The 120,562-nt window shown below is 40.8% G+C and overlaps 9 protein-coding genes across 19 annotated transcripts; 2 read left to right on the forward strand and 7 right to left on the reverse strand.

The window, feature by feature from the left end:
• Window positions 1–2,375: 2,375 nt before the first annotated feature.
• Window positions 2,376–15,444, reverse strand: LOC146392420 (uncharacterized). 2 transcript variants are annotated; one of them, XM_084947459.1, is made up of 18 exons: window positions 15,336–15,444; window positions 14,123–14,328; window positions 13,700–13,841; window positions 11,850–12,734; window positions 10,822–11,298; window positions 9,389–10,729; window positions 9,162–9,251; window positions 8,863–9,018; window positions 7,835–7,951; window positions 7,481–7,603; window positions 7,324–7,380; window positions 6,684–7,232; window positions 6,069–6,317; window positions 5,138–5,831; window positions 4,844–4,971; window positions 4,714–4,767; window positions 4,456–4,610; window positions 2,376–3,545 (listed from the first exon to the last, which is right to left on the reverse strand). In XM_084947459.1, exons 2-17 carry the CDS (start codon window positions 14,293–14,295, stop codon window positions 4,482–4,484), a joined length of 5,364 nt encoding a protein of 1,787 aa, XP_084803585.1. In that variant the 5' UTR covers window positions 14,296–14,328; window positions 15,336–15,444; the 3' UTR covers window positions 2,376–3,545; window positions 4,456–4,481. The 2 variants fall into 2 exon arrangements, with proteins under 2 accessions (XP_084803585.1, XP_084803575.1); XM_084947449.1 differs by having other exon boundaries at window positions 4,844–4,974.
• A 559-nt stretch (window positions 15,445–16,003) lies between these two features.
• On the reverse strand, window positions 16,004–39,333 carry jakmip1 (janus kinase and microtubule interacting protein 1). Of its 5 annotated transcripts, none has more exons than XM_084947480.1 (22): window positions 38,830–39,333; window positions 30,953–31,270; window positions 30,089–30,421; window positions 29,498–29,659; window positions 27,591–27,803; window positions 26,789–26,947; window positions 26,407–26,553; window positions 25,992–26,162; window positions 24,746–24,805; window positions 23,332–23,460; window positions 22,995–23,123; window positions 22,639–22,830; window positions 21,782–21,844; window positions 20,826–20,924; window positions 19,900–20,001; window positions 19,729–19,782; window positions 19,547–19,612; window positions 18,799–18,867; window positions 18,524–18,601; window positions 17,376–17,585; window positions 16,228–16,293; window positions 16,004–16,084 (listed from the first exon to the last, which is right to left on the reverse strand). In XM_084947480.1, exons 2-22 carry the CDS (start codon window positions 31,106–31,108, stop codon window positions 16,034–16,036), a joined length of 2,709 nt encoding a protein of 902 aa, XP_084803606.1. In that variant the 5' UTR covers window positions 31,109–31,270; window positions 38,830–39,333; the 3' UTR covers window positions 16,004–16,033. The 5 variants fall into 5 exon arrangements, with proteins under 5 accessions (XP_084803606.1, XP_084803596.1, XP_084803615.1 ...); XM_084947470.1 differs by having other exon boundaries at window positions 30,953–31,274; XM_084947489.1 differs by having other exon boundaries at window positions 22,747–22,830; window positions 30,953–31,274; window positions 38,830–39,331.
• Window positions 23,469–24,739, reverse strand: LOC146392422 (uncharacterized). The gene has a single exon (XM_084947520.1). It carries the CDS (start codon window positions 23,913–23,915, stop codon window positions 23,778–23,780), a length of 138 nt encoding a protein of 45 aa, XP_084803646.1. The 5' UTR covers window positions 23,916–24,739; the 3' UTR covers window positions 23,469–23,777.
• Window positions 39,334–46,122: 6,789 nt separating the features above from the next.
• wfs1b (Wolfram syndrome 1b (wolframin)) lies at window positions 46,123–55,357 on the forward strand. The gene is made up of 10 exons (XM_084947531.1): window positions 46,123–46,304; window positions 47,600–47,995; window positions 50,300–50,376; window positions 50,559–50,703; window positions 50,814–50,987; window positions 51,076–51,156; window positions 51,291–51,445; window positions 52,343–52,579; window positions 52,666–52,784; window positions 52,928–55,357. Exons 2-10 carry the CDS (start codon window positions 47,602–47,604, stop codon window positions 54,474–54,476), a joined length of 2,931 nt encoding a protein of 976 aa, XP_084803657.1. The 5' UTR covers window positions 46,123–46,304; window positions 47,600–47,601; the 3' UTR covers window positions 54,477–55,357.
• Window positions 55,358–56,549: 1,192 nt separating this feature from the next.
• LOC146392424 (serine/threonine-protein phosphatase 2A 55 kDa regulatory subunit B gamma isoform) lies at window positions 56,550–78,022 on the reverse strand. Of its 2 annotated transcripts, none has more exons than XM_084947549.1 (10): window positions 77,808–78,022; window positions 77,075–77,400; window positions 68,273–68,370; window positions 67,810–67,975; window positions 66,637–66,749; window positions 65,682–65,859; window positions 64,784–64,948; window positions 62,373–62,542; window positions 58,825–58,916; window positions 56,550–58,680 (listed from the first exon to the last, which is right to left on the reverse strand). In XM_084947549.1, exons 2-10 carry the CDS (start codon window positions 77,148–77,150, stop codon window positions 58,386–58,388), a joined length of 1,353 nt encoding a protein of 450 aa, XP_084803675.1. In that variant the 5' UTR covers window positions 77,151–77,400; window positions 77,808–78,022; the 3' UTR covers window positions 56,550–58,385. The 2 variants fall into 2 exon arrangements, with proteins under 2 accessions (XP_084803675.1, XP_084803668.1); XM_084947542.1 differs by lacking the exon at window positions 77,808–78,022 and adding an exon at window positions 74,110–74,267 and having other exon boundaries at window positions 77,075–77,165.
• A 10,995-nt stretch (window positions 78,023–89,017) lies between these two features.
• On the reverse strand, window positions 89,018–99,138 carry LOC146392425 (uncharacterized). Of its 4 annotated transcripts, XM_084947582.1 has the most exons (7): window positions 97,403–99,138; window positions 97,058–97,185; window positions 96,360–96,420; window positions 94,867–94,896; window positions 91,130–91,245; window positions 90,862–90,979; window positions 89,018–90,730 (listed from the first exon to the last, which is right to left on the reverse strand). In XM_084947582.1, the coding sequence occupies exons 1-7, from the start codon at window positions 97,725–97,727 to the stop codon at window positions 89,757–89,759; spliced, it is 1,752 nt and encodes a 583-aa protein (XP_084803708.1). In that variant the 5' UTR covers window positions 97,728–99,138; the 3' UTR covers window positions 89,018–89,756. The 4 variants fall into 4 exon arrangements, with proteins under 4 accessions (XP_084803708.1, XP_084803699.1, XP_084803694.1 ...); XM_084947573.1 differs by lacking the exons at window positions 94,867–94,896; window positions 96,360–96,420; window positions 97,058–97,185; window positions 97,403–99,138 and adding an exon at window positions 91,444–94,007 and having other exon boundaries at window positions 91,130–91,200; XM_084947568.1 differs by lacking the exons at window positions 94,867–94,896; window positions 96,360–96,420; window positions 97,058–97,185; window positions 97,403–99,138 and adding an exon at window positions 91,444–94,007 and having other exon boundaries at window positions 91,130–91,203.
• Window positions 99,139–100,411: 1,273 nt separating this feature from the next.
• mif (macrophage migration inhibitory factor) lies at window positions 100,412–101,887 on the reverse strand. Its single transcript, XM_084947593.1, has 3 exons — window positions 101,694–101,887; window positions 100,821–100,993; window positions 100,412–100,676 (listed from the first exon to the last, which is right to left on the reverse strand). Exons 1-3 carry the CDS (start codon window positions 101,799–101,801, stop codon window positions 100,610–100,612), a joined length of 348 nt encoding a protein of 115 aa, XP_084803719.1. The 5' UTR covers window positions 101,802–101,887; the 3' UTR covers window positions 100,412–100,609.
• A 4,670-nt stretch (window positions 101,888–106,557) lies between these two features.
• On the forward strand, window positions 106,558–110,964 carry LOC146392427 (uncharacterized). Of its 2 annotated transcripts, XM_084947601.1 has the most exons (5): window positions 106,558–106,852; window positions 107,290–107,623; window positions 108,759–109,066; window positions 109,658–109,769; window positions 109,906–110,964. In XM_084947601.1, exons 2-5 carry the CDS (start codon window positions 107,311–107,313, stop codon window positions 110,931–110,933), a joined length of 1,761 nt encoding a protein of 586 aa, XP_084803727.1. In that variant the 5' UTR covers window positions 106,558–106,852; window positions 107,290–107,310; the 3' UTR covers window positions 110,934–110,964. The 2 variants fall into 2 exon arrangements, with proteins under 2 accessions (XP_084803727.1, XP_084803728.1); XM_084947602.1 differs by lacking the exons at window positions 106,558–106,852; window positions 107,290–107,623 and having other exon boundaries at window positions 107,631–108,812.
• Window positions 110,965–115,082: 4,118 nt separating this feature from the next.
• Window positions 115,083–116,878, reverse strand: LOC146392428 (endonuclease domain-containing 1 protein-like). Its single transcript, XM_084947604.1, has 2 exons — window positions 116,320–116,878; window positions 115,083–116,057 (listed from the first exon to the last, which is right to left on the reverse strand). Exons 1-2 carry the CDS (start codon window positions 116,617–116,619, stop codon window positions 115,449–115,451), a joined length of 909 nt encoding a protein of 302 aa, XP_084803730.1. The 5' UTR covers window positions 116,620–116,878; the 3' UTR covers window positions 115,083–115,448.
• Between the last annotated feature and the right edge of the window lie 3,684 nt (window positions 116,879–120,562).

Below are 120,562 nucleotides of genomic sequence, written 5' to 3' on the forward strand. Positions count from 1 at the left end.
AAATATCCCCTGCAGAGCTCTCTCTCTCACACTCTGACACACACACACACACACACACACACACACACACACACACACACACACACACACACACACACAAATACACAGAGAAAGCTCCAGATGTGTCTTTAAGCATCACTACAGAATATTCTTGAGCCCAGCTGTCTCTGATATTGACACCCCTGAGACAAGTTGTGCATTCACACTTTTTTAACTGTAGTTCCTCTTTCTTCATCCATCTTTCTCCACCATTCCATCTCTGTAAACCCCATGTTGGCCTCCATGGGAAGAGTCAGTGCTGAGGTGGGCTTCGTTAAGAATGGATCAACAGAGATCTCACGTAAATACGACCATAGGCCCACGCCACTACTCTGAGCCTTTGCATCATGTATGTTGGAGAGTGTAATAATGAAGGTGAGTCTCCCTGGAGAGGGTATGGGCAGCCCTGTGGGTCCAGCCCAGCTTCTTTAATTTAAAGGCAAGTTGTGTAAAAGTATCTGCAATGCAGTTTCCATTTAAGCTCCTTTAGTTGGTGCACTGCAGGACTTCAGGAGACCACGTTTGTCTAGGAGTTGAGTCAACACCAGCCATCTAGGAGGCAACTGCAGTGGGACTAACATGCAATACAGAAAATATGCCCCCTAGAATTCTCTGAAGAAAAATGATATCAGCTGAATGATATGAATTCTGTTTCTATGCATGGAAACAAAACCTTCTTGCGTTCTGCAAACTTAAACTGTACACAAGCCCCAATTGCATTTCCACTCACCACTTTCAAATTATCTAAGTTTTATTGTGCTATAATTACTCATTATTGTTATATTGTTCATACACCACACCTGTGTACCTGGCCCTGCACTCTGTGATAGCTTGGGCAGGAAGCAACCACCCCCCAAAACCATCCACACCCTCCCAAGTTTGATAAGCAGTTAAAAATAATTAGGTTTCATACGAAACATATCAATATCTAAAACATTTAGGTCTGTAACTAACATTCCTACTTCTTAAAGAAAACTCAAAACTCCCTCAACAAGGTTATCAAATTTCAAGAAATTCCTAAAATGTGCTTTCCATTCATCTTCCTAACTGCTTATTGAATTCAGGGTGGGTGGAAGGACTCTCTGGACAGGTCAACATTCAATTACAGGGCTAACGACTAACAGACAACCATTCACACCTACAGCCAATTCAAAAGCACCAGTTAATCTAAAAAGCACGTCTTTGGGAGGAAGCTGGAGTACACGGAGAAGAACATTCAACGATGTCTAGAAATGCCTTCTTCAGTGAATGATATCGAGTTATTCAAAGGCTTTATTAGTGCAGGAATAGCTTGCAGTATTATGGTATTATAGTATTTCAGTGTTGTACTAATTTAGACTGGCACGGAGCAGACTGTGTTGTCCATGCTTGCTGTAATGCTTGCTGTAATGTTAGGTTAAAGACTGTAAGTTAAATATGCTCTTTGGTTTCTAGTATTACACTGGATGAGGAATGAGGATGATATAAAATGCAGTTGGCTTAATCAACAATGAAAGCCAGCTGACCATAGTCTGCCCCAAAAAACTCTACTGGGCCTCAAATTATGTGATTTACCTCAAAGTAAGGATAGACCCATTTCCCAAACCCCTGACAACAGGGAAATTAAAAATGAGCGTGTGAAATTAATAAAAAGAAGTATGACCAAAAAAGGTGAAATAAATATAAAAACACAAGTTTGAACTTACCCTAGGTAGAAATGTTTTTTAAGTCACTGCTCCATTCACTCAGTGCAAACAAAGACACAGTCCCCCCCACCTCCCTTCACCTAGCACTATTTCTGCTGAGCATGAGTGATGACATTCTCAGAGGAGCTTCCAAATCTGCCGACTGCAGCAGGTGAATATTTGGCACCTTGCTGCCCCTAAATGCTTCTTCGCTTTTTGGTATTGTGCCTGGATTGTAATGAACAAGGAAAGCGGTGAGATGTGTCAGGCAACTTCAGCCTTTCTCTGTGTGCACATCAGCATCATCCACTCCATTAAACCTCTGGTGAAAGGTGTCAGATTTATACACACAATCACAGAGTAGGAGCACCTTAGCCAACACAATGATGGTTTCAGTGCCTGCCATCTAGTGTTGACTGCGGGGAAAGATTACTACACACCCGATCAATGAAGCTTGCTGTTCTGGAATAATCACATAGCTCCAAAATATCTCTTGTAAGAATCCAGTAGGTTTTTTAATGGCTTATTTAATTTAACTGCCAGCCACTAAGGGAGCATTAAAGACTTCAATTTACCACAGAGAAACTGGAAATCACTTAATTCAGAGATGTGTCATACCTTTTGAATTCTAAAACCAAAACTGCACATGCACAGACAGAGAGAGAGTAAAGATAGACTGCATATAAACATTTATTCTCTGCACAGCTGTAAGGAATCAATGGGAAAACAATATTATCAATTACTGATAGAAAAATACCTTTGCTGCACCATGATCACTCTGCACCCGTACATACAGTTAATAGTAAAAAGAACATAGTATGTGTGTTATAATTTAAAAAAAAAAAAATGCAAGCGTGCAAACATGACATCTATTAGGTATGAAAGTGTCACTCATACAAAAAGACATACAGTGTGTGGTATATTGGCATATTTTTTTATAATCTCTACAAAAAAATATCAGTGATAATCTCTTCTTTAAAATTTCTTCTTCTAGATTTCAATACTGATTGTGTGCAAATTTTTCAAACTTAAACAACATCTGCCGTCTGTGATTAAAGAAGTCCTGTAGACCTATGAGGAGAAGGAAACGGAGAAGTCTTTGGAGTGAAACATCTTTTCAAATATTTGGCTTCGTGTGTAAAAATCAAGTATTGTGAACTTTGTGTACAAGGTTGTGTCAGCACATTTTACAGTGTGTGTTGCTGTCAAAAAGGCTTTTCAAATACTTCATGTCCCTTTAGGCAGCTGCTCAGGTCCACAGTCCACAGAGACAGTAATATGACAAGCAGTGTGACACATTATCTCCCTGTGTTTAACACAGTGTAAAAGTGCAGCAGAAGCAGACATCCCTTTGTCATTTTTATGTCTTGTTTGACCAGTGTTAGTAAATGTTGGTGTCACAGGCAGCGTTTTACAGTATGATTCAGCTTGGCTTCATAAACATTTGCACTTAGCAGTTTTTCATGAGGAAAACTGGCAATCGTGTGGACCGGCAAGCACAACGTCTCGCTCGTTTAAGAAGTCCAGCAGATGGGACTGTAAAACAGAAAGGTCCTCCAATGAGGAGCGACCTGCTTTTACATGCGCATTAACTCTGAGAGCCGAGGCAAGGATCTTACACAGTATTTTGTATGACATCTTTAGTTCATCATTTCGAGGTTTAGTGGCCGACCACAGGTCACTGCATGATCATAGGCTGGCAATAACCGTGTGAGAGGAGTTTTTTCTGATTGGTTGACCTGAGCCTGACGTGGAGCGGTTATCCAGCAGTGTGACTGTGTCTCAGTCGAAGCGGAGGTGAGGGCGCTCCCTCAGAGGCCTGCAGATATAGATGTTTCTGTGCTGAAGGACAGACACACACAGGACACGCAGGAAAGAAAGAAATTAGATTATCACAGTACAGTCTTTTTAGTGGTATATTGCGGCAACACGCAGGACACAGGAGAAAATACTTTTAATTGAATTTTGTTGTTCTTCAAATGTGAACGCTGTAACACAATACTGCTCAAAAAAAATTAAAGGAACACTTTTTTATTAGAGTGTATCATCAAGTCAAATTAAACTTCTAGTCAGTTAAGTAGCAGAGGGGGCTGTTAATCAGTTTCAGCTGGTGCACTAGAGGCACAACAATGGGACAGTATCCAAAACAGGAATGGTTTTATAGGTTGAGGTCACTGACGTTTTTTCCTCCTCATCTTTTCTGACTGTTTTTGAGCATTGCATTAAGCTGTGGTCAGTGATGGTCTGGGGAGCCATATCTGGGGAGGGACGCACACACATCTAAAGGCTAAGCAACAGCATCCTGACTGCGATTCCATATCAGGATGAAATCTTTGGACCTATTGTCATATCCTACGCTTGTGCAGTTGGTCCTGGGTTCCCCTGGTGCACAATCATGTCTCATGTGGTGGAAGTATACAAGCAGCTCCTAGAGGATGAAGGAACTGATACCACTGACTTTCCCATGCTCACCTGACCAGCATCCAGTAGAACACCGGACGTGGTCCAGATCATTAGGATCTAATGTGTTTTCAAAGTGATTTGCTTTCATTTTTTTTAGCAGTGTACATAATTATGTTACAAATGCAGCTATAGTGCATAAAACAATCACAATCACTAATGGCACAAACTCACAATTCAGAGTTTTCACTGAGAATCTGCAGTATTTCTACAGAGATTCAAAAAAAAAAAAACACTAAACATATTAATATGTAAACCTGGTAAAAACTGGTATAATAATCTTTGGACCAACCTGCTGATCTGAGTGTCTCTGTGGCTTCACTGTGGCTCCGTTCTAACTGAGGTCCGAAACACGGCGTGTACACTATCTGAACTAAGTCCATTAGATCCCAGTGTCTGCACACTGATGTGGACAGGGACACTCAGGTCGATATTTTCAAGAATACACTGCACAGACAGAAACAAGACTTACTTTGTGTGCCCTGCTTTCATTCATACTTTGATTTACTTATTTATCATGACAGGATGGATTTTGTACAGCTGTGGATACCTTGGTGCACGCTGAGCTCATGACAGATTTGTGAAAGTCCCCATCAACATACACCTGAGAGATAACAAGACATAATGAGTACAAGAAAAACACATAGAAACGAAGATAATCCTATGTATTGTTTACCTACCCTGTAGCCATACACAAACGTGCCATTACTGCATCCCAGCTCATCGAGTGGTGGTCTCTCCCAGCCAATCATAAGGTTGCTCTGACCCACTGTTTTGATGACCTCAACGGAACGAACCTCGGCTGGAGCTTCTGGAGGGGATTGGACACAGAAATGTCAAGTACAGTTACGCTCTCTGCTGCTTTTATTATTCACTAGTTATTACTAAACCACACCAAAACAAACAAAGCTAGCAGGACTTAATATATCAAGAATTTACTATTAGTTTACTAAACCAAGTGGTGTGAACAGTACCTGGCTTTGGTCTTTTTCCTAAACGAGCGGTGAATGTTGTGGCAAACTTATTTGATCTCTCAGGAGAGCAGTGAGACAGCTGACTGGACTGAGAAACTTCAGGGATAGCACCATCCATTTTAGAAGTCATGTTGAAAGTTGTAACTTCAGGGGCAGTTGATATTTGAGGGGCAGTTGCATCTGAGGAAGTGGCTTTTGGATTAGTAACAGCAGAGTCAAAAGTAGCAACCCTCTGTAGAGAAGCTTTATGTGCGGCATAGGATACATCAGGGATTGCAGTGATTTTCTTTGTAATTTTTGAGGATAATGTTTCATTAGTGTCATTACTTAAAATGGATTTGACATTGTTTGCAGCCGGGGTGAAAAGAGTAAAGTTAGAAGAGCTAGAAAGAGCTGATGTGTCCCCTTTAAGGTGATGGTTAGTAAAGATGCTGGGACTGAAGGTTGCATTAAGTGATCTAGATGCAACTGCTTCAAAAAGTGTTGGTGACTTGTTAGCAGCAACTGGTTTAGTTGTTACTACTGGAGTGTGTGGAGCTTGGCTCATAGCTGTGGTGACTGTGAGAGAGTTGATCTGTGCATTATTGAAACTCAAGCTCAGCTTCTTAGTCTGAGAGGCTTTGTTCAGGTCTGCAGGAGCTGACAGTGATGGACTCCTCCTGGGGTCCTGTCCTCTTCCTCTGCTCTTTGGAGCCTTGGGATGGAGACAGATATTAGAATTCATTAGATATATAAGATCTGATTGGATTTGACCTACCTTATTTTACGTGGAAATAACTTCTAAGTCAGTGAAACTTCAAAGGACAAATTGTAGATTAGAGTGGCTTTTATTTCATATCAGAAAAAAGCAAAAATCTATATCAACCTTTCTGTATAATTCAGCACTAACCTATATTTTTGTTACTCTATGTTAGAAAACTCCTAAGTGTACCTCAAAGCTGCTCCTCAGGGTCTTCTGTAGCTGTTCGTGGAGGTTAAGGATCTTCTCAGGACTACTCAACCTCCTCTTTGGACTGGCAAAGGAGACAGAGGAGGGAATGGTAGGACTCAACAAGTATCCAGTCACACTGGTGGCACAGAGGGAGGACTTCTCTTTCTTTATCTCCGGATGATGAAACACTAATTTCTCTGGTTGACTGGCTGCTTGGGGCGGTCCACCGGCAGAAGGAGACAGCTGTGGCTGGATCGAGAATAGACTGTCTTAGACTTTCACTGAGTCTAAAATTTCTAATGTAAAGTACAGTCTTTGTTTGATAATTTAAGCACCGGCACACTGAGGTGATGTTAGCGTTCCCTAACAAAGAATATGTCAGAGACTTTTTGCTCTATAAAAATTATCTTTCACTGTGAAAACATAAGACAGAAACACTTTTCTGTAAAGGAGTGAAAGACAGTGAGAATAAATGCAGGCCTGGCAGAAAACATACAATAAATAACATAACACAGAAATCTGGAACTGAGGTGATGTTATTTTTTTATAAAAAATATTACAAATTAAGGTTTTAAAATAAGCTTTTATTAATTATATTTATTTGCATTGTCTCACCAGCACTGTATCAGTGATTTCTCGCTCATTTGGTGGAAGAGCAGGTGGCGCTGACGCCTGGACGGTGGCTTTCTCTTGCACTGGTGAGGATGGCACAGATGAGTTGGCGTCTTTCTTTAGCGATCCTGTGAGTACAGGTGTGAATTCACTACCGCAGTCTTGATGATTTCCTGAAGATTCAGTGGAAACTATGGAAATTTCTTTCCCTCTGCCCTCTACTCCAGCTTCAGGTGTGACTCCAGTTTGTTGATGCTTTTTTACAGAGGTGGATACAACTGGGCAGGTCCGATCAGTTATGAATTTACTGGTGCAGCTTTTATATTTTGAACTAAATTCAGGAGTAAACCCACTAGCGTAATTCCAGGTCTTTGTGTTATTTTCCAAAGTGAATGCTGCAGTGTACTCCTGCAGAGCGGCATCGCTGAGCAGATGCTCGACCTGCTGTGTGAGGTAGGGGTTCATACAGCCTTGTCTCTGCAAGATCTTCATCATCTGATCTAATAAGCTGTTCCTCTCCTGACACTTCACCACTAGGCAAGACAGCTTGGCCTGTTATTGGACAAAATGCCTGACAGTCAGAACAAACCACTAAAATCTGTTGAGCAGAACCTGAACATAAATCTAGTCTTTATTTCCTCACCTTTAAAGGCGGTATATCCATATCTGTCTGGCTTTTCCTTTTCAGCAGCGCATCATACTACAAATAAGTAAAATTATAAACATGACAATTGTATATTAAGTATAAAGAGACAACAGTTTATTGCTTAAACCTAGCTGCAAAACCACAGCTGACCCACCTTAGCTCTGATGTCATTGTAACGTGCCCTGAGTGAGACAAGAACAGTATTAACGTCATCCCTGCAGCCTTGTCCTCTTTTCAGAGCTATATACTCCGAGTTCAGCTCCTCTAGAGCAACAGTCTGTGGGGTTTTACACACACACATCACATCAACACACACACAGACGACTTATGAGTGAAACTGTCTCCAGCCAAGAATTAGAATGTGTCAGTGTATTACAGTCTAGTACAACATATCAGCATCATGATAATGATTTAAGTTTAACGCTAATTTGTTCAACACATACGGCCACCTAGAAGTATTTTATGATGTATAAGAATCCAAATAACAAAGGCATTTTGGCATTCTTACCTTGGCTTTGAGCTGAGCTGTGAGGATGTTATATCGCTCCTCTGTTTGAGTCTTGAGTGACAGCGTGTCAGTCTTCTCCCGGAGCAGGCCTGTCAGTTTGTTCTGCAGCTCCTTCACCTGCAGCAGAGACAGCTGCTCTTTAGGTCTAACTCTTAAACTTTGTGTACAAAATTATCTGAAAGGCCTCAGAGACAAAAACACACTGAATGATTCAAATTCTTGATGGATTTTCATGTAGTACAGCCACGTCTAAATTATTCAACACCTGCAGTACCTGAACTCAACTATATTTGATTCAACTGTGAAGCAAATATAATTGTTGCATGTGTGCGTTTAAGATGAGTAACAAAGAGGAGGGACAGGGTTCGAGGCAAAGACACACACTTGGAAAAAGGTGCAAAAGAAAGAACAGCTTTTCTTTGAAGGGATGTTTGAAAACAGCAGGTGAGAAAAACGACTATTTCTGTGAAGGACTTAGAAGAAGGGCTTAGAAGGAGGCAAGAATAAAAGTATCATCAAAGACTATAAATGAGTAGACTTGAAAGGCAAAGGTGTAAACTTTGGAAACTTCAGCACACTCCAATCTAAACCAAAAAGAACATAAAAGTCGACTCGAATGTGCAAGACAAAATGTAAATAGGACTTTAAAGCTCTGGGGTTTTTTCTTTATGGTGTGATTAAACTCTATTTCTTAAAAATTAAGTCCAGTGTGCCTGTTTTAAGAAGTATAAAGTAAGTCGCTCCTGTTGTGGAGATGCTTTGTGGCTGCAGGAACTGGTAAACTTCACTGTTACTGGCATTTTATTTTTCTATTGAAGTGCGTAAAATTAAAGCCCTGTGATCAATACGTTTTCCAACAATCCAGTCAACCAATCTTGAAATGTCCTTGGAGACTCAACCAGTTATGTTCGAAAATCAAATCTTCTTACACTAATTATATAAGTTTTGCACTTTTTTAACATGTAGAACATGTTGCAGATTTAGGGGCTGGTATCATTTTGACTGTATCTTTAAATCTAGTTGAATACCTGGGTTGTGAGGTTGTAATTTTCCTTCTTGATTTCTTCCATCTGATTTTCAACATCTGTAAGCTTCATCGCATTTTCAGCTGCTTGGCTCGCCTTTCTCTCCACCTCCTCCCTCCTCGTTTCTGAATGACGCAGTTCACCCTGAAGCCTCTTGATCTGAAGATATATACAAAATGAGGAAAGTGTGGTTTTGAAACATATATTATGGCTCTCTAAGAAAATAATATGATGACAAGAAGGATGAAAAAATCTGCATAATACAATTTTTCTAAACTAATAACAAACTCGCTTAAACCCACCTCTGCACGGCTCTTGTCCATTTCCTCCTGTGACCTCTTTAGCTCTGCTCCCAAAGTTTCAATCTCTCTCATCAGATCATTTTCTTCCTGCTATAAAACAAAAAATTTGATGCCTCAAAAATCACGCTGAAAACCATGATGTTGAAAACCATGATGCTGAAAGGATATTCTGTAAACTGACACAACAGGCCCTGACATCATGCACAAATGCACTCCATTCTTGATACCTGTATTAAGTTTCCACCATGGTTATTAGTCTGGCATCTTTGTATAGCATAATCTGCAGTCTCAGCAGGAATCTCACTCTTCTTCGTCAAACCAGCGCTGCTTGAGTTCAGCATCTGCTGCTTTTGATTCCTCTCCTCTGTTTGTTTTTGGATGCTGAGACCTTGTAGGCTGTCTCTTTCTTCCCTAAGGTCTTGAATTACCTGCATTATCTGCTCTTCTGCTTGTTTCAAACAACTGACTGAATGTTCAGTTCTTCTTTTTTCTTCCTCCAAGCTGCTTACTGACTTCATCAACCTGTCGTGTTCTTCCTTTAAACTGTGAGATATTTGTTCCTGGTCTCTCTTTTCCTTCAGACACTTAAGAGAATCGGTTAGTTTGTCTCTCTCTTGTTTCAGATACAGCACTGTCTGGCTTAACTGGTCGCTTTCTGTCTGTAAACTCTGCAGTGACTTCATTATTTCATCTCGCTCTTCTTTTCCACTTGAGAGAAATTCTAATATTGCCCCTTTATCTCTTTCAAGTGCAGATAAAGACTTGGTTAGCTGCTCTTTCTCCTCTTTTTGGCCGTTCATGGACCTTTTAAAGTGTTCTCTTTCATCTCTCAGCCCACAGACTGCCCTGCTCAGCTGCTCTTTCTCTTGTTTAAGGTCAGCCAGAGCTTTAGAAATGTGGTCTTTTTCCTCCTTCAGTCCCCATACTGTCCGAGTTAATTGCTGTTTCTCTTCTGTCTGTACTTGGACTGACAGAGCTACTTCTCTTTGCTGTTCTCTGAGTGAATTTATGGATTTAGTCAATTCTTCTTGTTCTGTTTTGAGGTTCTGGACTGAATTGGTCAGCTGGGCTGCTTCATCTTTTTGTGAATCAAGATGAAGATGATTTTTTTGTGAGCTGCTTTTTAGTAAGTCACAGAGATTATTATGCTGACTACCAGATACTGATCCTGTTTTCATAGAGTCAGTTTCTTGATTCAACATCAAATGTGAAGCTTCTTCTCCTTGGACTAACTTCTGCTGCAGATCCATGATGGTGTTCAGATCATCCTCAGTCTTCTTGGTGAGTTCTGAGATCAAACACCCCTGTTCCCGGTTCTCCTGCTCCAGCCTGACCTGATCCTCTTCTAGCTGGGAGATACGCTCCATCAGTTGGGTTTGCTGCTTTGTGATGTCATCCTCTTTGCGCTCAATGTGAGCCAAAAGCTCCTGGATCCTCTCTGCCAATGCCCTGTTTTCCTGATTCAGGCTTTGGATAAGATCATCCTGGGCAAGAGCAAGAATGTTGCCATCTTGGGTAGGAGATGACCTGGGTTGATCATTCCCACCATAAGTAGAGGGTGTGTTAATCTGTACAGAGATACAGAGTTTGATCAGTGATATACTGGATGTCTTTGGTGGAAAATAAAAATGATAAGAATACTAAACCACGTGTAAAATACCTTTTCTGCTGAAGACCTCTGCTCAGTCTCTGCCTCTAGTTCCTCTGCTTGCTTCCTGAGTTGTAACTTCAGCTGAGCATTTTCCTCAGCTATCTCCTTTAGCTGACTCTGTGTGTGCTGCAGAGCAACCTTCAGGTTGTCACGTTGCTCCTGAAGAGCTTTAAGATCTCTATCTAACCCCAAGTTCCTGTAAGCTTCCCTCAGGGCATCAGATTCCTCACTGGGGCTCTCTTCTAAGTTTAAGATCCCTTCAGAGCACCAGCTTCCAAGTTTAAACTCATCTATTGATTTTGTAGTCAAGGAAAGTGACTTGAAGTTGGCACTGGATTCAGACCTGTAGTGAAACAGGTTTACAGGATGACTTTTAGTTGGCATTTTTGATTTAACTGCTGAGGAATAATGCTCTGTGCTGCTCTGTGTGCTCTCTGCTGTCGCCTGGTGGTGAACAAGTGGAACCTCTGATGAATATGGCTGCACCTGCACAAAAATCACAATTTTAAGATATTTGATGAGGCAAAGTCGATAGAATAACAACAATTCTTATAACAAAGAATTGTAAAGTTCCTATGCTTCCTTCAACTATGGGAAATACTGATAATTTTCACACTGCAAAACATTTTAATTAATTAACAATTAACACTGGTACCCTGTGTAAGTTCACAAATAGGTGATAATAAGTGAATACATTAAAAACAGCAGTTTGTCTCCAAACCGGCATCAGTAAGTCGTATATGTTCTGATAATTAGATCTCAGTTGTGTCCTGAACTCCTGATGTCCCAGAAGTAAATACTCGGGAGGACTCTCTTTTTGTAATTTGTACTTAAAACTTTAAAGGAACTTGAAATATGGAACTTTTCCTGCTGTAATCAAGCTTTATTTTCAGAGAGCACAGTCAGACTACCTAATTAAGTTATTATTATAGTAGTATATTATAGATAGATAGATAGACAGATAGACAGATAGATAGATGAAACATTAATATAATATTAATAATATTAAATATTAATATTAATTGGATCCTACAAACCTCTCCTGAGCAAGCCACTGATGGCTGTCCCGTGGCAGTGGAATATGAGAAAATGTTGGCAGTCTCAGAATTAACAGCCAGACTGGAGTTGGGTGTGCTGGTCTCAGGACTCAGGCATGCGGATGATTGGCTTGGTATGTGTTTAGCCGAATCCCTGAGGACCTGCTGCAGTCTTAGGTTCTCCTCTCTCGGGTGTTCAAGCTCCTCCAATAGTGAGTTCTCAGATAGTTTCAGCTGATGGATCTCTGACTTCATCTCATCCACGCTGCAGCTGAGGAAGTGGTTGCTCTCCTGGGCCTCCTGGAGCTGCTCCATTAGTCTCTTCCTCTCAGTCATCCTCTCCTCCTCTCTCTCCAGCAGTACTCTGAGATCCTCCTGCAGGCTGACAATGAATCCTTGTAACCTTGCCTCATTTGAGGACTGTTTTGTGTCACTGTTTCTTCCTCCTCCTATGCTGTTCTCTGCTTTTCCCTCATCGCCCTTTCGCCTTTCTTCTCTCTCAGTTCCAACACTTGGCTGCCATTTCTTTCGCCTCTCTTCCTTGGTCTCCTCTTCTCCTTCGCCCTCTCCCCTCATGGAAGATAGCCTGTCTTGTCCTTCCAAGCACTGCACAGTACCACCAGTGATTCGGACTGCTCTGATAGTTGTCATACCAGTGGCGGCACTCACAGTCATGTCAAGTAGCTGCTTTTCTAAAGTGTAGATGCGATTCTGCAGGCTCTGCTCTCTCTCCCAGGCCAGGCTGAGCTTGTGTTGGAGTTGGGTTTTAAAGTTTTCAAAATACTGGGCCTGTCGACTCATCTCTTCCTCTTTGGCCTTCAGTTGCCTCTGACAGCGCTGCAGTCGCTCCCTCCACACTCGCTCCTCTCGCTCCTTCTCCTGAGTCTGAGAGAGACAGAGAACAGAATCTTGCTTGATCTACATGCCTGAGCTGAACTAGCTTGTGTGCTAGTATTTGTAGTAGTAACAGCCTTAGCTGTATATGATATCTATAAGACATATATCATCAGCTGTATTTGTTTTACTGTACAGTGGCAAAGTAACTACTTTAAATAAGTTTCCATCATTCAAACTTCTTAAAGATACCTAAAAGATAAAGTGATATAATCTCAACAAAGATGATAAAAAAAAACCTCTATGCTCACTATCACACTAGCATGTTGTTGTTGTTGCTTTTTAAATTTAACCTTTATTTGAACAGGAAAAAATAAGACTAAGAATAAAAATCTTGTTTACAAGAGTGTCCTGGCCACAAAAGAGAGCAGTACAATCATACCCTTCATACACCAGACAGGCAATAAAAATAAAACACAGAAGCAACCAAAAATTATAAACTTCAGTGTCAATAAAAATGAATACCTTAATGATAGTAACCGTCTAATAGGAGCTGCAAATTTGAATGCTCTTTTTCCAAATTCAGTGCAAATGTTTGGTATAGACAAAAGGAATGAATCTTGGGACCTAAGACAATAACCTCTACACTTTTTTGACTTTTCTGAATCTGTAGGTAAAAAAAACAGTATATAACAGTGGCTGAGTCATGTAGTATGTATCTGTTGTTTTATGTGACTACTCAAGGTATGTATAAAGTATATAAAGTGTGCTACTTGCAAAATATATTTTATAGCAGTAAAAGTGTTAAACTATTAACAACCCAGCCTTTAAAACTTTGCATTTAATGGGAATTCATTGTTTTCATAGGTAAAATCTGATATTTTGTCTATCCCCAGTAAACTGCACAAGCCTCTCATACATATTACTCCCATCTTCTAAACCTTGCATATTCAAAGCTGTAAATGTATTTTATATTTTCTACATCAGTGACCCACTGAATCTCAGACAGCACTCACCATGGTCCTGACCTCCTCCCTGAGCATGTGGAGTCTCTGGTCCAGCCTCTGGGAGTGTTGCATGTTGGGGAACTGAGAGGCAGACGCTAGCTGATATAGCTGCAGCAGGAGGCTCCTCTCTGACGTCTCCAACTCTCTGATCCTTATCAAATAGCAAAACAAGATCGCATTACGTCATCTTAACACCGTATAATATCATATAAATGAGCTTTTAAACGTGAAACTGTCTCTGATTAAAAAAAATCAATTCAGTTTTATCTCCTAACATGGCAGTAGATGCAGTGAGTAGTTTTCAGAGGTGCACTCTCAAGCTTGCATGCAGTGCAGTCAGGTGTGTGTGATACGTGATATTATGTTGGCTAAAAGTGAGCGTACAGTAGCAGATGTGTGTGTCACTGGATCCCCTCTCACCCAGTCTCTCACCTGTTCCTCAGGTAGCTCTCAGGCTGGATGGCTGAAACCGCTCTCTGCTCCAGGTCCTCCACTCGATCACACAGCACACGCAGGTCCACATCAGCTCCTACAGAGTCCTTTACCATGGCAACTGAAGTGCATCCGGTACCTGCTGAGTCTGACGAGGTCATGTGATCCTCCATTGGGTCAGCTTATTCCCACTAAGTTAATTTCACCTGCAGCACAAGAACTGCCGGTGTCAAACTCAATTCTTAAAAAAACTAAAACTCATACACGTTTTCATACATTCATTTGGGCAGCTTGTATGTTTCCAGTTAACAACTCTGTCACATTTGTACAGACTATAACTAAGACAAACACAGACACACACAATAAAGATACATGCACTTAAAATACAGTCATGTATTATTCACACTGTCAACAGCCTGGAAGCAAGTTGTTGGACACACAATAATCTATCAGGTTACGCCTCCTTCTAATCATCCACTCCCATCCTGCACCTCCTACTGTACCACACTGGACAAACATACAAAAGTTTTATGTCATGCAATCACTTCAGTTCAACCGTTTGTGTCTGCACTGATGATTGCTCCTGGACATAGTGTGCGTTGAGTAATATCATTGATTGAATATTGTTTGAAGATGAACCTAAACATTTCGAGTGACGGTCCACTCCAAAAATTAAACAAGCACCAATTTTTCTCTTTTGCCTGTAGTGTTTTTTATTTATCTATGGTTTTGCTCTGAGTTATCCTGGCTTGGAATCCTAACCCTATGGAGATTCGTGGCACCTCTTAAATATGATGGAAACAGAGGTTTAGTGATAAAAAAGTGCATTTGCTAAATATCTCTTTTGCAGACATCATGATTGCAATGCTAAAAAGACATCTACAAACCAGATTCATATTGAAAGACTGTTTCCTTAATACCAAAAAGGAGGTGCAGAAAGAAGCACGCAACTACCCGTGACACGAGGTTTCTGCTTATAGCACCGTGACAGGATGTAAACATTAACGGTGTCCCACTCAGCTGAACCGTTATGGTAGCTATTTGCATGCTACTTCCACCTGGCAGTGTACTAGTTTAGCTGAAAAAAAGAGTTCATCATTTACAGACTTCTTGTAATCTAAAAATAGACAAAGTCACAAAACCTTAATCGAAGCCATCCTTGGTGACAAATTTGCAAAAGAGTATTTCTGAAAGGTGAAGTGAAACAACAAACCTGTTTTTGCATTTTCACCGTTCGTTCCTTTTCAGTGCGTCAAGAAACCTCCAAATAGTTCAGCTCCTGCTCAGCGAACTTAGACGCACTGCTGTTTCCTTGGAAACGGCACAGACGTTGGACTTTGCCAAAATCCTCCATATCCAGTTGGCGCTCAGCTTGTTCACCCTATCAGTCAGCCTTGTGCTTTCATTCTTCTTCTCCTCTCTCCATTTGTCCCCTTCCATTGTCCTGCTTGGCATTCCTTCAGCTGAGGCTGTGGCTCTTCTTGCGTTTGTAAATCGTCTGATTCAGATTTTTCCCTCGTTAAATCAAAGTGTTTGCTTTACAGAGGAGTTTGGGTTTTATGTTCCAGGTCCAAGGATCACTATAACAGATGTTACTTATAAATAAATCTCACTTTCTTCTCATGTATATCTGGTTATTTATTAAATTTTCAAATATGTTTGCATTCCAGTCTTCTGCAAAAGTGCACATTTATCAAAAAGGCCATAAGGTTTAGTTAAACTGTCTACAAATGCATAAAAAACAATTAGGTTTTGTCTCATCTTCGCTTGCCACCACAGCACCTTAACACCTAAGAAAAAGAAAAGAAAATTTGAACTCTTTCGTAAGAATTATTGGCAGGCATCAAAACTGTGCCGAATTCTAGTATTATACAGTTACTTCTACCTGATGTGGGTCCATGGGCATTTTCATTAAGGCCAAAGAATAAATGCTAAAGAGAAAAATAAAAAGAGGAACAAAAACTAAAGGAACACAAGAGGTTTAATCAACAGGTGAGGAAAGAGAGAGAAGGAAAAAGTGACAAAAAGTTTAGAAAACACCACCGCACAGAAGATGTCATTGATACCTTGCACTAATAAAAAACAAGTCAAATCTGAGTGTGTACCTTTTCCTCTATTTCCTTTATTTGTCTCTTTTGCAAGTCAATCCTGTCCTCCAGCTCTCTTATTCTCTGCAACAAAAAGACAGAAGTGGTTAGCTTGTGGCCACGCGAAACACATCAGATTGATTCTGACACAATCATTTCCTCAGGTGCAACAACATTTCATTTCATTTCTTTATTTATTTCACACATGGTTCAACAGTTAAGTTAGACTGCTATCAATCTATTCCTGCAGACACGCCAAATAGTCTTCTGACTTTCCCATCATGCCATACTGTCTCCATGGCAGCTGTTGGAATGAGCTGCCATGGCAACTGAAGAGCAGATTTAACAGTGACACTGTTTGAGACTTAAAAGCTGAGCGGTTTCATCAGTGACTCAGTTCTTTGTTCCTAACATATTAGTTTAAATAGCTTTCCACTGTGAGTGCTCACTATACAGTACATAAATACAACTGAGGCAGGCAAGCATATTTTAAAACAAAAACATGACATTTTGAAGTTAATATCCTGTGCAGCAAATCAATCTGAGGTTGAGGTGAATGCTCCAGTTAAATATTACTTCTTAACTACAGAGAAATTGGAACGAGTGTTAATAAAAGCCACACTGTGGGGACTTTTTAAGTGAGCATAATTCTCAGAGTTATTATTATAAAATATATCATAAATTAAATCAGATGCATTTCTCGGACCTGCAAACATGTTGATTTCTAATCGGTTCAGTAGTTTGAGCATATTAATTAGTAAAAACATAAAAAATGTGCAGTAAGTACGGTTAGAGGATATTTTGTTAGTGAGTTAGAGTACATGTAGTGTCATGTAGTCAATGGATAACGCAATGCCAAAAGCCATGGGTGTAAAAGTATCGAAAGGGCTGCTGAGTGGAGGGATACTGAAGGAGTCAGGGTATTCAGATCACAATGAAACACACAAACACTCACACAAATCCAAGGTCATTCTGTCTCATCTTTCCACTCTTCCACTTTTACATATGCACTTACAGATAGAGTTACAGGTAGCACGTACAGGGATACTGCATCTTTTTCAAAGCACCAGAGATCTGGTGGGGTTAGAAGTTCCAGACAGGTACCAGGGGTCAGATTCAGGGAGGGCAGGACTCAACAACCTGACTGGGTTTGTTTTGAGCCTTACCTGCTGGGCCTGCTGTAGGAGCTCCATGCGCTCCTGTAAGATTTGACTGTCATACTGCCGGCTCTGCCGGAGAATCTGACGCCGCAGCTTGTCCACGGCTAGCCTCAGCTCCTCCCTCTGCCTGTCTGTCAGCGACTCAGCCACCGCCTGGCATGCCGGCTGCTCCTGCTGCAGAGCGCTATACAGCGTGGCCTCCAACTCCTCGATCCTCTGCACAGCCAGCCACATATACACACATACATGTATACACCCACAAACACACACACACACGGACGTGCACATGCACATGCAGGAACACACACAGGCATGCACAAGCACAAACAAGGGAATACACATATGCACACAAACACACAGACACATACACACAACACTGTGACCATGGCAGATATGGGGAACACTTTTCCACTTTACATTGAGGGCTATTCAACCTTGGTTTTTACATGGTCACTTGATTTGGTTAACAACACAAACTGTGCTTTTCCTTACACATTGTTCAAACAACAAATTCCAAGTAAGAACCAAGATCAGCCCAACACAATATCAAGTGGGACTATAAACACAAACCAACACCAAAACTGACCAAGTAAAATGGTTAGAATTACATGGCGAATGATCTAAGTGTTAACTTCTGTTATCTGGCTACAGTCTAGTTAAATCAGTGGAAGTGGAGAATGCTTTAAGATTCATGCTTAAAAAATATATAATTAAAACCTTATTATTAAACTCACTCTTTTAACTTTCTCCTGAGCAACTTTAAATAGGATATTCATAAATGAATCATATCATACTTTCTCAAATCAAGAGAGAGTAAATCTGATCGAGGTTTAGGTCATAAACAAGTGGCCACGTATCCCGGCCAACTGAGTGGCTAAGATTATTAAAATAATTTAGACTTCAGTGGTAAAAGATGCAGTATCCCAACACAATGTAGCAAATTTTACCTTGATGGAGCATGTTGCATTTGTGATGGTTAACAGGGTCCTAGATGTTTATCTCATGCTGAAATGATAATGCTGCACCCCTGCATTCTTGAATTACTTTATCATCAGCCATTATAAGTAAAAATATACACAATGGTAAGCAGTAGATGTGTCTGTGTTTATATGCAGGTAAAAGCACGCTGTGTATTATTGCTCCAAGCTTCGTACCATGTAGGCTTGGTCCAAGGCCTGCTTCCTGTAGTCCAACTCCTCCTCAAGGAATCCTTTCTGCTTACTAAACAGCTCCTGCAATAAGATGTTATAATCTATAATGCAGGGCTTGGTAGAAGGTAGCATGTTGTACATAGTAGTATAGTTATAATTACGTATTAGTCTTGATAAGTTCTTTGACATAAGAACAACAGGAGACTATAATATTAACACGCTGCTTTGAATATGTTGTAGAAAGCTGAATTTTATGCATTTGTAGATAACTTTCTCACCTTGTCATTTTCCAAGTCGATCATCTTCTGCGTGAGGGCAGCCTCAGTGCTGTCTATCTGCTTCAACCACTGCAGATGAAGACACAGAAAGGTGTGGGATTCACATTTTGCTTCTATAAGATTAATCTGAATTAAACAAAAATGAGTTAAATGAAATGTCCGTCTTTATCTTCTTCTTTTGCCTCTATCTCAGCCCTTCTCTAGCATCTTCTTCTGTTGCACTGACCTTCTGCATATCCTCCTTTACCACCTCCATGACTCTTCTATGTGGTCATTCTCATTTATTTCGTGCCTGGCAGCTCGATCTTTATCATCCTTTTGTCCAATATATCAATCTGCACATGTCCAAACCATCTCAAGTTTGCCACTCTTACGGTGTCTTCCAATCATACATCATAGCAGAGCTCACAACAATCTGTTTTACTCTTGCTGCTATTCTTCTCTCACAAATCACCCCTGACACTCAACTCCACCCACAACACCCTATCTGCACTCTCTCCTTCACCTTGTGCACTGTCCATTGCTCGGGATGTTTAACCCAGCCACGGGCTGTGGCACAAACCAATGTACTCTTAGTGCCAGCCCCATGCCTGGATAAATGGGGAGGGTTGCATCAGTGAGGGCATCCAGCATAAAATCCTTGCTATATCAAATATGCAGGCTTGAATGGAATGGCTTTGCTGTGGTAACAGGGTGTTATATCAATGTTTGTCCACTGTGTGTCAGTAAAGAGAAACTTTCCACTCACCTTTTCACAGAGTGAGATCACAGTCCCTGCTTGGATCACAGCCACCTGCTCTTCATTTCTGAGATTCTTTAGAAAATACAAAATCGACAAAGACTCATTAGAAATTATAAGACTAAAGTGATTTTTTTTTTTTACAGTGGCTTTTGGAGCTAAAGTTAAACTAACAGTGGGTTCGAACTCACCCCATTATCTCCCAGAATATCCAACTTCTTCATCAGTTCAGGAATTATTACATCCTGCACAAACCCCAAAACCAAATCATCAAGGATGTTATATTAACTGTGCAGGTATTCAAGAAAGCATTTAGAAGAAAGGTTCTAGTTTGTTTTGTTTTTTTTTACTAGTGCATTCACCTTGACTCCCTCCTGGTGGCAGTAGACTTGCAGGGCACTGCTACTGTTCTCAGGGAACGCAGACATGTGGAGATTGAGGGCAGGTGATCTGCGCTCCCTTTCCTATGTATGCAAACAATGTGTTAATATTCACACATAATGTCAGCTATGCAATTATTCATTGTACCACGGGCAGTTCTGATCAATAAAAAGAAGAATAAATGGTGGTGTAAGTCAATGACACTATGCAAAATGGCAGGGAATGAGGGATTTACTTACATGACAATGACAACATGATCAGGATCTGCCAAATGAGGGCGGGGAAAACCGATGGAAAAGGGATCAAAGAAACCAAGCCAACAGAATGACATGCTGAAACTCTAAATTAAGCCAGTGACGTGTCATTTCCCAACATTGAGATACAACTGCTATTTAAACTGATGGAGAGTGGACTCCATCGGGGTGATGGGACTTTAGAAATAAAAAATACCATCTTAATAGTATGGTATGCAAATTCTTATTTTTTTTTTAAAAAAAGGAAACAAAAGCATAATTCCATGGGTTCTGTCCTCATTTTGTTCATATACATCAACTTTCAAATTGTGAAAAATACAACAACAGAAAATTGGGATATGCATGCAAAAATGAGACAAAATGAAGAAAAATGGGAGTGGATGGTGAACTTAAATATATTTTTATTTACTTAAAAATTATATTCTTGACAAAACATTTCTTCATTGACAAAAATATTCGATTTCAGTAAAGGGTAAGGTACACAGCTGCCATGCAAAACAAGGAAACACAGATGCATACAGTGAAGAACTGAGCAGTGTGTTTAAGGCTATGTCTGTCTGTCTGATGAGTCACTGTATATAAGTCTTGCGTCTGGAGCTGAGATTGTTGTTGTCACCTCCTGGTGACAGTATGATGTTGGCACAGTCTCTTACTTCCAGTTCAAGGACTCTGAATTCCAGCAGCTCATTTTGGTCCCGAGCATCCTGAACCTCAGCCTGCAGCCGGGACTCCGCCTGCTGCAACGCACTCATCTGCAAACACAACAGATTCGTTACACATACTAAACACTATGAAATGTTTTAAAGTCTTGTAAGTAAATATCCAGGATGCCAAAAGTCTGTTCACCCTGGACAATATGTAATAGACTGTATAAAGAAGATGGACAAAGCCACTCTAGCTGCAATGCTTTGTCAGTTTCTTGCAATTTTGAAACCATATATAAAAATTGTGAGTGAATCTGACTGTGAAACTGAGAGGCACTGCACACTTGTACCGACATCAATCAAATAGGGCCCACTCTTACAAATAATATGTTTGAGGCTTCTTTTTTATTTTAATGTGGGCCAAAGTTTTGCAAAAGAACATAATTTTATATTAAAATAATTACCTAGTGATTAAGTCCATAACATCATCTGGAAATTGTTAACTTAGATCACTGATCAAGGGAGCTGAGGGTTATTTCCAATCGACTTCTATAAAACCTGACTTGTTTTTTGAGCCAAAGGATCTGCCCCCTCCTGGCCATTAGACAGAATGCAGACTTAAGGAACTGCATTGACTTTGCTTTCTGTGTCTATAACTACAACCTTTACAGCACATCTTTACAGCTGTTATTCTCATGCATACATTTTAAATTGTGTATTTACTTTTAGTTATCTTATAAATGTTATCAATTTTTTAATCAACAGAGTTACATAGATAATTATCTTTTAAACAGGTACATTAACTAACTCTGTCACTATTTTATCAGTTTAAGTTTTTATTCTGCTTATGTTTATACAAAATATAACATTTTCAGAGGTGGTTAATAAAGAACACATCTGATCATGAAAATCAGGTATTACAACTAGTACTGAATACCTTGATATAGGAGGCTAATCTAATGTACCTTCTCACGCAGTTCCTGGTTGGTCCTGAGCAAGTACTGCTTCTCTTCTACCCATTTTGAATCCTGCCATAACAACCAAACACAACATGAGCGAGAAATGACACTGGCAGGAACAGAAGAGGATTTAAAGGATCTGCAATGACATAGTGTGATGAACAAAACTCCCATCCCTCAAACTTGCAGCTTAAAAGACACAAGCAAATGCAACACAGACACAAAAAAGATAGCACAGGGTGGCAGGAGCACAAGTTTATTGATGCAGACAAATGAAGCCCAATCAGATAACCAAAGCAAAAGAGCTGCAATCACAGGCAACAAGAGTTCACAGCAACATGAGGACCAAATGGCAATCTGAGATGAAAAACAGCAGCAAAGCGAGTCGGAATACCAGCTGGATCAAGCCACAGTGGAACAGGCAACATGCAGTAACTCAATGAAATGCTTCACAAAAAAGTAAACAAAGTGTCCTGATATGAACTCAGCATGATAAATTCAGTGATCCTCTCACTACTTTTTTTAAGCAAAAAAAAGCCAGAGGCTTTCCCACTAGACATCCAGTGGTTTGGCTTACTTTCGTACATATCAAATAACCAAAATCAAGTTGTATTAAGTGAGTATTTTCATGTTTTAACAGAAAGTTATATACTACCACATGAAGATCTTATGTGTTAATCTATACAAAGCTAAAATGAATCAAGGTGGTTGAAGTGTTTAATCTGTGATGAGTAACTCAGACACAAGTATTTAAAATAAAACACCATCATCGGTAAGGGTAGGCAGAGGGGGAAGGAGAGAATGCAGGCACAGCACTGACATCACACATGCAGAAAGTGACATCACAGGAATCTGCGGCAGACCTGGTCAGCAAAGCGCCAGCCAAGGAGCACAGCAGCCAGACAGACATGCAGGAGGCCCAGTGAGAGCAGGACCAGTGAGCTTCTGTCCCCATCCACTGTCTTTATTACCTGCCCCCGCTCAGCCAGGGCCTTCTCCAGATCCACGATCTTTGCCTGGCAGCTGCTGAGCTCCACCTGCAGCTGCTCACGGGTCTGTGGGCGGGAAAATGAGCCATCAGAGACTTAAATCCAAGTACAAAAGGAATGAACAGAGCAGACTGAGAAAACCATAATGAGGATCTATGCTCTAAATATTTTCTTGAATTGGAAGTTAGACTTGTACGTAGCACATTTGGAAGGTGGCAGCAGATACGAACCCTGGCCTCCCTTTCTGCATCCAGAGACCCCCCAGTCTGCTCCTGCAGGAGAGCATAGGCCCGCTGAAGAGCCTGGTACTCTCTAGTGAGCTGACGAAAACGAAGCTCTGACTCCTCACGGGAAACGCTCTGTGATATCAAAGAGCAAATGTGTCAAATTAACACATAAAGCTTCACCCTTTACTTTTTCATAATCACATATATTAATCTGTAAATTACTGTTAACGTTCCATCTTACTTTCTTCTGATTTGTTAACTCAGGAATTATATTCCACATCTTGCAACTGTTTAAGATGTTAAGATATTTCTTTCAGTGGATACAACAGGACTTTCCTACCTCTTCCAAGTCCTCCTCTGGAGTTGCAGGCGTGCGGTCAGTGAGGTCAGTGTTATAAGAGGTCAGTGAGGAGGTTTCAGAGTCTATTGACTCCTCATCAAATCCAAAATATGTCTCCACAACATGCCTCTGCAGAGAGCAGTGGAGGGGGAAAAGGGTTAAATCAACCTCAGCTCTAAACATATGTTATTCTGCATATTAGCAGTTGGAAACAAAAACAATTATTATCCAGAACTATACTGCATCTGATTTCAGCTTAGAAAACTTTTAAACCAAATATTGATGTCATCAAACCCAAAAGAAATCCAATTACTTTTGCAACGTAAGAGGAAAAATGACTAAAAGTTCAAACTTGTTAAATCTAGACACTGTCATTCAGTCAGTAATCTCATTTTAAAAAACTTAGACTGAATGACTGCACTGACCGTTTACTTTTTTTTTTGCTTTTAACTTTTCCAGACTCCAAAGTGCTTACCATCATGTTTATAAGTCATTTCCTGGCAACCAGAGAAATAAAGGCAGACCAGGGCACACAGGCAAATGAAAGAAGAGAAATAGAGGATAAAGAGGATGTACTCGGTCATGTTGCTGCCAGACCAAAAAGTAAACTACAAATAATATCTTAAATATACATCTATCATATCTTCAAAAACACCAGTAGATCTAAAAACTGAAGTGCAGCCCATAAAGTACAACAGCTTTTTTTGTCACTCCTAAACAAAATCTAAAAAGCCGACAACAAAGCCTGTGGTTACAAACTCCTACGAAAAAAAATGGTCAGCGTCTGGGTTTGTCCTAAAAAGGAAAGCCAAATTTCCAGGTGCAAGTCCAAAAGCCAAGCTGCTGTGCCCCAATTCAGTGCTGAACCTGCCAAGCTAACAAACTGTTTCCAGGAGGAGAGGAGGAAGAAAATAAATGTCATGCATCTACAAACTCCTCCTCCTAGCAACATCGCAGACTCTAAAATGTCCCCTGATGTATTAGCCCAAACATGCACACACAAGTACTTAGCAATTATTTCTTTCAAACTCTGTCACCTCAGCCAATTAGATATTGTCATCCCTTTAAGCCCTTTTGCACAGATAAAAGCATGAAATGCTGCACACAGCTTGCAGTTTCTGTGATGCATGCCCAGTCTTTAGTAACACTATCTAATAAAGGCCAAAAATATACTCACATAAAAAAAAATCTATAATAAAAAAACCTCAAAACAAATAACTCAACTAGCTGCGTGTGTGCTCACTGTGATGGTCCCAGCAGTGAGGGATGGTGTCATAATTGTCCCCTGAGCCCAATTAAACACAAACACACAAGTGAAAACAATGCTCAAGGATCAGTCAACCACAGATAGGGAAGTTGCTTAGTTACACACCACTGGATTAACAGATGTGTAAAAACACTGATGAAAACTCACTTTCGGCAGCTTGAAAGGTTTCTTCCTGTTCTTTTTGCTCATCACCAATCGATCACGTTCCTAAAGACACAACAGATGAACATTTTTAAATTCTGACCCTTAAGAGAGCAATCGGAGGCATCTATGGCGGCACGGGATTCACATTGCTCAATCAAAACGTTACCTGCCATCAGCATAAAATGTTTTGTTCAGCAGAGTCTTATTTAGTTACACTTCTTTTCTATATTTCAAATTAAATAAAGTCACAGCATTAAACTGCAAATTCGAGAATTTAGCAGCTTCTAATAACTCAAGCTGTCAGACTGACAGTGTCAGTGAATGTAAAGAAGATAAGAGGGGAAACATAGGCAAAAACTAAAGACTAGGCCATTCTTCTCAAGGTTTTGTTTTTTTTGTTTTTTTTTTAAAAAACATATAACCATTGATCCTTCTGACATGTATAAGTTGCTCCCCTGATCCAGAGGGGTCAAAAACGCAGAGAGAAGCACAACTTCAGGGTTAGAACTGTCACAATAAACGTCCCCCTTCTAGCCATGGCAATGCAGATGATTTTATTATGTATTTGTATATTGTTATTGGCACACTTTTTAAAAAAATCCACTGACATATTATGGATAAAATATAAAGACAAAAACCTCTATACGCTTCCAGTGAAGTACACACATGAAAAATCATATTATCATTTGCAGAGCCAGAACTGTTTGCTGATTTGTTGGCATCGGGATTCAATATAGGCCGATTAATTTAAAAAGTAAAGACGGGACAGAAGAGCAATGTGGAGTGCTGATGTTGCACAGTTTGTACACCAGAGGGCAAGTTGACTGTGGGAAATAAAAATGCTTGGAACAGGTTTAACATACCAACCAGCTGATCCAAACAGAACAAGCAGAGCTTAAATGAGTAAATAAATAACTACACATAAGAAATATTACGTAAATCTGTTCATGTTTCATGTGTCTGAAAGAAAAAGAAAAAAAAAAGATTTTCAGCTGATATAATGGAATATACGATTTTAAATCACTGAATATCAATATCATTACTTCTCTTAATACTCCTGCATTTGTCGGGGTCTAATATTATACCTACAATAATAATCTTGTGCCATAATGTATTGCCAATACATTAAGAGATATTATAGCGAGAGCTATCTAAAAACATCTAACAGACGAGCTGACATAGTAATGTTATCTGAGTATATACTGTTGTATGACCTTATGTGTTAACAGGCATGTAACCCTGTCCTGACCTGCGTGAGCTCATCAATGATGCCGCGTTGCTCAGCAACTTGCAGCTTGAGGAACTCTACTTCCTGTTCCTCATGGGCGTGGGTCAGGTCAGTCAGGGAGCTTGGTCGCTTCATCTGGGCCTGAACGGACTGCTGCTGTGATGGTGGCCGAGAGGAGGAAGCTTTTTCCTTCTGCAGGAGGAAAACAGAAGGAGACAAGACTAATTATTTTTCATGCTATTCATCAAATGACCAGCAGAGGTCCTGTTTCCTTCAGAGAGCCCTAAAAACCATAAAACGTCCTGAATAGACTAGATAAAACTATAATATCTACTACATCCGATTACTACTTTTTGATTTTATCTTTGGGTGTTAAAAAAAGAGGGAGTTAAGAGTCACCAGAAGATGTTTAGGAAGACATGTTGGTTGCACTTACCATCTCAGCATTCTCACGGCTCAGGTTCTTGAGTTTCTCCTCCATGCGCTGCAGTGTTTGCAGGAGGTCATCATTTTTCTTGGACAGCCGCTTATTCTTCTCAAACATGGGCTTCATTTGGCTCTCTGCCTCTCGCACCCGTTTCAACTGAACAGAGGAAGGAAACAGGGAGGGGGACATTGTAATCTTAAGTGTCGCCACAGAATTTCCAGCTTAACTAGGACAGTCAACATCAACGGTGAGGAAGTTAGGAAATATTTAGATTCAGGTTTCTTAGACATCCATACTCTTCATGGTGTCTAAACTTATGCGAATTATTATTTAAAAAATGTCTGCATGTATAATTGTATGTTTATAATGACTGCACACGTGTGTTTCTCACTAGTTCATTCCTCTCATCGGCCAGTAGTGCATTTCTGTCCTCCAGTTTCCTGATGACTGAGTGGAGCTCTGCAATCTTCAACTGGAACCTCCTCATGTCACGCTCCTCCACCTCCTGTGAAGCCGTGGGGAGAGGAGAAGAGGAGGAGGAAGACAACAACTGAAAAAGGGAGTACATGCAGGCAGGCATGCAGGTAATGGAGACGGACAGTAAAAAGGAGGTGATGGCAAGAAAGATGATTTGGCTGTTCACAGAGTGAATGTGTATGTGAAGTACAGTAACCATGTGATTTACGAACTGGTAAATTGACTGGTACTTAAATAATGCCTTTCTAGTCAGATGAGCACTCAAAGCACTATCTACTGCATCTCTCATGCACCCAGTCACACATTTATACAGCGCTATTTATATATAATGTTTGTCTGTAAAGGCTACTTAAGTATTCCTTCAAAATTGATTTTGTGGCGTTGGCTGGAATCAGAAAAAAGCTGCATAAACAACAACGTATATTAAATTCTCCATGTACGGCTCACGGATTCACAGATGTGCCAGTTTCACTTTTTAACTCTATGGCATCTGTTATTAATATCAATATTATCAATTGCACTACAAAATCACAATTCCACTGTGATTTTTTTTATCACTTATTTTTCTTTAAAAGCTCCTCACCAGAAATACCTCACATTGTGCTTACTTTGTATAAAATTTGTAATATAAATTATAATATAAAATATTTGTAAATATGGGAAACTTTCGGAACATATAAAAATATCTTAAGCATAAAATACTGACACGTGTATACCTGGTTGTTGAGCAAGTCTGGGTTTTCTCCTAGTCCAGGCACCACTTCTCTCTTCGGGCTGCCATGGTTGTGTCTCTCGGCCTCTCGTACCTGACCCAGCTGCTCATCCAGGGCTTCCTTTTGGAGCTGAAGCTTCTGGGCATAGCCAGCCTGTAACCCCAGCTCCCTCTCCAGAGCGCAAACCACCCGGTCCTTTGCCTTCAACTCATCCATCTAAAGGAGTGAAACAGAACTAGATTATAGTCATTATAAGGAGTTAGTAAATAGGTTTTACGTCTAACTGAAGTCCTTAATATTTTATTTTTAAGACCTTTTCCAATCTTTTCTTTTTCTATTACTCATGTTATTTATTTTTATTTTACTAGTTTATTAATGGTTTTTTTTCTGTTTACACTTTATTGTCCCTCCACTGCGGTTATACCAGAATGAATCAAAAGGGGAACCCTCTCACTCACCACACATCACAAACTCACATTTAAACCACCTCTCAACTCTCATTTATCATCTTTATCTAAGCAGCTGGAGTCCATCTCTTGTCTTATTCTATCTGGTCTTATTTTTCAAAATAAAGCACTGAAAATATTGTTCTTATTGTCTACAAAAGTGCAGAGATTTCTGAGAAGCAGCACAAAACTCAGATTCGATTAAATCTAATCATTTCACTCGTTTCACCTCCAATATGCAAATATTAGTTCATATGTACAATGTTCTTCTTTATAATTTATGTATGTACATTGTGCACAGCTTCAGTGTAAGATGGCGTTTGCTGAAAGCTAAACAGGAGACTAACAGCTTTTATAACACTCTGCTTTAGGTTTGATTAATTTATAAGCCTCTGTTCTTGCTCTGCATTCATGCAACCCCTCCTGACAGCTGTTACCACCTCTACTTCCCTCCGTATTTTGTTCTTTAACGCCGGTATTTCCTGCACCGCCTGCTCTCCATCAATAAGCCGTGCTTTACTCTTTGAGTTTCCTCACTCAAGCATTCCTTTACTAACAACAATGCCTATTACTGTAGCCCTCCTGTATGTAATAGGGTAAATCAGTAACTGCAGCAGGTACACAGACATTTATACTTGCAGATAGCGCCACATGGTCAAGACAGACATTGCGGCAATTAGCTCCTAACCTTCATGCTACATCAGTGAGATAAGCCCCGAGCTGAAAGTGAACTTCAGTAGAAGGAAACCAATCCATGTAATCTGTGTGTGTGTGTGTGTGTGTGTAGGTGTGTGAGTGTGTGTGTCATTCAAATATGATCTAGACAGACAGGGACTACAGAGTTAACAGCTGCTGGGTTCGTGAAGCAAATCTATCACAGACATAACATGCTTAGTTTATGATGCAGTGTAAGATGTGTCTGCTTATTGCACACAGTACACCTCCCTGTTTTTGCACTTCACTAATAGTTAGCTCCTTGTGATGCACATAAAGAGGCACGTTTAATCTCCAACTATAAAATCAGTGATAACAGGGAGGACTATTACACTTTTAATGCCCCAATAACACTTTCTTAATCAGCTTCTTAGCAACAGAGCACAACATAAACCTCTATTTACCTGAAAAAAAGTTGAAGCTTAAGTAAAGGTAGATTTTTGTGCCTGTGTGTCTTTAAACCAACAGGATTTAAAAACAGTGAGGAAAGTTGTGAGATTGGCCAGGTGAGGTTTTAGTATTTAATACTTATGGGTGATTATTTATTGCTTATTTAATCAGGAATAATGGAGTTATTTGATTAATACTGGGCTTTGTGATTATGATATTGCCAATTGAAATTCAATTTAAAGTTAAACTTAATTCATCTTGGCTTGACAGTTAAGTGGATTCTGATAAATTACTTTTAGAAAATACTTTTTGTCACCAGCAAATATACCTTCACCAGGCTTATTATTTATGTGTTCTCACCAGCCGGCGGATGTCTTTCTCACAGTCGCGTTTAATGCGGTGCACCTCGTCCTGGTGCTGTTGGTAGGCTGTGCGGAGATCAGCTGCTTTGGCTTTATCAGCCTGAAGAGCGTTTGCAAGAGCCTCTTCGGCTTGCTTCCGAGCCATTTTCTGCTCCTGAATCTGAAATGGCCCGATGCACACATTTTAATATTTATATACACAAAAACAACAACAAGAACATCAGCTGTGCATTTGTAAATACTTGCCCTTGTCCTATTAATACGTTTAATGACAGATCTAGGCATCTAGGTAGGCTACAGTGAAACAATAGGTTGGCAACAGGCTTTTCCACCCTGCTTCCTGTTTTTCAGGACCAAATTACAAAAGTGTGCATAGTCCCACAAAAACACAGACACACACACACACACACGCACACCCACATACATACGCAAAAAGGGTATTTAAACACAAAGTGCACTCGAAAATCAAGTCTGCAATACTCATTTTATAACTTTGTTAGATCATCATATACTCTATACATGTTCTACTTTCCACAATCTGACATGTGAAAAAGTTATACTTGTCACCCCTGTACCTACTAAAACCTACCTCCTGCTGGAGCTTAATTCTCTCCCCATCAAAGGCTCTCCTGGCTTCCTCCCTAGCCTCTGCAAGAAGGGCATTTTTGAGCTTGTCAGCAGCTCCATCTCTCAGTGCATTCACAAGACCCTGCAGCCTCTGAACCTCAGTATCCCGGATCTTGATTGTTCTGGCCAGCTCGGCTTCATGCTGCCGTGCCAGAGTCTCCCGTATGGCAGCGATTTCACGTAGCTTTTCTTCATGGAGTTTGGCACGCAGGTCAGTGAGTGCTACGGCATGCTTGTGTTGCTCAAGTTCGCGAGCCTGCCGCTGCTCCTGGAGCCGCTCGCGGAGTTTGCATACCTGATAGAAGGACATAATGCAGAATATAGATTAGAGTACCCCTGACAAGCAGCCATCAGTATTTACATAAAGTTTGTCCTGACTCTATTGTGCATATTTCCATATTTTTACTCTAAGTCCTGGCAGACTAAAACAAACTAGCCACGAGGGATGGAGAGATGAGCACAGAGAGGAGGTTTGTGTGTCAGTGAGCAGACTGGAGTAATAAACTGCCCGGAGACCTTTTTTAAGAAAAAGAAAAAAAAGAACTATATGTATTCTGTTGCTGTGAGGGGAAGGCCTCACAGCAACAGAATAGCCAAACTGCACGCCAGGTAACCCTACTGTCCTATTAGAGATATTGCTTCTTTATAAGTGTGCTTACATGCTTTTAAACATTGGTTGCAAATAATTTATAAATAAAACTGGCAACCATTTCTATCCTCTGTTTCTGCTGAGTTGATGAAATAGGGGACGACTTCTCAACCTCATTTATTAACTTTAAACGCATGTTCTCAGCTCCTTCCACCTCTTCTTCTTCCTCACCCTCACCTTCCCGCGTTCCTGCTGTAGCTCTATCTGAAGGTCCATGATCTTGCTCCTCAGTTCCTCATTGGTGGCCGGCACCGAATCAGCCATCACCTCCGATTTCTCCGGCTTCCGTCCCTTCTTAGACGGTTGAGCCGATGGGGGTGTGGTTGATGACATAGCACTCTAGCCGCCCAGTCGGGACGGACATAGAGTGCAGGGTGTGATAAAATTGAGGAGAAAATCAGTCGCTGCTCCTCCTCCCTACAAGGCCCTGCATCATCATCACCATCATCAGGACGTTGAAAAGTCTACATTGTTGCTAAAGGTTGCAGAGAGTTTCTACCTGAGAGAGAGACAGACAGACAAGCAGAGAGGGACAAAAAAGTGGAAACAAAAAAAAAAAAAGGTTGAGTCAGGGTTAAAATCTGGGTTACACAGAACTACTCAGTACAATACTCCGGGGCCAAGCAACCAAATAATGACGCAATATAGCCTGGGGAACACAGACTATTTTGGGGACTAACATTTGTACTCTCCTCTGCCACCCTTTTCTCTCCAACATATACACATGGGCCATTTATCACCATCCTGGGCTGCAGTCCCTGGGCTGTACTTAGCAGCTCCACAGTGCATGAAAAAGTGTCTGGCTATCAAAGTTTTAGCATCTCACAGTAGCCTTCTTCCTTTCTGTAGATTAAGAAATCTCTTCTTTGCTTTCACGAGTCTTCAGGCTGCAGATCCCATAAATCTTTCCTACCTGTTCTAAACTAATGACATATCACTACTTTTTTATCACTAAGATGACAATTAGCAAAACACTCACACAGTGCTCTAATGGAGTTACAATTCCCTAATTTCACCTCGTCCATGTCTGCCTTTCTATTGCTTTCTTCTTGTCTTCCCATTATTGAATAGATTATTGTTTTAAGCAGATATCTTCTTCATGTTGTCTTGCCAAATATAGGCAGAAGCTGCTTGCATTACTGTCATTTGATTCCTCCGCTATATTCACAGCACAATATAAGAGCAACATTTGCCTCAAAGTCTCCTTTTACTCCCTAAACATACAGGATATATTAGAATAAGGCAGTCATTAACATTATTTTCTGATTACAGGAGCCACAATGTCACATCTTGATTGAAAATGTGATTAGTAAATAATCAAATTAGATTTTCAAATCAAATATCACCTTTGGCTAAACTGCAAAAAAAGCGAGGCATACAGAAATAAACACTAACGAATTTTAATTAACGACTGAATATCTCTTATACTCCTACTCACTAACCAAGGCCAGGTTATGATAGCAGCTATTTTATTTGCATATTTTGTTACAGATGTGTTACAGTGGCACACATCCTCTGAGCTGAAAGCGGACTCCTCTAATCTCTTCTCAGAGTGGATTGTAACCCAGTAACCTTCCAGTCATTCTGCTAACTATTAAATAAATAATGCAACAATGAGGAAGCTGGAGCATTAAGACCGCAGGTGCCTCCATCTTTCTCTACATACACATTGCCACGCATTCATACAACATACACAGATGGCAGAAATAGTTACCAAGGCAACACTTGCTCTCAAAAACGCCTCTCATAGCAAAGGATGATGGGAAGAAGGAGCCTCACGGTGGATGTGAAAAGCATACAGTTCATTATTTGTATAGAAGCTTCAGATTTAAAAAAGAAAAAGAAAAAGAAAAAAAAGAATACGTAAGTGCATACATGGTTTTGTTATCTGGTTGCATCTTTGAGACGAGGTTGACTGAGAGACAGAAATGCGTCGATGCTGGAGGGCGAGGAAGCTTTCTTCCACATGAATTTTTACACAGTGTGCACAGTTGAATGCTGGGAACCAGTGGGGGCAGGGAGGGAAGGGAAACGGAATAACAGAGAAAAGGTGGAAGATTAAACCTACAGTAGAGGTAAAGCAGTAAAACAGGAAGGAAATTGCATACTTCTACAAAAGAAAACTAGCTCTTACCCAACTCCCCTCTGTCCCCTTATACTCCCCACCCCCTCTTCATCTATCCAGCCTTACATAAAGGCATGGCGATGTTACTGATCTCACACTTATTCACACAGACAGAGAAAGCAATAGAGGGAGGTCATTCACAGACAGAGTCTTAAACTGAACAATTAGGGACAGATACAGCTGACACATATTCACACAGCCACCAAAAGTCCTCTACCCCATTCACAATAGTAACAAACGTGTATTTATTTGCAGTAGCGCAACAGACAACTGACACACAGGCAAGTGAGGTGGAAACATGCACATATAATTTATGTGCAGTTTATGTGCAAACAACAATAAATGGCTTCAGCACACTTTCTACTGTTTTCAGCATGTTTATGCATGTCAGCGTTGTTATCAAAAACCAGGTGTGCCACAGCTGAAATGGCTGAGAGGCATGACATATGGTTTCCCTGGTTTTTTTTCTTCTTATTCTAAGGAAGCACAGATAGACCCATAAGCACATATCACACTTGACTGTTCGTGTACACTGAGTTAGTGCAAACAGGAAGCCAAGGGTTTGTTGCTTGTTAAAAACACCACAGAGGAAGAAGCACACGACATAAAGTGAGATCAGAGATTTCTTTGCCTCGATCAATGATGAGATGAGGTTGCGTAACATCATAGCAGCAGAAAACACAGATCTACTTATCTGCCGCTTTATTAGGTACATTTTGCTAGTACTGCACTGTGCCCCTTCTGGCTTCAGAAATGCATACATTTTTTGTGGTATAGATTCAACAAGCTGCCAGAAACATTCCTCAGAGAATTTGGTCCATATTGGCATGATAGATCACACAGTTGCTGTAGATTTGGTAGCTAAACATCCATGATGTGAATCTCATGTTCCCGGACATCCCAAAGGTGCCGTATTAGATTGAAATCTGGTGACTGCGGAGGCCATATGAATACAGTGAAGTAACTGTTCAAGAACCACGATAATGTTTGATTAGAGCTATGTGACATGGCGTGTTTTTAGTGTGCCGTCATGTTGTTATGCTGGAGGAAGCCATCAGAAGATGGGTGCACTGTGGTCATAAAGGGATTGACATGGTCAGCAACAATATTCAGATAGCCTGTTGGATTAAAACAGTACTCAGCTGGTAGTAAGGGGCCCAAAGTGTGCCAAGAAAATATCCCTCACACCATTATACAACCATCGTTGAATCTTTCATACAAGGGACGATAGAGCGATGATTTCATGTTGTTTATGGTAACCTAAATGTTGCAGCGGAAATCAAGATTCATAAGAACAGGCAATGTTTTTCTAATCTTCTAATGTCCACCTTTGGTGAGCCAGTAAAAACTGTAACCTCTTGATCTTAAGGAGCACCAGCCAATCCCAGAGGAAATTATGTAAAAACTACATGGTTTGGTCTTCTTCTTCTGTAGTACATATGCTTCAAAATTCAATGTGTTCTGCATTCAGAGATGCTCTTTATCATACCTTGGTTGTAAAAAGGAGTTATTTGACTTCTATCAGCTATCAGTTTTAAAGCAATCTGACTATTCTCCTCTGACGTTTGATTATAACAAGCCCTTTTCGCCCAGAGGACTGCTGCTCACTGGATATTTTCTGGGCCATTCTTTGTAAACACTGTCTGGGAAAATCCCAGTAGATTAGCAGTTTCTGAAATACTCAGACCAGCCTGTCTGACACCAACAATCATGCTATTTGATGTTTGCATTGAACAGGTGTTCCTTAAAAAAAGTGTCTGTGAGTGTAGACTGGGGAGCATTGAAAACAAAATATGGGGATATGTTATAGTGGCACTGAGTATTTTTAAATAGTAAAGAATTACCCACACATGGAATAACTAAAAGTTTGTGACCACAGATATGGTATTTTAGATTGTTTTTGTGACACAACTCAGGAAATGCAGGAAAAAAAAAAACAGGCATCTCTGCTCAGAATTTCCAAAGGTCTAATGAACATGGTTGATGTAATAATAAACCATAAAGTGTACCTAATAAGTTGAGTATGTATCTTACAAATACTAAGCCAAGATTTCACCTGAGTCTAAAATATTTGTGCAGCAACTACAAGACATCTGCCACCCACAGTTCCCACAAAGCCTTCTGGAGCCACATCATGTTCCCAAGCTGGCAGCCAGGCGCTAAATCTCAAAGTTTTATAGATCATTGAAAGCCAGGAATGTTATATGTGAAACTGGAAAATTTTATAGGGGCACCCAGAAGCTAAGAACCACCTTTAATGTTCGCAGGAGCAAACAAAAACCAGCAAAGATCGTAGACCTTAAATTACCTCGTCCACTCTAAGTGTAAACTCTTTGTGTAGCTTACACTGTGATGGAAAAGGAAGCAAAACCCTTCAACAAGAGAATTCACCAGACAAAATTAACAGATTTGTCTTCAACATCTATATTTAGCTAATATAAACTCACATTCATTCTGAATAAAAATGTCACTATGACTCATGACTTCAATCATAAGTCATATTTTGCAACACATTATATAAACTGAACAATAAATCAACAAAAAACTACCTTCAAGGCCTTTTTTAGTGCAGTGAATGTAGCTCTGAGATCATCATCTTGAGCTAAATCACTATACTATAACTGCAAAAAGAAAAAAATTCCAAATGAGGAAATGTTTTAGACTGCAAGATAATAAAATAAAAAGTAAATAAAATTAAACCTGTGTGACATGCCAAAACTTTGCAGCATCATCTTTTGGGGGAAGGGATTACCCTTATTAATTGTTATGTGTGTTGTTGTGTCACTAATTATCTTCTTCTCTCTAATTACCTGCTTTATAGCTCCTAGTGAGTTTGTTAGAGTTACATTTGACTTAACCCATCCATTTAAAGCAGTGGTTCTCAAACTGTGGGGTGGGCCCCCCTGGTGGGATGTGGAGCCACTCCAGGTAAGGTGAGGATGATTACGGGAAAAAATATGGAATTAACTGTTGAATTGAGAGTGGCAGAGTTTTCATTGTTGCCATATTGGCTTTTTTTTTAAAAATGGATGAGAGGGAGCAGTTCTGACTGAAAACTGCTCACTCGTTGACTGGTCAGCAAGTCGTCAGCCAATGAACCATGGATAATGCTCTTTTTTCAAACAGTATGAGCAAGATTTACAAACAGACATAATTTTTAAAATGAGTAACTGATTCTTTAGTTTTCCCATAGACTTGTATACAACAAGAAGTTCTTTTTGCAACCCCAGCTAACGCCATCTGGTGGCCTTCAGATAGAATGCAGGTTTGAAGCACTTCCGCAATAGCGTCTTCTTTTTTTTTCCAGCCGAAAGCTACGCCCGTGTTTTATACCATCCATGGCCTTAACTCTTTTCAACTTCTGAGGTCAGGCATGCCAGAAAAAGTTTGAGAACCACAGGTTTAAAAGAAGTGTTTGGATTCCTTGGTGCATATTTGCCTTACACATGTAAGACTGCTTTGGTCTGAGATCTGGGCAAGACATAAACTCAGTCAGGTTATGTCTGGTGTAAAATCTGTGCCAAATCAAACATGTGGCTCCATCCGCTGTGGTGACCCCAGGGGAAATAAGAGAGGAGCGGAAAGTACTTAGTGCAATAAAGCTGTTCTCAACTGCCATATGAAAAACTAAGGTTGCAGACATATACAATTGTTTTAACATACTAATGACTTCACAACTGTTGCTTTTGTATTAATCTTTGAATTTGTTGCCATTACAGCTCGGGAGCCAATCATAATATCAGTGGTTCAATCTCAATCCCAGGTGTCAAAGTGTCCTTTGCCAAGATACGAAACCCCAATTTGCTCCCAATTCATCCTTTCTAGTGTCAGTGTGCATCTGACAGATAAAAAGCACTTATAGTGAAGTGCTGTATGCATGAATGTGTAACAGTAATGCACTTTAATAGTTAACTTTTTTACTTGAGCAGACATTCTGAGTGGACACAAGCTTATTACACACTAACAGATGAATCTACTCAAAGCCAGACAGATCACACATGCTTACCGAGGGTTAAACATTAAGTACACTTTACAGCAACATAAAGGCCCAATAAATACATAAGCAAATAGGAGCTCAAACACTGACTCCTTGTTCCTCTTTCCAAGTTTAAAAAAAAAAATCAACACTGAGGGTGTGGACAGGCTAATATACTGTATCTTATTTACACTGCATATTGGTTACAACACCTAGGCCTATACACAGACACACAGAGAAACAAGCCTCCTCACTGCAGTCATCAGCAGAGTGTAGACTGTCAGAACAAGGCTGGCCATGATCCAGACACCCCTCCACAGTCTGCACACACACACACGCACACCCTCTGCTGTCTAGAGATTCACTTAAGATACACTGTAACGATCCCACCGAGAGGCCGAGTAACCCAGCCAAGAGCAACACTAGTGGAGCATATGACCTAAAAACTACTATGCCAGGAGAATGACTACAAGTTACTGACCCCAATGACTAGTCAACCCAAACACACAAACAATAGTCTCTCTCTCACTGTGTCACATACACATACCTTGTACTGCTGGTTTATTGCACAGGCTCTGGTCTTTGGTGTCTATTAATGTGTTAACATAGTCGTAATTATCATTGCTGAAAGCTTTCAGCCTCTCTGTGTACCTCTATGAGTATGTATGCTTTTGCATGCATGGTTGCGCTTTAGCAGTGATACCCTCATCCCGCTCCAGACCGGCATTGCAACACAATAAGAATGAGGAAAGTGCAGCAGATAAGGAAAGAGAGCGTTATACACATGAGAATAACAGAGCACTGGGATTATTCTGGTAGCAGGCCGTCACTCAGCACATTACACTGAGGAAGGCAGAGATATGGAGAAAGCAATAGGATTATGAATGAAGTATTAGTGTACAAATTAAGTTATAGAAAGGGAAGGAAAGAGAGGGGGAAACAGTGACGTACACTGGGGTCCCAGGAAATGTAATTGCTAAATCTAACAGAGCAGACCAAAATATCAGTAGACAGATCTGTATTTTGCAATATGATGATACTTTAATTCCACTTTTTTGGGCTCAGTTAACCAGCTCATAAGGGAGGCATCACAATGTGGATCCCTGCTTTTGATCAAACACAAGTGAGTGTGCAACACATGCTGGGTGTCCACTCAGGCAAATTTACGAGCCTCTGGGGCCGCCTGCTACAGCAGCAGCAGCAAAACTGTTATGACAGACAGCCTGAGAAACACAACATGCATGGTAGTGGGCTGCCTGGGCAGAGGAATATGCCGGAGATGATGGTCTAATGCGATGTCGCCGGCCCTCTAATGAGCTGTCAAATAGGAGATTAAAGGGTAGACTACTGCCGGGTGGGAGGGTTTTTACACTGCTGAAAACCTGTCTGTCCGGCTAGCCAACCACACCCCACGGCGAGAGGCTGCTGCAGCATCATCCTCCTCCTCCTCCGGCCAGGACGGCTGTCCTTGCACTCAGAGCTGCACGGTGTTATGTGTTGATGTTTTTTCAGCAAACACGGCCACGGTGCTCTTGTGCTGGTGTGACCCAAACTAATCTGGTCTAAATATTTCACCAGAGGCCTCTCTTGTTCCGGGAAGATAATGTAACAGCTCTGATGATATGAAGGGGGGGGCAGCAAAAACAGTTGAATGTTAATCGCCCGTTATCATCGAGGTTCACGCTTCCTCTTTGGCTAGCTGGCAGAGTGGGACAGCTGTGTCATATCGGTTCAGCATTCAACCACAAACACAATATTCACATCTCCACAAGCAGCTTGGCAGTTACTGTCGGCAGGCTGAACTCACATCGAAAGCCAGAAATGAGGTCCAGACGGTGCCTCTCTATCCGTTACTGCTGCACCGTTAGCGGATGTGTCACAGGAGCTAGCCGCCTGTCAGTCAACAAACCACACGCTAGAAGTTCACCGGCTTTGCAAAGCGAACAAACTCACCTGAAATAGGAGGTCAACGGCGGTCACAAGTGGCCCGAGGCTTGTGAACGTCTCTGCCCAATCTGCTTCACATGCAGGAAGGGAGGCTGGGCTTCGCTTCGCTGTGGAGGGCTCAATGAACTCACCTCTCCCGCCTCCTCAACACCCCGGGCTCCGCTAACTGCCGACAGCCGACCCCTTTAGAAACTTTCCTCCCCGGATATCAGATGTTTTAGAGCAGCAAACGCGAAGGCTGAAGCTTCGTAATAACATGACCCTCATCAGCTCCAGCCTTCTCCTCCTCTTGCGCTGCACGTTGACATTTTCCTCCACGCCCACACACACATACACACACGTTATAACGCGCGCGCTACGTCATCCGCTCCTGTGCATTTCATCCACATGACTGAATTATTAAATAAATAAATGAAACGATTCCAGTGCCGTGAACATATGTATGTGTGTGTGTGTGTGTGTGTGAGGAGGGCGGCGTCGCCGGTAGCGTGATAGTAGCGCGACACCTGACTGCGTGTTCAAGAATGACACCGCGCGCGGTAATTGCGTGGACTTACGTCCATGCGCAGCCGGTGTTCAGGAGCCAGACGCAGGGTGGTGTCGGGAACGTGCAGTCTACTGTACAAACTGGCTCTACTTTGTCTTTATAAGGCGGATGTGACTCGTGCGCTTTAATCCTGGGAACCGATTTACAAACACAAGTATTTAACAAACATATTCTCTATTTACCATAGCAATGTATCGTGCTGAAACAAGCCCCCATCTTTGCATAACTGGTTTTGAAAAGGTCTTTGTCAAGAAAGATATCTGTTCCCTACCACTTCCAAATATTACTCTGTGATTTTTTTTAATGCTACTCCCCCCGGGATTACGATAATTTATGTGCCTGTATGCTCCAAGAAATATTAATAATAACATGACTCCTGCACTTTTTGAACAGGATGTGGTTTAGCTATAAGATCTGTGCTCTTATAACAACCGCAATTACCACACTCAACACATTAATGGCAACGCCTAACCTTTGATTTTTATGTACTCATGTTCATTTCACATTTGCTGAAAGCACATTAGCCACGTTTAAAACATCTCACTCTGCTAAATTACTTGCGGCCGGTAGCACGTGAGATCCAGCGCAACCAGCACTTGTAAATACAGGAAGGTTTAATTGGAATGTGCTAAGTGATGCATCTTGGGGGGGGGGGGGGGGACCTTAATTAATTATTTAAAAAATATTATTATTTACATTTGATTGTTGAGTTAGCGAATTGATTTCCTTTATTGTACTACTGTTCAGTTAAGGTGACTATTGAAATATTGAAAATAAGCTCAATAGATTATTGGTGTTTGTTTCTCCTCTGTTTCAAAGTTGGTCTGATCAGCCTGCACCAAAGTTCCCCTTTGCTCTCTGTTTGGTAAGATTTTGGTCAGTTTGAGCAGTTAGTCTGTTACATAATTACCCTGTGTTGTCATTACAACTAGAATTTAGTCTTTATCTGACCTCTTTGTAAAGTCCCCTGTTATTTTTACTGATATATATAAATATATATAAATAAAATTTGTACTTGATGAGCTTTTCAGATAAAGATGATTTTTTTCACTATTTCTTATGATTTGACCAGGTGTTTAATGAAAAATACAAACATGGACAGTGATACAATGTTCATATTTTTATAATTTTCATACCACTAGTGTTTGAAATCAAGTAATCAAGATGTTTTTTAACCTTTAATTAGAGCCTTAACAAAAAAAAAATACTTTAGCTGCCAGTACTGACATTTTTTTTCCATTTCACCAGCTCAAAAGCACAATTGATGAGAACCATTGACCAACAGACATTTTTACAACAATGGGTTTCCTGTTTCTTTGGTATTTCATGACAAATTAGGGAGATAAGAGCTCAAGAGTTGGTTCCAAGTGTTAAATATTAAAGTGGTGGCTGGTAAATGGGGACTTTCGTGGACCAAAGAGGTGTGGATGCATGTGTGAATGCAGTGGGAGGGGAAAAAAGATCTATTTGACATTTTTTAATTTTTTTTAAAAGAAAGAATGCTTTGTTAAGCTCAACAAAAACCCAGAAATCCAACTAAAGTTGATGACAACCTCATGAGTTGTGGATTTATAAAAAGAAAACAGTCCATTCTTCAATCACATCTTGACTTACTGACGTGACTCTATTCAAAGTTTCCATTGCACAGCCCAAACATCTGAGCTTAATACCACACACAGACTCAACGTGCATTTCTTTAACGTTTCATCATGTTAGCAAAGTTATAGTATCGCATTAATGGTTGAGCCGAAGGCTCAATTTAATTTATACTTTTTAATTTGTAAATTGAAATTCTGCCAAGACAAATATCAAAGTTTTTACTTGGAGCCTGTGTTTGTTTTGTATTGTGAACGACAGGATTATCAAGAACTTTCAACAGGAGTGTGTGTGATATTTTCCCTTCATTAGTTATCAGAATGAATTCATTAGTCTACGCCAGATAATAAGGAATACACTTAAAAAATAGAAAAATGAATAATATTTTCAGATTCATTATCCTTTACATCTTTATAAGGCCAAAGTTGAGTATCACTGTCTTCTTATGTGTTTCCAAGTTTATTTTCTTACTTTTTAACACGCTGTTTCTGATTAATATCCTTTCATCATTTCACCTTATGACCCCCAAAATCCTTTTGCAATCAGTTTAAGTGTTTTATTGATGCCTCTGAATCATCCTTTGTGCTTGTTTTGTATTATGTGTTAACTATTAATTATAAATTTGATGGTGTTGATAATTTTCAGTATATTTCATTTAAAACCTACTGTGCTTCTTACCGTGCTTCATTGTATGAACTAAATAACCTTATCATACAACCTCAGTGTGTTCAATAGTGTTACTGTGATGCTCTAAATGAAGTAAATACATATGTGTATGGGTATATTTCTTTTATTCTAGGACAATATGACTTGTCAGATCACAAAAGTAGGTGAAATACTCTGATATTATGACAGTGGCGTGAGTGTGACCCAGTTTCTAGAGACTGCATTACTTACGCACAGCTGCCTGTCTCTGCCTCTCCACACTGTGCCTGCCTGTCTGCCATTCACCAGCAGGGCCACATACATGCATGCTCACAGTTTTCTGTGGCAGCAACATATGCGGTCCATTATTTCAAGGCACAGGAAGTGGTAGAGGCAAAACACACAGTCCGTAAGGAGTTTTAATTGTGTACATTAGTCTTTGCCTGTGTCGTGACCTATTCAGAGCTGTCACGGATCATATTTGCATGTACAGGACATTTTAGAGTGAGATAATGCAGGCAAAGCAGGTAGGGTGAGTTTGGGGTATTAGGCTGCACTGCTGTCATGCTCCTGCTCAGGCCAGCAGACACACAGATGGAGTGATTAAAATCAAAAGAAACAGCAACAAAAAATATTGAAATAATTGTGTGTTTGGTTTTATTTTGGTGAAGCATTGTCTCACGGTGCAAATGCATGTGAGAGAACTGTAACGATTGTTTCTGTGAATTGATTTGCCTGAGGTACTTTTTTTTTTTTTTTAGCCAGCATTATATTTTTTTAGTCTGTTTTTGTACAGTGCCCACTCTGAAAAAACAACAGGAGGAGAGTTCACAGAAACAGGATAAAGGAAACTTTTCCTTTTGACGTCAATCTAACCTTGTGATTAGGTCTTGTGAGTTCTCATCCTCAGATAAAGGACCAATTTGAGGTGTTATTATATTTGGGTGATATAATTGGTGATAATTAAAGTGTTAAAGTGATGGTAGATTAAAGTTAAAAACACACTGTAAGCTGGTCTTGTGCCTTGACTAGAAGACAAACTGCGCTGCCACATATGTAAAGGTTTTCTCTAGTTAGTTTGTAAACTAACTAAATGTTAAATCAGCTTATTTACATTTCTTTTGTCTGGTTATGAGAAACATGGTAAAGTGGGGAGTCACCGCTTTTATTAACTTAACATAATCATCTTAGGTTCTCGGCATATCCCTGAGAGCTGTCCATAATAAGCTTAACATATTCATGACTGTGTGCAGATTAAACTTTTAGAGATGGCTCTTAGTATTCAGGGGAGCCCTAAGAATCAGATGAGGAATATATCAAACTACTTAGTTGTTTATGCAGGATTTTATGGAAACACACAGGCAGTCACATGACTGATGAAACATTCACCTTTTAGTCCATGTCTGCAGCCATCCACTAAACTGACCTATTTAACACAATGTAAACTTGAGCCTCCAGTGCTCATGCTGACGTAACACTTTCATATGAAGGTAATTAGGATTCCCAGGCATGACTCACTGCTGTTAGTCACTAAAAATCAGAGCCTGATGTTCCATGTCTATTTCCAAAACCTTCATTCAGATTATGAATGAATGACTTCATTGGTCTTTAAGGTGTTTTCACCTGTTAAAGCACTTTCAAAGAAAGTAAAGGAGATTTTTCTCTACATTGACCATTTAGCCAAAAGCTCAAGAAATACAGTGTGCCATTATAGCCACATTACGGGGAGTGTGAGTCAGCCACAGCAGTTATTGTGTTGTATTAGCATTGTTTTTGGGGTGGAAAAAAGTTTAAACAATGTGTTGCATAACTTTTCAGTTTGTAATTGAACCTCTGATATTAAGATAGAAATCTTACTTTAGAGCTTGTATTAATGCTATGCACTGTGAACTACTGCATCTAAAATCACATTAAATTCTGCACCAGTATTGTGGCGTTTTCATCTATTGAGACAAAGCACGTAATATCAAGATCAACAACCAAGATCTAAACAGTTACAACTAAAGCTTGTTTCCATGAAATTATTTCTGCTGTCATTGTGTAAGTGCTGTGTTTTCCTCCACCCTTGTTTCTCTCAAGGCTCAAAACTGCCAGATCAATATGTGAGTTCTGCCTGAAGCTGAGAATTAACCCATGGGAAGGAGTTGAGTTTTCCACATTTAAAAAGCCTGTTGGAATTTCCAGTGATTTAAGCACGTTGAGACTTTTTGGAGTTATATTAATCCAAGTGGTTCGTGTTTCAAGATATTTAGACAGTGGCCCTGTATGAGAGTTGGATTACTTCCTTTTAATCCTCAATGTAAAGCGGATTGCAGGATAACATGTTGCTTGCCTGTGATGTCGTTTATATATTTCTTATCAACAAATGCTACGTAAAGACTATGTGCTTTACAAAAATGTTCCTTGGGTCTTGTATTTGACCAAAGTATCAGCTGGATGCAGTGCACCCAGTACAGCAGCCCATTTCTCTACAGAGAGCAACTTCAAAGGTCAAAACAGTGACGGGGCTGCATTTGAGTTAGAAATACTCAACTTCACTCCAGTCAGTGTCCGTTCTCATATAACCCTTCTGGTTGCTATGGTTACAGACCATACCTCATCTCCTACTCCTCCTCCTCCTTCTCCTCAGATCTCTCTTCCTGTGAGAGATATTGGGTTTACAGGGGGACTCTGTAGGCGAAGCTTCTATTTTACATACAGAGACCTGTTACCTAGAGACAGAGGAGGCGATTCAAGTGCATCCTGGACAAAATCTCTCAGTGCCATGTTGTGTCATGTAACCGTTTCTAATCACTGCAGCTGCATGAGAAAGTTTACCAGACAGAAAACATGATGGGGAGTCTCCATTGCTTGAGTCTTGAGTCATTACTTCCTGGAGGGTATACACTGAAAGTGAGAGAGAAAGCAAGCAGACTGGAGTTATTAAGAACAGCCTGTCTCAGTGTTCAATTACCTCAGTAATTACCACATTTTAAAAACCCACAACTGTTGACTGTGACCGTCTCAGGCACGGGCAGTGCAGTCCTGACAAATCTGCAAAGGGGATTTGCATAATCAAAAGATCTGGACTCATAACAAGCTAAATAATACAAATAACTACCCAGAGCTGATTTGCTTAGTTTAGGAGAGACACATCTCTGAGTGCATGTGTGTCTAAGCCCATTTAAAAGACAGATTTCCTGATGTATGCAGATTGCAGGTGTGCATGTGAGAGACCAAAAGCACTGTAAGGGTTCTGATTATCCTCTCAACTGGATTGTGTTAATCTACTAATCGAGAACCATTTACATAACTGCTTTAGTGCAACTGCAGTTAAGCAATTACTGCCCTCATTTCCATCTTTTCCCACAGTGTGCTATCTACTCTTGAACTTTCTACACTTGAACTTTAATCTCACTCTTTCCCCCCCGAGTCCCAATGTCTTTAAACTCCTTTAACTGTCTGCACTCCTTCCTTCCCCCCTTTTTTTTACTAAGTGCCCTTCCTCCGAGCATAGTCTGAACTGAATGTTTTCCTTTTCTTGTCTGTTACTGAGACTCTTACAGATCTTATAGTCTGATCTCAATCAACACATTATTTTCACAGAATGAACCTGCAAGATGTTTATTCCATTCCATTCATATATTTAGTGGCATGCTGTCACACTTTTTAAAAAAAATCTATTGTGTTACCTTGTAAATAGCTTCAACTTGTCTGCACTCTATGTGTGGATCTTAATCTGTGGAGTCTGGATAAAATGATTACACATGCTTGTGGGAGAAAGACTCTAAAGTAAACCTGATTGCTTAATTGTTTGGCGTAACACCTTACACTGGTATTTCTTAAATTTGACTTACAGTAAATTACACTATTTTTGTAAATTTCCACAATCAATTTGACAGTCCTAGCTTTGCATCTTTCCCTCATTACAGCATCATTCTTTATCATATCTTTATCATATCATAATAGTGATACATAATAAACAAAGGATTTAATCTTTGCTATATGGAGAAAGAGCAGGGGAAGGATTATGTTTCTACTTAGAGTAAAAGTATTTAAATAAATACTAAAGAAAAGCACATTTCTTTTCTAATAATTTTTCAACAAAACAAATCCACTTCAATTATCAAAACCTATACATTTAATTATGACTATAGCTAAGTTTAGTTTAGTTTTGTGCTGCCATCTGTTGGTACAAAATCAATATTGCGTTTTTCGAGCATAAAAAATAGACATCGATAAACGACTCTTAAAAACAAATAGGAGAATTTAAAGGAACCTCGAGCTCCAAAATAGTAACTCGTTGTTAGACGTAGTCCGTTGAACTCATTTTTTGATGTCCTCATGCTAAATGAATTCTAACAAATATTCTCGATATATTAGTCGTTCGACAGTTGATTTCTCTTGACTTTAGGGTTATTTGAACTTCCTGCCACTGCAGCCAATCAAATCCTAATCAATATAAACAAGCTTTCGGCGCTTTCCAATCACATTGCGCAGAATGAAAAGTGGGCGTGGACGTGGAGTGGAGCAGCTGACAGACTTTCCGGTGCGTTGTGTATGTTTGGAGTTTGACCACAAAAAACAGAGGACGTGCGGATTTCAGGGTGGAATGGAAGAATGAGTTGGGACTCTAAATAGTGAACAAACCGAGATATTCCCAGAAGCAATTTAATCTGGAGGGTTTAATTAAACTGGTGTTGTCACGGGAAAGGTAAGCCGACATTAGAAGTGTTGAATGTCAGCGCTCGTTAGCGTTAGCTCCTAAAGCACCGGTTATTTCAGCTAACGCATCCTGCCACATCCAATTGCTGCTGTCTTTTTAATATCAAATGCGGTAGCCCTATATATAGAAATGGCATTGTGTGTGTATATAGCGTTCTTTTTGCCGCTAACCTTTATTAAGAGTGCTACATTTAGTTTGGAAGTCCCCTTTATCGGCAAAGTTATTGTCATCGGATCCCTGTCCTGCTTATCCAAGAGGGGCACCAGGACACTTGATTTGCAGTCATTGCACTTTAAGGATGTCACCTTCTCAATATAGCTACCCAGGGCTCGGTTAATAATATCTAAAATAGACTATAGACCTCGTAGCACACATCTGAACAAAATTGTGTGTGGGATTATTTGGCCTTAATTAGTAAAAGGAAAGGAGCTTTCTGGGATAACAGAGGTAAATATTACATTTGTTTTGGAAACCTGCCTGAGTCTGAGCTACGTGGCTGAGATCCGTTGGTTTCGTCTGTAGTATGAAAGCAGCTTTTCTTTTATAGTAATCAAATGACACATTTTACATCAGTTATGCACAATATTAAAACCTATGAGAGGTTTACTGAAGACAATTGAAAGGCTTGTTATAAATTCTGAGAAGTTTTCGTAGTGGTATTCATGTGGTTGACATACCCCCTTCCTAAACACTTTGGGAGATCAAGCACACCCCTCCACACTTAAAAAAAAAACAAAACCCAAACACACTAAAAATCAAATTTAAAAATTCCTCATGAATATTTGGTACATACTGCATTCAATTCATTTTTATTTATATAGCACTAATTCACAACAACAGTCACACCAAGACACTTTATATTATATTGTAAAGACACTAGAATATTGAAAATAGGAAGAAACCACAACAATCACATGGCCCCCTATGAGTAAGCACTTGGTGACAGTGGCAAAAAACCAGGCTCAAGGAAGACAGCCATCGGCTGTGACTGGTTGTTTGATTGTTTTTTCCCCCCAGTAAAATCTCACTTTGGAGAAAACTCATGTGATGATGAGGGAACACAACCTTTCAAAACACCTGTTACTTTGCAAAAGGTGCACTCTGTTAGCTGCTTGTCCTTGAACATGTGCTTCATACTGTATATGCATTGCTGTTTTTCACACATTGCAGCATTACTAGTATTACCACAGTAATGTTTTGTTCATAATTTTTCATAAATCACTGGGATTGTGTTTGTTCCCCAAAACATTCCTAATTGATTTAAAAATTTGGTGTAATTTCAGCCATGGATCCTTCGCTAACTGCCAGTTCATCCGCCTCCAAACTGGACCCTTCGTCTCCTACCACCCTGAGACCCGGACCTTCCTCTCTCAGCTCATCTGTTAACTCAACTATGACAAATTCAAACTGGCCAAATCCTAAACTCACAATGCCAACACCTCCAGCCACATCCTCATCTTCTCCCTCTACTGCCTCCCCTCAGACTTCTCCAAATCCTCTTTACCGCTCTTCCTCCCTTTCCACACCGACAACCTCGCCTCTTCGGCAACCAATCAGGAGCCTCTCCCAGGGGGGCAGATCTCAGCTAAACGCCGCGTCTACGGGGAATCCCATGACTGGATCATCAGCTGCTGGAGGTCCTGCAACAGTTCCACAGACTCCTCCCACACCAGAGCAAGGTGAGAATCAAAACTGACCTTCGACCTTCACTTTGCACTTCTTCAGGAATCAGTGCAGCCAACACTCCCAGGTTACTGTGTGTGTGCATTGCAGTGTTTCCATGACCACAGACATTTACCTCAGCATGTAAAGCAGCCTCTCCCTTTTTGCTGACCTGAAGAGAAAAGATGGTTTCACATGTGTTTTTTAAACTAAACAAATACGTTATGCAAATAAGACGTCTTTTGGTTGAAGGGGAATAGCACTTTTTATCTTTTTAAGGCCTTTGCAGTGATTTATATATTTAGCTTCCCTGCTCAGTCATTCCATAAGTAAACACTTTTCAGTTTCTTTAGCTGTCTAAAATAATATAATTAAGTGTCTTAAAGTTCTGAATGTACTGAAAGTAAAACAGGGAGATGGACTGCACCACTGTGGAAGTGTTTGCACACCAGGAGAATGAGCAGCAGCTGTTTGCTGTGCTAAATAAACCGTTATTTTAGGGCTCAGGCAGATGGTTAAAGTGTACGTGGCTTTACCAGTGTAAGTTACTGGATGCTTCACATTTTCTTCTGCTTCTTGAGATCCGCAGGCACAGGCAGACCACACCTTCACTCACCAGTATCACTTACAGCCCGCATGACCATTGTGAATCTCGGAAAAGTGTTTCCACATCTGTTTTTCCTGCTGTTTGTTTTAAACAGAACAAATGTGACCGCTTACTTTACGGGAAGCAGACACATTTTCGGTGTGAGATCCTGTTCCTTTGGAGAACTGGGATTTAAGAGTAGCAGAAATCATTAGCCAAAGGAAAATGATAATTAAACCAAGAGGGCTCTGTGGTATTATCATGTCTTGTCAAGGCCAAAGCTGTTTCTGGAAGGATGTGACTCATGCTCATGCTCTGGGATCACTGATGTCACAGATTGCCACACTGAGCTGGTCTCTTGTTTCTATTTTTGTTTGTTGGGAACATCTGCAGAGTATTTAAAAATGTAGAGTAATAAGGAGTAGTTGCTCCTTCGAAAAACCTGAAGAAAACCTAATATATTAAATAGCTGCTTTTTTTTTAAGTGGGCATAATATCAAGCTCCATATGTTTATTCTTGGACTTTTCTTGGTTAGCTCTGCGTGAATTAGAGTTCAAAGTAATTCATATTTTTCTTATACAACGTCGTTCATCCACTGCCTGAACCAAATTATTTTATCTCTCTTACCTTTAAGGCCACCATCCTCTGATTGGCTGTTGCTCTCTAACAGAAGGTTTAAACAGCACCCTGTGTGGGACAGCTGTGCTCACTTTCAAAGCTGTGTCCCTGAAATGATCACATAGAGTACGGCAGGGAGGTTTTTTGTAAGACAAACTGGAAGTTGGTGTGACTTCGGTTCCCTTGACAAATGGAATCTTTCTATATGATTTTGAGTTAAAAATAAATAAATAAATAAATAAAAACTTTAGGAAAATAAAACCACTGAAGTCATGTTAAAGTCACTGGCATGTTTTGCTCAGCCTTATTAACACAACTAACAGAACTTCAGCGGTGGTTCAATCATAACTGCTGCTGGCAGAAGTAAAGGGCTAGTGTTAGGCTTCAGTTGGCGTGGAGTGAGCATGATTGGTTATCTTTCTGTCTCTCTGTGTTAGCCCTGTAAATGGACTGGCACTCTATTACAGCTGGGATAGGCTCCATTGAAATGTCATTCAATCTGACATGTAAAACCTTCAAAATTTACAAATGTGATATTTGTATGTATATTATATGGTAAAACAACACATTTGAAAATGTCTAAAGCTCGTGTTAAATACACATCTTATTTAAAGGATCTAACCAAAACCCTATTCAAATCACCCATTGACTCTGAAACAATGGGACCAAAGGTCCCTTCCAAATCCAGCAGGTCTCAATGAACTCTTTGCCCCTTGGACACCTACAAGGGGTAACCCTTAGTTTTTGTCATTATCATGCCAGCTTCCAGAGCTTTCTATTAGGAATTACAAAACTAATTGGTTAAAAACTGAAGCATTAATTTCAGCCTAACAGTTATAACTTGTATTATATATGCTTACTAATAAAGATATTTAAAACTAAATAGGTTCTTAGTTTTTCCAAGGCTAGCCTCAGTAAGCTGTATAAGCAGATATCACCCTAACTGGCCTCCTATGCACACCCAGTGCTCTGGAAGCGGGCCTGAAATACCACAGAAAACAATGATTTCAAAAAAAAGAAAAACAAGGGTTACCTTAGTAGGTGTCCAAGGTGGAAAGATTTTAAAGAGCCCTAAAATCTACTGGATGGATTTTGAAAATGTATTTTCTGTTTCAGAGGAGCCAGAGGAGGAGGTCAGTTTTGAGGATTTGGAGGAGAGAGCAAAGTCAGGTGATGCCAAAGCACAGACTAAGGTTAGTGGCAATGATCATACTGCAGACACTGTGGACTTTAGTCGCCATATGGTGATGACAAAGCATATGAGCTAAGTAATTATACATTTTATTTTAGAGTGACATGCTGATAGGACAGACAGGTCACTAAGTCACAGTAATGCTTGTGTTGCAAGTCTAAAAGTCTGTGTGTGTCTGCACAGATGGGCCGCTACTTCCTGGCATTGGCAGAAGAAAGCGATGAAGAACTGAACAACTGCACAGCGGTCACTTGGCTCGTCCAGGCTGCTAAACAGGGCCGCAAGGATGCGGTCAGACTGCTGCAGCAGTGTTTGGCCTCCAGGAAAGGTATGACTGCTACTCTTAGTGCACAGCTTTTAGAAGAATGGAACCAGTGTGAAACTGGAGCATGATTGAGCTAATGTTGGTCTGTGCATTCATCCTCATTTGTTCTTCAGGCATCACACTGGAAAACTTTGAGGAGGTGAAGAAGTTGTGTACAGAGACTCGTTTTGAGAGAGGAGTGAGGAAGGCAGCTCTGCTCATGTACTGGAAGTTAAACCCAGAGAGGAAGAAGTCGGTGCCCGTTTCTGAGATGCTAGAGAACGTTGAACATGTTAACACAGAGCCGGGTCCGAGAGGAATAATACTGTATTTCAAATCATTTACATTTTGAAGGCATTCATTTTTTAAATGATACTTTCTACCCTCCATCTGCAGACACACCAGTTTCCCCTGGTCCCCTAAACAGGTCTGTTAAGAAACAGAGGAGAGTCTTGGAGACTATGGTCACCAGTGAGGGTATGTGTGGTCTGAAATGTGTCTTCTATTGGGATTAAACATGCACAATTTGTCATTTCCCCAAGCCCAAAGTGTCCTACAGACCCGTCAGAGTAAAATAAAAGTAGTAATATTTCTTCTGTACTTCTTTGCAGCCAGTTCCCATGTGGGTCTTGATGACTTTGTTGAGATGACCAAGAAGTACGCCCAGGGTATTGCACCCTCACCCGTTATGGCTGCTGCAGGAGGGGACGATGATGATGATGAAATAGTAGTGAAAAATCCAGATGAACTGCCCCTGCATCAAAAGGTGGTTTTGGGGGTAGTGGTCTGCCTTTATCATCTTCTTTTCACGCTCTGCTTGTCTTGAGTTCAGCAAATCTGTGAAAAAGTGAAAGAAATTCTGCAACTTGATCAGTTTCGGTCCTGCTCTGTTTTCATTCTTTCACTATATTAGCCTTTGTGGAAGAAAATCAATTATCTAATTATATTTCTAAATCATTTTCCATTCCTTTATGTGTTAATATTCAGTTGGAAGCTGGTTTATTACACATAATAACAGCTCAAGCGAAGCTTCATCAGTCAGGGCATGAATGTTCACCTGACATAAATTCACCTGAAGCATGACCAGGTGTGCAGCCAAAGCTTCACCTGTGTTGTCGTCAGTTGATATGGTTCTTAATTTAACAGCCAGAAATAATTCAAATACACTCACTGAATGAACATTAAAAGTTGCAGTGAACTGAAAATTTTAACCGGTCACAAAGGATACTGTTTTTTGGGACTTCAGACTTCTGGTGAACTTCTTTTTCTTTCTTTTTTTGAGCATTCTTGGCTTCTTTTGGACCAGATTATGAATAATAATTAATAGCTTCATCAAAAAGGGGGAAAAAGCATCAGTTGTATAGCTAGTTTTAAGTGTTCAGGTCTAAACTAAACAGATTTTCTCAGGATCATCTCATTAACTAGATCTGCACCTTCTCTTTTTCCACCGTATTTCTAAAAAAATAAAAAATTTTCCCCAAAGAAACACATTAAATAGCCTTCAAGTCCCTGTGAGAAGCGGGTTTCATAGTTTTGTCTTATCAAGGCAGCAGTTTTAACATCGCCAGAAAAAGTTTTTTAGTCATTTAATTTTTAAAAAATTTTGTTTGTCTGATGCCATCTCTGCGACGTACTGATTCTGTCTTCCTTGTTGTTTTCCCAGCTGCTGAAGTTTCCTCTGTACGCCCTTCTCGAGATAAAAGAGCATCTTATTGACTGGGCGTCACGAGCGGGCATGCAGTGGCTCAGCGCCCTGATCCCCACCCACCACGTTAACGCACTTATATTCTTCTTTATCATCTCCAACCTCACAATCGAGTTCTTCATCTTCATCATCCCCCTGCTGGTTTTCTACCTCTCATTCTTCTCCATGATCATCTGCACACTGCGTGTATTTCAGGTTTGTCACGATGTACTAGATGTATTTAGTGATTTCTGATAATATAGTACCTTTGTTTTATTAAAACAAAAATTTTTTTTCTACAGAATTCTAAAGCGTGGGAACATTTCCAGGCTCTGACAGACCTGCTTGCTCAGTTTGAACCTGGTCTCGACCTGGAGCAGGCTGAGACCAACTTTGGATGGACGCACTTGGAGCCGTATCTGTAAGTCCACATCACTCAGTTGCCAGTAGTTTAATAATGTAAAGATTAGCTTCAATTTGATCTTTTCTTCCTTTAATATTACCATAAAGAAGAATTGAATTGTTTCTGCAGCAGAACAATTATTTTTCTTTTTGCTTTATCAGGTACTTCCTGCTCTCGGTGGTCTTTGTGGTTTTCTCCTTCCCTGTAGCTGATAAATCCTGGATCCCCTGCTCAGAACTGGCTGCTGTTGCTCTTTTCTTCACCATTACCGCCTTCCTCAGCCTTCATGCCTCAGCTCAGCTCTTCGCTCGTAAAGCCCTCGTCACAGAGGTCCTCTCTGGAGCATGCTCCCTCACTCAGTTCTTCCCGGAGTCCCTGTGGTTCCTCCGAATGTTCGGGAAGACTTTCATCACTGTGCCTCTTGGAGATATTGTGGCATTAAACCTGGGGATGCCATGTCTGCTCTATGGACACCTTGTCTATCTCCTCTTCCGTATGGCCCAGCTGAGAGGCTTTAAGGGCACCTATCTGTGCTTGGTGCCCTACTTGGTTTGCTTCACTTGGTGCGAGCTTTGCTTGGTGTTCCTTAATAATGCCTCGGCAATAGGACTCATCCGCACATGTGTGGGCTACTTCCTCTTCCTGTTTGCCCTTCCTATACTTTCACTGGGTATGGCTGCGATGCTCATCATCCAGTTAGTGCAGTGGTTTCTCACCCTGGAGGTCACCAAGATGGTGGTCACACTGACTGTTTGCTTTGTGCCGGTGGTGCTGAGGCTTTGGACTCGCTTCAGCCTCAACCCCATCAAGGTGTTTCGGTCTTTGTCGCGGAGCAGTGTTGTCAAGCTCATCCTGGTTTGGCTCAGTGCCGTGGTGCTCTTCTGCTGGATGTACGTCTACAGGTCTGAGGGCATGAAGGTGTACAACTCCACCCTGACGTGGCCTGAGTACAGCAACCTCTGCGGCCCTCTGGCCTGGAAGGAGTCCAACATGGCCCAAACCCAGATTCTCTGCTCTCATCTGGAAGGACATCGTGTCACATGGACGGGACGATTCAAATATGTCCGTGTGACCGACATTGAGAACGGGCCGCAGTCGGTTATCAACCTGCTGCCTGTATTTGTAGGGAACTGGATGCGGTGCCTGTACGGTGAGCCATATCCTCTGTGTGAAGACTTGAAGAATGCGACCGCTGAGCCCCAGCCTCTGCCCGCCCCAGCTCCTCCTCCTGAAGATCCCCTGTGTAAACTTAAAAAACTGGCAAAGCACGAATGCCACATCAAACGGTTTGACCGATACAAGTTTGAAGTTACAATGGGCATGCCGCTCGAGAGGAAGTCCAAGAACGGGACGATCATCGAGGATGAAGACGCCACTAAGGACATAGTACTGCGGGCTAGTAACGAGTTCAAGTCTGTGCTTTTACACTTAAACACTGGCAGCCTGGTGGAGTTCAGTACCATACTGGAGGGGCGTTTAGGCTCCAAATGGCCTGTGTTTGAACTGAAAGCCATTCACTGCATGTCATGCGGCGACACCCGCCTTCCCAGACGCAGACAGTACAAGATTGAACATGACTGGAGGCGTACGGCTCAGAATGCCCTCCAGTTCGGTTTTGACTTCTTCTTCAACCCCTTCCTGACTGCACAGCTCGGACAACACTCAGAGACGGAGACCGAAGCAGAGGTTGTGACAAAGCAGGGAGGATAGACGAGATGGTTGGGGGATAACACTGTCATCAGTGAAGAACACTAATGATTTTTACCCACTGATCTTAAAAGAATCGGACAGCAATATTTTTGAGTGTCTTACTGTAGAAAAGTAGACGGACCTTCAGACATGTGATCTATCTACTGAGTGAGTGTGTGTGTGTGTGTGTGTGTGTTTGTATTCTTATAGCTTTTGAGCCAAAATGCGTGACTACATATAACGAAGAAACAGTTAATGCTAAAAAACAAGAAGCACCCAACAATGTGGTTTTTAAGTACTTTACTGCCAAACGCCACATAAGGAAAAACGTCATGTAAACCTCGCTGTGTTCAGCTTGTTATAAACTTTTCATCCGGTTTAAGCTAATCATCTTAAGTATAGTAATGACATAATTTTGATTTGTTACTGGATGCTATGCAAACACTACATCTGCAAATCTTTCTGTATGTCGTGACTTTTTGTGGCCAAAACATCAGTGTTGATCTTCTGCACTTGCCTTGTTGAAGTGCACTTGCATCGTTGTGTAGCTACCGCTGTTGAAGGCAAGGTTGTCATATAGATATGTTTTGCCTATAATTATTTAACGTACAGTTTGTCCATACAGATTTCAAGTGCCTTCTGAAGCATATTATTTGGGAGCGATTAGACTAAATTAAGTCTCTAAGAGCTCTGCTGCATCAGAGCTTTTATTTATTACAGAACAGTTAACCAGGTTTGGCTTTCTTTACCTTCATGTCTTTCTTCTCTGTATTTGTCGTCATCTCTGCTGTGCAGGGATTTAATATATTGAACATTTGCGATCCCAGAGTGATGATGTGGTTTAAGTTAGGTTGTCACTACTTTTTTCTGTACTGTGTCCTATAAATATTTTAAGAAATCAAGTGTGTGTGTTTTGCAGTTTTATTAAAAAAATCATTTATATTTTACTGATCTTTAGACACAAAATTCAAACAAGATCCTAGCCCTTCTTATTTAATTTATTGGATTTTTCTTGCATTAAACACTCACTGGCCACTTTATTAATCATATCTTGCTAGTACCCTGGACCTCCCTTTTGCCTTCAGCACTGCTTTAATTTTTCATGGCACAAATTCAGCAAGATTCAGGGAACATTCCTCAGAGTTTGGTTCATGTTGACATGACAGCATCATACAGATGCTGCAGATTTGCCGGCTGCACCTCCATAATGTGAATCTCCTGTTCTGCCACATCCCAAAGGTGCTAAGTTTGAGATGATTTGAAGTTTGTCATGTTCATGGTAGTGAACATGGTGTGATATCCTGCTGGAAGAAGCCAACAGAAGACGGGTACACTGTGAGCATAAAGGGATGGACGTGGTCAGCAACAATACTCTGTAAATAAAATGCTATTCATTTTGTAGTAAAGGGCCCAAAGTATTCCAAGAAAATATCCCCCACATCATTACACTCCCATGACCGGGCAAAAGTGTTCATGATCCATGTTTTCATCTTAATTACGCCAAATTCTGACACGACTTTCTATGTAAAAAAAAAAAAAAAAAAAAAAAAAAAAGTTGTGATAGGAGCAGAACCATTTAAAATTATTATTTATCGCAAGCGCCTTTCCTGCTACAAGTCAATATGTCCAATTTAAGAAGAGTTTGATTCACACTGGAACAATGAAGACAGTGAACAACATGCAAAACGATTAGATTTTCAGCAGAGACTGAAAGAAAAACTTCTATTTATGAAGCGTTAACATGAGTTATTTTTAAATGATGAAGAAATGTATTTTGCTCAGATTAACTGTCATTAAAGCATAAAATAGATGATTGTGGGGGGTTTAAACTCAAGTTTAGGCAGAGAAAAGAACAAAGATAACTAGACAGAAAAATTGTGCAGAATCATGAAACTTGGTAATTATTTCAATTAAATTCATTCATTATTAAATCCCTTAGCAATTTTAAATCCGCATGTAATAAGTGCATAATAACACAAGGTGGCGCCTTACACTACATAACTTGAAAAGCCATATAAAGGGTGCATATTAACAGTTAAGCAATGTTAAGAGCTTCATAACTAAACAGTAATGAAAATCACAACGATACGCCCATTGGATGCAATTTCGTTGAAATCTTTATTCAGAAAAAAACATATTAACATTATTTATAACTGTTCGTTTGACAATTTTGTCATCAACATACATTAACACAAAAATATGTGGCTTAGTGTGGTAAGGGCGTGGAGTAGGCTACAACCGACAGAAAAAAGCAAAAGGAACAAAAAAGGACAGATAAAAGAATTAGCTGTTTTCTAAAAAATAAACACATCAGCAAAGTTATCAGTGAGGAAAGCCGAAGAGATTAAAGTACCATCTCTTTGCTGTAGCTTTGGAGGCAGTCATCAGTACCGATGATCAAGTCTGCAGTCCGCTTATGGTTGTTTAAAAACAACAAAACCTCATACATGTCAAAAACCGAGCTGATATATACAGACACCATTTAGGCCCTTAGATTTTTTTTTGTCTTTTTTCTTTTAATGTTAATCACAAACATTCCCCATTCTTCTCAGTTTGCAGTTTCACTGAGCAGAAACTGATTTTGTGGACGGCTTCATTCGAAAAGTATGTGTTAAGTGTATGAACCGAACACCGGTAAACATGCTTCAGCGTCCGAAGACACAAATAAATGTAAGGGAGCTCGGTCATCTATGGTTACTCGTGCTGCAAGGGGCCCCCCGGGGGGCCCCTGAAGCCTTTGTACAAGCTGGATCTAAAATGGTTACGAAGGCAGCCAAGCCAGTCAGTGAGTCAATTTATAAACACCTAGGCTAAATCTGTTTGACATGCAGCATTTATCATTTGATTGCTGAAATTATTTCTTTTATAGATTTTTTTTCTTTTTAGTAATATTTTTGCTTGATCTGAGTTTAACATGTTTAATGTCAGAGTAGCACACAAAGCAGCCTCAGACCAGAAGCAGAAATCAGAGACGTTCGGGTCCGTTTGAGCAGGGAAAACAAGAATTACTGAAACGCACTGTGGACCATATATGAGAGCGTGTCCTCATGTTAGGCCATGGTGGTATAGTATCATCTGTTAACTTCTCTATCTGCAAGACTGTAAATGTTTCACGTCGCTGAACGCAGCCCAGTTTTTGGTCGTCTCTCCTGATTCAGGGAGAGCTCAGAGGCGTCTGGTGGGCTTAGGGAGAAGGGGGGTGGGGTCCCAAGTTCATCCTCGTACATCACGCAAATCACTTTACCTCATCCTCTTTAATTACCATCATCATCATTTAAAAAGAAGTTACATAAAACAGAAGAGTGAAAGCTGATCTGAAATGATGATCTGATCTTAAAACAAACAGCCAGTTATATAAATGCCCCATTTCTCATCAGTGCCGCTGGTAGACAACCACAAAGGGTTTTTGTTACACAAAACAGTGGGCAAGGGATAAGAATAGGATTTGCTTGAGCACACAAATACAGAGAGCAGAGGAGGTGGAGGAGGAGGTGGAAAAAAAGTAAAAGAGCATGAAGAATTAAAAAAAAGAAGAAGACGAACATGTAAACGTCTCTCCACTCTGGGGCCGAGGGTGTGATCCCTCCCCTCAGGAAGCTGAGCTGCAGCAACGAACAAACCATCAATCCAGAGGCTAACAATCAGGAAATCCACTGTTCGGACAATTTTGCAATCCATAATCCGTTGTGTAATCCAGCCTGTTCCCTTCCTAGCCCTGCCGAGGGCCTTGCAGTTCTGGAAGGCTGAGGAGGAGGTGAAGGAGGGACGTGAAACGCTGTGTATGAGTTCTGATTGTGTGTGTAGGTATGCGTTTTAGGCATCTCTTGGTTGTGTGACAGTGTGTGTGCATGTCTGATAGTGTGTACATTCTGGCATAGTTGTGTGTTATTGGGTGTAAACTCATTTGTTTTTGCCACTGACATCCATTCACTAATGCATCTCGGAGTTGAGTTTGTCCTGGAAGATGTAGAGATTGTTAGTGGCAGCGATGGCAATGATGTTCTCGTTCGGGTGCCAAGCCGTATGGAGGATCTTCTTGGTGAAGTCCAGGCTGTCCACACTGATATCATCCTTCCGGCGTTTTCCTCCCGCGGCGCAGACCCTCCGCGGCTTCAGCACGGCCCTGGGTTTGCTGCTCTCCCGTGACGCCTCCAGGGTGACGTCGCGCTTGGTGTTGCGGTCGAACATGCGGAAGAAGTTGTTGTAGGCTCCGGTCATGATAACGCTGTACAGAGCACGAGGATAGGAGAGATCCAGTTACTCTAAAGTCAGTTTTCACGCTTTCATCACATCATTTCTAAGGTAAGCGGGTATGGCTAACGGATGGCTGTAAGCTGGAAACACACATCCATCATCAAACATCAGGTACCTGTCGGAGCCGTTCCAGGCACACTCAAACTTGTCAAAGATGCAGTCGTTCTCGTAGAGAGAGCACAACTTGCTGCGGAGATAATCATGAACCTGCAGGAACACACACAAACAGATATGATTACAACCGAGCCCATCTCACAGCTGCATTACTCCCAGGTATCGACTCTCAGCGTAAACTATAAATAGAAGAGTGAGCAGAAGACACACGAACACACATACCAAGCTCAGCACAACCAAAACACATTAAATATGGGCATGCTGTAACACAATCCTCCCTGAAGGAAACGCTAATAAGACACAACACCAACCTTCAGCAATACAAGGGCCAGGAGTACATTTTAATCTACCCTCCTTTCCATATCACTAAATCCATTAACATCCAGCTCTCTACAATCGCACCTACCAAGGGTGCGATAATAGAGACACACATATATTCTTACACGCACACATACACTGACTTATAACTGCTTTTCCTTGTGCTTTTATTCGACCTGCCTGTGTCAGCACTGTGTCTGCCCAGTGATGCAAGGAGATGAAATCTACACCTCCTCTTCCTCCAGGTCCTGCTCTCTCCATTGAGCCCCCACCCCCCCAACCCCGCTTTCCACATTTTGCATAAAGTCAGCAGCCAGCAGCCACCTTGCAATCAATAAACAGTCAAACTGAGGTCGTCTCACGGTTGTACATCAAAACCAGTGACAATTTTGTTTTTCCCTTTGGGTCTTCCTGCACAGGGGAAAATGATACCGTGTCAGCTTGAGCTGAATATACGGTCCTCTTTCCACCCCCCCAGTCCACATGATTTCTGATTTAGAGCATGGCGCCTCATTCCTCATGAATTTGTGCACATTTACAGGTGTAAATTTACAAAATAGATCCATAGATAAATAAATAATAAGGTAGCTTAGCCTTTAAACCCCCCCACCCCAGCACCCACTTTCTGCCCACATACAATGGATTTGGAATTACTCCGTTTCTTACATTAATTTGTCATGAAATACAATCTGATCTTTTTCTATATAACAAAATATACACAAACATGAAATTGCTAATGCTAGTGCTGGAGCAATAAAATAATAGAACCTCAAACAAAAGGAAAACTGAAAGATAAAATGGAGTGAAGCCTGCAAGCTCAGGCAGACAATTCCAGGTGTGCCTCGTCACGCACACCTAACATGCATCACTCTCCTCACATAACAAACCAAAGATACCCTCCTGGTTTGATGGTCTATTTAAGTTATAAATTTCTCCCTTGACAGGTCCATCCCGCTATTGGCCTGCATCAATGCTTGGCGCAATCCCTGCATCCACCTTTAGGCTCCAGAGGAATATGTACTCACTTTTCATGTGTATCATTATTTGTGTGGAGTGATAGGCTCAAAGCACAGACACCACGCTCCGACAATAGTCTTCCCTGACAGATTTCGACTGGAAGATGTCGAAGCAGGTTCAAATCGCAATGCTTTTTCTACTCTACACACTTTGGGCTCATGTTTTTGTGATCGTTATACAATGCCCCTTTGTGCTGTGTGTTCTTCCCAAATGGTGTGATCAATCCAAACACCACTTTCCCAGCAGTGCCATACAGTTTCAAGTTGCCCTTTAATAAATTTCACATACAAAGAAAGAGGTGTCTTTCTGGAGGTTTTCCTTTGATTTCCTTCTGTGGGCTCAGTTCTCCATAGCATCATAAAACAGACCAGCTTCACCGATTCCTTTCAGCCTTGAGCTGTCTGGGTCTGCCCAGCTTACTATAGAACTAAATTAACCTCAATAAATTCTAACATGTCTTTTCTAAAAGGCATGATTTCCATCAGCTGATGCTGCTGTTAACTCCTGACTCCAATCAACTCTGCTGTTAGCATAGCAGTTGGAATACTTTTTCCAAACAACACCGAGTGTTTAAATAAAGTATTGAACAAAAACAAGAGCAGGATTATTATTCTAGTTAAAATAGAGTCCATATCTGTGACTTAGAAGAAGACCTGACCATGTTTTTATACATATTTATACCTGAATGCAGATATTTTCAGAGGCCACCGTACGCTGCATCCTCTGCAATCCTTCTCTCTAATCCTACCATTTACTCTCTTTTATTCATCTCTCCTCCTCACATCACACCATCTTCATACTCCCTCCCAATTCCTCACCCCTTTTGTCCCTCCTTCCCCCCTTTCTCTGCTGCATTGCAGATCTAGGTGTCAGCCACTGTGGAAGGTATCCCTCCTTCGCGCTTTACTTTATGAGTGGAGGCTCGGGATCCTATAAATAGCTCCAGTGCGTCTCAGCCTCCCACTCCTGGCCGCCTCACAGGCCCTCACACGTCAGGCAGGAACACATACACAAACACGCAGGTTCACCCACAGGCCTGAGGCAGGAATACTAAACACATACTGGGAAAAAAAAGGAGCTGATAAATAGTTTTAGTGCCTATAAATGCATAACCAGAAGCTAGCGTGGCCACTTAGAAGTGACACAGGAGAAAAATTGAGCATGTATGTGTAAATAATAGCATGCGTAAATATTAAAAAGCTTATTATTTCATGTGTATATCAACACAGCATTTTTAAGCCCCTGTAAATTAACTCCCACATACACAACATACTGATAATTTACGGTTTTAATTTGGGTTTATTCATTTCTTTGACATACAAAGAGATTACGATCTTGCTTCGTGAGGATTCTGCATCAGTGAGGAGAAGTGCATTTTCTGGCTTGAAAATCAACTCAATTATCCTTAAAAGGTTTGGGAAAAAATCGAATCATCTGTAAGTACTGTGATTGTAAGAGACAATCTTACGCTCATGACTCATTTCGTTCTCCGATCTTGTATTTCTTCCATAACGACAATGCCCTTTTTCAGTAAACCGTTAGTCACCTCGTCATTTGGACAACACAACTGGGATTTTGGTCAGTGGTAATGATGACAGTTGATAGTTTGGTACTGGGTTTCTTAGTAACACCACCCACTACAGTAACAGGTTCAGGCCTTTTTTTCCCTTCTTCTTTTTTTTTTTTAAATATTACCTAAGTAATGAAAAAAAAAGAAAGGAATTTTCCCCATTTGATGCCTTGATGATGTAGAGAGTTTTGCACATATCAGTCCAGAGTAAGGTTAAGATGTGCAAAAAAATGGGGTGCCAGTAAAGCTCACCAGGCTGAATCCATCCCAGAGCATTTGCAGCATGTCTTCCCCCTCCTCTCTCTTGCAACTGTGCAAAGTCCATAGCAAATCGTTTTCATAGCCTTAAAGCTAATCAAGGAACCTGCTGTGCATATGTAATGTTTCTCCTTTGTTCAGTGTGTTCTTTAAATCTCCTACAAATAAAATAAAAGAGCTTAAAGTTATAGAACACCAATTGTCAATTGTATTATTTGTGACCTGCAAGGATCCCTGACCCCTGGGAGCTCCTTAACCTTGATCTATCCATTTCTCATCATGGTAGCTGAGTAAGACAGAACACAGTATATTATATTCATCCTGGTGTTTCTTGTCATTTATTGTGACACTGCCTCATGTTTTTCCACACATCGCCAGTCACACACCTGGTATGTCTCTAGGGGCTTGCTCTCCATGTTGAGATCCCAGACTTTGGCAGTCAGGTAGTCTCTGGTGAGCAGGTATCGACCGCTGTGGCTGAACTTGACGTCCGACACAGAGGAGATAATCTCGGAGAAGAAAGAGCGGGCGCTGGGGTCCTCGGGCTCCTCGAACACTGGCGAGTGGGAGGGAGACAAAAAGGCGAGAGAAGGAGAGGTCAGCGAGTGCCGTTAAGCAAGATGAAAGGCAGAAACACAGTTGGATATGTGTGCTTTTATCTCGTGTACAGAGATAAATCTCTCAGATGACTCATTATGTTAAGTGTCATTTATGAGACAGAGACCATGGACACGGCTTCTGTATCTTTCTGTAGAGGTGTTGCTGTCTGAATACATCAGTGTATAAACATTAGCAAATGTCAAAGAGCTCTATTAAAGTTCCTCTAAACACTGAATATGAAAAATAAAATGAAAGATCTAGCTGCTTGCTGAGCACAGCTTGTGCAGGAACACTGCAGCAGTGACTCATGATCAAAGCTGTAAACTGAATGGATGAAGCATTACAACAGGAACAAAAAGTGGGAAACAAAGAAAAGACAGGCAGGAAAGCTTGGCTCACAGTCCCATAAGTATTATTTATGACCATAAATAAGCCATGTCGTCAATATATGAGTCCACTAAAGTACCGCAAGCAGTCGAGGAAAGCGTGGCTAAGATTCAGTGACAGGGATTTTTGTAAGGCATACATCAGTTTCCAACAACAAGCTGACACAATACTGCATGTATGAGACTAGTCGGGATTAACATTTACATTTTTGGTGTATGAACTAAAATTGTTTTGTCGACGTTACCAACAGAAAAGAAAAAGATGAGATTGTTTTATAGCTCAAAGCCAAAAATACAATAAAACATGAGAGCAGACGCCTGCAGAGGCTGTGTACAGTCGTTTGCGTGACATCTGCTGTGATGTGAAGAATTTGTGGCCTGAAAAATTCTCATCCACATCACATATTGTGACAAATGCTGCAACCGTCTTCCATGTGGTGACTTGCACAGTGAACTACTGCCGAGATGTTTTGGGAAGTGAGACAGAAAGAAATAGTACGTAACCTTTTACACGATTAATGTGTCAAAAAATTATTTAAAAGAATGACATTGCTTTTATAATGCACAAATGACTTGATGTTCTGAGAAATGAACCAAAGTGATTGAGAAAAAACGTAAATACAAGAAATATAGTGCCATGACTTGAATTGTTGCCCCTTAAGGACGACAGATTTATGGAGCAACTAGCCCTGTTCTGAGGTAGAACTAAAAATTATTACACAGAGTAGAAAAGGTCCAGAAGTGATAAATCATACTTCTACACCGTGGGGAAATCAGAATTCTTACAATTTATCTTTTAGGCCATTCGTTTAGTATTATTGTACCTTAAGTTTTGCCAGCTGTAGATGAGTAAAGCTTAAAATTGGGCACAGCAGCACTTTGAACTAACATGCTCAAAATGCCTAAAAACTTTAACAATTTGTGGTAAAGTAAAAGTCTGGGAATACCAAAGCAATAAAAATTGCACACAAGAGTTATCAAGGAATTCCACTCAATACCACAAATGCAAACCTCAATTTTAAAAATTTAGAAGAAAAATCAGAGGATAGAGATAAACCCAGCTTACAGAAAAAAGCACTGCCATTCCTCGCTGCTGTGGTGGCTGTAGCTCAGGTGGCAGAGCAGGTCAGCCACTAATCAGAAGGTCGGTGGTTCGATCCCGGGCTGCCAAATATCCTTGGGCAAGGTACTAACCCCATGTTTGCCTACTGGTGGTGGTCAGAGGGCCCGGTGGCGCCTGTGTCCGGCAGCCTCGCCTCTGTCAGTGCGCCCCAGGGCAGCTGTGGCTACAATGTAGCTTGTTATCGCCAATGTGTGTGTGAATGACTGAATGTAGTGTAAAGCGCTTTGGGGTCCTTAATGACTAGAAAAGCGCTATACAAATGCAGGCCATTTACCATGCTAATTTGGAGCACCTGCTGCTCAGGAGTTAGAGCAGCGAAATGGTGGTTTACTCTAGTCTGCTTGTCGAAGCATCCTTGGGCAATATACTGAACCCCAAGTTGCCTCTGATCCATCAGTGCAAGCATGTGAATGCTAGGCACAGAAAAAGAAGTGTTTGTGCTTGAATGTGTGTGAATCCATAAATGAGGCTTGTAAGAAAGCGCTTTGACTGCTCAAATAGAGTAGACAAACTCTGAGTACCGGTCCATTCCATTTAAGAAAAAAATACAGCTCTTGTTGAATTTTGGGCTGTCTTGAAGGGTTAGCATACTTATCTAAAAGCTTAGATCTTTTCAAATCTTTGCTGTAAAAACTATAAACATGCAACATGTGCGTGTCCATCATTTCTCTCAGCACGTTTTACTCACATTTAGAGTGCTTGTCACACAGTGCTGCTTCTCTCATGTCACAGAGGCGCAGCGTGCCTTTACTGCTGCTATAGACAAACAAGTTACAGTGGTGGGGATGAAACTCAGCCGCTGTGATCACCTCTGTCAGATCCTCCATGTTGGCTGGCTTGATGTCCACAATGTCTGATAGAGAGCGCCACAGCTGAGGAAAACTCTCAAAGAGCCAGCTTCTTCAGGCCTGCGCTTTATAGACTGCACATAATTAATTCATTTATTTATGCATTCATTCATCCTTTTATTAATTTAACTTCCTAACTGACTCAATGAGAAAATAATTAAACTGATTAAAATAATATGGAAACACACACAGGCCAATAATCTACAAACAAAATATAAACAAAAGTTTATATAAATGTATACATAGCCAACACTATATCAATAATTCACAGCAGGAATAAAGCAAACCAATATAAATATATCTAGAGGGGATCGTTGGGAGAAAACTAATTCCATATTCACATAAATTGTAATATTATAAATCCTGTCTGGGTCAGGGATGCGACTGTACTGTGTCCTATTGAGCTGGATTAGAACTCAGAAAAGGGCTGAAATATTTATGCAGCCACTGAATTATTCATTAAGATACATTTTCACTCCTCAAGAATAATACTCCCCTCCCCCAGCACTCTGTGTGTCTTTGTGCATATCTTCATACAACAAAGTGGGATTTGCAGAGCTTGTTGCTTTGTGTGGGCAGGAATTGGTTATTGAGTATGCATGCATTAATGTATGCATTCATTATTGCAGTCCCTGGGCTTTGACAAATATATGCCTGCTTTATGTGCGTACACACATAAGTGTTTGTCTTCATCTCCTCCAGTCTTTGTGCACGAGTGCTTCGAACCATGAAGGATACTGAAGCTACGGTCAGTGATGTCCAGATGCCAAAGGTTGATTCTAAGGTCATCCGCTGACATGTAGGTCTCGTAGTCAGAGTTGACAGAGATGGAGTTGATGTGGTAGGTGTGGGCATTGGCAAAGACTCGCCGAGGAGTTACCTCCACCATCAGATCCATGGGCTTCAACACCGGCACCTGGAATGCCCCAAAGAAAGAACAGTTTAACATTTATTCTGAATGAAATGAAAGAAGTAGAAGATATACAGAGTGGAATAAACTGAAATAATTTAATTGTATCATAGTTAATATTTAATGCATTACTTCCTTTGACATCAATAATAAAGGAGCAACTCTCAGGAGTGAAACTTTAGCAAGTCCAAGTGCTCATTGGGTCCTTCACTCATTTGGCTTCATTTTAAAAAACTGTTTGTCGACACATGCTTACATTTAACAAATTCACCCACACAAAGGGGGACTGCACAATATTGCATGGTTAGTTTTAAATTCATGGCTTCTTTTTCTGCATACTGCACAGTGTTAGAATCACTAACATTGGTTCTCCTCCAAAAGGACAGAGGTGCATTATAACCAGACTTATGGAGGCACGGTGAGTTACTCTTATTAAGAGTTTACTGCTGATAGAAACACTGAAGCTTTTAACTAATTAAGATCCAGTGTAGACGTTTTCTCCCTGCGCTGTAGTGAAGGATACAAAAAGAGGATTTCACCACCCCCACAGGCTCACACATACTCGCATGTTCCTTGTGCCAGTGACCCATTTTTACACATGCAAACACATCTGTACTCACTGACCCAGTTTTATTTCAGATAGATAGATAGATAGATAGATAGATAGATAGATAGATAGATAGATAGATAGATAGATAGATAGATAGATAGATAGATAGATAGATAGATAGATAGATAGATAGATAGATAGATAGATAGATAGATAGATAGATAGATAGATACCTGTAGAGAGGTGACTGTGGAGATATCCTTGATTCGACCCTCTTCATCCTTCAGGTTGTATCCTTCTGGCCGTTTGTCTCTTTCACTCACCTTCCACAATTTAATGGTCTTATCTGGAAAACAGATAACAGGGCCATTAAATAATCAGATAAAGGTGCTTCTTGAAATGCTTTGATGTTAAGAGACTCTATGTGATTAAAAACAATCCCAGAGACCAATATGGGATTTTATCACAATCAAAGCTACAATCATTAAAACTTACAGTAAACTGTTTTTGTTTTGTAATAAAAAAAAAAAAATACAAACATTTATATTATGTACTAATTTATCACACAGTCAGGTTGGTAAGGAAGCGTGGACTCTTTGTATTATACTGAGAAAATAGCAACAGCAAACATGTCAGCATGTTTACTACTCAGCTGCTGAGGCAGGTCCTACATATTTCATGCCTTCAATTATAAATAATAAAGTACTTTAAAAAAAATCAATACTCAGGTTCTCAGGGTAAATATAAACTAAAATAAGTATTCCAGCCATAAAATCAGAGTGTAACCTCACATCCTAAAGCACTACAGAGAAGAGTTGCAACACAAACAGAAACTCGTCTGTGATTAGGCAAGGGAAAATCTGCTTCTGACTTAAGATCTTAATTACGAGACGTTCCTCACACACACAAACATGTTAACTCCTTAAGCCAAAAGCTCTTTTTTTTTTCAGTTCAATCAGTAACAGCGCCACAATCCTAAAAACCTCATTGGGTAAGGAACATTGGGGCAAATTCAAATTTATCTTTAAGTGGTCAAAATTTTGAACTTGAGAGAGCATAGCATCTTTACAACAATACAGGAGAGCCTGGGAAATGGAACACCTCCAATGGCAAATTAAAAAGAAGTGACACGCAACATATAGTAGTTTTAGGAGGCCTTCCCATTAAAGCTGTTTGGAGCTTTAAAGTGGGTCACACTCATTTTTTTAAGAAGACAGGTACTATTTTAATAAGATACGGTCTGGCAGTGCTCAGGTGGAAAAGCAACAGTATCTCAGAAACATGCTCTTAGATAATGCCTTCAGAAAAAGCAATCATTTAAAGTGGTTCACAGCAAATGTAGAAAATATCAATCAATCACATGAGCTTCCAGTTTTCTCCAGGGTGTGTATGCAGGAGGCTCTCACCATTGGTGGAAAGCAGGAAGTGTGCAGCGTTCTGCTGAGGCAGCCATCGAATCTTATTGATCTTCTCCTCAATCTCCAGACTCTTAAGATAGTCGAATTCGGGCTCATGGCTCTGAAAGGTGCTGTAGACATTGTACTCTCCCTGGGAGAAGGGCTCAGTCTTGCTCTATGAAAAGAAAAGGAAATGAAAGAGAAAAAAAGGTAGGTGAAAGTGAAAAATGTGCATGTTCCATCACCTCGATGTTAATCAGAAACTGCTTGGCATGGACTCCACACAGCTATAATGACACACTCTCTGACACAGCAGGGACATCAAGTATTTATCAACCAATATAGAGTGTAGCTGGAGGGGAACCAAGTGCATTCATTGCTGCCCTTACAGCTCAAATGAAAAATGTTATATCTGAACGTGCTGCATGAGTGCAAGTGTGTCAGTGTTGGTGTGGTGCGCATGTGTAAGTACCTCAGGTTCCCTCTGAAAGATGACCACACGGCCCCCTTTGTCTCCCGTGGCCAGGAGCTCTCCAGTGTGGTTAAACTCAACAGTGGAGATGATATCAGCTGGAAGTATAAAGACAAAGATGAATGCAGAAAGAGAGAGAAGAAGAGAAGGAGATGTGTAGCATTAGAGTGGAAATGACAGTGAAAGAGAGAGAAGGAGTAGCCATTAGCCGCACATCATCATTCATCTGTATAATGTTCATCTCACACTAAATTATTAAACCAAATCAACAGTCAGTGGATTAACATGTAAGTGGATTAAAATATGCAAATTCATGTTTGGAAAGAGACAATATTTGATAACTATTGCATAACTGTGCTTGAAATTTAAGAATGAGCTTTATAAAGAACATGCAAGTACATGAAAACAAAGGAAATTAACCACACGCACAGCTGTTTCACAGTAGGCACAGGTGCTTTCTGTGTTCCACTATGATACATACACAATGACGTACAAGACTACAGAGTCATGTTTTTATGCTGGGGTGAATGCGTACTCCTTGGTCTCTATTAAGGGCATAAACAACTGCGTGTTTAAAGTCACGACACTGAGTTTTAATCGCTAATTTCATATAACATTAATTTGTATATTTACCTCACAGCTCCCATCGCTCCCTAAACAATAACACAATGGCTCATTTACAGCGCTGAAATATCGGCACATTATTATCCACTTAGCATTTAGTGCAGTGACTCAGTGCTTTACGTGGTCCATTCTGTACGACACAATACACAAAACACGAAACGGAAAAGCGCACAGTTGTGTCGTCAAAAGAAGAGCGTGTGAGCGGGATAACTGGGGCCTGTGTGTGGTTCAGCTTCACATGTAATCTGCTCCCTGTTCCTCCGTTTACTTGTCCTCCTTTCACCTCTGCCTTTGTGCAGCAGATTGAAGATTTAGTAGATTCAATAGATTTAGAGACAAAGCTGCTTGAAAGTATCTGTGCTTAAACCTCTTTCGGATAGATTAAACTGTAAGGTTCGGTAAAAATGATGAGTGATGAGAAGGTATGTAACTGACCCGGCATGAAGCTTGGCTAAGTTATAGTACTATTCCTCCAAGATCACGACTGCCATTGTGAACAGACACATTTAAAAATCTATTATCATTTGTTTTGTTATAGTTCGTTATTAGGGAAGTAACATAAACCTCACTTAGGATAGTGTGAAGCTCAACAAATAGCAAATCAACAAACTTACTGCAGCTGAACGAGAAACAGTTCCAGCATATTACCTCTCACGAACCCACAAATTGTTTTCTTTTTAATGTAAAGAACAAAAAGTGAGTAACAAATGACTATGGAGTGCTAGATGTGCTGATGTAGGCTGTTTTCATTTGTTTTTACATTTGCCATCATGGTTTTTCTTTTTACTAAATTAATCTTACTGCAGGCGTTAGCCCTTTGCTAAGAGTAGGGAGCAGGTGGAAGAGAACCTAAAGAGGTGGAGATATGTACTGGAGAAAAGATGGATGGAAGTCAGTAGAAGCGAGACAGAATACATGGGTGCGAATTAGAGAGAGAGATAGGTGTAAAGGTGAAACTGCAAGAGGCAGAGGTAGTAAAGTTTAAAAACCATCGGAAGCAATGAATAGAGCACAATAGAGGTAAAGAACAGTTTGCAGGTAGGGTGGAGTGGGTGGAGACAAGTGATGTGGTGATTTGTGACAGAAATATAGCAGTGAGAAAGAAACAGAAGGTTTACAAGACAGTAGTGAGACCTGCAACGATGTGTGGTTTGGCACTGACAAAAATACAGGAGCCCAAGCGGTGGCAGAGTAGAAAACATTCTCAGTTTCATTTGGAGTAGCCGACAATATTAGAAATGAATATATCAGAGGGATAGCTCAGGTTAGCAGCTTGGCAACAAAGCAAGAGGCCAGGCAGAAGGAAACAAGAGAAGAGTCATGGATGCAGTCAAGAAGGACATGCAGAGGCTTGTTGTGATAGATGGTGCTGCTAGGGATAGGGCGAGACAGAAGCAGAAGCACTGTGATGACCCCACAGAAGATGATGAAGAGGTAGATGATGATTTAGACTGCTGACAACAGCCAGACATTTAATGCATTAACAAACACTTCTCCAGTTATCTCAACAATAATCTCTGTTTCTGTCCCACATAACACTGTTTAACTTGTGCATCGCACTGGGCTGCTGACCTAAACATACACAGTGACCGAGTATGGAAATAATCATGATAAAAACCCTGAAACTGCAACTGAAAACTCACTGCTGACCACAAAAATAACAACAAGGCATTGCAGCGTCTACTGGATTTCTCTATACAGCACATGGTGTTGGTAGAAAAGAACATGGCTCTTACTAAGCTTTGCTGTAATAAAAATAGAGCTTGGAGATGGTATTTATTGAGTCGGAGTGATTCAAAGCTGTAGCCTTGCCTATTTTGTTGTGGCCTTGAGAAAGAGAGATTTTATGATGAGGAAAGGCGGGGACTGCTCTTCAATCTCCACGACAACACAACCTCATTCACCCTCGTACATTCTGTGTATCACTTCTTACCTCTTTCTTTACTTCAGCCATCTTTCTTTATTACACACACTTTCTTGATCTCTCAGATGCTGCAGCACCTTTCTTATTATTCGGTGACAATTTCCCCCTCAATGTTAGGCTCTCTCTCATTCCCTTTCAACCCACATGTTCTTTTGTCATCTCTAATCTCCTGTTCGCCAATCTCTCTCTTTGCCCCATTTCTCTGTCTCAGTTTCTTCTTGGTTGTCTCTGCACATTCACCTCTCTTCCTCTCTCCCTCTCTCATCCCTCCCCCACAGCACTCTGCTGCCTAGTGTGCACAAGAAGTGGTGATGCTGGTGGTGGTAAAATGGAAAGGATGGTGAAGGGAAAGGACTAGGAAGCTGAGGCAGCGGTGGTGATAGTGGTGGTGGTGGGGCTCCTCCAGTGTGTAGCGGTTGCCATAGTAACAAGCAGAGCCAACCAGTGGAGACGGTGCTGGTAAAGGTTAGCCATATATGGAATCTGGTGAAGGAGGAAGTGGGATTCAGCAATCCAACCCTCACAGGAAGAAGGAGTGTGGTAAAATAATTATGCTGCTCTAGTTCTGTCCACTAACAAATGTTGCTAAATTAATACCAGGAGATGAAGCAGACGCTGTGATCCTAATTGAGGATAGGCAGATAATTAAGGGATGCACACAGACATGCAGACCCCTGTGTATGCAGTCCAATTCACAAACGCGCATATGTGCACCAGAGGGGCTTTACGTGCACATGTGCATAAAATAATGCAAAGAAAATGTGTGAGCTTAATGCTCCATGCGTGAGAGAGAGGCTGGACGCATACAGACAACTGTGTCTCCAGTCAGGTCACAGTCAGAAAGAGCTAAGCTAAGCAAAACCACAGGAGCGGCACACAGTATAGCTGAATAAAATATGGAGCACACACTCTCTCCTGGCTCAGCCTCAGTCTGTTCTCAACCTGGATCCTCTCCTGGTCTTTTTGTTCCTCTGTTTCCTTTTTTGTGCACACACACAAAACACACACCCATCTGTGTCTTTCACTCTTTTTAATAGAGGAGAAAAACACCTAATAAGAATCTAAGCAACAACTGCAGAGATAACTACCATCATGATCACTGTGGTTCTCTCCCAAGAAGTATTGCTGTCCAGTTCACTTGTGTGTAAAGGCAATGTGTGTGCCATTGTGAAGCTGTAGGTTTTTATCTTGTGGATAAGTGTGCTACAGTACAGCAAGCTTCCTCAGTCTGTCTCTCCCACAGACTGTCCATTAGCATCAGCAGTCTGACTCATTGCCACACTGCAGAAGCTGAAGGAACACACTGTGACTGCAAGTGCATGCGCTCACACATACAGCACAAAACAACACACAAACATGAATGAACCCAATGATACAGAAAAATATAAAACAGGCACAGGGTATGAACACCAAATACACAAATACTGTAGTGTTTACGGACAGCAGTGCCTTAAAAATCACAGCATAGTAAATACAAAACTAACTGTTATTAATTGTATGGCTTGAATTTTGGGGATGCTGGTTGAACAAAGCAAATATTTTTTAGATGTCACAGTTTTCTCACAACATTAGCAGTGAAAATAGCTGACAGATAGAACTGAAGTGATCAGTCAGTTAATTTAATTGTCAGTCCAAAGATGCAGATCAGGGTGGAGGTAAAAACACAGGGAGGCAGAATTCCTGTTTTGGGGGGTGGGGGGGCAGAAAGGGAAGCAGACATCCTACAGGTCCAATTATAGAGATCTTAGGTCTGGGTAAACACGGACCATTAGAGCCAAGCCAAAAACATACGCTCCTTAAAAGCAGGGACAAGCCACCACTCAGCAGGAGATGCATCTGTGTGTGTGTGTGTGTAAGCTGTAGCTCAAGCACCACGCATTTCCTGCATACGTGTGCACAAGTGTGTGTACTCAATTACCCTGTAGAGAAATAGACGGGTTGGAGGGAGTGAGGGAGGAGGAGGGAAGAGCCTGCCGGAGGGAGATGGCAAATTGATCCCTGTCCTGCAGTTTTGGAGTTATCTGGGAAAAAGAACTGGCGCATGTGTTTGTTAGAAGTGCACGTGTGTGGAGAGGAGTGATTTAAGCCCAGCACAGCAGGGAGTCTGCCATTTCTCTGCACAAATATCAGCAGAATGGAGGAGCTGGTGTGAGCCTAATGGTTATAGATATAAACAATTAGAATTACAAAACAAGCGAGCTGCTGCGCCTGTAGACTATACACTTGTAATCCAGTTTTACCAAGCTGCAGGAGCTTCTTCTGACTACACGTGTTCTCAAAGCTGCTTGTGATTCATTTTTGATTGTAAAAAAAATCTATTTTTCGGCAGATTTGTGAGACTAACATGAAAAAACGATGAGAGGCTTAGTATGTTTACACCCCGTCTGACCCCAGTGATATTGAAAACTCAGAATATGTTCCGACAGCTCATAAATGTTGAAAAATGAATCCTTCATTTTTTTTAAAAAACAAACAGCATTGCCTTTTTAATGCCTTCTACATTTATTTGCATTAATAGATCAGTCAATCCTGAATTTCTTTTGCACAAAATACAGAAAATTCACTCATTTTATCTTCTTGGAAATTAAATGTAACTGTTGTCTGTAGTGTTTCACAAAACAAAGCAATTATATGGATTGCTTGTCAAGTAAACCAAGCAATTCTCCAGGAAATTCAAAGCTTTTTTCACAACTTTCAGACATTTTACAGACGACACATTAATAAAGGTGATGGAATGAAATGAGAATGGGGAAAAAAATGCATTTCCAGGCCTTTGTGTGAATGTCTACACAGATTTTATTTTATTCTGTGTGTGCTCGTTTTCATGGATGTGAAGTGCCCGTGTGTTTTCTCCCTCAGTATAAAATAGAAGAAAGATAGCAATGCTTTTAAGATAGCAATGCTTTGAAGGAGGCGGGGTGTCATCTGGTCAAACTATTTAAAGAAATCAATCATACACACAATCCGAGCAGGCAGACTGAGATAAAAAATAAAGAGCTGGATATAAAAATAGTGGCACACAAAAAAGGATGAGGCAGACAGACAGAGACAAAGTGATGTTTAAGATATTTATAACAGTCAGACTCACATGGAAATGCACTTGACTCAAACTACTCCTTCACACACACACGCACACACACACTTCTTTCAAACACTCACACATTCTCACATGGAGCCATTAGCACACAGATGTGCACACATACAACTCTCACATCTCACACTGGGGTCATGTGGCACATTTGTGTGACATAGATATGACCTTCGGGATAGAAGAGGATAGAGCACACACCTTCAGTGTAAGAAGCAAAAGGCTCAGGCTCCAGAGAAAGGGTAGTGATGTCGGAGCACAGGACCTGGATGGGGCTCAACATCCTGGGGGAGGACTCCAGGGTGGAGAGGGGTGGACAGGATGGGGCGGAGCTCTTCAGGCTATAGCCAGGAGCAGCCCTGCAAGAGGAGCAAGGATGGACGGAGGGGGGAAGGAAGGGAGGAGGGCAACAGGGAAGCAGAGGGTGAGGAAGGAAGGAAAATAGGAAGGAAAAAGGACCAGGGCAGCAAAGGGGGTTGAAGGCGGGGTTAAGGGTAGGGACTGAGTTACTACATTACCACACTTGGTCATGAGTACTCACCAAAGAAAATCAGCTGGTGGTGTATTCATGATCACAGAATAACATATTGGGTTTGGTGGGAAAAGCTAGCAACACATGAAGGATGAACACAGGAAGCTAATGGGACAAAGTCTTAAGCATGTATTGTTTATTCACTTTCATTTAGCTTTCCAGGTAATCATTAGTGTGCATGGCCCAGGGAAAGGCTACTCGGTCACATTTTCCCTCGTGACCAATTACTTTAATTACTCAGAACTTGCCTTATATGTCATTATATGTCTTTAATGACATATAATGTGGAACATAATCAAATCTCCCCATTACAAGTTACTAAACAGGGCAAACATACAAAGATATTCAGTGTAACACAGTTTTCAATTTTAGAGATACATGTGGAATTGTTATATGACCATTTAGTGATTTTTCTATTTTCAATTTCTGCTCGAGTGAATAATAATAATTAATAATGGGCACTCTTATATATAGAGGCATAGGATAATAATGGGGTTATTTAAAAAATGACAAAAATTAGAATTTGTTACTCGATTCATTGAACCAAATGAGATACTTTTTAAGGCAAGGGAAGTTTGTGGATGATGGGGAGTAAGCAATGTATGTAATTCAAGAGAGGAGGGACTGCAAGGAAGAGGGAGTTTAAGCATCCCTCCCCTGTAGGAGTTACAGGGGAGGGGAATCCCCACTGGAAGATCTACAGACACACATTTACACACATAGACACAACACTTGCAGACACACATCCACACAAATTCAAACCTGAACTAACAAAAAGATGCGCACACACGAATATAAATGTAAACACAGGAAAAAGAAAAGAAAGAAAGATGGAAACACACTCACACACATACAGGCACACACACAGGAGACAGCAAAATAAACCCATGAATAAAAATCACATGTACCATCTCCTTCTGTGTGTCTATACCAAGCTCGGTTTTCCCTCAGACATGCGTACTGTGTTTGAGCAGTCTTTAGAGCACTGTTGGATAATTGTTAGGCAGTTGTGCCACTTCAGCACCCGACAATGCTGTGTGTTGCATTAGAGACCAGACAGGGAAAAAAGGGGCAGGTGGAAATGGGGAGGCGGAGGGGGGATGGGGTGAACATGGACGAAAGGTGGAGGGGGTTGGAGTGGATTCACAGATTTTTTTTTTTTGTTTGTTTTTTGTTTTGTTTTTTTGAGATAGAAGAAATATTTGTTGGTCATCTGGGGAACTCCTGAACGTCCTCTCCATTAAAGCTCACAATGCGCTGCACGGCCCGTCACACCAACAGTGTTGAGCAGTGTCCACCTTGGTGTGAGCTCATCAGCAATTCAGTCCTGAATAATTCCTGTGTGTGTGGAATAATTAATACTGCCATTATTGGTGGGTGGAGATGATCTGCCAATCACTCTGGCCAAGCATGAAAAGCAGCATGTTTAGCATTGCTGGCTGTTACTATAGCAATAATGGATGGGTGTCGAGGGGTATTAAGGCTAATTTTTCTTTTTCTTTTACCAGTCACTTACTAAAAACCTTTTTCCTGAAATGGATACAATTTACTAATGGAAACACAGTATATGTAAGAAGAAACAGAAAAGCACACCTTCACATACAGACAAAGACATGCACAAATGTAATCTTCAGTGGTGTGTTGAATACACACAAGAGTATTTGCACAATCAACAGGCAGCACTACAGTCTCCCCTGACTACAGCATGTGCTTCTGTGCAAGGGGAAATTATGCCACAGCACACACAGAGGAAGCATAATTCCCTTTCTACAGTGATAGGAGGATCACAAATAAGCTCGCAACACGTTCATGACCCCAAAATGATAATCCGCTCTTCAGGTCTAAGGCGCGTAGCGAACAATGAGCTGAGTGTAAGAAACAGACAGACGAGGCAGGAAAGCAGACAGGTAAAGCCAGCATGCAGGTAAGATTAGTGGTGGTAATAAGATAAGTAGAACGTGGTTATCCACGGTCATAATCCATCTCCTTTATGCTTTATAAAGAAACCAAAGAAATTCAGTGGTTTGTACAGTTTTGTAGGCTGCTGGGTTTGTCGATATACCCCCTGCCTTAGATCATGTATTCAATCTGACACCTGAGCCAATTATATAGAAGAGTGGGGGAGCAAACAGGGAGAACACGCGCGTGACGCTGTTATCATACGAGAGCCGACATGCAATGCAAGTACAAAAACAGTGTGGTGGAATTTTTATGCCTTGTTTTTCTCTGACACACAAACACAACTGGAGACAAAAGTGAAGACACTCTGGCATGGGCCAGATCAATTCCTCCCTGCAGTGTGACAAAATAGCTGTGTAACACAAAGTAGCATAAACAAAATAATGAATGAAAAGTGCCAGGTGGAAAAAAGGAAATAGTGTGAGAGGAGGGGAAAAGTTGCCTTAGATGATATAATTTTGCGACGAAGAATGTTTTGGTGACTAGGGCAGGTCCTGTCTGAACAATAATTAACACAGAGCTTATAGAAGCTTAGGAAGCTGCCATGAGCTAGTTTTGTCACGCACTCTGTCTTACTCACACTCCAAAAGTTCAATACATAGATACACACTTGCCTGAAGGAAATACTTCAATACAAAGAACGGACACATACAGCTTCCTGTGTCATCTTCTTACCTTCAGTCACATAGTTGTGGTCGGGGAGGAAGCCGTGGTGGTTGAGAGTTGGGGTGGAGTCAGTGTCTTCGCCCATCAGCGGGGCCTGGGGGAGTGCCCGTCTTGGTGGGGCAGCGTGATGGTGGCAGATTGGTGGCGAAGGGGATGGTGGTGGGGATGCCGTTCAGCACAGTGCCCATACTGCTGCCCGCCTCCTCAGCACAGGGGCGCACAGCTTGTCATCCTATACTTAAGTAAGGCTGAGGGGGAGGGAGTGGGGCAGCCCCAAAAGAGGGATGGATGCGCCAGGGAGTCCACAGAAGTGCTTCTGAGAGCCAGATGCAAACCTGCAGAAAGGGGATCATTTGGAAACAGTTCAAAAACTACCAGTGGTGAGCTTGATTTGTACCTCACAAGAGCACACATTAGTCATGAGGCAAGGAAAATCAAGCGCACTCCGAGTCCCCCCTGCAGTTGCTGCGTCCAGGTGTGGCCAGACCGATTCTGCTCTCTCACAAACACATGCAACATACACAATCAATGCGCACTCAGAAATGGGAAAAGTCCCTGCTTGTTAATGGATGCTCTAACAGAAGAAGAGGAGATGAGGAGGAGGAGAATGGGGGGAGGGGAAAGAGGGATGAGCAGAGTCCCTGATCGTGGCATCTGCAGTGCTGCTGCTGCTTCTGCAGTAAACTCACACGCATGGACACACATATACAGTGGGGATAAACGCAAAGGGACAACCACTCACTTTGGCAGCTTAAAAGCCAGGTACTCCTCAGTGGATCCTCTATGAATAATGTCTTTTTCCTCCTCACTGGCTAACTGTACCTCTGTCCCACGGGTTTCTCGACTGTTCCAGTATGAGAAGGAAAATCCTTCTGGTCCTGCGTTCTGCTGCAGTCTGTGCTCTGGCGTATGTATGAAAGGCAGAGTGAGAGGTAGAGGAAGGGGGAGGGCAAGAGAGGAGCTTTTCCGCTGTGCTGGTACTGTGTATGATGCATCAGCGAGGGCCCCGCCCACTGTCTAGCACAGCCAATCATCACAGACTAGAGATCTGCTTGACCACTGAATGCAGGTGATTAATAATGATAAAGAAGCTGAGGATAGAGGAGTGGGTGGCAGAACGGAAGTGGTACAGCGTCTAATAAGGTTGTGATTAATGGGAGAGAAAGCAGAGAGAGCAGGAGAGTGTTTCGCCTGACTATGTGCTCAGTATGAACAACAGAAGAGTGACGACTATAGCCTTTACCTGGAGACAAAACTGAAGTAGCAGACAGACTAATACAGTCAGTTAATACACACTAAAAAGCAGGGACAGGCAATAATTTAGTTAGTTTGTTTTAACAAGTTTGAGCTGTGTCTAAAAATAACTTTATCAAGTTACCATTCTACAAAGTGTTCCACATCGTACTATCCTAGCTCTGTCCATCCACATTTTACCTTAAAAGACTTTTTAAGCTCATAAATGAACATACGACACATTTCTTATTTATCTATACTAAAAGCAAATATTTCTGGTGTATGGTTTAAAGCTCATTTTCAGTCCAGTCTGCATACTTGACCTTTTTAAAAGGAATGTTTTGGGGGTTTTTACATGTTAATCCACCTAAGAGCCATTCAAGCATAAATTGGACTCAAGGGATGAACACATAAGACAGATTCGCAAGGAACCGATTTTAAATTGTATCTTTTTTAAATTGCTACTATTTTTTGACAGCAGCCTGTCATAAAAGCACATACATTGTTCCCATTTCTTTAGTTAAATCTACAAAAAATAAATAAATAAATAAATATCAAAGACAACACAGTTTGGCAGGATGAAAATAATAGTTTTGAACCAACAAAGTGATTCCCAATGAGTTATTAGCTGAAAACCTGGCATATTTTGGCACAGTGTGCAGTGTATCCTCAAAGAATTTGGGAGAAAAGGACAAAAGAAGGCCTAAAAGATTATCTACAACAGATAACAGCCAGCCAACACTGTTTATTGTTTATTACCTTTTCAGCAGTATGCCAGAGTCTTGAGGAGAAGACATCACTTCACACCACTATATCCTCATATGATGTGTATTCTACTATAAGCTGCAGACAGTGTAAACAAAGTTGTCTGAGCAAATGTGCTGGACAAATTATGTGACACACTACTAACACAGTAGCCATACAGCAAAGCACAGTAATGCCCAGTAAGAAAAGTACCAAATAAATAAATAAATAAATATGAAGCATGAATGAAATGCTTCAGATGAGCTGTTCTATAGAGTTGTGGGGATTCATTAAACAGCTGTTCCACTTGCGCTTATCAACCATATTGCCCATCCTTACTCCGGGGTATCAAAAATGACCACACGCTAAAGGAAATAGCACTTCAGTTCACACACCAATGCTCGAGTGGACACACACACACACACACACACACAGAGAGAGAGAGAGAGAGAGAGAGACAGTGGAGTTAGCACAGCAGCAGGGAGTGAGGGGCTGCCAGTGACAGTTGGTGTCATCACTGGTGCTGGCTGTCTGCCACCAGGATTTAACCTTCCCCCCTTCCCAGTGAACAAGAAGAGCTGTTTATCTGACTTACTCCAAGACTGCCAGCATTGCCCTCCCCCACCCACCACTTACCAATGATGAGCAATGTGCCACACATTGCTGCCATATCTGACCTTCTGTGTGCCCCCTGCCAGCATAAAATATACCACAAACCCCTTTTTTCCCCATGCATAGGTATAGCTACCTGTACATATTATAGTGGACTAATGGCATTTTTAGATCATGACTCTGCTAGAGTCCCTGAAACTGTGAATTTCCAGCACTTCGGTTTATTCACTGTCTAAAAGGAGACACGTTAGATCCTCTCCCCTTAAAGCCTCCCTACCTTTATTCCAAATTCCTTCTGATTGGCTGTCCCTACAACAGGTTGGCGTGACTACTGTGCTTACACAGACCTCAACCAAAAGTACACTCAGAAAAATTATGGTTCTTAAATGGTTCTTCAGATGTCTTCATGGTTCTTTAAAGAACCATCATACGTCAAAGAACCTTTTTATTTTGTGGATGGTTCTTCAGCTATTACAAATGGTTCTTTAAAGAACAAAAGGTTCTTCATCCTTAGCAATCTAAGTTTGATGGTGTAAATGGCATAAATATTTATTCACTATAACGAGGCTGTGAATTATACTGTGTGTTTTCTTTGTGTGCATGTGTGTGCGAAGGGGGAGGGCGGGTTACCTGGCATTTACCCTTTAAGAGAAGATGGTAGGAAACTGAATATTCAAATAAAAGTTAGAAATATTTACTTAAAAATATACTGGTGGCAGGGGTGGGGGGGGAAGCCTAAAGACCCTAACCCCCCCACCACCCCCGCATACACACACACACACACCCCTAACCCTGCAAACCCATTATGAATATGGTGAGTTAACAAACAGTAGACACAATACACACATTCAAATACTGTACTTTAGTTTTAAATGTTAATAAAGTATTACTATTTTCTACTCCAAGGCATTACTTTTGAGATTATTATATATTTTTTGAAAATATAGCATAATGATAATACTAGTTATTGTAAACTTTACAAACCACCCAGCAGTATGTAAGTCAAATTATAAAAAACAAGTAAATAACAATTGCAGAACAGAATGTCAGTGTAATGAACACACACTTCGTTTTGACAAAGCACACTGCTTAGGTAAATGATCTGAGTAGTTGTTCATCACTGAGCAATTTGTTAATATGTGTTTCGAGCCAAATAAATACAGGGAGAGAGAGAGTGACGTCAGAACACGTCATACTATAACCTCCCGGGAGCGGACGGAGGGGGTCAGTCGTTGGGATGCGCATGCGCAGACAGAGTGCGCGAGCGGCGGGCCTTGACCTTTCGGGGAAAAAAAACTCTTTCTCAAGGACGGTGACAGCGAAACGGATAACAGTCTTCAGTACCTGCTGGACTTTGAAGCTCTGGATTCTGGGACTGTTGGAAAAGGTAAAACATTTTCATTAAAACCTTATTACTGTTTTGTTTTTGTTACTCGTCATTGTAGCTTGCTGTTAATGTTGTGCTAACAGTAGCGATTAGCTAGATACGTTAGCCGTTGACGTCAGCGCAATTTAGTATCCGGTATACAGAAACTGTTTTCCTAACAAAACCACTGTTATAATTAAGTGAAGCTGCTCCCAACTATTTTGAACCTTTGGCTTCTAAAATATGTGGTTCAATTGCGTGCTGCGTACATAACCTAATGTCAGCTAGACCGAAATTAAAATTTTATATATTGTTAAAGTCACTAAAATGGCGCCTGAAGCCTGTTGTGACGTGAGCTCTGTGTCTGCTCTAGAAATTCTGTAGATCTGAGCCGTACATTAAATACTCACATGAACCTGTACTTTGAATTCTTTATGAGCTGTATAAAATACAGCTATGCATAAGTGTTTTGAATGAATAATTAGATTAGATAACTCTAACTCTAATTATATAGAAATGAATAGAAATGTGACATGAGAAGGTGTGTCTTTGACTGTTCCTGTATAACTTATTTTCGGACTAGTTGACAAGTTATGCTCCGGTCTTTTCTTTGTATATTTCATTTATCCACCATCATACATACAAGCTAAGAAGAGGTCGTTATACTAACAAGAGGTATCAACGCTGGGCTAAAGTTCAGCACATGGTTAAAGTTTGTAATCCAGCCAGGGTGTAAATATCACTCAGCAGCCAGAGCTGAAGCAGGTAGCATCAACACATAAATCTACTCTACCCGGCTTAAATCACAAGAGCACCTCTGACCAAAAAGCTGTAGATTTTTCTTGTTTGCACAAATTAATCCAGATTCACATTAATTGTGTTCACAGCTCCAACAAAATGAGGAAGAGGAGGGGGAGAAACACAATTAGGTTGAATTACAATTGGATGGAAGGCGAGGACAAGGAGAACGAAGCTTAGGATGAGGAGGAAGAGAAGCAGCAGGAGCATATTTAGGGATCCCTATGATGTCATTGAGGTTTGTTTCATTAATATGGTCCTCTCACAAAGAAAGATGACTTGTTTTAGTTCACTTACTTCCTGTATTAAATAGTGATGTGGAAAACGTTGTGGAAAACCACAGAGCAGGCACGTATAGGGCATCTGCAGGTAAATGAACATCAAATCTCTAAGACAGACTGAAATCTGTATATTTATCACCCTTATGATAAAACCCATGTCAGCCATTGGTATATGGACTTTGTATTTTGAAGCCTCAACATTTGCTTTATTGCTGTTGCTATGTTGGGACCATATTAGGATGAGGGGTCAGAATCTTAGTGTGTATCCATAAGATTCGTACAGCAGATCCAAGTTGTGCCTTGAAAACAGGAAAGTCGTCTGCATAGAGGAGAACTTTAATAGCAGGCTTGTACAAAGTGAGGCTTTGTGCTCACATTTGCTGCAAACACTCGTTTTACCCTGTTTTGATGCAGAATTCATTTGAAATCAGGCAAGAACTGGATGTATTTTTTATAATGTGTTCTTGTGAATTGATTGTGTATCGGATATGTTTGATTGATTTGACTTTCTGCAAGACAACAGTCGTCCGCTGGCCAAAAAAGTTTTCCAAATACCTCCACGTGATCTAGCCTGGATTCAGAAAAGAATAGCAAAAAAAATCTGCACCTCCTGCTTCAGATGCAATTTGTGTTTCTGTGTTCAGAGGCAGTGGCGAGAGGGGAGACCTCGGCTTATCCAGCTGGAGAGCCTGACCAGGAGGAGTCGAACATTAACTCAGCTCTTCCAGGGCACCCTGCATACTCGGCTGCTGGCATTGGCGAGGGATGACGTGAACGCCAAACTGGAGTCCATCACAGGTCAACTGCAGGTATGCGAGTCAGACCTTCTGAGGAGGGTTTCACTTTTCTCTCTTCTTTATAATTGACTCTTTTCTCTCTCTTTCAGCTCCTTGTCTCAGAGTGGGAGGGATTTGAAGCACAAAGGGAGGAACTTGTCGTTTGGTTGGCTGATATGGATGTCCACCTGAGTGAGGTTGACCAGCTAACAGGAAACACCAGTGAAAAACTGAAACAACTGCAGGTGTGGGCTTGTTTTGATATGAAATATATTTGATATGATACATACGTCAGAGACATTATCCTAAACTGGACTAACAAAGGACCACGAGTACAACATGAAACGTACATTACATAGCGTAAGGCTGAAGTTCATTGATCATTTTAATCATAAACTTGTTGTTGAAATGTTTTTACTGAACATGCAAACATCTGCTGATGAAAATGTGTTGATTTATTGGTCTGTTATGAAGCTATTGCTATTTCTAATGTGTTTTATCACTTTCTGATGTTTTATTAATTAAACAATACATGTATTCATTGTTGTTATCTGTAGATATAGTATTTATATATATTTATAGTATAGCAAATATATTTAATTATTACTGTTTAAAACACTAATATGTGACATGTATTAGTAGTGATGTTGTGCTGAGGGTTAAAATGCCTTTTTGTCTTTTGGTATACTACAAAATGACAATAAACCATTAATATATGTCTATGCTGTGCTCGTATTTATTTTACCCTACTCAAATTCAATTTATGATACATTTTATTTTGAAAGATTTAAAATGGTTTTTTAAAGAACCACTCAAAAAAGGTTCTTTAAAATGGTTTTTTTAAAGAACCATTTGAAGGACCTTTTTAAAAATGGTTCTTTAAAGAACCATTTTTAAAGGTTCTTTTTAGAGGTTCTTTGAAAAACCATTAAAGGTGCCCCAAAGAACCATCAAGAAATGGTTCTTTGGGGCACCTTTAAAGGTTCTTCACTGAACCACTGAAAGAAATGGTTCTTCAAAGAACCATTGTTTGAAAGGTTCTTTGTGGCACCAAAAAAGGTTCTTCTATGGCATCAGTCTAAAGAACCACTTTTGGTTCCAGTTGGCACCTTTATTTTTCTGAGTGTAGGGTAAGTATTAACCTTCAGTAATACCCTGCCACAGCACTTATGACAAGACCAAAAGAGGAATTGATGTGAGAAATTATAAAGCTGCAAATGAAAAGCATTGAACTGCAAAACTAAGCTTTGACACTACTACTAATCACCTTTATTCTTGTAAATGTGACAAAGTCCTTCTGTTTTCAACCAATGTAAGGTAACTGCCTCAACAGTGCAATTTCCCCTATAATGGTAAAGAGTACCTTTAAGCATTAAGTAAATTTAGGAATTTATCTAGCTCAAAATTACGAAAGAGGATTCGGGCCACCGGGAAAAAAAAGTGGGCATGTCTTTTTTTTCTTCTTTTCCGGAATTCTGACTTTTATCTCAGAATTCTGAGATTAAAGTCAGAATTCCAGAAAAGAAGAAAAAAAAAGACATGCTTCTGACTTCTGAGATTAATTCTGAGATTAAGGTCAGAATTCTGACTTTTTTTTCTCAGAATTCTGAGGCTTTAATCTCCAAATTCTGATAAAAAAAAAAAAAAGTCAGTATTCTGACTTTTTCTCTTAGAATTCTGACTTTTTTTTTCTAATAAAGCGTACACTGAGTGTCAAAGTTCTGACTTTTTTTCTCAGAATTCTGACTTTTTTTCTCAGAATTCTGACTTTTGTCTCAGGATTCTGAGATTAAAGTCAGAACTTTTAGTAAATTAATGAAAAATAAAAGAACAGGTATAATAGAGCTTAAAACACTTTTTACAGTGTCCTCTTGTTTACTTTTTATGGTTGGAAAAACAAATCATTACAACAGGTGGAAACACGAGTAAACACGCACACAGTAATTATCATTATCACCTTAACTTACAGCAGTTTTGTTTAGCTGCAGTAAATTTAAAGTCCAGCTTTTCCTTGTTTCCATGCTCTGCCTGACCCTGGACCTGGCTGTGTGGCCTTGGGTCTCTCTTCTGTCTGTAGAGACGGTGCCTTTTGTCAAGGCTTGGCTTTGGACCCATCCTGTAACCTTGGTAACAGAAGAGCGTGACCACCCATCATTCCCTCCCTTAATTGGACTCGTTGCCCTACACAGAGAATCTGAGCTGTTTTGTGTCCTCTCACTATCTCTTTAATATTATTCAAAACATCCAAGTGGAGGAGGCATGAAAAATTAGTGCCATTTCTAGTGAGTAAGACAAGGACAAGATATAACATTGTTCTGAGGAAAGACTGAAGTGATCACAACCTGGATATTAGATTGTGAGTAGGAGACAACAGAATTAGCTGAAATGAAGTAAACAGTTTAGATCTGATTTGCTGAATCACACATGATGCAATATTCATTGCACAGGACACCTGCTAATAGACTGCTAGACCTCAAGAAGCTAAATATGGATGGGATATATGTGATATGTCTCATATAAGCAGGTTAAATATGCACAAATGCACATTTGTTATTATGATCTTATGTGAAAATCTTCTTACACACCCATGTAGTCCCGTCTTCTGTTGCAATACATGTTAAAACTGGTAACTGTTTTCTCAGGTACTTTTTGCTGAGGTCTCAGTTTGGATGCATGTTTCCTTAGGAGCAACACGTTTCTCGTGAGGCATGTTTGATCTGGGACAAATGGCAGAAATTTTTGTAGCCCCATATAAAGTGGGACACCTTACTTGCAGAAGCCATCCAATAAACAACAAAACCCCTAATTACAAAGGTTACATCAGAGTAATGTTAATGACCACATTGCTTTTAAAAGTCAGTCTCTGTTCAAGCAAAACACCCAAAATTTTCCCACATAGGTTCATTATTTAGTTTGGTATTTTCATTTAGGGGAATTGCCTGAATATCTGATTTTTGTTTAACTCAAAATTGGTTAGTTATCTGTTAGTATGGAAAGGAAACTATAAAATAGTCCCTGTGCCCATCCTTTCCTAACATTTCCTGTATAGATCAAAAACAACTGAATCGCTAAACTCTCTCTCCTCTCTTCTCCTGTTTTTGCTTTTGCAAACGTGAAACACTTGTATCTAATATGTGACATTAGAGGAATTAAGACCTATGTATTAGATTAAACTGTGTAGTGTGGTTGTACCTGTGTTAATTCAAGTAAAAACACACTTTTTATACACACAAACTCACAGGTGGACAGACTGTATCTGAATCAGCTACTGATAGAGATAATGACTGAAGAAGGGAGGTGATGGACCTTGATATCCCAACATGATTCAGGCCTACACCCAGCCAATATGATAACAATCAGCATCATTCATCAGGAGCACTGGTAGATCCAATCAGAGGCAGCGACGCTTATGTCTGCCTCTGTTGACCTGGTGCTTCTCTTCCTTCCCACCCCCACTTCACCGTGCAGACACAGAGTTGCTTAGCAACCCAAGAGCAGCCTATGGAGAACACACTCAATCGTGCAGACTCTCACGCACACATACACACACACAGGAACTCCAAAAAGGGAAAGATAGTGTAGTCCCACTCCACCCCTTCATCACGCTCTGACCTCCCCAGCATGTGAAGAGGCTCAGTGAAACCCAACGCCCGAAGGAGATTCCGTCCACTACCTGTGGCCCTCTGAGTCCCCCACCCTGGTTCAGGTTCCATGTAGGCATCATCTTTATCTATGGAAACAATCCCATCAGCCTCTTTGATAAAAAGCTCTTGCTATCAAAAACCAGAACCTCACGTAATATTTCACAATTTCGACTCAGCAGCCATGAAATCAGCATTTCTAACAGACAAAGCTTTAGCTGATGAAAGTTAAAAGCTCTTCAGCATCTCCCCAGTCTAACACTATTAGCACATTAAGTGAGTGCTTAAACACAGTCCGCAGACGATGGATCAACTCAGTGCCTTGAGCTGGAGACAGCATTGCAATCCCCTAAAGGGGGGGTTTCACTACAGTAATGGCAACCCGCATGAAACCACAGCCCCTGGGGAGTGGTGGGACTGAGTAGATTACGAACAGCCTTGGGGCAGTGCTAAATCCCTCATGGCTTCAAAACGCATACACACAGACAGAAACACATTAAAAGAAACTGGTAACACATAAATACAACCATAAGAATAACAAGGAAATGTTTGAAAATGAAAAAGAGAGGAGTACATCTATAAAAATAAACATCCTCCACAGTTGCATTTGACTGATATGTCAATGGGGGAAAATTATTCTTTTCATTTTTCCATCTGCATGACATGTTTGGGGAGGAGGGCGCATTCACTGGGTGTCAGGGGGATCGTTTAAACTCCTGGTGGATTATGGGATGATGATGGAATGACTCTTTGGACCTAAGGCAGGGAGATGGCTGGAGGTACAGTAGTTTAAAGACAAATAATCTGAAAGATGGTGAGCACATTATGGCCTGATCCCTGCTGAAATATAGAATGGCAACACTATAATCATAATGACACTATATAGTTATTATTCTGTGCCAACTGTGAGAGCAATAAAATTTCTACCCAATCAGATCACTGGGAAAATGGACTATGGAGCTATTAAGACTTGGGCTGAAATGCCAGAGAGCACTATAGTCTAGAGCATATCTGCATATATATTTTGCCTTTATGCAAACCTTTTATCACATAGTTTTAAAGCAGTAATGCTGTATAGTCTTTCCAGACTACTCAGCTGTTCATTTGTTGCTTTTACCCACTGGGGCAAAGCTGCTTATACCAGAAAGGGGATTACACATAACTAAATATACAAACAGAAAACACTGCAAAGCCTGTGTGACTGCTTGCCTGTTGATGTAAGCACATGTACACAACCCTTTATTGAGTCTATGTATAGATTTGACTTACCATTTGACATTGCAGTCATAAATACAGTACTTAAACACTGCATGCCCCGAAAAGGACCGTAAGAGCTTGCAGCTTTACACAGTAGGGGGGTTCAATTGGCTCACATTAACAGCAGTTCACTCACACAGGCGCACTGGCCCTTATCTGACTCACAAATTCAAAAATACAAATAAAGTAAAACACAAAACTCCTCATGCGTGCTTTTCTCTTTGTCCTTTATAAGCTCCACTTCAGAATTGGTTGTTCACTTGTTACAAATGTCAGGGGTTTTTTTGTCCGAGGGAGACACGGACACAGGTGACCTTTTGGGGGATGGGAGGTCATTGAATGTAATCTTTCCATGAGCAAAGCAAGGACTCAGCTTCCTGGGGAATACATACATACACAGAGGTCAGCCAGGAATCACTCAGCTCCTGAGATGAGACACGAACAAATATCCCATCAACCTCCACATAACCTACACACTTGAGGCATTTTTAGGCTTGTGCGTAAGAAGACATGCTTGAGGTTAAAGTTATTTAAGTTTGTGTTATTAGAACTAAATTCTGTCTTTTTTGCAGCCCTAAGGTACATGAAAGAGGCAGTAACTTTGAGAATATTTCATACCAACTTATAGTTTTAATGGATTCTGATTTAACTCGAATAATTAAGAATGAAAAATACTTTTTATCATTTTACATAGAATAAGACATCTGGGTTCTGTATCCACTCACTTCCACAATTAGGAAGTAACTTTTTCAGGAACTATATGGAGAGAAGAAAACACACACAGGGACTTATTATGGTGTTGTTCATAAAAGCATATGCAAATATAGTTTTATGAAAGGCTCAAAATCTTTCAGCACATCGTTTGAAGATATGGACTGGAGTAAAAATAGAATGGCCCCTCTGACAATAATTAAACTGCTGTTTTTGCACACTTTTAAAGCCAAACGGCTAAAGAGAAATTGGGTCTTGAGCACCTAAACCCAGTAACTGAGGTACTCTCGTTTAGATTTTGCCTAACAAGCACAGCTTGAGAGATGGCACGATGACACAAGTGCGTGCATCATGGAAAAAGATCTGAAATATAGGGCAACACTACCAAAATGTGCAAAGCTGTCCAAAGCTGTTTCTATAACTCTTTTGTGTGTTGGCACTGCCCCCTAGTGTCTGACAAAGACTTGTGCAGCGAAACTAAAACCAAACTCTGAAGTGAAGTGATTTTTCAGGCTTAGGAGAAATATAAGGAGTTAATGCATGACTATAGTGTTTAATTTCACTTTGCAAAAACAGGATGAAAGGAAAGTACAGTTTTTTAACATCATGATTATGGACTTGTCGCAGGAACACATTTCCATTTTTTTCACAATACATTCAACTTAATTGTTTGAGGAGATAGGCAGTACAGGACAAATGTGAAGAAACAGATGTGCTATCCTACCTCTGCGTGCCACATGTCCTAAGCTAATACCAACTAGTCTTTCTTTATTCGCTTTACAAAAAACATTATTATTATTATTTTGGAGTTTTGTCACATTAAATAATGAAAAGGTGCTTGGATTAATTTGCCAACTGTCCACATTCAGGGAAGAACATCACTGGAAGATAAAGTCAGCCTGGAGAATCATTATTATTACATTTTTCACATCAGCAGCCAATGTTTCTTATTCTTGGAAAATCACATCTACTCATTTACAATACAGCAAAATAAAAAGCTCTTTCTTTTTGCGGGACCCAAAATTATGAGTCAAAACTGAAAAAAACATTTAGAAACTAACTTTGATTCTGTGGGTCAATAAATGCAGCTTGAACTTTGGATAATTAATTTAACACTTCTCTCAAAACAGAAACAAATAAAAGAAAAATCTGAAGTATTTTAAACTATTTTAAGTGCTCACTAATACAGGCAACCTTCAAAGAAGTTTTTAGGTTTTATTGTGCAAATGAAATTCAAAGTGCAGATCCATTTTTTTAATTTAAAAAATATTTTTAAATGGGATTTGGGACTATGTCAGGCTCCTGCTGGTTATCCATGTAGTAGGGATCTCCTTGGTGGACTCTGTGATTGTGCACCCTAAGGTTTCCCCTGTGGGCAAATCTCTTTCCGCACTCTGTGCAAGCAAAGGGCCTCTTCCCCATGTGAACGTCCCGTTGGTGCGCTCTCAGGTTCCCGCTGCGGGCGAAACGTTTACCACACTGAGCACAGCCAAAAGGCCGCTCCCCTGTATGTGTGCGAGTGTGCACAGTGAGCTCAGAGGGAGTGAGGAAGCTCTTTTCACAAAACTGACAGGGATGCAGTCTGACTCCTGTGTGGCGTAAAAGGTGTCTGCGCTGGTGGGAGGGGTACGTAAAACACTTTGTGCAGTATGGGCAGGTGTAAGGTCGGCCGTTCCCTCCACTTGAAGCTGGATTGTGGCTAAGAGCGTTTGTGTGTCGTAAAGTGAGCAGCTGTGTATTAGACTGGGGTCGGAGAGGGTCTCTGTTTCCAAAATTTGTGACTCGCCGGGTGTTATTCATGGAGGCTCTCCCACCCCTCTCGTCTCTTGGTCTCCATAGTGACTCACCAGGTGGGGCTTGGGATTGATCCTGCTGGGCCCCCCTCTCTGCATTCTGGTTGGAGTTCTGGTTCTCAGGCTCCTGGTCCAGAAATGGGAAAGAGTTGTCATCATCTTCGTTACTGGTCTCATCTGAGCCAAAACCAGGCCTGAAGCAGGGCGCATCTGTGCCAGAGCTGCTGCTAGCTGCACCAGTGCAGCTGGTTCTGTCTGCCTGCAGGTTCTCCAGACTGGACATCCCACCTCGGGTGGTGTCCAACCCAGGTAACCACTCACCTGGTTGAACCAGGCTAGGGTCAGGTCTGGGGGAGCAGCGTCCACTCTGGGAGATGGAGAGAAATGGGGCAGAGGCTTGATCCTGAAGGGGTCTGTGGTCTGCACCACGACTGCTCTGATCCCAGTGAGATACTGCAAAGAAATATGGAAGAAAAAAAACCACCCACAATTTAGCTACTTTCAGCCTTCTCACTATTATTCTCGCTTTGATTACTTATTCTCATAGCTTCTCTTGTTTTAGCAATAGATTGTGACTTAGTTACATTTTGTCTTAGCTTGTGTAGCAGTCAGGGCATCAATCTGCATCTCGTCCCCAGCTGCAAGGCTTCTCTCTGGCGCTTGGGCTGTGAAAGACCCCAGGCCAGGCCGTGACCCAGCACGCTGAATTGAAAAAGTAAAATGTAGCTATAAGACTTAGAAAAGGCAGGGAAAGTTTAGCAGGTGAATGTTAAGAAGTCATAAAGACTTAATTGCTGCAGTTTAATAAAACAGGCAACTTCTGAATGACACAGAGGCAGGGGAGGGTCTGACCTCGTGCTTTACTGAAGCTCCATCCTGACCTTTGACCTCCTCCTTCAGTTTACCAAGGCTCTGGCTGACTCCTACTGGGTCAGAATGAGAAGAGACATCTTTTCCCATATTCAGTCCTGTGCGAGAGAACTGTAATTTGTAACCATCTCTGGCACTAATTCAGTAGGTAATAGGTCTACATAATGATGAACACAACAGGTTCAATGGAGCTGATAACGGGATGAGCAGGTATAGATATGATGACGATGACCTGACGATGACCAAATTGAGTTGCTCATGAACCAGCTTGAATCAGACAAAGTCAGCTGTAATACCTGATCCTGTCAGGGTCTGTTGCCTCAAGCTGCCCTCTCTGTCTCCTGAGGACATCTCTCCTTCCTCGCTCCCTCCACCCTTTGCCTTCTGCCTCCTCTCCACTTTCTCCAGCTTACACCGGAGGATGGAGAGCTCCTCGGTTTTCTGCGCCAGCTCCGCCTGCTGTTCACACAGGCTGCTCTCAAAGATCTTGGCTATCTCGCACACAGCGGCTGCCAGCAGTGAGTCCATGACGGTGGCCAGTTGAGCATGGAAAGCGCTCCTCACAGACTCCATTGTCCTTTGTTTTGTGGATGCTGTTTTAATGACAACAGCTGGTTGCCACTGCTGTTTTCTTCTGTGGTTTGCCTCCAGAGGGAGTAGACGGACGACGTGGCTACCGCTATACACTCCTCTGCCGTGGCATCTATGAACTGCCATGAGATGCTGCCATACTAAACAGCCAATTTACAGCATTACGCCATCAGACATTTATAACAGCAGCTAGCATTTATAACTCGATATCTACAATGTGTGCTGCTTTATAGTAATGTTATAATAATCACAAAAACTCCTATATGGTTTATCACTTAAGCTACTGCTAGTGTTAGTGTTACACACGATGATGGCAAGCAATATGCTGTAATGCAAAAAGCCAGTTTGTATGGAAGACGAGTATAAACATAGTTAACTTCAGTCTAGCGTTGAGAAACTGGCTGTGACCAGGTAAGGCGTTCAGCGCCGTTACACCGAGCTAGCTAACGTTACCTCCGGTTAACGTGTAAACACGGGAGCCAACCAAGCGTAGCCTTTACTATTCAGCGCTGAAGCTCACAGCACAACTGAAGAAGAAACGACCAAAAGCACAGGACCGTAATGGCCGACAGTAGTCGGTGGGAAAATATCTTCACTGAGCATTAAAACAACACTCAATGTAGTTTTTCTTGAGCTAGCAGGTTGGTACCTGCGACGTGATCACCGCCGCAAGTCTCGCGATAAGAAGGCTAAATGGTTCAGAGCACATTCATTTGTATTCATTGAAAATCTGCTGCAATTTGAATGTTCTCTAAATTCATATTAAATACATAAATGACAAAAGGTATAAAATAGGGGTTTTATTTAAAAGTGACAACGATTCAATCTAGCAATTACAGTCCGGTTACAAAGAAAAAGTATAACAGGCTTGTAAGATCACCTATTACATATAGGTTAAAAAGAAAAACCCACACGACAAAAATAAAAACACATATTTGGTTTGGAGCAGATAAAAAAGTAAAACACATTCATATTGTTCTGACTGTTTCAGAAATCAATATTTAATGCACACATAAACACATTTTGAAATTTGTAAACTTGGACAAAAAAAACCCAAAACACTGAACAAACGTACAAAATATATTTAAAACTGTATAAAAAAAATTGCAAAGGTATCAAAACCACAGAACAATGAAATGTTTTCAGATATAAAACAAGTTGAACCTTTAGAATAACTGATTTTTTCCAGTAAATACAGTCAATATGAAAAGCTCAAGCACATCAGGCAATTTGGGATGATGTGAAAGGTCAAGTCATGCGATTTCTCAAATTCCTGTTGACAACGACAGGACAAGCTAAACACAAAACAGAGAGACAGCAAGAATGGCATTTAGCTCAAGTTATAAACAAGAACAAGAGGGTAAGCCTTTAAAACAGAGTTTAGCAAGCAGGGATCTATGCATCTTTCAGTATCCATTGCCACAACCACTGCAGTCACTATTATGGTCAAAGTGCAGGTCTGCTTTAAGGCAATGTTGGTTTTACAGAACTTTTGAAGTTCAGAACTATCCCAATTTATGAGGTATTTAATATATTTAAAACAAACCCAAACAAAACCAAAAACATCTTTAGAAGTATTTAGACTGAAATTCCTGAGGGTTAGTATACATCTGCACTAGCTTGAACCACCGCTTAAACCCCAAAATGTATTTTCAGGATATTAGTGAAAAAAAGTGGATTAAAAAACTGTAACTCTTAGTTTAGTGACATTTCTTCTTACCAATTTGTCGATAGCAGACGTCACCTGATTGTGGATTATTATGTTTTATGTATTGTTTTAAAAATACGCCAGAGATGAAAGACAATCATGTAATTGTATTAAACAAAAACAAACAAACAGTACAGTTTAACTTAAAGCCACCAGAGACAAAATCCAGTGTTTCAATGTCCACAGTCAGGTAATGACACCTTTACTCAAAGTAATACTGATGTTAGCGCGCGATATGGTACTAGAGGAGTCCTTTGGTTTAGTCCTTTAGACTAGCTCTAATTTTTACATTTAGACACATGCTTGTCATAAATTTCTTGTGAGGGTAATTGTTTCCCACACTTCTTGCACTGGATAGCTGCCGGTGGAGAGCGGCACTTCTTTTTGTGCACGTACAGCTGCGCATTAGTACGAAACATCGCAGGACACCTGTTGCATTTTAGGGGTTTCTCTCCTGTGTGGATGCGATAGTGTTCAATCAAGATTATTTTGCTCCTCAACACCTTGTGACAGGATAAGCACATGAAGCCACGATTGTGCCACACGCCCATTGTTTGTCATCTGGAGCTTTTGTTTGACTGACGCCTTTCTTTGTTTTGCACGATTTCCTCACTCGTGTGTTTGCGGGGAGAAACTGAACCCCCTGTGTTCTCTTCAATCTCTTCTAAAGGTTTGGTCCAATATAGGTCTCCATTTATTTCAGTGTTTTGGTCGTTGTGTCTTTTCACCATGTGCAATCTGAGTGACTGAGCAATGCGGAACGTCTTTTGACAAATGCTGCATGAATACGGCTTTTCACCGGTATGAATCCGTATGTGCTCTATTAACTTGAACCGAAAATCAAATGACTTGCTGCAGTGCGTACAGGGGTACCTTCCCGCGTTTTTATTTCCCTCCTTATTGTTGTTGCTGCTTGAGGAATGTGTGCTCTCTTCACTGGCGGCCTGTTTTTTGCTTGCCGTACGGTTTTCTCTTTTATCAGCTGGTTTGCCTTCAGAGCTGGCTGCCAACAATTTCTTGAGTTTTGCACAATTACGTTTATGATGTCTCAGTGTGCTCGGAAATGGGAAGATTTTCTTGCAGCCTCGACACGTCTTGTGTGATCGTACGTGCACATCTCGGCCAAATTCTGTATCGAAAACCTTTTTGCAAATCTTGCAGGAGTAAGCATTTTTGCTGCCACTTTCCATTGTTTCATGTTCTTTGGACGTGGACTCAGTTGATGCAGTTTTTCTTTTCTTTCTTCTGCTCTTCACTCCATTTTCTTGCTTTTGTCCTGTTAATTTTCTCCTCCTTCGTCTATGATGTTCCAAAGCAATTAGGTCCGGATATTCCTCTTTGATGTCATGGAGTAACAGTTTCACATTATTTTTAATGTTCTGAAACCGATGATCATGTGCTGGAAATCTTTTGTTCTTACCTGTTTTTTTGCTCTCTTTTAAATTTGAAACTGTGAAGAAAAACATGGAAAAAATATTTAACATAACATGAATGTTATATGCCAAACTGTGCATTTGAATTTTGAAATAAACTAATGCAAACATTTAACTGATATCACAAAGCTGAGCACTGAACAAGCAAGTATGAAGGGGAAAATGGTGATATTTCTTACACTTTCTTATTTCTAGATCAGCCAGATTGCAGACTGGTAATACATATCCACATGAAGAGCTGCAGCTTAAATTTTATAAGCTATACTTAATAGGATACACAGAAACTTTACTTGGGAAGGCTTTGTGATTTATTAGTACACACTCAAGTATATTTGGAGACTTATTTTAGCATTTTTTTAAGAAAGCAGCTTAAAGTATCTTTTATTTTAGCATACAATTGGTTCTATTTAGTGTAAACAACAATCCCATTGTTTTACAAGCATTAATACAGGATCCTAAAACATGGAACCTTCTTGTACTTTTTGATCTTAAATCAAAAGCACATGCAAGTAAACCTAAATTTGAATTCTGTTTTTATATACATTCAACCCCACAGGGCTGCATCTGAGACAGTAAAATCTAAAACTCTCTTATGCACATCTACATATCAAATTAATGAATAACAATTTGAATCCATCAGATTATAATCAGTCTTAATGACAGAGCTGTGATACCCAACTAACTTACAGACAACATTTTTGCCTATTTTCCATCCTTACTTCAAATAGGTTGAACTTTATAACAACACAGCAGCTCTTTTTAAGTCTTAATGACCAAACATCTTTAAGCCCACGCAAACTCAAATTGCTGCTTTGTCTTTAGGAGATGTGTTACTTTCAGCTTGTATTATGTACTTAACATCTTCACCTTTTCTCTGTAAAATCAGTTGCCCTGATGTCAGTAGACTGGTTCGCATTTCTTACTGGTCACATGCTGTCAACACCCACCCTTTCACGTGAACACGCTGATAGCTAGATTGTGCCAACTTGTTTAGTTGATGAGCACCTTCATGTGACTGCTTAGCTTGATTGCCCAGGTTGGGCACATTGGATTGTCTTTGTATTGCAGACCCCAGTTCACTGTTGTGACACGTCTCTATATAATCTCTGCTCTGGAGAGTTGCACCAAGTTGTAGGGCCACTCCAACCAGATCCAACAATAGATGGGGAACCGGTTCACATGCTGCTACACTGAGCTCAGTGAGGGTGCAGATCAGAAAAATAGTATTTCAAGCATGGGGGAGTTCCAGTTCAACCTCAGGATGACAGATTCACTGAAGAGACAGCTAATCATACTGCTCCATTAATTGGCACAAGTAATTAGGCAAAATTAAATATCTGCTGAGTAGAAAACTATAAACAGATCTGATGATTCACTGAAACTTTTGCTCACAACACCCACCAACAATATTATCACATGGAAAACAGAGGCGTGCTGTCACTTCTGGCATGAAATAGTAAATGAAAGAATTAAGACTCACTTCTACTGGATCTCCTGGCACTCTTTCTTCTCTGGTTCAAGTCAATGTCACAGCGAACTGCCTAAAATATAGATATACATATAGATGATAATCTCCAAAGACTAACAGGGCAATTTACAAGTAAACGAAATGCTCATAGAGCTGTGTTTGCATAAAGAGACAAACATCATATGAAGAATTTGTTTCTTTTAGTTTTCAGCTAAAGTAAATAAGTAAAGTAAATAGATGTAACAGAACAGAAGAGTGCAGTTAACATTTTAATTTTTTATTAAGTCATTAGGAGCCACAACATCTTAGGTGAACTTGCACAATTTCAGCATGCATTTGTAAATTTCGGTTTGATTTAAAGGTTTAGCTATTGTTTATATTAGTTTCATTTTTAAAAATGTGTTTTCACCACTTAGTGAAAGTAATAATAATGCACCAGTGTGCATTGCATGCCACCTCATATGATTATTAAATACAATTAGTCAATCAATAACATTTGATAACCCAACAAATTTGTAAATTCTCATCTTACAAACTATGTAGCTGTATACACATCATTGCACTCCTAAATTTCAGTTTTCTGTGAAACGTTGTAAGCGAGCCTCAAGTCGTCACAAAAGATGTTTTTTTCCCTCTTCTGAAAACATAAAAGTCAAGTTGCAGATTTCTCTGGTGGTTAAGGATCCACAGTTCTACCTTCAACTACATACCTCATCCTTGGGGATTGTAATATGACACAGAGGTATGGACAACGGCCGTAGTCGTACACTGGGACACACAACTTCATCTGGTTTGGTCACAGTCTCGTAGCCCAGAGGAGAACACCAGTCATCGGGTACTGCACAAACCAATGCACGAAAATTGCAAACATGCTTAAAGCTAAGCCAGGCAACTGTTTTACTGAGTAACAATAATCTTGCGACAGTCTACCAAGATTAAATCAAATAATCAATTATGATCAACTCTGCCCTGGAGGTTATAAACAGTAACACCTATTTGTTCATAAATGTCATTTAGTCATAATGTAGTCAAAGAAGTAACATTTAAAATTATACCTTCAAAATCAATCTCAGGGACCTCAGAAGACTGTCCTGGAGTTTCTGTGACAACTTCAACCTCTGTTTGCGACGGATTCGTCTGGACTTTATTCGTCTTTACCTGTCTTCCTCTTGCATCCTCAAGTTCTTTCAGCTTTAGCTCTGCTGTCTGTAACTTTATTTTAAGTTGGGCGACCTCTTGTCCTTTCTGTGCCAGCTCCATTTGATTGTCATACAATGTGTTTTCAAAAATCTTCATTATCTCAAACACGGCTCTCCTCGAAATAGATTCCATAGCTGTGGTCAGCTGGGCCTTGAACCCTCTTGTTAGAATGTCAGACATCTTTGAAAGCGACTTGCAGATATCCTAGTATCATAAATTTGTGTGTGGTGGTGGCTTCACTCCTAAACACAGGGATTAGAGATGAAGTTAGGTATTCTTACAAGCTTTACATTAATTATGACAGCAATTTGAAGTGTATATTTGCTGATAAAGTCTCCTCTCTGCCCCATAACTTTCAACCTAATGTTATGGCGCTAAATACATAAAAGAGTATTTAGGTGGAAATGATAAGTAGTTCTGGAATTAGAACAGGACTTACAAACAGCAAATATACACGTTTTATTCCCTTATTCCCATCTGGTAGAACAACTGTCATTCATAACCTGATTTAGTTAAAAAAATACTTTTTTTTTAATATCACTGGTGGATGCATTTTTAGGTTGTTTATTTTATTCATGTTTACATTTATTCCATCAATCTGTATGGAAACCGTCACATGTTGCAACAGAAAGGTTTAAACTGCATTTTTTTAGCATGCAAGTTTAGTTACCTGGTAAGACAAAAGTAGTTCACTCTCCCGTATTTCCTTAAGGAAAGAAAACTGAACAAAAACAGCAGTAACAACCTAACCCAGACGGTTAACTACATTTGATCACCATTCATAAACAGCTATTCGTAAACCACTTCATTTTTACTATAAGCCATGATGATAGATTAAAACACCGGTTCAAAATTAACGTCGAACAGACGAATAATCACTATTATAACGTGCATGCGTCATTTTATCTTAAATATAACCACTTCAGAGAGGTTTACTGTTAACACATGGCGGGTTATTTCCTTATCTATCCAAATACCTACCGTGCGGCACAGGGAAACTCCTTCGAGGCTTGACTTTCCGAACTTCGCCTTCAACCCAGAAATTTGCTAGACAAGAACTAAAGAAGGAACCCGATTATGACGCCTAGATACCAAAATTGCGTCTTAAATTGGTTTTGCGTTAGCTAATGTACAAAAACCTAACATATTCAGCCGCCATTTCGCTCAAGAGAAGAAGAAGGAAACGGGTACGTCACTGCTACGTCGGTTTATAGTAGAAAAAAAACAAAGTAATCATGGATTTATTAAAAGGCTCAATATTTTTGAAGCAAGTGAAAATTAAATACATAAACATACAGCTAATAATAGATAGATTTTCCGTTTGCAATATTTATATTTGCTCGCCATCTTTGGTATCAAACGTAGCGGCTACCATGGCAACCATCTAATACAGCACGAGCCGGTCTATTCGTTTGCTACATACAACACTAACCTGCTTCTTTTTTTACCTGCATGCGAGAGAAGCTGTTTTTCTGTATCTGAACTGAATTGAACCAATTAGGAACAGCAAAGACACTGATAAACACAAGGCCACAGCTTAACCTGAAATTTCCTGACTGAACTTTTCCCGCCGCGCAGTGATATGACGTTTCCTCCAGTAACGAATTTCCGGTAGGTGTTCGTGACATTTATTATTCGTACATTTATTTATTTTTAATAGTTTTGTGTTTCGTATCTATTTCAAAAAGTGTTTTGTTTGACTAATATTTGGCTTTTAATTTTAACCTAGCATTCCGCGCTTTTGACAGTTTTTAAGAGGCGATATATAAACTGAATTATTATTATTAATATTATTATTATTATGAGAATGCAAGGCATCAAGCTGTGTGGAGATATTTTAACCATGCTTGAAGAATTCACAGATAAGCCCCAAAATAACCGCTAGACAAAGTTAAATACAATCCAAAACCTGGGAAAATTAAACCCTTTCATGAATGCCTGATCCCCAAATTAATGATTTATTTTCTCTTTCTGCAATATTCAGTTTGAAATACAGAAAAGGAAGCAGACTGTGCAGGTTTACAGTGTCATCACTGACGAAATATTTACTTCACAAACTTTGGGCCTCTTTGTACAACTGAGTATTGTTGATGACAAAGTCTATCCATTTATGACCACAGTATACCCATCTTCTGATGTCTGCTTCCAGCAGGATTATGTGCCATGTCACAATCATCTCAAACTAGTTTCTTGATTGTGACAGTTAGTTCACTAACAGTGACAGTTAGAGATTCTCGTCATGAATGCAAATCTCACAAATATGCACCGTGTGATGATACGTCAACATGGGCTAAAATCTCTGATGTTTCCGGCACAGTGTTGAATCTATGCTACGGAAAATTAAAGCAAATCTTGCCCAGCCAAAAGGTTGCATAGATTTTTGTAGAGCTACAGCAGACTGAACAATCTACACTTGTATGCACAGCCTGAAAACAGCTTAATTGTCATGCTTGGGTACATGGATATATATAGTTAATGGCTTAGCTCCTATGGCCTGATGATGAACACTTCAAAGTGAGTTTTGTATGAATCCGTGTATTTCAATAATACTTAATATGTATCCTGACAATATACCTGATACTTGACCAGGCACAATGACAAGGACAACTTGCTTAGCTCATTAATGGACAACATTTTCAGAGCATTAACACTCAGTAGCACTTAGTTTACAGTGATAGTTTCAAATGGGATAAACAACAATTAACAGATGGCTTGTCTTTCACTATCATGCAATTGTAATATTTCCCCTGTGCCGTCCACATAGTGTTCCAGTCAAAGTAAGATTCCATCACAGCTCCCTGACTGCTCTAACACATATCTGTCAGGATCCTTTTTCATTGAAAACAAATGAAAACAGAAAATCATTTATGGTTTATAGGATTTGCTTTATTGCATTTAAATGGGAAATGAATAGTGCAATGCTAAAGAGTCTGGATAAGTGCTTTTAAGGTAGTCAGTATTTCTACAAGTGGATCACCAATTGTCTTCAACTCATCATTTAGTCAGTTGTAAGTTCCTACATGTAGGAAAATTCTGGAATGATCTTTTTTTTGACCTCCATTTCAGCCAAAGGTTGTGCTGTTCCAGGCCACATTGGCTGCTTCCATGTCCATAAAGTTAATATACATCCTGAAATACACAAGAGAGAAGGAAAAATAGGTCAATGAGAGTAGACACTGACAGCCAGAAGGGGGTGGGGATTGCTTCTGTAACCATGTTACTTTCACTCATCAAATTATTAAAAATGTACTGGTTAAAGTGTGTCTTTGGTACCTTTCAGGAGAGATGCCCAGGTGTTTGTTGAGCAGTCCACACAGCAGTTTAGAGTATTGCCTGTTGGCAGCACCACTGATCTTGCCAATGCTGTAGAGGAAGCAGAGTGCGCAGGGGTCTCCCTTCCCTCCAAACATCATCATTTGGTCAGGGTTGATGTGCACAGATACGTACTGGTGTGTACAGGACAGAAGCACAAAACGGTGCAAACAAATTTTAAAACAATTAACCAGTGAAGGTTGTGGATTTTTGAAAAGTTACCAATATCTTCATTTATTTTCCGTTTCTGTACACAAGTAGAGAATCTCTATAATATATTTTAACATTGTAGTCTATGTAGCACTTAATTAATTACAGTCTAATAAAGAAACCATAGAATCGTCTGATTATAATTCAATAACATGATGACTCATCATGTTATTGAATTATATTTATTATATATATATATATATATATATATATATATATATTTATTTATTTATTATATTTTATTTTATTCTCATCATTGATGAGAATAAAATGTCTGTCTCCTTTAATGTTGACTATTTATGAGTAGGTTACTTAATTATAGGAGTATTAATGTGACGTAATGAAGCGCCATCCAGATATTCTTATGGCCAGGCTTGCATTCGAAGCGGGTGAGTGATCCAACTCCACCGATCAATGATCTCCCAGCGCTGGCAGTCTACACACTGTCTACATAATTACACACGACAGAGCCAGCCTAGTTTTACGAGTGGAGCTCTATATAATATGCTTTCAGCAGAGAAGTTAAATCTAAACATGCGGAATTAAAGGGGACAGCCATTGATTGATAGTTATGACGTACAATCGCGTGAGGGTAGGTGGAAGAATGAGCGCGTGCCGGCCTACCTGTGCAGGTTTTCCCATAGCTTTGGCCAGCTCCTCTGTAGCCTCGGACAGGAGAGCTGCCGGTACATCACCTCTGGCAACATTGGTGTTCACTACAAACATCGGCATTATTGCAACGCTTCTCTCCCTCAAGGTACAGCCACTGGTATTCTTCGCCTTCCTGCTTCTTCTTCTTCTTCTTCTTCTAGTTGTAGGGTTGGCAACTAGCTTGTAGACGCATTACCGCCACCTACCAGACTTAAGTTTTCACAATTACAAAAGTCGCTAATGGCCCTGCATTAATAGCAACACATATTTAAACAGCTTCGGCCGCTTACAACTCACTATGGGCCTTTTCCTTTGCCACCTCTCTCTTTGAGATTTAATTCAATTTTATTTACATAGCCCCATATTATAACAGTTGCCTTAAGGCACTTTATATTGTAAGGCAGCGGTCCCCAACCCCCGGGCCACGGACCGGTACCGGTCCGTGAGTCGTTTGGTACCGGGCCGCGAGAGTTGAGGCTCGGGTGTGAAATGTATGGTTTTCAGGGTTTTTATCGGTTTTTAGCGTTATTTTGTTATCGTTTTTTATCGTTAACTCTGTTTTCCTGGGTCTTTTCACGTGTGTTATGAATAAATCTTCTTTTTTTCGGTACCGGTACTAGTTTTATTTTGTTGTATTTATCCGCGACACTTTAAAGGCCGGTCCGTGAAAATATTGTCGGGCATAAACCGGTCCGTGGCGCAAAAAAGGTTGGGGACCGCTGTTGTAAGGTATAGAGAAAACAGAGACAACCCCAACAATCATATGAACCGCTTTGAGCAAATACTTTGGAGACAGTGGGAAGGAAAATCTCCCTTTTAACAGGAAGAATTCTCTGACAAAACCCGGCTCAGGAAAGGGGAAGGAGGAATGGGGTGGGAGGAGGAAGACAAGACGAAGACACAATGTGGAAGAGAGCCAGAAAAACTAGTTCATGCATTTATTATTTCTCGACTGGACTACTGTAATACGTTATTATCAGGATGTCCTTAAAAGAAAAAGGTGAAAATCTATGCTATGCCTTCTAATGATATTGCCCAAGGGTAGAGTTGGATGTTCAGAGGACTGGAGGAGCCAGGGATCGAACCACCAACCTTCCAATCAGTAGGTAACCTGCTCTACCTCCTGAGTTACAGCCGTCTGGCTGCAGTTTAAAGTCTTTTTTTGTCTCGGTCTTGGTCTCCTCCCAACTTTGTCTTGGTCTTGACTCGGTCTTGGTCTTGTCTTGGTCTTGTCTTGGTCTCGATACCCTCTGGTCTTGGTATTGTCTTGGTCTTGGTTTAGGTGGTCTTGACTACAAGTCTACCTAAGGGAAGCATGTGTGATGCAATTGGAATTGGTCCTAGCACCCTAGAACCCTGTGGAACTCCATAATTAAACTTACTGTGTGAAGAGGATTCCCCATTTACATGAACAAACTGGAGTCTATTAGATATATATGATTGAAATAACTGCCGCGCAGTACCTATAATACCTACAGCAAGCTCTAATCGCTATAATAAAATATATGATCACTGCTGCACTGAGGTCTAGTAGGACAAGCACAGATTTGTCCACTGTCAGAGGCCATAAGCAGATCATTTGTAACCTTCATTAAAACTGTTCCTGTACTGTGATGAACTCTGAAACCTGACTGAAACTCTTCAAATGAACCAAATAGGCTATATGCCTTGTCTCCCAGTTCTTCTAAATCTTTGTGACTATCCCACTTTTTCCTTGCTAACCTTTTCCTTTGAATACTTTCCTGTATTTCCTCATTCCACCACCAAGCCTTTTTATCCTCTTTTCTCTGTCCAGAGGATAGATCAAACGCCTTCCTTGACGTTTCCCTCAGCACTATAGCTGTAGTTTCACAGTCATCTTAAGTGTCTTAACGCTTCCTTAATACTCAGAGCCTGGCTCAACTTTTTCCTGAACTCTGTGCAACAGTCTTCCTTCTTCCGCTCCCACCAGTTAATCCATGGCTCTGCCTTCACTCGCATCCAAAGCCATTTTACAGACTACTATTGAATGGTGTCTAGCTACATTCTCCCCTGCCACCACCTTACAGTCTCCTGATTAAATTGAGATTGCACCTTTTGGATGTGCTTAGCTTCCTCCAATCTTATACATCAGCTAATGTTCCTTGCTCTCCTTAAAGGAAGTATTCACCACAGGCATTTCCATCCTTTTCAGAAAAAACCCCACTAGCATCTGTCCTTTTGCATTTCTCTTCTTATCACCATACCTACCCCAACCCTCCTCATCACCTCTGCTTCCGCTGAAGTCTGCTCTCTCCATCCTGTGGAACACTTTCTAATGCTTCATCAAACTTACTCCTTCTCCTCTGAAATTTTGCACCATCTTTCCAGCAGGGGGGAATCGTAGTTATTTTAAGGGTTCTTTCCTGCAGTTTCAGGCTCGTAGGCAGCTTAAGAAATCTTATGTCTATATCTCAGGTTTTCATGAAGAAATAATCTAATCAAACTGACCTCCTTAAGTATTTACTTTCAAGGATATTGCTCCATGAAATCTAGAAGAACGTATCACTTGCATGTCTACAAACACACAATTCCACTTATTTGCTCCATGCTAAAATTTGTCTATGGGTTTTCTTCTGTATGTGTCTTAGATTCGGTCCTTCTGTGTGGCACTTCATTACTGTCATGTTCTGATTTTAGTCACATCAGACACCAGTGAAATTCTCAAAAAAATGGGCACCCTTATCCTTCTCCACAGATCTGTCAGTATCGATTTAAAAATATCTTGCATGTCTCCTCTTTCCACATCAATAAAACTCAAGTACTAAATGAACGCTTTATTATTTCTTTACCTGAGGTGCAGTCAGTCAATTTCTATTTTCATGTCTTAAGTGTCTAAAGTGTCCACATTGTGACTGAAGGTCATAACAAAGCTGTATGAAAATAGCCAGTTGTCACACGTTCCCATGCTTCTTGCCACTCGATCCCCTCCTAACACTTGACTTCTTTCTTCCTTCTCATTTCCAGGGTATCTTTAAGGTTGGTTTTGATGAGTCTTTGTCTCCATGACCTCTGAACTTCAACAAGTAATGTTCTAACAGCTGTTTCCTCCACACAGTGGCATCTCTCCTGTTTCAGCTTGAAGCACACACAAACACACACACACACACACACACACTACTAATGATCTTACAGCCCTGAGAGATATGAGATCCCAAGCCTGGACAATATCCAATCCTGCAAGAAGTGCTTTTGATGCAGATCCATAAACCACACTCTCATACTCAAGATCTAGCTAGGGCAGCAATATCTGCACTCCAAAAATACATAATGTTTATAACTTTTTTACATTTATCTGCATCACTCTGTATGTATATAGCAACTTTCCATGTCACAATGCACTCCAGGTGAGCATCAAATCGATGTGCTTTCTTTCTTGTTAAGAACATTATCTGTGTTTGTTTCCACAAAAATTTGATCCCCAATTTCAGTGCTGCTAAGTGATGACAGACTCTTATCCCTCTGTCAAAGGATATGATTTAAGATTCATTTCCAAAAATCCTTATTTCTGCATTATTATTATTATTATTATTATTATTATTATTATTATTATTATTATTATTATTGTTATTATTATGTTTGTCTTATTTTTAAATTTAGGCAAACGGATTTGCAAATGTATTTTCAAACAATGAAACAATTAAAACCCTTTAAAGTAAAAGAACATGAAAAACTTTAGTATTCTACTATGCTAACTTTGTCGTTTCTTTCTGCAACTGGTAATGCAATTGTATACGCACTTCTGTCTTAAAACTACTCAACTATGAACAGAGGTGGGAAGTAACTAAGTACAAATACTTCGTTACTGTACACTCCCTACATTTTTAAAGAAATATCCGCACTTCTGCTACTACTACTTCTACTACTTACATTTTCTAACAGACTCTTACATTTGGTTCATCTATAGCGTTTATACTCGGGAGTTAAAGTCGGTGGAAGGAGTGCATGTGTTTTTGTTTGCGATACTTCAGAAACTGTTTAGCGCTACAGAAGAGGAGACAGCATGAAGGGAGTGACGTTTTTATTAAGTAGTAATTTTAAATCCAACTTTTCTGTCAGCTGTGTGCATTTTGCAGCACAGTCTGTTGCTAGTTAAAGTACCAGCGGATGTATTTCACAGAGAGAGAAAAGAGAGAGCTAACTTGTAGAAAGTTAGCTCTCTTTGATATAGAAAGATGCAGAAAGATAGACAGAAGGGGAAGAAGAGAGGTTATGTGTAAGGGTAAGGACTGATAAACTGAAGATTTAAATCTTACATATGATGTCATCATTTTCAATCACGCATTGGATTTGTATATAATATGCTGTAACAAATTATGTATATTTTGTTTTGTCCTGCAAAACAATCTAAGCTGTACTAACTTTGTGTTATTCAAATGTTGCATGAAAATACTGGGTAGTTTTGTCCAGGATAAACAGGTTCGTTTGCATTAATGTGGTGAATTCACAGTAAAGCTCTGTGTTGGATTGGTGCACAGTGCCTGTGGTGCTCATGGTCAGGCTTAGGTTGCATCAAGTTGCAGAGATGAATTTGCATTTAAGCTGGTGATGTTTAGGCTCATTCGCTGAATTTCAACTTTATAAGCAAAAAGTTGCTTCAGTACTTCAACTTTTACTGGAGTATTTTTTTTAGCCTAGATATCTCAACTTCTGCTTAAGTAAATAAAGTCTGTACTTTCGCCACCCCTGACTATGAAATTGAGAAGAAAACGTGTGCAATCATGTGACAAATGGGTCGTGCTAAAAACAATAATATCAAGCGGAAGCTCTTATGTATCCTTATGTCTTTAAAAAATCATCACCACTGATGAAATTATTATTTAAAAAGTGGCGTGTGAAACCTGAGTGCTTGGTATTTCCAGGGTGCGGCTGCTCTTGAGTGTAGCGTAATTACGGTACCGGGCATGCGTAGTGTTCTCAAGTATTAAAAGCAGTGCTGGATGAGACAAGAAGGGAACTGGCAGGGAGAGAGAGAGGGCAGAAGTTGGATGGCGCTATCCTTTGTCGCCGTATTTCGGCACACAAACAGCTGCCGAGCGTCTCCGTGATCCGTGAAATTACACCTTTGCCGCCGTTTCACGCCGTGGTGGCTCCTCGGTGTCATCCGACAAACGGTGCGTATACAAAGCTAAACTAGCCAGTCTGCTAGCACTTTCCAACGTTACGGAGAGGCTGCTGCTCCAGCTGTACTTTAACATTAATGCACGCCGAGAAGCATTATAAGTTTGCTAACAAGCCGGGCTGACGGGGGTTGTGCTTTTGGCGTCGATTAACCAGCATCGCCGCCTTGGCACTGCACAGTTTAACCGGGCAGGTATAGTCTTTAATTAAGTTGTAACAGAGGCGGAATGACCGTGATGTTATTCACGGAGCCCTGTCTCATTTCACTGCCGTAATCATTTAGGTTTATTTTTTTAGCAGCAGGTTAGCCAGTAAAGTTAACCAACAGCGGCTATGGGGCAGAGTTGATCACACGATTGAAAACTTTTGCGATCATAGCAGGAAAGCTGTGTTACAACTGATCACGAACTGTGTGTGAAACCGTCATCAGATCTGCAGCCCCGCGGACAGGATGATGGAAGAATCGGTGACCACATTTGAGACGCATCTGACCGCCGTCATGGACAGCCTGATCCGTGCCTCGGTGTGCGAGATCACCAAACTCTTCCAGGAGACGGTGAACGACTACCTGGTGGAGCTGTCCCTCAACAGGAAGGAGAACGAGGCTCTCAAACTGCGGCTGAGGCTCACCGAGAGCAAACTGAGAACCGAGCGCAAGTACGGCATGGGCTGGGCTGCCAACCGCCGCAACGCCGGGCTGGTGGCGGCAGCAGCACCGGAGGAGGAAGCTGGAGGCCGGCAGAAGAGAAAACTTGACGTGACTCGTAAGTATTTGCTGTGTGTGGTGACTTGGAGCTTTTCTTCCTGTTTACCTTTAGTTTGCATGATGTATACAGTTCAATGGCAGCTTATCAGCACATCCTGCAGTATTTCCCTATGATTGTGGCTTTAACGTGAATAACAATGTGAATGCTATGCAGTCTATGTGCAGTTTATGTGAAGACGCACTTGTTTTGTTGGAAAACCATCTGGCAAGAGCTGATCTCTCCCTCCCTCCTCCTTCCTCACCCCCCTTCCTCCTCCGCCTCCTCTTCATGTTCGCTCTCCCTCTGTCCTTCACCTCCCCCTCTCCTCTCTCCGCTGCATTCTGTCCCTCCTACTCCTTTCGCTCTTTCTGTGCGTTTGCTCACTCCCTCCTTTCCTCTCTTCCTGCCTGGTTCCTCCCCCCCCCACCTCCTTCACTTCTCTCCGTCTCCCTCCAACTCTACCTCCTCCCCTTCCCGCTCCTCTTCTCCTCACGCCCTCTCCTCCTTTTCCTATTCTCCCTGCCCCCACCTCCTTCTGCTCTGCTCTCTCTCTACTTCATCACGTTGAACACACACACACTCCCCCTCTCCTCTCCTGCTTCTCACCACCTCCACCACCCTCCATAATTACACACTCCCTCTCCACTTCTCCTCTCTCTCTCTTCCTATCTCATCTTTTTCAACTCTCCATCCTACTTTTATCTTTTTCTCCTTCACCGTGCCCTCCTTCTTTCCTCCTCTTCCTCCTGCCCCTCTTTTGACCCCCACCAACTCCACTTCTTCCTCTCCTCTCCGCCTCTCTCTCACTCCTCGCTGTCACATGTTTTTCTCTCCTTTCCGCTCTCTTGTCTGTCCTTCCACGCCCCCTCTCCTCAACTCGTTCATCATGCTAACTCCTCCTCCGCCGCCTGCTCCCATTGCTCTCACTCCTGTTCCCGTCTGCATCTCCAATCCCCTCATCCTCCTCCTCTTCCTCGTCTCCCACTTCTCCACCCTCTTCTCTCCTTCATCTCTCCCTCCCCTGGCCTTCCAATCACATCCTCCCACCTATCTCTCTCCCCCTCATATTTCATTTGCCATTCTTCCTGCTTCTCCCCCTCCCCTTCACTTTCTCCTTCCTCTCACCTCCTTCACCACCCTCCCTTCTCCACAGGAGGCAAGTCAAAAAAAGGCCCAGCAGCAGCCTATGGCAAAGCGTGGCCTGGAGGTGTGTGGAAGGAAGGAGGAGGAGGAGGAGGTGGTGGCGGTGCTGGTGGTGGTGGAGGAGGAGGAGGAGGAGGAAGTGGAGCAACTGTGGGCATGGTAGCAGGAGCGGGAGGAAGAGGGGGGAAGGAGGCCAAAGATATGTACCTCATCCAGTTCCCCCGGGATGAAGAAGACGAGGGAGGGATGGTGGAGGAAGAGGAAAGGGAGGGCAGCCTCAGCGGTGAGGGGGAGGAGAAGGCCAACATCAAAGAGGAGGTGAGGGAGACAGGCTTTCTCAGAGGAGGAGTAGGAGGAGAAAGTGGCACAGCATCTCTGCTCTGCTCTGCAGCTTCATAAACACTGAGAGAGCATGTAGACACAGACAGACGATAATAATACAGAAAGAGTTTTGCTCAAATTCTTCTTCTATCAGATCACTGCAGAGATATAGTGGATAAAGTGAAGCCTATTGATTTGATATTTAGCTTCCAGAGGAGCCAGGAGTGGGGCTCTTCATATCTCAAGCACAGCAAGCTTTTAGGGAGAAACACTACTGTTAGAAAAGCTTTCCACCACATCACCAAGTGGCAGGACGCTGATCCACTCTTCATTTCTCTTCTGGATTTGAATATTCAAACCATGCATAATGTGCATAAATTTGCCTCCCTGCTCTGTGAAGTCTTTCACCGCTTGAAAGGAGTCCTTCACCTAGCTGTATATCTTTATTTCAGGTGCATTGTAAACATATCATGTGGAAATTTAACAAGCTTTTTTAGAACAAGAGTAAATTTAATAGTGAATGTCTCATTGTACCTGGACTCAGTTGATTACCCAGTACAGTAGCTCTCTTTCTGCTTCTCTATGCAGTTGGCCCAAACAGAGGGTTATCAGCCTGCCTCTCTCCGACTAATCAAGGAGGCTTTGAAGATGCATCCGCCCAACCAGAACCTCCACGCTGGCTCCAGAACCCCGAGTGAAGGTAATGAGCCCAGGACTCACTGAGTGAGGGAGGGCAAGTTAGAGAAAATGTTCAGAGACCAGTAGCTGAAGGAAAACGGAAATGATTGCCCACACCAGCTCGTTCACTCTCTCCTCCTCCTTCTGTTTCTGCTCAGGAGATCTGTCAGACCGTCCCCCGACTCTTCATCCAGGGGAGAGTGAAGAGGAGAACTGGAAGGTGGGCTCTGCAGAACCATCAGAGGGGGGAATGACCGTGGATGAGCTGAGGGGCCTGGAGTCTGCGTTAAGGGCCGAAAGAGGCCGCGAGCAGGCTTCTCAACGTGACTCAGAAGTGGTGTGTGGGTCCGAGATCAGCTTGGCCCCTAAGTACATTGGTCTCGATGGAATGGAGCAGGATGGAGAGCTGGAGCCTCAGCCACCCACTCTGCACAAAGAGGACCAGATAGGACAAGGCAGGGTGAAGGAGGGCGAGAGGTTGGGAGTGGCTGGGGATGTGGAGCTGAGGTTAGGCTGGTCAAAGAAGTTAAGAGAGAGCGACTCAGCTCCAGTCATGCCTGTAGAGGATGTGGTGGAGCACGGAGAGTCGGAGCCTCCACCCCACCTATCTGCTCCGGGGAGCGTCTGGGAGAGCGCCGGGGAAGAGGAGGGCGGCGGGGACCTGCTCCACTTCTGCCCACAATGTGGAGGAGGCTTCACTTCGGAGGCCGAGCTGGAGGAGCACCCGTGTCCACTAGGTGGCGCCCATTTACAGAGCAGCGGAGCAGAGGACAGTCTTTTCCCTTGTGCTCACTGCGGCAACACGTTCAGCCACGCCTGGGCTCTGAAGAACCACGAGTGCGCCTGCGCCGCCGAGCGGCCGCACTGCTGCGAGATCTGCGGGAAGCGTTTTACACACTCACGGTCGCTGGAGCGCCATCATCTGGTGCACACGGGTGAGAGGCCGCACCGTTGCCAGCACTGTGGACGCAGCTTTAGTCGCCTTGGTAATTTGGAACGGCACCAGCGGATTCACACAGGTGAACGTCCATACGGCTGTGAAGCATGCGGCAAGCGCTTCAGCCGTGTGGAGTACCTAAAGAGACACCAACTCATACACAACAGCGAAAAGGCAACACTCCAGTGCTCCAACTGTGGAAGGGGCTTTAGTGATGTGGAGCAACTGAAGAACCATCAGTGTTTTTAGAGGCTTCACAATAAACAGTGTTTTTTTTTTTTTGTGTGTGTTTTTTTTATGGTTGTGGTAGAATTTAGCTGATGAATGTGACTGTTACAATCTCATGTCTTTCCCTGTGATTATCTGTAAGATAACAAAGCACATACATGGCAGACTTTGGTCGAGTAAACAATGAAGGCACATTTTAAAAAGCTGGCAGGAAGGACTGGTTGGTGTTTTTGTGTTGAAAGGGAAATAAAGTCAGTCTCCGCCATCTAGCCATTTTAACTGGAAGTATTATTATTTGTATGTACGTGCACAGCCAGGACTTATTTATAATGATGAATACATCGTTCATTTATACCTCTTTATCAGTACGTTAAAGCTGATGGCCTTGTTTTCTTTTTTGGATGACATAATTGACAGTTTGGTATTTTGTATGTTTGTGTTTTCGTCACATTGCTAGAAAATAAACATCTTAATTCATCAGGAAAAGTTTCGGGTTAGTGAATAATACGCTATAAAGCTTTTTTGTGTGACTACCTTCATCATAAATTGTAATTTTCAGCCATCACTAGGCAACATTTTCATTAAACATTCATTCAAGGACTAAAACATTTGCTGTTCAAAGAGCTGCTGCTTTTTCAGAACTTCTTGTTAATGATGGCTATCAAATGGAGATGCTCGCCAGCCACTTTATTAGGTACACCTGTTCAGCTACTTGTTAATGCATGTGTCTAGTCAGCTGACTGGATGCATGCGTTCACTGCATTCATGCATGTCAAGACAACAAATTCAAACCAAGTATCAGAAATGGGAAGAAAGATTTAAGTGACTTTGAACGTGGCGTGGTTGTTGTTGTTGTCACGTGGGCTTGTTTGAGTATTTCAGAAGCAGCTTATCTACTTGGATTTTCCCACACACAACCATCTCGAACTATCTTGTCAATATGGACCAAACCCTGTGAGGAGTGTTTCCAGCATCTCCCCACAAAGTTGATTCTGTTCATCTGGACGTAGCGTTTTCTGTGAGAGAAACATTTCATCACTCATCCAAGTGATATCTTCGGTTTCAGCTGACTTCTGTTTCTGATGATTTCTATTTAGTCAACTGAGACTGAAAAAGCCACTTGAATAAGTGAGGAAGCGTTTCTCCCATGGAATAGAAACAGAATCAACTTTCTGGGATTTCCTTACCCAGATGATTGAGCCTGCATCAACACTTTCCAGCACCTTGTTGACTCTATGACAGAAAGAGTTAAGGCAAAAGGCAATCTATTAGCAAGGTGAAGTGGTAGGTGAGGGTAGATTGATGTTTTCCCTCATGATCGCCCACTCTACAGCTAAGTCCTGATATTAGAAAGGTGGTGAACCTAATTCGCAAAGTCCTCTCCACTCTCAGGATTATTTCTGTTCTTCCCACAGCAGCATGATGTGTGTCGAGGGGAAAAGATCTCCAAGTCAGGAAGTTCATATTTGAAGAAAGAGCAAAGTAGACCATCTGTGCTCACTAACGACAGCCCTGCTTGTCATCTATCCAGCCCACTTCAGGCTGGTTCTGACGGGATCTTCAACTTACTCGTACCAGATGACTCAAGGGCCGAGTGCTGGAGTTCTACCCACAGTGTAATCATGTTTCTCAGGGTGTCGATGGCCTCGCAGCTTTTCTAGTGCAGCATGGGAGTGAGGGGGCCCTCAGTTTAAATAGACCTGCTTTTATCCTCAAACACTGCTTGGCTTTCCGTCACATTTTAGAAAATGTGTGTTGGGAAGAGCTTCACATTCAGTCTGGCTGAAAAAAAATGTTTCATCTTTATGACAAAGCTGTTCATTACTGCCTGTGTGCAGGCTGCAGTCATGCAAGGAAAGGGTTGCATGTTCCATGGCCAGAGTTGTTCTGTTTTTATCTACGTCGCTTCTTTGTGGTTATTATGAGTAAATAGAAAGTTAAACGTTTTACGGAAGTAGAACGAAACTGCTCTTTATTTGAAGTCTTATTGAATTTATCTATTTTCAGACCTTAAGGAAAAATCAAAACTAGATCTGTTAAGGTTAAACTAATTCACAGTGCACTGGCGAGACTTTACTGAGCTAAACTGTAATAAAATAGATTAGGCTGATGAATAGAAGTGCTTTCATACAAAAGTCAACTTATTTTATGTTGTCTGAGTCATGATCATATTATAATTATAAAAAATATTGCCATATTAGACATATTCAAGTGTTGGGCTGTTGTTGAGAGTTTCTTTTGTGCACTAGTTATACAGATATAAATCTCACTTACTGATATTTCTGATTGACTGAAGGGCTTTCTTGCACTATGCAATGAAAACAGCACTTTGACATAACCTGGCACGCTGTGTATTTGACATAAGATACTGTGTCTTTGTAGTTTTTAAATAGCGGCTAAAGTCTAGAGTAACTTAAAAAAGACATAAAACAGTATGACACTCAGCAGTTTGGTTTGTTTGCAGGTTCTGGGTGAGCGGTGCGTGAATGTAGAACAACTACAAACTAAGCTAACAAGCTGTGTTTGTTAGCTCGGCCAGTCAGGTGTGACGAGAGAGAACCCTGGAAAGATTCATTTCTGGCCTCCTGACCCAGAACAGCTCAGTTGTGCTGCAGCTCTAACCAGGACGGCTCCATTAGTACATTTTTTGCAACATCAGGAAAAGATAAAGAAAGAAACCCCAAAAGTCAGGGTTGAGGCTGTGAAATGTGTTGCACAGATCTCAGGCAAACCAGTGTTTACTGAGACAAGAAGAAAAACAAAGATCAAAGCAAATGGATATGATTTAAATAGTGGTTCATCATTTGGCTGTTTGCCACGTGATTGTGCACATCGAGTATAGCTAGATGTGGTGCACAATGCAACAGTTCACAATGCAACACGTGAAATGTGTTGCATTTCACGTCTCACTTGTGGTTCATCATTTGTATATCATCGAGTATAGCTGTGCACCACATCTATCAGATATTAAGTTTTATTAGCATTTGGTAAAATGCTATAGGAAGTAACTGAATGGTGTCTGATGGCTGATAGCTAGAAGCTGATGTTGTTTTGTTTGCATCCCATTTAGCACCATGTTTTCAGTGGCTGGAAGAGCCATGCGGGAGTTGCGGTGTTGTAGCATTTTCCTACAAAGAGTCTGTATCCAGATATGTTTTCACTGTCTCTATAAATATTAAAAATCTAAAGTCTTTTTTTTTTTTTTAAAGAAGACATAAAAAAGCTGTCCATCTGTCAGAAGGTCAGTTTGTTTGCAGAGTAAGGGTGAGTGGTGCATGAATGTGGAACGGCTATCAGATCAGCTCCAGTGAGCCATTTTCTGCAGGAATAGGAAAGACAACAAGTAAAAAAGAACCCAGACCTACAGCTGTGAGATGTGTTGTGTCTCACATCTTATTTGCAGTTCAGACATTTAAGTTTCACCATTGGCCCATCTGCTATGTGACCAAAACCAGAGTACGACCTAATTTATTAGAAAATAAATGTTGTTAGATAATAAATTCACTTCCTGTAGCTTTTTACCAAGTGACAGTATAGTTTCTGCTTGCTGATAAATTAAAAAATGGCCAGAAGAAACAAGGGGCGCTTATGGTGTTGCAGCATTTTCCTTCAGAGAGTCTGTCTCCAGCTTTATATCAAGTTTTCTATAAAAATTAGGGCTTCTTGAGAGATGTGAAAGATTGGAAATAACACACCAAGCACAAATGCTGTGATGCTATCTATGGGTAATCACTATTTAAATCATATCCATTTGCTTTGATCTTTGTTTTTCTTCTTGTCTCAGTAAACACTGGTTTGCCTGAGAACCGTGTTCTTTGTGTCACTGAAACTCGCTCTCTCGTGGGAACCAAATTTTCTGAACATATAAAAACTCACCTTACCATAGTTCGACCTTTATTTAGCAACTGTCAGTTCACAGCAAGTCTGCTGTTTATTTATTTTCTTTATGTGGTCAAATAATTCATGAGAAAGTTCCTCATTTCAACTATTTTTCTTTAGTTTGACACAATCATCATTAAATGTTGAACTGGGTAACGTCAGTGGCAAACCTCTGAAAAAAAGGGACCCAGAAAGCTTGTCTGCCCCTAAAATGTTTTCTATGATTTAATGCTGAAATTCACTAAGTCATTTTTGTAAAGAGGAAAAGATGAATTCAAACATTTGTATAGACTTAGTATTTATTGATGGTGTTCCAGCTCAAATGTACATTTGTAATATGTAATCAATAACTGACTCATGTTAAAACCAGTGCAGTTTTATTTAAAAGAACTGAGCGCTTGCTACTCTCTGTGTTTGCCTTTTGAATCTATTGGAGAATAAACATTAAAATCACACACTTCAGTCTTGATTAATTGGAAAATTATAATTCTATTAAATGTGAGCGAAATGACATTAGCAGGAGGGGAAATGACATTTTTACAAAGTCAATCAGGGGGAAAAAAACAATTTCAGTCCATCATGTCCTCGATAATCAAGCAGAAGCTCAATAATTAAAACTGCAGCGAGTTTATCAGAGTCCAGTCAAGCTAAAGGCTTTTATGCCTGACAGCGGTTATCAAACAGACTGATGGGCATGGCCAGTCTTTTTGCCAGGATACCCTCCAGGTTCTCTAACGGCATCCTCCTCACATCATAGCCCCGCATGCTGGGTTTTGCATTCTTATTAACTGGCACAATCTCCTCGCCGCTGTTTGGGTCGTTTCTTCCAACTGCAGCATACGTGGGGAAAAACTGCTTCACATTATTAGGGAGATCAGATTTGAATGATGGGCAGCAGTAGGCAGACCACATGTATTCAGGAACAGACACCCTGTTATTAATCCAATGGTCCCCAGATTTGTATGGCATGGCCCCGGTGATCACGTACATGGTCCCGTTGCAGAACAGCTTGAAATCTCTCAACACGTCATTCTCCAGTTTGCTCCAGGGTCCAGAGTTGGAGCCCTCTTTTTGGGGGACAATGTTTGTCAGGGTAAAGGTGGCTTTCCGGTTGTCGAGCGTCTTCTGGTGCAAGCTGGGATTGAGATGACCCTTGGTAAAGCTGGAGTTCCTGTAGTCATCAAGCACCGCCTGGCTTTCAATCACATTCTGGTCGACAGGGGTGTCGAAATGCTTCATCTCTGGGCTGGCACCGGAAAATGCCAACTGACAGATGGAGGAAAAAGGACATGAACATGTTTAGAAACTATAAAAGAGTTTGCTGCTTCTGTTTGAGTTAAACAGTCACATAGCTTTAAACATGACCTCAAAATGCAAATGTCTCTTTCTTCATGGGTTCACAAAAGAAAATATATATGTGACTGTGTTTTTCATACATGTGTATTTTACGTATAATCTCTATTTTTCACCGGAAAAAAAAACAAACAATGAACACAACACTATAAAATAAGTGTCTGCTCCTTCTTACCTGCGGTTCATACATCCAAACGGATTTGGGTCGTTTGCCATCAGCAGGACTCAGTCTGTACGCAGAGAACAAAGGCACTCGATGCTGACGATCATACAGGCTGGCAAAGTGGTACTGGTTTCTATAGCGCTGGCATATTGGCTGATATCCTGGTGCCGTGACACCCTGTGGGGGAGTTTTATTATAGAAGAAATTAGGGCAGTGGGAGAAGTCCTTGCCGATCTCGCCAACAACCAGGCTACAAAGAAGAAGGAGAAACAGAGCTCTGATGGAGGGTTGGAGCAAATTCCTTTGAGACATCTTCTGTAACAGATGAGCAGGTCAGCTGTAGATCAGAAACAGATTCTAGTAAGCAGACGAATCCCCGGAGTAAAATAATCCACAGTTGTTGTTTGTTAGTTCTGCATCTGCAATCTAACGCTGAGGTTTCCTCATTTATACCAAGAGCGTGGTAACAGTTCTTACCCACCCACATCGACGTTTACAATCAAACTTCCCCTGCTAACGAGCAGTCAGGCTCCCTTCTGAGAATCAAGTTTGCGTCACAGATTTAAAAAAAAAAAATCTTGGATTCTTTTCAAATTTTAATCATTTGGAAATTTCGTCAAGGTAAATGGATAAATTTGGACCTACACACTTGTAGGAACACCTTGAGTTCTACAAATCCTGGGATTTTATTTGTCACACTATGTCAGTCTGATGACACACAACATGCACTGATGGTATTCGTTTTAAAAAGAGCAAAAAACGTGTGGTAAAGTCACAGGAACTGACATTGCCTTCCCTGTTTGTTGTCTCGTACAAGTTGATTTTTTATCTTGAGTACACTTAGTCCAGAATTTTTAATGGCCAGGAGAATCTCCCTTATTACACTTTGTACCTAAAAAAAAAGAAACATCATGGAAAACTTTGAGACATGTATCTCGTTTAAGGCAGAGCGGTGTGACATGCGATCCTTTAATAATGAAAATCAAACACTCGTTTCTGTTACCACTGTCCTAAACCAGCTCCAGCACATGTTTAATGCAGCATCAGGTGTTTATTGACAGTCATTTGACAAATTATGTATTTATGTAATCACATGCTGTCAAATGTTTCTGTTTCTTTTTCTGTCTCATTGGTTTCGGTGTAATGCAGTTTTTCCTTCTGTCATCAAAACTCCGCTTGATGTCAGAACCAGTAGGATTCTGAAAGACAAAAAAAGCTCCTCACAGAGCTTCCCTGATTTCACAATTGCCAAAATAGCAAATGTTTACTACCAGTATGTGTCTTCTTTGTTTTGTTATGTGCTCAATTTGTGGGGAGATTCTCCATTTTAGTCAGTTTTTAATCAAACAAATTGTGATTCACTACATTTAGCGATACATTTTTCTGCAGAAAAAGCAAAAAATATGAAAGTACCATGGTCACAGCAGAAAACTACAGATTAGATATTTTTCACACATCTAAATGAAACACATCCTGATACCTACGTGTGAAAGGAAAGTTTGTTTTCTACAAGCTACTGGTTCTGTGTTGTAGTAATGGTTTTCTGTATGACTTTATCAGTATCTCACATCACTGTGGAGGAATTGTGGTTCACTCTTCTTTACAGCGTTGGTTGCAAAGAAGTTTAATCTGTTTAATCATGGACATCAATTTAAGGTCTGAAATTTCTCTGGGACATTGCAATATCTTGATGCTTTTGTTTTTCTGCCATTCTGTTGTAGATTTGCTGCTGTGCTTGGGATCATTGTTTTATTGCACGGCCCAGTCATCACAAAAATGGGTGCTTCCATGTTCTTTTAGAGCAAAGAGGCATTCCAAACAAGACAAACTTGTTTATTCTTCTTCTAATGGTCATGGCCTTTAAAATTTAACATGCTAACTGAGGCCTGTAGAGAGCTTTTGGGTTTTCAGCAGTTTCGCATTGTTGCAAATTTTTGGAGTGAATTTTCTGGAATTTCCAATCTTGGGAAGATTATGGCATTGTGTTAACCAACATCTGAATGCTCTAAACCTCTGCTTTTATAGAGCCGGTCATACTTGCATTTGATTAGCAGTGCCTGACTACTTTACTTTAAAAGTAGAATGGGAGGCAGAACTTTCAGCTTCCTGGCCCTCTTCTGTGGAGCCAGCTCCCAGTTTGTATTCAGGAGGCAGACCCCTCTCTACGTTTAAGATTAGTCTTAAAACTTTTCTGTTTGATATAGCAGATAGATAGTTAGATTCTTCCCACTGTCGCCAACTGTTTGTGTGATTTGGTGCTATATAAATAAATTGAAATAATTAAATTACTTCTTACCCACTTAATTCCAGTAGTAAGGACGTATTTAATTTTTCACAGTACTGCACAGGTGAAAATATATTTACATAATAACTTAAACTGACTAAATGTATACATATTTAAGATTATACATATTGAATACATATTACCTGACTGCATATTACTTGGTATTATTCAGCCATCAAACCTCATGGAATTACTCTCTCACTATCTACGGCATTTGTGGGCATTGGGAAAATGTCATATTTACTGGTTTCAGTTTTCTATGATTTATAGGATTTTAAATGCGTGAAACACACTGCCTCTACATCTAGCCATGATTGATCTGTTTCTACAGAAATGCAGGATGTTACGGTGTAGTGAAAAATTAACACAGAACACACACAAATGCAGAACAAAAACTATAAATGCCATATTTACTTTCACAGTGTTTATGGAGAAGTATACAAGTACAAGGACCGGTGTCTTTGTGGATCTAAAGAAAGCACATGACAGGGAGCTTAGAGCGGAACTGTGGGACTGCAGGAGGAAGTCAGGAGTGGCAGAGAAGTATGCGAGGCTGGTGTAGGACATGTATGAGGACAGCGAGACAGCGGTGAGGTGTGAGGTAGGAGTGAAATGTGGGGATGGCATTACATCAGGGAACTGACCTTCCTACTTAAGATGGTGATGGACAGGCTGACAGATGAAGTCTGGAGTCTCCTTTGACAACGGGTGTAGGGAGCAGGTGGAAGAGAGCCTAGGTGGAGGTATGCTCTGGAGATGAGATGAATGAAAGTCAGTAAAAGCGAGACAGAATAGGTGTGTGCATAAGGAGACAGGTGTAATGGGGAAGCAGCAAAAACATAGATAAAAACAATAAGTGATCCAGAGCTGTGGACAGTGCACAAGAGAGGTGAAGAAAGGAGTGCAGGCAGGGTGGAGTGGGCTTCAGGTGTGATTTGTGGCATGATAGAAGAAAGAATGAAAGGGAGGATTTACAAGAAGGTAGTATGACGTGCTATGACACATGCTTTGGAGACTGTGGCACTAACAAAAAGACAGGTGGCAGATTTAAAGATGTTAAGATTTTCTCTGGATTAGAAAGGAGGGCATGCAGAGGACTGTTGTAGCAGATGGGGATGCTAGTGACAGGGTGAGATAATCTACTGTAGCGACCCCTAAAGGGAGAAGTGGAAAGAAGAAGAAGACTCACAAGCTGTTTGAGTTTTTGGGCACACAAAAGTTTAGACGTAATCTCACCTCTCTGAGAAACCCCTAAATAATCTTAGAAATGAGACCATTTGTTGAGAAAATGTTTTTAATATTCATGAGAAAACCACCAGAATGGAAAACTTGTTATAATATTTAATATATCGCCTCCCTCCCAAAATATTCTGATAGTTAATTTGTGAAATGGATACAGTTTACAACAAGCTGGTCTCAAATTTAGCGTCTGGAGGAAAAAATCCAGGAGAAAAGGAGCAAATACTGCATCAGTCCTTATCTTAAAAATGCACCTGGTAGACTGATCATCAGGGCCATCTACTGAGAAACTCAGAGGAACAACAGCAGGTGGCAGGATGACCTACATGACCCTGACATTAATCATGCAAAGTGTATAAAATTGACTGAGACTAATAGGACTTTATTTGTATTAGCGTGTAATCCATGGACAGGCAGGGATATAATTTTAATTGAAGAATGCTGGCAAGAGTGTTTTTTTTTCTTGGTGTCAGCTACTTTCCCTTCCCTTCTTCCTTGCTCTGTGTCATGCTTTGCTGACTGGAAGGCTGTGTGTGTGTGTGTGTGTGTGTGTGTGTGTGTGTGTGTGTGTGTGTGTGTGTGTGTGTGTGTGTGTTCTTGGGGATAACCTGGGGAGACAAGTTTAATTTAAATCCCAATTAAAGACCAAATTAAAGAGCCCTTACACATGTACGCTAATGCTCTCTTACATGAGTATTAACACAAATTTATTCATTGTTGTCTATATTAAGT

This window comes from Perissodus microlepis, chromosome 2 (genome assembly GCF_051167445.1).
Source record: "Perissodus microlepis isolate ML-2025 ecotype Zambia chromosome 2, ASM5116744v1, whole genome shotgun sequence".
Classification (NCBI taxonomy): domain Eukaryota; kingdom Metazoa; phylum Chordata; class Actinopteri; order Cichliformes; family Cichlidae; genus Perissodus; species Perissodus microlepis.

Excerpts from the sequence above, each read along its gene's own strand:
- LOC146392420 (XM_084947449.1), bottom strand. The coding sequence starts at position 14,295 with ATGGAGGATCACATGACCTCGTCAGACTCAGCAGGTACCGGATGCACT. Across the intron at positions 7,381-7,480 it reads ACAATGACATCAGAGCTAAG|TATGATGCGCTGCTGAAAAG; the intron begins GTGGGTCAGCTG and ends ACTTATTTGTAG. Across the intron at positions 4,611-4,713 it reads TGAGCTCAGCGTGCACCAAG|TGTATTCTTGAAAATATCGA; the intron begins GTATCCACAGCT and ends CTGTCTGTGCAG.
- LOC146392422 (XM_084947520.1), bottom strand. The coding sequence starts at position 23,915 with ATGACCGAGTACATCCTCTTTATCCTCTATTTCTCTTCTTTCATTTGC.
- jakmip1 (XM_084947480.1), bottom strand. The coding sequence starts at position 31,108 with ATGTCATCAACCACACCCCCATCGGCTCAACCGTCTAAGAAGGGACGG. Across the intron at positions 27,804-29,497 it reads AGAAAGACATCCGCCGGCTG|ATGGATGAGTTGAAGGCAAA; the intron begins GTGAGAACACAT and ends TCACTCCTTTAG. Across the intron at positions 16,085-16,227 it reads TAAAGGAAATAGAGGAAAAG|TTTTTGTTCCTCTTTTTATT; the intron begins GTACACACTCAG and ends GTGTTCCTTTAG.
- wfs1b (XM_084947531.1), top strand. The coding sequence starts at position 47,602 with ATGGATCCTTCGCTAACTGCCAGTTCATCCGCCTCCAAACTGGACCCT. Across the intron at positions 47,996-50,299 it reads TCCTCCCACACCAGAGCAAG|AGGAGCCAGAGGAGGAGGTC; the intron begins GTGAGAATCAAA and ends TTTCTGTTTCAG. Across the intron at positions 50,988-51,075 it reads ACATGTTAACACAGAGCCGG|ACACACCAGTTTCCCCTGGT; the intron begins GTCCGAGAGGAA and ends CTCCATCTGCAG.
- LOC146392424 (XM_084947542.1), bottom strand. The coding sequence starts at position 74,191 with ATGTTGAGCCCCATCCAGGTCCTGTGCTCCGACATCACTACCCTTTCT. Across the intron at positions 68,371-74,109 it reads TTTTGCTTCTTACACTGAAG|CTGATATCATCTCCACTGTT; the intron begins GTGTGTGCTCTA and ends TTATACTTCCAG. Across the intron at positions 65,860-66,636 it reads CCACAGTCACCTCTCTACAG|GTGCCGGTGTTGAAGCCCAT; the intron begins GTATCTATCTAT and ends GGGGCATTCCAG.
- LOC146392425 (XM_084947582.1), bottom strand. The coding sequence starts at position 97,727 with ATGTCTGACATTCTAACAAGAGGGTTCAAGGCCCAGCTGACCACAGCT. Across the intron at positions 91,246-94,866 it reads AAAAGAGAGCAAAAAAACAG|GACTGAATATGGGAAAAGAT; the intron begins GTAAGAACAAAA and ends TCTCTCGCACAG. Across the intron at positions 90,731-90,861 it reads TACACAAGCTAAGACAAAAT|TATCTCACTGGGATCAGAGC; the intron begins GTAACTAAGTCA and ends ATTTCTTTGCAG.
- mif (XM_084947593.1), bottom strand. The coding sequence starts at position 101,801 with ATGCCGATGTTTGTAGTGAACACCAATGTTGCCAGAGGTGATGTACCG. Across the intron at positions 100,994-101,693 it reads CTATGGGAAAACCTGCACAG|TACGTATCTGTGCACATCAA; the intron begins GTAGGCCGGCAC and ends TGTACACACCAG. Across the intron at positions 100,677-100,820 it reads CTGGGCATCTCTCCTGAAAG|GATGTATATTAACTTTATGG; the intron begins GTACCAAAGACA and ends TGTGTATTTCAG.
- LOC146392427 (XM_084947601.1), top strand. The coding sequence starts at position 107,311 with ATGATGGAAGAATCGGTGACCACATTTGAGACGCATCTGACCGCCGTC. Across the intron at positions 107,624-108,758 it reads GAGAAAACTTGACGTGACTC|GAGGCAAGTCAAAAAAAGGC; the intron begins GTAAGTATTTGC and ends CCTTCTCCACAG. Across the intron at positions 109,067-109,657 it reads AGGCCAACATCAAAGAGGAG|TTGGCCCAAACAGAGGGTTA; the intron begins GTGAGGGAGACA and ends TTCTCTATGCAG.
- LOC146392428 (XM_084947604.1), bottom strand. The coding sequence starts at position 116,619 with ATGTCTCAAAGGAATTTGCTCCAACCCTCCATCAGAGCTCTGTTTCTC. Across the intron at positions 116,058-116,319 it reads TTTGGATGTATGAACCGCAG|TTGGCATTTTCCGGTGCCAG; the intron begins GTAAGAAGGAGC and ends TCCATCTGTCAG.